Here is a 129,944-nt window from a genome sequence, read left to right as displayed (position 1 = left end):
GGCGCAGAGAGCCAATACAAACGGGATCAGGTTAATAGTTCCGTCACTAATGGATGTTATTGTTGAGTAATAGGAGAATTCCCTGCCAAGCTCTGTCATGTACTGGAGAGCTGGGATGGGTAAACGCTTATGCTGTAAACCTGCCTTGCACTGCAAAAAACATGCTTTTTTAGCATGTTGCAGTAGTTGTATTGGGAATTTAATTTTTTTCCAACACAGTGTCATCTAATCTCAGTTTTAACTGATTTCATGGCAGCTTGACTTAAATGGAAACAAGCTATAGACAAACCAGTGACAATTCACCAATTATTGGTTTATTGTATGGTTTAGCTAACAGTAACTTACTTTTACACCCAGCAGTTACATAGCAACATTAGCATTCATTTCGACTCTTAGTTTTAACAATCTGACTAATGGAGTACAATATTATCCTCCTTTTAGCTCTTTTTTGGGCTCCACCAACTATTGACGTGAATATTATCACCAGCTATCACTTTTTAGGTGAAGCCAACTTATTTACACTCACTACAGACATGTAGCAACATGAGCAATCATTTGACATTGAGCTTTCGCCCTCTGACTAATATGAGTCCAATGTTAATTCTCCTTTTAGCTCTTTTTTGTTCTCCACCAACTACTGAGGTGAATATTATCACCTATAAATCATCAGTTTATTGGTGAAGCCAACTTATTTACACTCACTACAGACATGTTGCAACATTAGCATTCATATGTTATGTGTCTGCCACCTGACCAAGGGCAATATTCTCTCTCCTTTTAGCTCCTTTTTTGGTCTCCACCAACTCCTGAGGGAAATATAAAGCTTTTAGCAGCTAAAAGCTACGCTACATAAACAGCTAGTAGCCAACTTGTCTACCTGCTGTTTGATGCTTGGCAGGTGGCATACAGTGGGTTAATCATATAAATATCAATACTTTAAATGCTAAAAACAACAGCCAGTGACAGCAATAAGCAGAAACTGTAAAGCTTTGGTACAAGAACAATCTGCTAAGAAGAGGAGTTGCTAAACACTAAAGGGCAACTGTGATAAGTGATACCAGATACCATAAGTGTCACCATAAATGTTTAAAGGTAAATGGACTGTACTTAAATAGCGCTTTTCTAGTCTTCCGACCACTCAAAGCTGCTTTTACACTACATGTCACATTCATCCATTCACACACCCATTCACACACTGATGGCCCAAGTGCCATTCCAGTCAGACCAATGCCCATTCATACCTGATGGCTATGCCGTCGGGAGCAATTTGGGGTTCAGTGTCTTGCCCAAGGACACTTCGATATTTGTCTGTAGCAGTCAGGGATCGAACCCACAACCTTCCGATTGAGAGACGACCGACTCTCAATCGACGCTATGTTGCAGGAACAGTTCTTTAATAAAAAAAAAACCAACATCCCAATGTTTCAAGATTTTAAGCTTAAAGTTGATTTAAATGGGTAATAAGTGAAACCATCTTACCCTAACCAGATTGTTTTCTCATATAAAACAAAACACCACTAAAGGACTTAATGAATATAAATTGGAGAAGTTATAACAACTGGCATTTTTACAGTGTATCCTGACTGACTTTCCAGACTAAGGGCCAAAACAAAGCTTTATCTTGCGATCCGACTCCTGCCTCAAGGCTCCTGAGCGTGTCTGCCTTAGACTAAACGCTGCTTAATGCCAACATGAGATATCCTACATCTGACAAGGCTGACACCTACACTTGAAAATACTTTGTGGCATTAAGGTAGTGCTGTTATAGAATTAGTTATAGGTTGAGCTGGAGACACTGGATACATGAGATAGGGATGGAAACATCAGCATCCAACACTTTCATTGACATTTTAAATTATACATACCGACATATCTTGGAATAACAGACAAGTATAAACTATGTTGTGTAATATTTAACATTTTATATACATTGGTAAGTGAATAGTTCACTGTAAAACAATAGTTCGTGAAATTCATGATCATGTATCGAGGCCAATTTTAAGCAAAAAATCCCAGCTCCTCTACTTAAAGTGGTTATTATGGAGCTTCTGGCTGTAATTTGGTCTAACAAACCTAAAGCTTACTTGTAATCAACCAAGCTTAAATTCCACCTTAACAAATCTCATTGACAACACTTTGTGGCTTGCTGATCAGAGCCTACAGCAACCTATCTCTGCAACAACCCTGTCACAGATCTACTGGGGAAAGGAAGAGCATGTCACAACAGATCAGCCGGTTGTTAAAGGCAGAGTCGCACGCTAATGGCAACAATGTGTTTTCTGGCCATGTAGACGCCTTCGGCAGCCGACGGCCATGTGCGCTCTCAGCTAGCTCTGCTCGTACCCTGCAATTTACCGAGGATAACTGGGGCGGTTGTTTCCACGCAGGGGTCAAACACAAGCGCAGGGGCATCATTTGAACGGTGCAAGCAGGTTCAGGAGGAGTTCAAGGGAAGCAGGGCATCATTTTCACAATTAGCCTTGCTGTAAGTGCTGAGGCCCTTTGCCATGATTGAGGCCTTTGGTTTTGAGGGTAGTGTTTATAAGCTCCATTAAGACTGAATGAGAGCTGGTTTGACCAGTTCCTGTTGTCTAATTTATTGTTTCTTTTGTGCTAAACTATGCTTCGGGTGGTAGGTGTGCTGCATGTCTGTATATGTTTATGTTTGAATAGGTTTCAGTTACATAATGCATAGAAAGTGTGCTTCAGTCATTGTGTTTTAGCTAGCGTGCTAACAGTTGGCAATTCTCCCATCACGCATTTGTTCCACCACTTTGGTTCTTACTGAAATATCTTCACAACTGTTATATGCATTGCCATGGAATTTTCCATAGATACCCAGGGTCCCCAGAGGATGAATCTTATTTTGGTTACACTTGCGCTACCATATATGTCTACATCTTCTGGATGATTAAGCTCAGAATTTACTACAGATATTCAGGGTCCCCAGATGTGGAATCCAACTGACTTTGGTTATCCTCTTATTTTGATAATATTTGATGGTTTTCCATGAAATTCGGTACAGACATTGATGTCCCCAAAAGGAAGAAGTACACCAACTTTGGTGATCCTTGCACTTTATATGTAAGGTTAGAATTTCAACTTATCCTTCAGTTTATGGCCAATTACCTGTGAAACTACTAACATTCCAATCAGCCTCAGTTGTACTTGGTGTTTAGTGCTAATTAGCTAATTTTAGCATGCTAACATGTTAACTTTTAAATGGAGTCTTAACATGTTATCATCATTATCTGTACTTATATGTAGATGTCTGTGTAAGATGCTAAATAGTGGTTTTACAACAACCAGTGGGTTCCGGAATAGCATTTTAAGCTAATGTGTACAGTCGCTTCTGCTCTCCACATGGACTGTTTCCCATTTACAACCAAAGAATGGCCAAACTCCACTGGACAATACTTCTTTTACTGGAAACTGAAACGCTTTCGACATAAAAAAAACTTGTACAGAGATCTGTGTTTAGAGATTAACATGCTGCTGTTAGCATTCAGCTCAACGGCCCAGAGTTGCTAGCATGGCCGTAGACTTCTAGCATGGTTAACTTGAAGATTCAGTTGCTATAATGACTTCATGTATCACCCAAGGGCGCTCTCTTGTCGTCTTTATTTCTTCATTGTTGGCAGGGTGAAAAGGACAAAGAGGACGAGGAGAGGAGGAGTAAAAGGTGCCTCTCTGTCTGTCAGATGTTTTATTCATTTTCTATCCAGGAGCCAGATGGAAGAGGTTTGTTTCGCAGCATGTCATATAAATTCTTGAGACATAGGTTTGGGTTGGGCATGGAAAGAAGGAAATCAAGGGTTATTAAAGACACTAACCATGGGAAGAGTGTGATACTTTTCTTCTCAGACAGCAGAGGAGACTAAGAAAGTTAAAGGCAGACGGACAGTTTGAAACATTTCCTCTGGAAGTGTGAACCGTCTCATAAATCTCAGCGTCACGTAAAGATTTGGGTGAAATGTAGGATCTGGAAAATGCTTTTCACACTTCCTCCTCTTCTTCTGTAAAGGTGTGTGTCCAAACGGCGAAGACAAATCATAAAGGGAGGTAGGAAGAGCAAAAAAAGGAGGGCGGAAGGTTTCAGGGTGCTCAGACAGGATGGGGAGGTTACAGCAACTTGGAGAGCAAAGGGCACAGAAGGGAGACAAGGGTGAGAAAGGGGAGACTGAGAGGAGAGGAGCATGAAGGCCAAGAGGGGGAGAGGAGAAAGAGTGTCTGGGACAGATTATCCTTGGAAGGCAATCAATCTTCCCTTGGATTTAGACGACTGCAGGGGGGCGAAAGCACACGCACATACATGCACACGTGTACGAACACACATATAGAGATCACCCCTCTTAACCTCGTCCGTCTCTCTTTTTTTAATCTCCTTCCACCCTCTCCCTGAATGATCGCTCCCTCTATTTACACACTTGAAGTTTGAAGTCAATTGTACATAATAGTGTTGTTTCTCAAGGTGTGCGTTTGAACCTGTGGTCCCCTCAAACATATGGCTGCAATTTCCAAAAATATAGGGGGAACGGGCGACACAAGAGAGGGTTTCGGCAGGGAACATGAGGGTGCATTTAGCTGTGCGGAGAATCTTGCGATCCACGTGAGCACTGGAAAATAAAGACAGTCTGATCTGCAGATGGTTGGATCGCAGTCCTGTGTTGTGTCAACAGCTAAGGCCGCAATAAAGTGTGACATCCTGGCAGCAGACGACTGGGATTCTCCGCACATTTGTAACTTGGCAGACTAGCAGAACTTGCTTTGTTTTATCATGTAATTATTTTACATTTGTCTTCGCAGCCTTGCTTTATAAGGTGAAACACATGTGACTGTGATGGAAGCTCTTACAGTATTATTCCACTCCATAACGAGCCACATATCAGAGGCCGTCTACTTAGTATGGATGCCATAATGACAGGTACTGTACTAGAAATCCATCTGCACAGGAGCAGCAGGTGAGACATGGTCAGACACGCAGAAAAAAATATGCTGAGAGAGGAAAAAAGTGTGATTTAATTAGCTTGACATGTCAGACGCTGGAACAAATCTCCTCAAGGTGATTGGACTTGATAGGAAATTGGATTTGTTTTTGATGACTGGGCACTGCTGAAAACCTTATATCTGATATTATGCTAATTCAAAATAGCCATTCATTTGTACAGGTGTGAGTAAATCTTCATTCAAATACAAGCTAAGCTAAAGTGCTCAAAATGTGCTTTCACACTGGTTCATTTACAATGTTTGTGCTCTTAGCTTAAGGGTTATCAGAGAAGTGGTATCAGTATATTAACCTGAACAACTTAGACAGCTGGGAGATGCTCTTCAAAAGCAAACAAGAATAAATTAATGTGTAAAAACGTGATACATATGAGGGAAAGGTGAAGCGTCTCAGCCGCGAGACTGTCTCCTGCACAACTTACAGACCATGCAGTTCCGCAGACTTAAAAGGCTGCCACACCATCAGCAGCAGCCAATCAGGAGAGAGAGGGGAAGAGGCAGCAGGTGTTTGCAATGAGCTCGTTAAGAGGCAGGGTGTGACCAACGGGCCTTAAAGGGAATCTAAGTAAAAATATAAATAGGCCTTTTTCACATAAGACATTTTTTTACTTTTCATGGTCAATAAATAACAAGTTTAAACATTTAAAAGTTGTTCCATGTATCTGCTTAATTTTAAGAGTTACCGTGCATGCTTTCACATTAAGACACAAGGGGAGTGCAGAGCCATCGTTAATGAGATGAGTAACACCTGTGCTTGTCCTGCTATGACAAGCTAAGGCATATGCTGCTAATAAGACACACATATGCACCCATATGTAGATATATATGTATATAAATGAAAAAATATGAATAAAAACTATATTTATGCAGTTTTTTAACTGTCTTTTGGCTGAATCACACTTTTTAAAATTGTTTTTGGATATTTTATTTAGTCAATAAGCCCATGTTTTTTGAGTGGGCAGGCCTTCTTTTCCCTCTATATATAGTGAGACGTCTCTTCCTACCATAATGTGTAAGCTGGGGGATGATATAATATATCACAATACTGCAGGTTCAGATGCATAAACGCCATGTACATTCATGCGCATGCATCGTCCTGACATCTTAACAGAGACAACTTGACACTTGATCTTCAGATTAATCACTCCACAGGGCCAAAAAAGCTTCTTAAATGTGGGTATTTGGTGAATTCTTCTGGTTTTTGGAAGGCTTGTGTGACAAAATAAGCAATTTAAAGATGCGACTGGGAACTATTTTCTCACATTTACAACGATCAGTTGAGAAAATGACTTCCAGGTTAAACTCATGCCACAAACATTCTGATGATTCTCAAAAATGTGCTCGTAAATTCAGGCGGAACAAAGATTTTAGGCATTCCTCGATAAAATATTGCCCTTCATGAAGAATGGACTCTGAGTTGAAAGGCCTGCCAAGCAGCTCCACACGCCATGGATTTCGAGTTAAAACCTGAATCCAAGGATTAAATCTTTCTTTTTGCTGAGTCGGGGAGAAAGCTTCTGAAAATGAAAGCATTTGATAGCATGTAGAGTGTGACAGATTCTTCTCTTGCTTTAGGAGATACAGGGCAGACGACACATTAAGTGGAGGAAGTTAAAGAAACTTTTGCAAGATGGGAAAGAAGGCTTCGAAAAAGAGAGGTTTTTTTCACGGAGAAGGCCTGGCCTTGACTTCTTGTACGTTTCCAGCTGTGAGATCATGGTGAACATCTATCTTTTTTTTCCCCCCTCGTTGTCTCTTCCTGCTCTGTCGAAGACACACACCACACATACGGACACACACACATAGATGCAATCATTGTGTCTGTTCAGCTGCCAAGGCTAAGTGCCCCGAATCTGCAAGATCTCTATCAAATTTGCAGACCGACAGAGAGCAATTTCTCAATGTGGCTGCACGTGCATGAATGTGTGTGTGTTTTTGGTGTGTATCTGCGTGTGTCTGTTAGGCCTCAGTCTGTGTACACTCAAGTCGGACCTCTGCCACAGCATTTGTTAGCATTTCTTTGTACTCAGCCTTAAGACAAACATCTTTTGGCAGATCACATCACATGCTCTCTCTCTCTCTCTCTCTCTCTAACACACACACGCTGCGGTCTCCTGTCCCTGATTGATAAGATGTCTGCTGAGAGGTCGATCTGATCATTTCAACATGCTTGTGTTGACTGCGGCTTTGCCCGACTCAACTCTCTATTCTTTTCTCTTCTCTTCTTGTTGGGCATCACTTGCACTCTCTTTGCTGAACTTTTCTCCCATTTTTGTCGTCTATGAATCGTGAAAAATAGATGTACCGTACATTGAGATTACTTCTCATTCCACTGTAATCATTTTTCTCTATTTCGAGGCTATTCCAAGGATAGATGGATATTTCTTTCTATGCGCTTTCAGCTCTCTGGCTGGCTGAAAAGTTGGTCATCCGAGAAATGAAGCTCTTCCAATTATAGCTCTCGCTGTAAGTCACATTGGATCGGAGCATCAGGGAGACGCCTAATATGTAAATGTTTATACAAAGAATACAACGTTGCAGTGGATTAGGGCCTGGTGAACAAACTGGCAGGAGTTCACACAGTATTTTTTTATCAAGTTTTGTACACATAGAAAGTGAGGAGAGTTTTATAGCTGCATTCATTATTAACATACAAGCAGGAATTGACGTGGAGACACATTCGTGTGAGTTTAAAATGTAAGTGAACAAAAATATTTCCTTAATCTGAGGACTCATTTCATGATTTTGTCAGTTACACCAGTCAGGAGCTGTGTCTCAATTCAGGGGCTGCATCCTTTGAAGGATGCAAGCTACGTAGGATGCATCATTCAAAGCCTGCGTAGACCGCTAAGGCCGAACTGAGAGGAGACAGTCTGGTCTACGGAGGTTTTCCTGTTTGCGTCACCAGCTTTTACCGCCCTTACCCTTACGTCACATATGCCACTCCGGGTAGCTATAGCTGGCTAACTAGCTAAGATAACAAATGTCACTTAACCTTTTATTGAAAGATAAGTTTAGTTTTTTTTAAGATTTGTACCCTAACCCTCGGCCGCTTGAGAATAAGCAGTCTTGTTTGAATTAATTAATTAATCATAGGATATGTTGGGCCACTAAGGATGAACCGTATGGATCCTTCATGGCCCGGGAAAAGGAGGACGCATTTATCAGCCGCACCTGAAGGAGCCCTCGAATTGGCATAGCCTTCAACACGCCGCTGTGACGCTACTAGCCTTGAAATACATCTTTCAAAAGATGCAGCCCCTGAATTGGGACACAGCTAGTGTGTCAGTTGCTAGCAAGCTACGGCTAACGTCTGTACAGTCACTTAGTATGCACATGCACAGGTATGCTAAGTACGTTAGCTAAACGTGGACTGCAAAAACACACAGCACAGAAAAAAAGGTTTGTTTTTTCTTAAATGTCATTCTTTAAATCATAGCTATGTGATACTAGCATCACAAGCTCAATTTAAAAATCCTGTGAAGTTTAACCAACTTAGCGCTATGCAGCAACGAGTACATACACATCCTGCCATCTGTTTCATACTATTCCACCAAACGACAGTTGTAGGTGGCATCACACAAGTACAATAGCAACGAGTCCATGAAAACAGGGAAGAAGGAAACTGTAAGCTAGCAAACATTTATGCTAACTGTTTGGATTTAAATGCTAAGAATCAGTTTTCAAAGTGTTTTATGAAGAACAAAATGCATCTGATGCTATCGTTAGACCTCAAGGATACAACGAAAGTGTTTTCATGAGACACACTGAATGTAAACATGACCTGTTTATTTAAAATAAGTCCACATGGCACCTTTTAAAGCCACCTTAGTAGCATTTTAAAATTCCACTCTTTGCTGCCCCTAGTGGGAGAATAAAATACAAATTTGATCAATTTTTTCTACAAAAGCTTTTGCCATCAGCATAATTGATAAGACGCTACAACAACATAAGATTATACTAAAATGGAGCAAGCATAGCCCGCTAGTGTTTTTCATGTTTGATGTCATGATCATTATTAAGAGTGAAGTTTGTCACCTTTTGAACCCTTCCCATCTGTCTTCCTGTCTTCCCATCACTCGTCGTTTTCACTGTAACTCCCTGCATGACGCTCCTTATTTGTCTGACCTCTCCCTCTGTCAGTCAGCTTGTCGGTACAGTTGTAAACCGCTGCCACTCATTATTTTTTTCTTTAACCCATTTCTGTCTGTGAGCCCGCTCTAAGGAGTCCTCAGACGGAGGGAGAGGCTGGGTTTTGGCTCGTCTGCCTGTCAGTGTCGTTCCTGGGCAGCTGCTGGGGGTTTTTCTTTTAAGTGGGAGTGACTCTTGGCGAGGTGGTGAATCATATGTTGCTGCCTTGATAGATGTTTGAGGAATGCCCCGGGGCTATTTCAGTCACCCCCCTTTCTACTCCTTTCACTATCTTCCCCTCTCCTTGTCTTATCTTTTCTCTTCTTCTGTGACTCCTGGAGGGAAATAATAACAAGCCGTGTAACGTGACTTTGTCTTCCACTTTCATCAATCATTTCACTTTGACACACTGACTGGAGGGATCTGCCTAAAAGAAGTTAAAGTGTGTGAACATTTTTGTGAACGCCTATTACCTGCAGCTTAATGACAGTTTCCACAACACCTTGAATCAGGGTGAACCAGAAAAAGAGGCAGAAAGTAAGTTGTTACCGTAAATTATGTTAATGGGTATAGTAATGAAATATTTTACTTTCTTAGCTTTCTAAAAGGCTAGTGAAACATCATGAGATGATAAATATCTTGATTGGAGTAAATATTCTATATAAATAAAAGTTCTTGGGGCGCTAGTGTAGCTCAGTTGGTAGAGCCCCATAGTCATCGCTGCATCAGCAGCTGGCTCGACTCCATCCTCGGCCCTTCGGTGCACGTCAACCTCTCTCTCCTCCTCCTCCTCCTCTTTCCTGTCACTCTTCACTGTTTTATCAATAAAGGCAAAAGGCCAAAACATAATCTTAAAACTGTATTAAGTACAGCATCACATAGCTGCTAGCATGGCTGCGAACTCAGAGGTAGATAAACTCTAACTTCAGAATCCTATGTGTGTAGCAGGGAGGCCTGTGTTTTCAAAGTTTACCCTGTTAGTTTAGCCTACTAGCATGCTAACATCAGGTATGTGTCGTTCACCCGCCGCTATCTCACCAGGCGAGCATGCGGTGAGTTTGCTACTTCTTTAGTCTGATAAATAAAAACCTGAAGTCAGTCACCGCCACAAAAAGAATCTCCTCTTTGGGAAACACAAAGTTAAACCATCTCATTCACGAGCTAATGGATCAGCAACAGACTGTTTTAGCTTTTAGCTAACTTGGTATTTGCCAGCCCCTCTCATCTGGCTCCAAAAGACGAACATGGCGGCGGCCATACCCCGAACTCAAGGCTTCAATTAAGAGGTTCAGAAGTTTCTTAAGGGGACGAAAAAGTCTTCAATATTTGATTTAATCCATCATCTTGTTTTGGATGAATTTCTATCAAAATAACAAAGTCAGAGGTTCACCAAAGTCAGGAGGATTTCTTCCCTCGGGACCAGGAACGTCAAGGAATCACTAAAGTCATTAAGGTCTATCCTCAGGGGACCACGAGTGTCTGTACAAAATGTTATGACATTTTATCTTACTTTCCATTTGCTATTCCTTGCTTTGGAGAGAATGATGCACTGTTTGGTACTGTCTTCGTCCAACAGTCTTCTTCCTTTGAATACATACAGCAACACTGGAAACGCTGCATCACAGATGATGCCCCGCGGCTTACAGGAATGCATCTGATGTGAAAACCATAAAGTCATTTGTCTGCAGTGGAAAAAGAGATGGACAATTAGGGAATATGTAAGGCAATATCAGACAAAACTATAAAGGCAGAATTGAATGAGCGAACCATTTTTTTATGGTCTCATCTAAATGTCATTGTGGCTTCAGCCGCAGTTTGTCATTCCTTTGTAGTTTGTGACTGTCCCTCCAAATTCATTTCCTGTCCTTTAATTCTTTTACCATGTCCTTTGTCTTTTTCTCTCTCTACTTCCCTTGTGATCTCTTCCTCTTTTACCCTTTGAATTTTCCTCTCTGTATACATATGTGTCTTTTTATTGTCATGTATCTTTAGCATTACTCCCTCTTTTGCTTTAGGCATTTATATTCGATGTCTGGTCTTGTAACTCCATCAGTCTTTGTGTGTCATTAGGTACACAGACTGACCTTTGACCCCTGTCTGCTGACCTGCTGGAAGGGTTGTGTGTCTGGGGTGTAACAGTGAGCCAACAAGCACACTGAGAGCGAGATACTGATCATCTGAAACGCCTGGAGGAGGGATCAGCTGCTTCGCATTTTTGTGATCAGTGGCAAGAGTTCCTTGAATTACTGCATCAATAAAACGACCCAAATTACCACTTGTTTTTGCTGCCCATATTTTGCAGTGCATTTCTAGCATTTTGCAAGGTTTATGGGGAATAAAAAAAGATATTTTCAGCGTGTATGTGTGTGGGTATGTGCCGAGTGTCCCTGTACCTCAAGGTCTGATAATCCACTTGTCAACTGACCGTAAACTCCAGGGTGTGTGGTCGCTGTGACGGCTGCTGCGACTGCGTGTGTGATGTGTGACATTCCTGCCATACCAGACGATCACGCAGGCCAGGGGAGAGAGAGGAAAGAGTGGAAGGTAATGTGAGGGGGAAAAAAAGAGAGCGAGAGATCGAACTAGAGAGTAGTCAGCATGATCTCTGCGGAAATCAATGTTGCTGGCAACATGAATTGTAAAAAATGCAAGTATTGGAAGAAAATACTGTACGTGTTGACATCAAATAGAGAGAGAGGGAGAGGAATTGAATGAGCTACAGATGCAGATTACACTAACTTAGTACATTTAAAAGCTGACAAGTCTATTTTTTTGTTCTTTTCTAGTTGGTTGTTTTGTGTTTTTTATGAAAATGTTTTCAGATGTGTGAGTGGTCAAAGAGGAGGGATTGTGGGAAACAGAAAGTAAAGGCCTGTGTCCACTAACAGCGTTTTTTTGTGCTCCGGATCCTAAGCCTAAAAACACCCTCTGCGTCAGTTGTGTCGCTGTGCTCAAAGCACTCTCAGTTGAAAAGAGTTCAACCTTTGGAACGCCACCACACTCGCCAACGTCACTTCTCCCTCACCGACCAACTAAAATCAAGAAGGGACGGGGCTTACGATATCAACTTTGTCAACAACGGTGGCAAAGGAAAAACTTATCCTTTTGTTTTTTCCAGGGTACAATTTCCTTGTCTGGAGCTGCTGCCAACGCCAGGACATGATTCCTTAAAATTGTTTCTTTCTAACATCTCCATGAATAAAAGCAAATATTAAGCATACAGAGTGATTTTAAAAAGACTTCACAGTCACTACAAAGAAGAGCAGAAGTGCTGCCAGACAATTTTCGTAACCTAGCAATAGTAAGTGCCAGTGAGGAAGCGCTCTGAAATTGAGATTGTTGGTGTTGGCGCTGCCAGCGCAAAAAAAGCTTGTTAATGGACACAGGTCCTAAATATATTCATAAATTTATTCAGACATGCAATAGCTGACTTTTTGATTACCCATTACCAATATTTGAACACCTTATCAACACATATTACACGCAGTATTACCATATTATCCCCTGATAAAGTTGATTGTACATGTAGGACATCGAGTTGTGACAAATCTAATAAACGGAAGTTCAATGTTCAGCCTCCTTTAAGCTCCTTTTTTGGTCTCCTCCACCTCCCAAGAGAATTACCAATCCCACTTTTTTACCCACCAGTTAGTCATCCCGTCTGTCTGATGTTTTGTGCCGTGATGGTCGTTTACAGTGGGTTAATGGTGCTTTATTTTGGATGCAAACTGCTGCATGCCACAGCAATGCCCGAGGGTGATAACTTTCTGTGGGTATGTCACAGTGCCTGATCCTAGCTGCATTTAATGATCGAATCCAAAACGGGTTTCCCTGCCAAGGATATAAGTAGCCATTAAGAGCTTAAACTTTACAACATTTTTTTAAAGAAACACCACTTACGCCTTTTTTCTTGCCACCAATCAATCTCTTCTGTAGCCATTTATGTGGGTGCCCTACAATATCCACAAAAATCCTCCTTTCTCCTGACCCAAATCCCTCTTGGTTCATTACAGCTCGCAGAATAGTCACTGTTAAACCTCAAGATGGCCATAAAGCACAAGGGCATCTTAAATCAATTATAGGCTTTGGCGTCAATACATAGAAACTGCACTCAGATGGACAAATGAGCGTAATACTAATAATGAAAGGGATCATGTAACAGGAAAAAACATCCGAAAAGCACCCAAGAAAACACATTTCGCATCACGCCTGTTTTGTAACTTAAACCAGAGCTGCAAACACACACTTAAGTGCGCACACACATATACACAGTGGTCAGATTTATGACATCCTCCACCATAACAGAGACAAATGGTAGTGCATAGTTGTGTGAATGGGAAGATGAATGGTGAAGCTATAAAACAACACACAGGGAAGGCGCAGCTGACATTGTACGTCTTAACGTGCTACGTGCCTACAGCCATGCTACATGAATCAGATGGTGTTTTTCTGTTGTACCACTATCGTACCATGTGGGCCTGCAATGTTTATGGTTCATTTCAGTTCCATGAGTTTGTTAGAAAGTAAAACCAAAGCAAATGAGCCACAGTGCAAAGTAAAACCGTTGTTTCCGTTTAAGTCTGATCTTAGTTACCCCTTCATCATCCACCAGTGTCGTCTTCATCCTGTGTGCTCTCTTACAAACATCTCTTTATTGATTTAAAGTACTCTCAGATACTCTCAGAGTCTTATAAAAACCACATCCTCCTCTTACTGGACGGCAACCCTCTCTTAAATCAAAGCAATAAAAGGTTCTCTCTGTTTTGCCTCTTTTTTCTTCCCTCTTTTTCCTCCTCACTCTCTCTAGATTATCTTGTCTCTATCCACTCCTCTCCCTGTTATTCTCTTCCTCTTCTTTTTTTATTAATTTTGCACACCAGCTGAAAGTTTCTGGGCAGAAGTTTGGCGTTCACAGCCCACTGACAGGAAGAAATACTGCCCTCCTAAGTGTTCTGCAATGAGACTTTCCACACTTACTCAGAAAAGCAGCAGGAGGCCTGCGCCGACGTGAAAAGCATTTTCACAACTCTTTCCTGCAAGTCATGAGTCTTGAAAAACACATACATGTTGGTCACCCAACTGTGTCCTTATTCACTTATGTGTTACAATAGGAACTGGTTTGGAGCCAGAATCCTGTGGTGAGATGAACCCCTGTGAGACGACTATGGGAATCTATATACAGTGCTATAGTGTGACCAATTGTCTCAAAGCAATCTTGTGTTCTTCCAATCCAAAGTTATGTATAATATCTAAAAGAACACTGCTTTTAAAGCAGATTTCTGGTAGTCACATTACTTCCTACCAGCTAGCTAAAAAAAAGAGGCGCCTGGTGGACACAAGGACGACCTCACACTGCATGCAACACCATTAGCAAGTCAGCGGAAGTCCAATCACTTCCTACTGATGTGTGACCGGGGAATCTCATCCAATGTGTGGACGATAAGTTTATGCTTTGTGACAGGACTCCTCATTCTCTACTTATTTTTTCAATCCTAATACACTCTTTATGTGCATACAATATAATAGAAAAACTAGCATACGTAATGATTTCTTTGCCGCACCTTGCTAACAATAAAAACCTTCTACTGAAGACGCTTTATTCAATAGTTCATTCATTTTCTTGTCAAGAGTTTGATGAGAAGATACCACTCATGTATTTCTATAGAGCCAGCAGGCAATTAGCCTAGCTTACCATACTATTGTTGTACGCCAATTCGCTTATTAGCTGAAGCACATCTGCATGTTAAACCTCAACTATATTTTTACATTTCTGTTTAGGAGTTAAGCTAACATGATTGAGAATTTGAGCCCACTGGGAGTTTAGAAATTTACACCTAGCAAAGCTAGCTGCTTCCTTCTGTTTCCAGTCTTTATGCTAGGTTAAGCTACTTGCTTTCTTGAGCCAATTATACACTTAGCACAGAGAAATGATTAGCATCAGAATAGTCAAACTCTAAGCAACAATAAAAAAAAATACATTTACCAAAAGTGAATGTCCTAACACAGCTGCTAAATATCATCTGCAGTGATTGCTAGCTTAAATTAGCTTGCTACAGGTTTAGCAGTTGCTAGATTCTGATATTTTCACTGACTTTTTTTGTCAGTGAGTAACTTCTGCCATCAAGCTAGATTCAACTTATTAGATGCAATGGAATATGAATGCCCGGTTTCTCAAACATAGTCTGTAGGCTGTTATACAAACAGTGTGACGCTAAATGTTTAGCATTTGTGGAAGGCTAACCGCCTCAGGCATTTCTGAGTCAGTTGTGATTGATTTACTGTCTACCGGTGAGGAAAATGCCTGCCAGAGATGGTATCAGCCGTACCTGCAGACTAACGGCCCGTCCCAGTCCATTAGTCCATTATCTCTCCGTCTCTGATTCTTTGTTTCTCCCAGTTTCTCTTGATATCAATCTACATTGTTGTCCAATTGATACTTTTTGACTCCCCCCGTCTGTGTAGTGTTTCTCTTTTTAACTCCCTTTTCTCCATCCCAAGTATCAAACCAGACATTTCTCACTCAGGCAATTATTCAGAGGACTGCTGGGTCAGGCTGGTCCTCCTGCCCACGGCTACATTTCACCTCTTGGGAATGACTGATGAGCTCTTGACTGTAATCGCAATCCAACACCGAGGCCATATTTCCCACTTAGCTGCACTTCTCGGTTGTAACAAAATACATTACAAGAAGCATGTCTGACCTTTTTAGACCAATTTGGCAACATCTCCGATGACACATAAAAATTGCAGCTAATATTTCATATTCAGGGAGTTTAGTTGCTGTTGCTACTTGGACATTTGTAACAGGCCTTCTTTTTACAGATCCACCATTTTGACAACATAGCATACCTGGCTGAGGCTCGCTAGCCTGTAATTAACTCCAATGAGTGTTGGTGGACATCTCCTATCACCAAATCACAGAGATAATAGCTACATTAGCAGCATCTCAGAGACAGAGCAAGGAGACATAGTGCTCCATTCGTCTGGAATGCTGCACTGACCCAGATAAGGAGACGACCTGGACAAGCTACAAAGAAAGCTAAGGCTAAGCACTAATCATATCTGTGTCTTTCTCCCCTTTTCTTTCCCACACAGCACTCTTAGTTTTTATGTCCCATTTTTCAAACCCCATTCTCCTGACCTTTTCTCCACTTTTACCCCCTTTTACCTCCTTCATTTGTCTTTCTCCCCCTCTCACAGCTGAAGCTGAAAAAGAGCCAGGAAATGCCCTCTGACACCACAAATTCACAGTGTAAATCCAAGTGTTCCCAGTGTAACTTGTAGGAGTAGATCCTGTGTGATTTATCACTTTATCTGCGTACACACTGTTGGCTGACCCCTCTATGGCCACACTGTACTGCAAAGGTAGAACCACTAATGGCTGCACACCCACTCACACCGATCATCACACGCACAGTTGAATAATTACCCATATTCACAAAGCATGTGGGAAGTCATACTGCTGTGTTACAGGTAGTAAGCTATATGAATTCAGGGTGTCTGATGAATCACACAGCTTCTCAATTGATAAGCAACTGAAAATGCAATGGATAATGAAATATGAAGGCGGAATCCGGCCATGTTTCATGTTTCAGCAACATTTCATTAGCTAAGGATAGACAACAGCCAACCTTAAAATTTAGCCAAATATTAGCTTTTATTTCTGTTAGCTTGGGAGTGGCTTTAGCTCGGAAGTGGCTTTACTTTACTGTGTGGTAGTGTTACACAATAAAATAGGGAAGGTATTAATTCCTAGATAATATAATGTTAGCTGGAAAAATTTACTTCCTAGCTCATGTAATGTTTGCTAGGAAGTGGCGAAAAGCTAACGTTAGCTGTTGTCTAACATTAGCTAACAACCATGTTGCTTTACTTTTAAATATGGCCTCCACATTTTCACCATCAAATGGCTTTTCCCTTGCTCATCAACGGGCAAGCCGTTTAATGATCTATTCTATCCCGCATTTATGACTTACGAAACAGGAGTACAACATTACACGAGCATTTGAGTTTCCCACCCTGATTGCTATGTCAGAGGAAAATGGCCACCGTGTGAATATGGTGAAAAATTTATTTTACTGATGTGAGATTACTTGTAATAAGATTATATAGCTCTACTTCCATCTTTGTCTCTCCGTCTGTGATTGATTCTTCTCTCTCTTTCAACCTGAAACCTCGTCCACATGTAACGCCGAGGTCCGTGTTTGGCATGCAGTGTCTGATTGGACTAATCATGTGTGTCTTTGTGTGTGTACATGTAGATGTACATGAACTTGTGTCCACAGCTGGAGTCTGCAAACTGTGTTGGGGGGAAACATTAGTAAATCCTGGCTAAGCAGACCACATCCTCTTCACCCCACAGCCCTGCAGGTAATGAGACGAAGGGGTGTTACCTCTTAAAGGGGCAGCAGGGGATGACATTGGCAAGCGCTGTTCATTGCCAAACTTCCCTTCCTACTCTGTAAAAACTGGTTGTAAAACTGGGATTATTTTCCAATTTATTGCACTGTATTAAATTGTGGCTTTCTTCCAGTTGATTAACCTGTGTATTAACCTGTGGAGATGGTTTGTAATTACACAATTTTACTGTTTGCTGCTCCCCAGCTGAGCGTATGTAATGAGAAAATGAGTAATAGGAACTGTTTTAGAACCTGTGTCATCAAATTGAACATTGGCTCCAGCTGCACATCCTCACCTTTGTATCCACAAGTGTTTGCTACAGAAACAAGGCACTTAATAAATGCCATTTGAATTAGCACTGCATTCAAGCATGCAAACAGATAAGGCGTTGCCGCCAATGACAACACTAATTTGCGTTTGAGTATATAATTTGGCAGCCGGCCACTGTAATGTGCCTGAAAGCACATGAGCAGAAAGGGACTGAGCATCCAGCTACTGTCATGTGAAAGTCAGTGACCACAGTCTACAGATGATTGCTTTGAGTGGCAGTGTCTTGTGTCAATGTCCCAAATATCTAACACACACTGAATGGGGATGGAATACTTGTTAAACCTGAACAGCTATTTGTTTGGATAGAAAGAAGTGACAAATGGAAACATAATTCGTGTGCAAGAAAAACAAAGATTAGAGAGTCTACAGCCATGCTAGCCACTATGTGAGCCTCTTCCAAGCTAAATGCTAATGCCAGTATGCTTAAATGCTCATATAACAAAGCTACTATCCTGAGGAGCAGCTGGTATATTGATAACCATGTCTTATTTAAGCATATTAGCATCCTAGAATTTGCAAATAAGTACTAAACACAAAAAAAACAGCTGAGCTGATGATGATGGCCTCGTGTGCCAAGGGGGAAGGGTTGAATTTTTCCAATTCATTCTGAGTGGGACAAGAATGTCCGTGCCAAATTCTATGCCCAAAGTATAAATGTCAACCTCAAGGTGGCACACAAGAAAAAGTAATTCATTTGTAGGCAATCTTGGAATTAATTTGCTATGATCTAATGGTGAAATGACCTCTGATAGCTAATATGGCTAATTTTCATGGCTTCAGATGGATATCCAGGCCAAGGCTCATATTTGCTTTGCGCTGGTCATTATTTACAGTCCGACTTCTCCCAACTCCAACCTTACATTTCGAATTGCCAAAGAAACAATATCTACGTCTGGATTGTTATCTGCATGTAGGCAGAGGTTTGTTTGTTTATAGAGATGACTATAAACCATAATCATAGCGTCAAATGATAGCGATTGGTTCTGGGATTGCGCCAGGGCTGATGTGGTCCGCCTCTTTTGCTCTCCACACGGACTTTTGGCCATACTTCCATACAAGAATAGGAGAATATGAATGTCTGTACCACACTTTGTACCAATCTAAAAATTAGATGTTTAGATATTTCCCTAAACAGGAGTCAGATCAAATCAGCCAGTCAGCGACCAACTCTGGAGGCCCGGGCAGGGTTTCGGTAGAGTCGACCACAGCCCCCAGCAGCCTTGTTGTCAAACTGACCCCCCTTTGTCTTAGGGATCGTGTTCATCCTCTGGGGAACATGACTTTTTGTACCAAATTTCAGAGCAATCCGCCCACTTTAGTCTGGACCAAATTGGGTGAACAACCAAGGAGTGGTTAGAAAGATTTGACCAGCTTTGGTGTCATGCACAATACATCAAGCTAACTCATGCTGACACAAAATGGGTCTGTGTGCTGAAAAGTAAGACAAACGTCCATTGTCCCAAACAACCAAACTTCTAAAACAAAAGCCTCCTTCTTCAAAATGTGAGCTGCAATCAAATCATGCGTCATTCAGAGATTGTATGGAATATTATGTTGTTTCAGTGGGGGGGATGTTTTAACCACATCCACTGCTCAATGAAGGCTTATGTTGAATCCCCCTTGGTTTTATTTCACTCCTCATTGCTGTTTGTCTTTAGCTTAGCGGTCCAACGCTGCATCCACATCCTGCCTTCCAATCTGTGAGGGAGCCTTTCACATGCACATATGTTGGAGCCAAACAATGTCCATCTTAACATCGTTCGGGAAGTAGCCAGTGAACTGTTAAACTTTTAGCGTCAAATACGCAACACCTTTTGAGTGCCATGTGTGGTTTTCCATATGACAAACATGATGAGCCAGCATTACTGGTCTAGTGCAGGTGTCCCATTGTGATTGACATTTTACACAAGTTTACCACACGTAGCATTAACGAGTGCAACTGTGCTAGTTAACATTTTTACTTACAGGAAGAAAATGAGCACTTTCAGCCTGATTGCCGGAGTGAAATACTTATTAAGATGAGTATTTTTGTGGTGAAAGAGATGCCAGCTGAGGACAAGGCAGCAGGGAGGAGAGCAGCGCAGAGGAGAGCTGGCTGTTAGCAGACATAATGGGAACCAGACCTGCTGGTAGAGAGGTAATTAAACTGCACAGCACAATGGCGTCACCACTCGTAAACTCTTCAAGAGATGTTTTTACCCCCTAACTCTTGATTTTTTCCTCCTATCAACTCCAGTGTATCTGTAAAAAAGGGATTTTGTTGAATTAGGTGACAGGATTTAGCTCACTACGATTAATTGGAGGGCGAAAAAATAAGCAAAAAGCCCCATAAGACCCTGGATAAAGATTTATTTCCTGAGGTAGAATGAAGAAGGGAGGGCTGGTCCACTTTTGCTGTCATTTTGTAATTTAATTTGCAAGTTTTTCCATTAGTCTGCAAGATATTTTAAAGTGTGTAAATCGTAACATGAAATTATAGCATATATACCCAAAACATTTACAATAAGCCCCTCTAACTCAACAAAGTGAAACCCACTGAGGAATTTTAAAAACCTAATAAACAATCTGTGTTTTGCTCAAGAAAAAAAGTAGAATATTCTGCCAACAAAGGACTTAAAAATGACTGTGTGACTTCAGGCAAATTGGAAAACGAGTAACATTCACCAAAGACCAGACTCATGAATGCTGGTTTCAACATCTCTGCTTGCAATTTATTTGTGGAAACAGACTGTTCAAGGTTGCGATTAACCAAGTTTAAACCAATTATTGGATGTCTAGTGAAGTTAAAGTTTTCAGCTTCAACCAAAGCTGCAGCTGTACTTTATTTTATGGCCTAATCTTCACAGTTTTCATGTTTCATGTTCTAGATGATATTAAAGCTGCACTAGGCAATATTTGATTATAACGTTGTAATGAGTAACAATGTGCAATTTGATAAAGGGTTTCCCTGTGTGCAAACCCACACAGGAATATCATCTATTTTAGTTTCCCTCAGCTTTTGGAGAGTTTTAGCATCTTTTAGCTAATTGTTTTGGTTTTAAAGCTATAGCAGGCAGCAAAAAGAACTTGTTCTGTATACCACCTGCACAGCATCGAAAGCTAGAAAGACAAAGTAAGCAAATAGCTGGGGAACATAGTGTAGCTTTTAGCAGCTAACACCATTTTGTTTCTAATGGAGTTGGTGGCTACCAAAACAAAGCAAAAAGAAGGCTAATTTGGGCTACCAAATACATGTCAGTGTTTTCTGTCGCTCTTCAGGATCTGTACATTGGCAACAGATTGCAAAAATAGTCACCATAACAACTTCGAAAAAGGTGATAAAATATCGAGTTTTGTTTGCTGCCCCCAAGTGGCCAAAACTAAATAAATGCAGCTTTAATGTCTTTGTTTTAAAAGCTCAGTCTCTTTCTTTACATTGTACTTTAAAGGGTTGGGAAAAGTCAAATTTCAAAGTGACAAAAAAGACACCAACCATCATTGGAAGGATTTCAAGGTTTCTCTTATTACCTCTCATATGAAAGTGGTCATGAACACCACGGACATCCACTAACTGGGCTAAGTTCAGCGACACTGTTACGTATCCAATGTGCAAACCCATGTTCTCATTAACACTGAGTAGTTTTGGGTTCAACCTTATCAGTTGCACCTTTCTCCCACTCTCTCCACTGGTACAGTTAAAGTGAGAGCATGCCGTTGCACCCTGAGGAGGGTGTCAGGGTTCAGGGGGCATCAGAGGGGTGCAGGTCACGACCTGTCTTGTCACGCTTTAATTGTGATTGTCATGTTGATGGAGAGGAAAGAGACTGGAAAATTAGCAAGCTAACATAAAATTTAATGATAGGTACGGGGTCGTGGAAATGTGTGTCAGAGTGTGAGTGTGTGTGTGTGTGTGTGTGTGTTTGGTGTGTGTAACTGACAAAGAGAGAGTTTGTGTGTAGGGGAGGAGGAGTGAGTTATTTTGTCCCGGGGCAAACGGAAACCATTGTTTAAGCCACAGCTCTTGTCTCATAAGTGTTTGCTGTTGTGGGAATGCTGTGGTTTTGGATCCGCAGAACAAGAACTTTAGTTTTACACAAACAGAAACAGAAACAAAGTGGGGAGGAGAGCGAGAGCAGATGGAGGGAAGAAGAGAGGATGAGAGGGAACAAGAGACAGTATGTGGAAAAACAGACACAAAGAGCCGGAAAGAATTGGCATTAAAACCAGAAAACGTAATGAACTTACTTAGAGAATTAGAGACAGATACAGAACGCAGAAAAGCGGAGAAAAAATACGCAAAGAAAACACAGAATTCAAGAGAAGGATAATTCCTCCTCGACTTGTCTTTTTCTGTTCCCTTTTTTCTCTTTTTTTCTCAACCTCGGGCTGTGTATATCCTCAGGCCGGCCCGCTGTTGGAATTTACAGTCCGGTGGGCCTGCCTGCTAATAAAACACATGTGGACTTGTAGAGGAATGGGGAGGGACAGGGGCCTGAGAACAGCCTCTCTCTGTATCCAAACGCTTACAGTACATACATACATGGACAGGAACAAACCCATTCATGTACATATGCCTGCTAATGCAAATGAACATTCACATGCTCGTAAGCATATTCAGTAGCTAATGTTCGTCTACAATACCTTCCTATTGTTGCTAATGTGTCTACTACTGAGAAATCTAACAAAATATGCAAATAACCATCTTTTGTTATGCCCCCATGTCACAAAAACAAACTATATAAAACATACCACTACAAAGAGAGTGAGAGAGCTGTACTTTAGCACAGTGCAGCTTAAAGCTAAGAGCTAACATCAGCTTGCTAATATTCTCACAGTAATGCTAGCATTTTGGTGTTGAGCAGGTATACTTCCCAACATATTCACTACTTTACTTAACAGTTTCTGAGGAGAGATAGCTGCTGTTAGCTAGTTAGCTCAGTTAGCCATGCAGCTAACGCTACTATAGCTAACTGCCCGGTTTAGGAGGTCTGCAGGAGGACAGTGTCAATGTTTACACCGAACTAGCAAAGGGGCTTTGGACCACTAGAAAGTCGAGGTTGTAGGCTTGGGGCATGGAAGGAACTCAGCTGGGAATGCTAACGTCTAGGGGATGCTAACAGGTACTGTTACGTTAAGGAGAATTACAGTGGCTCAGACCAAGACTCTGACTGTAGGGATGATGAAGAGAGGAACGAGAGGGAGGTCAGACATCAGAAGCCTGAGCAGGGCTTTCGGCAGGGTCGGTCCTCGGTCCGAATCACCAAACCCAGCAAGAAAACCACCTTGGTTCTGTAGTCGGATTCATTCTCTTGGTACCATCATTGTCCGTACAGAATTCCAAGGTGGATAGTTGTTGGAAATATTTCAATCTGAACCAAAGTCTGGACTTACAAACATTGCCCGCCGTTGATTACCATTCCCGAAAACACAAAAGATGTCCTGGAATCTGTTAGACATCCTTCCAAATTTGTAAAGTGGATCATCTGGGGATTTAGCTACAAATGATTCACACATGTCATTGATTTCTCCTCGGCAAAGCAGGAACACTGGCCAGAGCAAAGTGGCCTCAAGTCCAACTAAAATTATTCCTGCATGTCTTTCCTTTAATGTAACAACAACTGACATGAAAAAGAATTAAGTGCAGCTCCTCTTTACCCTTTCATAAAACTGTCTCACTGTTTTCCCACTGCTACAGGATATCTATCTTGCTCTTTTCTCTCTCTGTCTTGTCCTTTTATTTCTCTCTCCCAGTGATTCATCCTCCAGCTGTCCACAAAATATGTCCTTGCTGTGCTGACACACTCAAGGATGATCCCCTGCGTAGAGAAGCTCGCAATGAAATGCTTTATATACTTGCCTCAAGAGGAGTGTATGTCTGACAAGGGAAAAAAGAGAGTGCTCATGCCTGTGTCATGTGTGCGGTATGGCTTCCAGCAGAGCTCCTGCTTCCATCTGGGGCCTTTTTGAGCTTTGTGAGACTCCAGGGGGCCGAGGAGAGAGGACAGAGATAGAGAGCCCTGTCACCAAAAACTCTCCAACTCAACCTCCCTCCTCGTATATCTCCGGTCCTCAGAGAGTCTGCAGAGATATACGTCTGTGTTAAAGGAATATGTTCAGGATGGCCGAATGGTCACCATATCCTTTATACAGTATGATGACAACACAGGCACTTAAGTCATCCATAGTGTATGTCCAATATGTAACTTTCAACCAGAATGGATAAGAATAATGATCCTGATGGTACTCAGGGTACTTTTGGTTTTCCATTGGCAAAAATTGTGGACAGTACCGGGAACTTTTCAGTGGAAGTTCGCCAAGCTGATCTGATACTAAACGTTGCCGTTAAAACACTGCAGATCCCTGATTGGTTGAAAAGAATGGTCTCTAGAATCAACAATTTGGCGACACGAGACATCCTTTAGACATCCTGTGGCAATGCTAACATTTTGGCGTCGAGCAGGTATACTTCCCAACATATTCACCACCATTCTTGGCATGCGTACAGTTTATGAGGCGGATAGCTTTGCAAAAGTAACCCCTGCTGCTAAATGTAGCTGCTGTTAGCTACTTAGCCGTGCAGCTAGCGCAACTATTGGCTTACTCTGCCCGGTTTAGGAGGTCTGAGCAGTGGGAAATCCTGATGGTACTCCTGAGCCCCGATTTTGGTTTTTCATTTGCAAAAATTGTGGATTATACCAGGAAGTTTTCAGAGGAAATTTGCCAATCTGACCCGATACTAAACGTTACTGTTAAAACACTGTAGATCCCTAACTCTGGCTGAAGAGAATAGTCTCTAGGACCAACACTTTGGCGGCACGAGACATCCTTTAGACATCCTGTAGCATCAATTTGGAAGAGGTTTAAGCTTGTGCAAGGGTATCTGAGATTCTTTCAAGGCCTAAGCGCCAAAGTGCTTTGAGTGGTCAGAGGACTAGAAAAGCGCTTTATAAATACAGTCCATTTACCATTTCACCATTCATCTCTTGGTCTCTGTAAGGCCATGTCATAGGCTTTATATTTCCTGAGACTTGTCAAAACTCTGCCCGCAGCCTCGGGGACTTTATTTGTTTTGACACTGAGATATGATCTATCATGTGTTACGTAATAAGCAGGATGTAAACAAAGCGACAACACAGACAGGAGGTCCAGGACTTCTCTATTGTTTCTCAAGCTGTCCGGCATCATCTGGACATATACAGAGCAGGAGTGGGGGTTGGGGGGCAAATGGGGTCAAATTAAGGCTAAGGCTCGGTCTGTACATTAATAGGATGGGGGGATGGGGGGCACATAAGGGGGGATGGACTGTCTAGTGACAAAATAGGCTGCCATAGTAAAGTTTTCTTCGTATTCGCCATATTAGATTAAATTTAGGGGTCATAGCAAACTTAGTCCATCTTTAGAGTCTAACCCAGATATAAAGTATCATGAGTGGGGGGATGGGAATGGTACAGTAATAGGGTGGTGCCTATCACAAGTAATCGTACACTTCAAGGGTTCATGTCAGTGGAAGGAAGGGCAGGAACGCTTATTTGCTCACCGTCTGTGTATTTTTCTTTGTGTAATCTGTTGTAATGAGGATGTAGAGTAGACCAGGCTGCAGTATATAGGACACAGAGCAGGATTATTGTATTCATTCATCTCCATTGCTTTAAATAAACACACTGAGTCACTTGTTTGTGGCCGTCTGGCTCGCTAAGACATATAGACTTGAACACTTAATCATTCCCGAGTCATCAATTCAGATTTTCCTTAAAGCAGTGACAATGTGTCATTTTGTCAAGGCGATTTTTTACATTATTTGAGCATGGTGGGTATCTCGTTATGAGATGGAAATACGTTGTGGGGCCCAACAGACACAGGCCTGCTGTGGAGTGGGCTTTGACACAGTCGTGTCTGACAGCAAAGCTCAAGGGACTCATAGGGAATCTGCTCTTTGCATGTTAAAAGGAAGTGGGTACTAAGTGCCGGAAACTTCCATCCCCTAATGAACTGTGTGTATCCCTTTAAACATTTACAGTTCTCGTTTATCATGTTGGTGTTAATTTTCAGGATTTTAAGTGACTAGGAAACATTCAATATGCAAAATAAACGCTTGTGTTAAATGTGGATTTACATGGAGCAATAATTGCTCTCACATCTCTGATGCCCGACGCAGGCCTCTGGTGTCATGCTGCCGCAGAGTCAATATCATGCGGACGCTATTAAAGACATTATGATCTGTGGTGACGTGGAACCTCATGATCTTGATTGCATAGACAGCTTTCTTTATTTAATGATTTGTCATTCTTACTTGCATTAAAACTGTTTACATATGATTCACTGCTCCTGTCAGTGCTGCACCCTTCAGGCTTTTATTTTGACATGCTTCAGGTTGCATTTGTCGTCCAATGAGAGCGATTGTGTTATTTTTGCCAGGATTCCACCTATTTGGAGAATTACCAAACAGGAGACGGTAATGGGATGAGTAATCAGTGGAGCCGAGGCTGGTGAAGCCGTCAAAACTGATTTGTATGAAAGGCCACTGTGGTCAGACGAGTCATGCATTATCCTAATGCAGGAAGTCTATTCAGAGAAAGGAGGTCAAGCTTAATAAGAGAAAGTATTTTGGAATATTTCACTTCATTAAGAGTTTATTATGGCCTGTCTCGGGCCCCATCTGTTTATTCCTTTTGTATAATGGTTTAATTTCTAACAATAAACTCTGCATATGAAAATGAGTTTTTAAGCGTAAATCACCCTCGGCCTTTTCTTAACAACACTATTTCTGCTCGAAGTTATAAAAATGGCCTCACGTTAATGTGTTGAAATTGTGCTACAAGTTAAGGTATGTTAAAATAAACTCTCATTGCCACAGGTGCTCCTGCATTTCAACATCTAATCGTTTGAGTAAAGCTGCAGTTTGACAGTTACAAGCCAAGAGTGATGGGCTTTCGCTGGAGGACGAATGAAAAGTCACTCAGAGTTCAGACGCAGCTGCCTGCCCGTCTATCTGTCTGTCTGTCTGTCAGTCTGGCGAATGATCGATGGGAGGTGTCGCTCTGCATAATGTGCAAATCTCTGCGGAGTCAGCCAGAAAGGGCAACGCTGCAAAGTGAACAACAAGGTTTACAGCTCTGTATTTGCTCTGCTTGGAAGAGCATGCTGCTGGATTTTTTTTGGGGGGGGGTGATTTTGGCATTTAGCTGACATTAAGGTCGTCGGAATGATAAAGGTTAGAGGAAAAGTTTGAGGAATATAAAGCAGAGATGTCATTTAGAAGATTTATATGTCATTATTAAGGTCTAAGGAATAACAAAACTACACTGCAACAGACCATTTTCATTGGAAAAAACGGGCTGCAAATTCAAATTCATCACAATGGAAGTGCTCCAGGCCTGAAGAGGGCCCTGCATTGAACTGGATTTTGGTTAAACTTATTTTCCTAGTGATCCGATGCTCCTGTCGTAGACGGAAATGTACGCAAAAACGCTCCCAAAAATACCCAGTGCTCCCAGAGTGGGCAGATTAGGTTATAAGTACTGCTAGCTTAACAGCTAACAGAGCTAACTAGCGGTGAATGTTACTTAAGCAAGAGGTTATCGGACAAGTTATAAAGTTTAGTTTTTGCACTGTAATCTGTGAGGCCCAGCCCTCAGAAACACTCCTCTTGGGCGACGTCTTCCGTTTGTGGTCTGTTAATCAGTAAATTAATCCAATTCAGGCTCTCCCATAAAGATGTTCTCATTAGCTTAATTATAGCATTGATTGCTGAGAAAATGGACATTGGGGAGAAAGGACGTCAGAATCTAATTGAGGGACCCTAGACAAATAAGAAGAGAATCATTTATACAAATATCTCCTGATGAGTCGCCTTGCTGTCCGGACGAACAGTCAGCACAGGAAATAGATGTCAACACACCCAGCGTGACTCCTGAAATAGCTCGGGAGCTGGGAATCCAAACACCATGGCGGGATATTGACATTTTGCCAATTCTAGACGTGATTAACTGGGCACAGCAAGACTTTAATAACTGGGCGTGGTGGAGGATATGATATCAGTAACACACAGAGCTCAGTTTGTCCATTAATCTGTATCCATCTAGGAATAATTAATTAATTCTGCAGGGAAATAACTGGGCGTGTTGTGTGAGAGAGACATCGTGTCGTCCTCTTGCCACCATCCTCAGTTCACATTACCGAGCTGATTGATTGGCCCCACCGCTCTCATGGTGATACTATGGGCTTATTTGATCTGGACAAACATGTGACTGAATGGATTCGTCTAACGTTGACACACACCATGTGAGAGAGTTCTGTGCGGCACATTCTGCATGGTAGCAACTTTAATGTGACATGTAAAGGCTTTGCATGCATGTGGGAAGAAAGTAAATATAGAACAATTTACGATCAAGTCCTCCAAACTAATGAACTGATATGTAACCTACATTGATGGTGGGAAACTGTAATCAGGTCTGGGATAAGAACATCATAAACATGTAAGTCTTTGTGTCTCCTTGTCCTCCGAATAATCACTAAATATACAGTAAGTCTGCATAATGAACGTGTGACATACTTAATCCTGAATGCACAGATTAGCCTACAAAATAAAGGCACGGCTAATCCTGCGGCTCTGCAGAATTTGGTGCATCTCTTGTTAATGTAAAGCAGCTCTTTGTATTAATGAGCCTACTGTACAATACGCTTACTACTTTCTCACAGTTATGCTAAACCTTAGCCACATCACTCACAAAGGCTGCCTTAATGTGGTTAATGTTGGCCTGCATGGTGCCTCAGGCTGTCGAGTGATGTCGTCTGCTGCTCTGCAGACCTTGTAATTAACCTGTTTATTTTAAAAATGCTATATAAATAAATTTGACATGGCTTCATGTGATGGATGTGCGGTTAGCGAAATGCATCGCAGCTAACTTCTGAAGAGCTTTAAAAGAGTCTGAGGGTAAACCTGCCTTGTTAGTGCCTGGTGCTTATATTTACATGGAGCTTGGAGCAGCAGGGGGCCACGCCATGGGTACGGCTTTAATGAACGCCTCTGCAACAACACGCTGTAACGCGCACATGCATAAACACACATGTACGCGCACAGAAGACATACATAGGCTCAGACAAAGAGAAAACACACTCATGGTCACTCAAGCAAACGAGGTTAATCAAGCTAGCATGATTCCACCCCCCTTCAGCTGCTGTAATTGTGATGGTGGTCTTCTTGTTAACAGTCTGCTGTGCTGCGGGGAGCTTGAGTCCATCTATACCACATTACCACATTTTCCTTACTCGTCATTTGTTAAGCTCAGCCCCACTTAATTAATGTTGCTAGCTACAGCGTTTCTGCTGTCCAGCACATTGCTAACTCCAGTGACAGATGACTAATCACACAAAGTTTCAAGTAATCTGGTAAATTTCATACAAAAAGTAGGCCTCCATCATTTCTAGCTGAAATTACAGTTGTTGCTAGCAGATATTGCCAGCTGTAGCCACCAAGCTAATCAAGCTAATGTTAGCTTCTGGAGTTCAATGAAAACCCAGTCTCTGTGTGACATTTCAATGTTTGAAGTGTATTACATTAAAAAAAGAAAGACTCCCATAAAAGCTTCTGAAATCCACCCTTGAAAGCTACAAAGATGTTGTGATGCAAGACTCGGCTAATGCTACATGTGTCCTGCGCGAAATAGTCCGCATTCTTACCAGGTGATTAATAAAGAGTCTGAGATATGTTTGTACGACAGTATAGATTCAGTATCACAAGTATAAGGGAAAAATTAAGACGGTCTTAAATTCTTACATCTTTTTTAAGCCGCTTAGCTTACAAACTTGGACGAACAAGTTTAGGGACTAAGCCTAAGCAATGTTTAGCACAGAGTGGTGAAATGCTACACAGTGGATGTGAAAGTCATGAACTAGCCTTTTTATAACTTTTATATAACTTTTTTAACACCTTAATACCACAAAATAATGCTGTCTGAAATGCTGCTAACCTTAGAAAGTAAGCTACGTTATTTCTAATGTTGGCAATTAGCAAATGACACAGACATGCTAACGTTTGCAGCTTAGGCTAGGATAGAGAAGATTTTCAGTTTTAGAAAGAGACAAAAAGAAACCATTCCTCTTTATACACACAGTATCAATCGTATTACTATCCCACGCAAGCTAATTCAACAGGCAGAGCAGTAAGCTCTACAGGCCTGCTGTGCCCAGTTATAGCTGGAAGCGGTTTAGCAAACAGTCAATTCGTGGCCTCATGGATATCATGGGCTTTTTACAGATTGGCAACAGGACGGTGATTAAAATGAAAAAGAATTACAATATCTGATATTGAGCACCACGTTATCAGGCAAAATTAGAGCAATATACTGCTTTTAAATTTAGAAAAGACCAGTTAATCTGTGAAATAAGCACTCTCTCTGGCACTCAGCTTCCCAGGACTCATTCCTGCTTTCAAGCTTTTCACACTGACAGCACTGGGCATGGTAGTATAAAGTTTGGGATTGCAAAACACACCGTACTTTATGTTATCCACAATGGTAATTTCCTCCCTCCTTTCTATCACTAACCCCCCTCTGGGCCTGGAGAGAGTGGCTGCGCCGCTATATGGACTCTCTGCTTGTCCTAACGTCAGGGTTTCATTGTGAGTCAATCGGGTGTGAATAACAAGCATTGGCTTTTAGCAGGACACGGTTCGGCATTAAGAGATGATCTGCGGTACACAAAGGGTGGGAGGGTGTGAGGAACAAACTGTTCAGGTCTAGAGAGATTTACTCGCACTTAAAGATCACACAATACAGAAGGAAGGTCAAAGAGGGAAGGATTAACTTGTGTCAGACAGAAACCGTACTTTTGTGAGGGCGAGTGCACGTTTTGTGTGATTCGGTTGAAATGGATAGTGGTTACTAATAGTGTTACTGAGAGCTACAAAGCTGACTCCGAGCTCACATTTAAATTCACTCAGGCAGCACTGGAGGTTCTGAAGTCTTCTAAATCAGCATATGTTTTCGTGTTTTCTCCCCCCCTCTGCCTAAGTCAACAGTAATCGGGCCAGTAAGTCAATGAATAGTGTCTTTATTCCTCATGGATGGCTGCTGCAAGGATCTACTCGAAAATATCTCCAAGGTGGTCCCAGTTCAAGCGCAGACTGGAGCAGAAGTGAATTACTGACCGAAACATTGGCTTTTTATTCAAAAACACAAGATTAGCAACGCATAAAACAGGAATTGTGTTTCAGGTTGCCTTGAGGGAGCCCAGTAACAACATTAAAAGGCTGCGATTTGATTACCAGACGTTGGTCGGCACAGAAATGCGACTTTAAAAGCTGCAGACTTGAGATTATAACGCTTCTTGGTAGCAATCACTTTAGCTGGGTGGAGGTGTCAGAGTATCAGGGCGCACAAACAGGGACATAATCACACATGATGTATGGGTTTGTCTCAGATTGGGAGCTGCTTGGCAGGAAATGCACATCCATCAAACCAACAGCCAACCTATTTAGTCTCCAAAAAAACACTTTAAATTGTGCTTAATTTGATTGACTTTTGCAAAAAAAGGCGTCTCCAAACCAAATTAGCACGGTGCCTATTAAGAAGCCGTGTTTTGTGCATTTTGGCATTTGAAGGTCATAGGAAGGTAGCGTTTTGTTCATAACATTAACTCACTACTTCTTAAAGAGATACACACAGAAGGAATGGAAGGACAATCTTGACTAGATTCTGCAGCCGTGTTAGTTGCACGAGGTCTCGGACTTATTTATCCCAGATTCACTCCTATTGACAGTTGAAGGAGGAATCAAGGTCAAAGAGTCTTGGTCCTCAAAAGGGCCAAAAACAGAACAGCCAATGAGAAATTTGCAAGTGGACAGAGCCATTTACAATGTTTACAAGCAACTGTAGATGTTCTAGCTATTGAGGCTAACATTAGCTAGCAAACGCAGTTTGGAAGAAAACTAACAGTTCTTTTTATATCTGCTTCCCATGTTATAAAGTTAAACCATATGAGGTGGTGCATTGCCCCCTTTGGCACACAGGACATCTTGGTGCATAAAGTGTGGAGGGCCTTTAATTTGAAATCTGGTAGTGTGTGCATGTTTTGTGATTGATTTCAAACTTAGGATTTTAAAATTTCTGGTGTGTGACGTTCACGAACAATCTGATTCTTTTGAACGGCTCTTTGGTCCGAATGACGGGAACCAAGTTCCACTGCCCGCCCTAGACCTACTCCCCTTTATGCCAAATTACCACAGGCAGCTTTTTTCAACTGCAACTCCACCATACTAGGTCAGTGCAGCAGAATCATGTCATAACAACGTTGTGCAGACCGTGAGAGACATTATAACCCTCCGCCAAGTTTGTTGTTGTTTATTTTTACATGTCTATAGTCATACAGAGTTGTATCATAAATTATTGGTAAATCAATGACATTGATTAATTGTTCCTACATCAGTCTGCTATGTCCTTTTCGATTTTAAGAACACAGATTTTTAAATATGCGTGTTGACACAGGAATGGAGCCATAAGATCCAGCTCCCTTCAAAGAGCTGTAACTCCCAACACTATTAGCCAGACCTTAGACACAGTTGTGCTTTTAGCTAGATGCTAACAACATCAAATTAACATGCTCATTATTTTATTATTATTATTTTTAGCTACTTTAATAATCCCCGAGGGGAAATTCCATTTTTTCACTGTTAAAACAAACATGCTCAAAGGCCCAAATTACACACACGTACAAACAGGAACCAATGGACATGCATTAATGGAGAGATGTCAGAGCGAGGGGGCTGCACATGGAAATGCCCCCCGAGCAGTTGGGGATTCGGTGCCTTGCTAAAGAACACCTCGACAATGCCCAGGAAAGGAACTGGCACCTCTCCAGCTACCAGGCCCAATTCCACGCTTAATCCGTACCAAGTCTCTACAGACAGAGCTACCGTCTAACCCTGGTATGAAGATGCTATTATGAAGATGCTATTATGAAGATGCTAACACGGTGACATTTAGCAAGTAAATTTTTTTCCCATTTTCACCCTATTCATTTAGCTTGTTAGCATGCTAACATTTGCTAATGAGTACTAATGGGAATGTCATATACTTACACAATACTTAAACACTTATACAATATTGGAAAATGTGAACTTTTAAACCCGACAGTGGCCAAGATACAATATAACATACACACATTGGAAAACTTAAGTGATTACAACTCATCCTGTGGGGACTATGAACGTCTGCATCAAATGTTTGCCAATCCATTTAATAGTTGTTGAGATGTTTGACTGAAATAGAAATTTGTGAAGCTCAAGATGTCGGCAGAGAAAAACATCAGAGGCTCACTGGAGTAAGTTGGTCCTATGGGGACCATTAATGTCGGGACTGTATTTCATCTTGATCAATTTACTAGTTCGTGAGATATTTCAGGCTAAACCAAAGTGTTTGTGCCTTTAAGATATATAGCACTTTGTTTGCCAAAGTTTTCCAAAGAGGATATAAAAGTTTTGAAGAGAAATCTTTGAATCCTGAGAGCTGCTGGCAAGAAAACAGGAAACTGCTACCTCAGCAAGTTTCTGTCGGCTCCAAAACATTTCAGAAGCGTTTAATGTATCACACGTGACCTTGTGACTGTCTTTGTTTTGGTTGTGTTGAACTCTCTGTTGTGTCCCCGGGCTAATAGCGGGTTAAATGAGCCTGGTGAGTTGCAAAGAGGTCATGAGTCTGTCTGAGGGGTCTCGGAGCTGATTATTCAGCAGACATGGTTGTTAATGTTGAAATTTATTGAGTTAATAAATGTGTTCGGATGAATGAGATTCATTTTTCTCTTCCTTGGATGTTGTTCGTGTAAAGTTTGGGCTGTCAAGTTCGATGTAGGGTTCACACTGTTGAGTCAAGCCTGTAGGTCCAGGGTGTCGCCACTGGTTCCCCCGAGGATGGGCGACCTTTGCCCCCCTGGTAGCCTTGGGGGTCACAGTGCTTTGACCTCAGCAGTTACAAGGGTTGGAGGCCTGGAACCCCAAGGCCACAAACATATGCACACACAAGCATAAACACATTCAAAACGCCCACAGAGCTGCACCCTCCCCCACCGCTGAGTCAGCAAAAACAAACTCTGCTTCGTTTTAATAATCGAGCTCGACTTTGAAGGTTTTTCTGAGAACATTATTAAATTCCACCCAGAGTCTCGATGTCTGGCACGGCTTTATTAATTAGCGCAATAAGCAGCGAGTGATTTACGGTGGGAGTCTTTGGTGTCAGAGTTTAGAGTGGTGGAAACAGGTATCATTAGTCTGCGAGACGCTCTAAGTGGTGGCCGTATACACATAATGAAGGCTTTCATTAGGAATCTGGGAGGATTGGTTGTGCGAGGTAGGTAAGCGTGTGTGTGTTGGTGGGGATATGCATGACAGTAAGCACGTCTGCATGTGTATGTGCACCTTTTTCCTTGGCTTTGTTCTGCTCCCTTTCTAAATTAAAACCCACTGATTGATGTTCACAGACGCACTCCTCTATCTATACGCACGTACAACAAATTAACGGTTTTACCAGCGTTACATGGACCCTGGAAAAGAACATTGTGCTACTGTGCACCAATGTGAGGCAATAGTGTTGCACACTGTGTCTGATCTTATTATCTGTATTATAAGAAGCCACATTAACGCTTTTTGCCTCCAGTGCTCTCATGTGTAAGCCAGTTTGTTGCCATCGTCTGTGTATTTAGCTAAGTTGATTTGGATAGTGGAGTTAGAAAAAAGTAGGAGACTAAAGTCCGACTACCTGTGCCTGAAGGTGATTTACCAGTCGAGCTACGTTCCAACCCTCACCTATGCTCATGAGCCTTGTGACCGAAAGAATGCGAAAAACGAGTTTCCTCTGAAGGGTGTCTGGGCTCAGCCTTAGAGATCGGGTAAGGAGCTTGGACATCTTGGGGAGAGCTCTCCTTTGCATCGAAAGGTGAGGTGGTTCGGGCATCTGATTAGGATGCCTCCTCGGTGCCTCCCTATGGAGGTTTTCAAGGCACGTCCAACTGGGAGGAAACCCCGGGGCAGACTCTGAGCTCGCTGGAGGGATTATATATCCCGTCTGGCCTGGAAACGCCTCGGAATCCCACAGGAGGAGCGGGAAAATGTTGCTGGGGAGAGGGATGCCTGGGTCACCTTGCTTAGCCCGCTGCCACTGCAACCTGGCCCCAGATAAGTGGAAGATATGATGGATGGATGGATGGATGGCTTTCGGTGCAGCTGCTGTCTCGTATAGGATTTTTGGATTGTTGACCCACAACACTGGACCAGACCAGAAGAATTCTACAATTTTTGGATGTATTCCATTTAATACAGACATTCATGGTCCCCAGAGGACTACTGTTCCACTATGACTTTTCCTTGTGAACCACGTATATTTCGTCTTCGGGACAGGACTAAAATGTTACTGGTGGGCTGTCGGACATTTAAAATTCTTGATATCTTCCCCCACTTTGCGTCTAATCTACCCGTCAAAATACAAGTAATGCATTCCATATCCCCCTGAATCTGACACAGCCATACAGGTGAAGAAGTCCTGAAGCGGCAGCTTGACATGGCGGCATCCATGCAATGTGGGTTTGATCGGAGAACAGATTGATACACTTTCTGTTTAACACAATGCACTGTAGTAACAGGAGATGGAGACAGGGCTACAAATTAGAGAGAGTCTCAATCTCAGATTCCATCGGCTATAGTCTGAGACGATATAGCTTCTGGGGACACCGCTGAACGTTCCGGGCGGAAAGCGATAAATGACCATCAAGGCACGTGCTGCATTGTTACAGAAAGAGAAAATGTTTTCTTGTGATGTACTTGTTATTAACGGGTCTTACCTTTGCCGAAAGTTCAACATCATGATGCAGATTTGTAAGAAGTAAAAATTCAAGCTTTGTCAGGTCTGTCCTCAAGAGGAGAAGAAAACGTTTTAAATGCTTGTTTGTTGAACGGAGGTCGGACTGATCTGATGCATTCAAGGAAGATGGGAAATCCGAACGCTTTCGAGTGGCTTTCCTGACAAGGGAATTCATCTCAAGTCAAATTTTAGAACGGATTGTTAGTTGTTAGCATGCAGATGTCTGTTGAATGAGATTAATAAGAAGCTAAATCGTCATTGGATCACGCTGATGGGAGCCGGGATGTCATTATGGCAGATTACGTTCTGCCTGCTTTTGCTCTCCACACAGACCGTTTTTCCTGCATATGCTGCAGCCTGCTGATACGTTATTGGTTAATATTACTCGGACTACAAGCATAGTTCAAACGGAAACCAGAACACTTGCCTTCCCAGGAATCCACGTCCCTGCTTACAGATTCTAAGTATCTATGCAGAATCTGTAAACACAGATTAGGAGAGTCTAGGCTAGATCTCCATCTAAGGCGAGGAATCCGAATATTACACAACAAAAAGTTTTGAGAGTGAAATGGTGCTTTACAGATTCAAACACTTGTGACAACCTGTCACCAATTTCTGATGCCTGTATTAGGCGAATTTAACTAGTTTAACAAGAGAAAATGTAATGACTAAATTGTGAAGACTTTTTATTGACTAAAATGTTTCGACTATAAATATAAAAGGGCAAAAATGACTAAAATGTGACTAAAGCTAAAAAGCATTTCCGTCCACTGACCTCTTCACCAAACCTCTTGTGCAAAATGTGAATTTCTGCAGCACAATCACACTGAAATATTAACACGAGCAGAGCTTCCTGTGCTGATTAGTTTCCAGTGGATTAAGCTACATTGAGTCGCCACTTGCATAACAAAAACTCAGCAAACACTTTCTCCATCACACGCACACACACTCACTGCCGGTACAAAGCAGCCAATTAGCTGCAGACGACACCAGTTCATCATTAACACAGTGAGTCTCTCAGTGTGTGTCAGTGTGTGGACAGAGGGATCTCTAACCTTATGTAATCTGTGTATTTCCTGTAGGCTTGTCATCTGCTGGTAAATTAATCATTAAGTCCTGCTGCTGCCTCTTTTTTTTCCAAGCTGTGCTTCAAGCTGTTCTTTTATATAAGACCAAAATCCAGTGTAAAAATAAAATTATTTTCTTTGTTCTGAATACAGTCACTTTTCCGACAATGACTTCAATGATTAGGATGCTTTTGCTCTGACTCTATTATGCCTCCTCCGCTGCAAAAATACAAGCACAATCTAGTGTATTTTGCACTTTCGATGAGTCAGTCAACACCAAAATTAGACCTAAATCAAAGGCTCCAGGAGACGGAGTTGCATTTGGGATAAAATTAAGAGCGTATCCACAGGGGCATCTTCTGATGGCTTTGGTCCCTGGAGACGGATTGATCTCCGCAGCAGGTTTTTATTTCAATTCCTGTCTTCCCTGCTGCTACACACAGATGGTTATGCTCCTTCAAACAGCTTAAAAAAGGTTCCTTAAAAAGCGCATTTTTGAAGAGAGGAAGGTTTGTGCTTTCGGAAAATGTATTTTTGTGTCAGTTCTTGTCCTCTCTCTTTCTCATCACACGCACACGCTCTGTGGGAGTTGGCTGCCGTGGCGGCTGAGTGTGTGCGATGCCAAGGCTGCAGCCTGGTGCGGCAGTGACGGTGAGTCATGACTAGCAAGAACACAGCGAGGAGCCATGGCACCCAGTCATTACAACACATTAAAAAAACACAGTCGCACGTACATAAGCTACACGGGGTCCAAAAGGAGGAAGCCAGGTGCGGCGCAGATGCATCAATTTCTCCGATTCCAGTAAGAAACAACCAATGAGTTTTTCCTTCATCACTCTATTTGTATTTCTCTTTCCTCTGTGTATTTATTTCTTCCTCATCTGTGCTTTCTTCAAATTTACATGATTTCCAACCAACTCAAACACTGCGCCCCGGCAGCGTCAAACAACACATTCTTGCTGAACAGCACGATCAAAAACAAATAACCACAGAAGAAGACGGCACGAAGAGTCCTGGTGATCACTGTGTTTGCATTCTTGAGGAGATGGTGATGCTGTGCTTGGTTGCACGACTCTATGCTGGTGCGCCACATGCACAAATGTGCGTGCACGTGTTTACGTCTGTGTGCCTGCATGCACACGTCAGCATTTGCATTAAGAGCCCTTATTAATGATCCAGAGGCGTGATTAGACCTCTTCTGCAGACGCTAACCAGTACATACCAGCTGCAGGGAGCGATGTTGGATAGCTTAGCACAGCATGGTACAGCTCGGGTGGCTTTATGCCTCGTTGGACTCTAATGTAGCGTGGTGTGCAGCAACGCAGATCAGGTAGCGGGAGTGGAGTTATCACTGGAATAAAATCAGATAGTCATGACTTTCAAATGACATGTCCTGGTCTAATTACTGGGTTAAAGTAAAAATGGCCACCCTAGACATCAGTAAATACAGTTAAGGTGCTGTTATGATGAATAATGATGAAGTGATCTGATTGGACAAGAGGCATTCCATGAGTGCGGATATAGAGGACAAAAGCACAGGGGCTTATATGTCCACACTAGGTGTTCCAATACTGTTAATTTAATGTTACATAATTAAAATTTCAGCTTGTAGAGCTGTTGTATAAGAGCAATATCGCACAAGAGGCCGTGCTGTTGTACTGAATATCAGCACGGCCAGCTGTGCTGATATTCAGTACAACAGCACGACCTTAAGTGTGTTATTGCTTTAATAATGACTGATAAAAAAAAACACAAGTACATTAACAATGACAAGGTTGTAAACAACAAACAGGATTCCCGTGGGTGGCCCCTTCACTTACACGTAGTTGTCAGGACCTATCTTCCTATTTCTCCTCTCCACACACACACCTGAGCCCACCTGCGAGTGTGTTATTGTACACCCAGCAGCACTCCCAGGAGAGCTCAGGCTGGTGTAGTATTACAGCACTGACACACTTTACAATTAGACACAGCTCATTATGGCCTCTCTTCCCGCTAATCACTGCTTTGGAAGTGCTACTCTTACTCTGCCGAGTTATTAATTCGCTGAAAGCTGGCATGTGGATATTATCGACTTGAAAGACTGTAATTTGTTCCGTGCAGGCAGGTGAGAGGGTGCATTATTTGGGTGTCAAAGGATAGGTTGTAGTCAAAAGTGACCCCTCGGTTGCGGGCTTCTTTGCAAACATTATTGGATATGGATAAGTTGAAATGAAAATAGCTTTTGTTGTAAAAGGGATTTGATGTCGGGGCTGATGAAGGGGAATGAAATGCAGCAGGAGACGGTAGAGATGGCGTAAGCAGATGACGCAAAAGGATTCATGGCTGGCAGGGGTTGGCAGGAGGGAAGCAAGCTGGCTGACTGGTACAAAACCGGAAGGCAGAGAGGTTGTAGATTATCCTAATGCACAAGAAAGGCATGTTGGATGGAACAAGGAAGCAAAGGAAGAACAAAATACAAATTTGGCCTTCAGCTGCAGGTACTATAGCAGTAACAGCAACCTGGCAAACAGAAGTGCAGTGCCAGGGTAGATATATAGCTACTGCAGGAGGATTGGCTTGATGAGAGTCAGGTGAGCAGAGTGGGCGTGGTGATTAGCTGATTGCATGCAGGTGTGGTGAAGCAGCAGTACCAGGAGCCAATAGAGAACATACTCACGCCAACACTTTGGATCCCTGTTATAATTAATTGGGTGATTGGGTTGTTTTGCCCCATGTGTTTAAATTTACTCTGTAAATGGTTAAATGTGATGTATATATTTAGTCCTCTTCAGTACACGCACCAGTCAGTTTAGCATACAGTCCTCTCTGATGCTGCAGAAGTATCTGATGCCCCTCTGCCAAGTGTTCAAGTGTTTGCTTGTTTCAGTCCGTTATTTGTTGACATGTCCCTCCAAGGGTCTCCAAACTAAAACAAATCCTCGTCCATTTATTACCGTTGGCAAACAAGTGATACACACTCTGATTATGAGAGTGTCCGGACTTGGCTCAGCGCTGCTTTCAATACTTCCGAGAGATGGATGAGAGACGCGACAACAGAGGGGGGGGGGGGGGGGAACGTTTCAGAGACAGAATGATAGATGGCCCAGGCACAGAGGAGGCATGTTCAGTGGATACGAGCCAAGATTTCTATCGCAGGGGCTAAACCCAACAGGGAGAGCTTTCTCACATCCTCCTCTGGAGAGTTTAAGCCTGTCCTATGGACTCTCTAAGCCCCACCCATATTCCCCCTCTCCTGCGTACACCCCATCTTTCCTTCTCTTTTTATAGCCTGGATATTTCTCCATCTGTCTCCGCTCCTCTTGTCCTTCTCGCAGCTTTTCTCCCTCTGTCCTCCACTCTTCACAGAGGTGACGACAGAACTTCCCCGGCACGTGTTGCGCAGATGAACCTCCAGAGCCTCTAGGCACACAGTTACACACATGCACACACATACACAGAACACATGTTATACGTATTAATACAACGTTACCATACCCACCTGGACTGAGGAGTTGGTGATGGAACATAGAGTGAAGTCTGCAGGCAGTCTGTATGTCGTGCAGTGCAAGATTCCTTACTGCCTTGAGATACCATTTTCCCTGTAGCATGTATAGCAAGTATGCTAATGATTTAGCTACAGTCATTAATCAAATTTTCCATGAAATGACAAGCAGAGTCCTATTTCACTCTAATTTAACTTTTTCCTTTTAGAAACAGGAAGCTATGGAAGAGGTTGTCCTCATATTATTTGGCGTTTACACTAGCCAATAGCACTGACTGTGCGAACACCTTAACACAAACATGGTGACAGCACATAACTGCTAGCTAGCTAGCTAGCTAAGAGGTCCTGCGAGTCATGCGTGGGTGGCATTAAAATCTGGTAAAGCGCTTCATTGGATGTTAAATTTGTATAAGCCCAGAAAGAAGGATGTGTCATCAACATTTTTTAAAATTTCTTCCAGGAAATGACTAACTCTAAAATACCATTAACAATACATTAAACAACCTTTTCTTTGGTCAGAACACAACATATTTTGATTTTGAGGGACTGAAGTGGGTATCAGTGCCATTTAGGATAATTCCTGTTCAAGATATAGAGTAACTTTGGAGTGAGATAAGATCAACATGACCCTCAGGCTTGGAGGCTACAATAAATATTAAGTTGCAGCTAGTTAGTGATTAGCTTAGCTTAGCTTAGCTTAGCTTAGCATTAACACCAGAAGTTTATTCTGATTGAACATACAAGACAAAGCCTGTTAATTGGTGGGCTTCAGAGGTGCTAGGACAGTATTCTTACCTCTAGGCATAGAAAGGCTAGCTGTTTCCCTCCTTCCAGCCTTTATGCTAAGCTAACCCTTTTGGATAGCCACCAAAAGGTCTGCAAACATTTAGCTTTTTCTAAGTAAATGTGTGATGACTTAATGTAATCCCTGTGTTAGTGAGGGTCCAGCCGAGACAGGCTTCAGTTCACACCTGACAAACTGTATCTCAGGTAATGCCACGAAATGAGGAAAATATCAGAACAGCATTGTGGGAAATGAAGTGCAAACTCTAACAGTATTTACCCCGAGTTTTCTAGAATTTTGCATGGATGTATTTGTGGGCACATGGATAAATCTTACATCACAATACTGTCCTGTATTAAAAGACTGGCTTAACATTCAAACACACTACAAATGTGGACAAAAGCATGTAATGACCTGTGATTGTATCCTAAGAGATCAAATCATGGTTTCTTCATGTTTGAGTAAAGGTGGCTTTAAACTTTCCTCAATTTAAGTTTGAATCTGCCCATGAAGCAAGCTAATGGTTTTACATCTGTTTTTGAGCTCTTTTTCTTTCACTTTCTAACTTCTTTGATTATTTTATGATTAATGGATCTTGAGAATAAATGTCCCATCGTGTTACCGTGATTGTCCAGATGAAAGAAATTACTCTTTGAATGTTTTTTCTTCTTTATCTGGATTATGTCTTGAAACGGGGCCTTTGCTGGCAATGAAAACTGACCAACTCTGAGCAATACATGTTCAAACCCTCGAGCCCTAAACACCACAAAGCATATATCATACGTTTGTTGTCATCATAACACTGAAATTGTATATGCAAATATATTTGTAAGATTTGGAAAAAGTTTCTGAAGTGATTTAAACTGTGAACAATGGACATAATGCAGATATGCATGCAACAAACTTACAAACTGAACTCCAAACTATACGTATTTAATTAACATGATTTGGTGCAGGGCTCCGTGAAATTGCCAGACACATTTTTTGTTGCCAAAAAGTGTTTTGTTTCTTCCCAAAGAAAATAATGAGCACATTATCCTCTGTTATTTTCTCTCTTGAGCCTGTTGGAGCTGGTTTTCTGTTGGACAGGGCCGTGAGCATGAGCTAAGGTCCTACAGTCCACATTTCATTGGGTAGTTTGATAGGAGGGCATAAAACACAGCATTACATCATCACTTTATACATCATAACGTATATGCTATGAGGGCCGGAGGGCTGATTACTCCCTGTGTATATATTTTCTGTGCATATATCATCTGAAACATAACACAGAGCTGAGTAGGTAAGATTCGTACATCAGAGAGACTGTCCATGTGTGTAACATGTGTTTCTCATTGAGTTTCACTTGCTTATCTGAGACAGGTTCTCACCTCTTAAGCCTCTGGGTTTATGTGCAGAGGGAGATATGAGACAGGTTTGAAAAATAGATTGTTCTAATATTACAGAGAGGAGAACTGTAATGCTTTTGACCGCTAACGCCTAAATGAATGACAGAGAAAAGGGGTTGTTGGAAGTGTTGACACTTTTTGACCACCCACCGTAGATTTCAGGAAATGAACATTTTGGGAAATAAACTTATTTGCTTTTCTTGTGGAGAGTTTGGCAGTAGGATTGATACTAGCCATTTGTATCGTAGATATAAAGGTAATGCTAGTAGCGGGTCAAGCTAGCAAATATAAAGTTAATGCTAGCAGCGGGTCAGGCTAGCAGATATAAATTAAATGCTTGCAGCGGGTCAGGCTAGCAGATATAAATTAAAATGCTAGCAGCGGGTCAAGCTAGCAAATATAAAGTTAATGCTAGCAGTGGGTCAGGCTAGCAGATATAAATTAAATGCTAGAAGCAGGTCAAGCTAGCAAATATAAAGTTAATGCTAGCAGCGGTTTGAGCTTGTAGATATAAAGTTAATACCAGCAGTGGGCTGAGCGAGCACATATAAAGTTAATGCTAGCAGCTGGTTTAGCTAGCAGATATAAAGTTATTGCTTGTAGTGGGTTGAGCTAGCAGATATAAAGTGTTTGGAGCAGGTTAAGCAAGAAAAAGACTTGAAACACCCAAAAGAGCTAACTGTGAAAAGTTAACAATTCCCTACTAGCGCAGCTAAAGCCGACTCATTAACACGTTGTACCTTGTTGGTTTTCTGTACAAATCAAAACAGTGTAAGCTATTTCTCCCTTCTCTGATTTAGCTCTAAAATAAGCAAGCTTGCTCCTAGCTTAAGCTTAAAAAGCGTGATGTGAGCATGGAATCAATCTCCTATCTCAACAAAGAAAGGGCAATACGAATTTTCCAGATTGTGGAAAAGTTTCTTTTACATCCAGTGGGCAGGGAAAAGGTATAGTTTCAGTTTGATGGACAAAATGACAGTAATATTGGCGAGTGGATGTGAAGTTGTTTAAAAACCGCAGTTTGGAATTGAACACTTCATTTGCAAGAGAAAGACAGGCAGTCCCCTGGGACACCTCAGTTAGGGGGCCGACAAAGACTTTTTAAATAAAGTATTTTCTCATATTTTATCTGCCTTTGACGCTCTGTGGTCTGCAGGGAGGGTTTGACGTACTTGGCCGCAGTTGCAACAACGGCAGGAAAATTCATTTCTGGACTGTCAAAGACATTTGTTCTTCCTGGCCTCCCAAGACGAGAGTGCAGGCCAAGGTCTTTCTTATCCTCTCCTTTCCTCTCCCCTCCATGGTCCCTCCATCCTTCCTCACTTTCCTTCACCCTCCCTCTGATCTCCACTCTTGCCCTTGGCTGACATATCCCCTGGATTTTAGTGTGTGTGTTCGTACATTTGTGTGTTTCTATGCAAGACATTCCACAGTTTGGGCCAGGAGCTACGTGCTGTCACACACTTCCTCCCTGAGGCCAGAACCCTGAGGAGGGGAAGGAGGGAAGTTGAAAACCCTTTTGAAAAATGCACAAAAGGTGCACAGGTAGGTAAAAGCTTTCTTCATATGTACGGACTACAAAACACGCATATAAAATTCAACAAGAACCTCCGGGGACCCTGAACAGTTGATGAATGTTGCAGATCGGGGATGTGATATCATGCACAGTTGACAGATTATTTCCTTTATTAGACTGAAACATACCAGTGAGGTCCCCCCTTGTCATTCTATCTGCTTGGCCTGCACGTATGTGTGTGTTTGTGTGTGTGTGTTTTAAACTAGCTTAAATGCCTCATGTTTGCTTTCTAGCTCGCTTCAGTAAGCGCTAAGCCAAAAGGCTCATTTGTTTAACCCCCCCATGCACTCTGAGAAACACACACAGATTCTAGTGTGTGCTCATAGGAGCTCCTTCTCGTAAACCGCGTTGAAACGAATAAATGACATGACTGTCACAGAAGTAAGTTTGCTTTTAAATGAGTAATCATCTCATCCTGGCTTCCTCGCCGCACATATCTGCACTTGACTTTTGATGATCCACTTAAAGTTTAGCGGAACGCAAACACAAGATGAATCTCAGGCAATTAAAGTTACAGATTGCAGCTTTGAAATACGCCCAACGCTACATCCATTTAAAATACGCTCCTTTCTTTTACTGCTTTGGAGAGTTGATCATATATGGTGGTCTCTGGGTGAGCGAAGGCTTAAATATTAGACAATTCCATATAGAAGAGGTTTACCATTAACTCAAAGAGTGAGGTAATCACCTTACCAAGTTCTACAGAAAAACACAAAAGTGGTCCCAAATATGGTCGCAGGTTTGTTTCAAGTTACGTCACACACATGTCCAAAGAGCGATGGCAGTTTGAAGAGTTCATTTCCATTTCCATGCATGGTATACATCATTGGTCCATCATCTAAAGAGTGCGCTGACACTGTTGATGAAGGTCAAAGCTCCTAAACCATTGGAAATAAGTGCTCCCCTGTGAGGATCACAACCATGTATCTTGAGTTACAGGATGACGGACACTGCTGTTGAGTTTGAGATTATACCGTCTTACAGTGCTGCCCTGAGGGGGAAACTCCATCCAGAGACAAGTGTTACATTGCAGATGTGGATATGGATAAGGTTTCTCTGGAGGTCCAACATTAGTTTAAAGAGCTTTTTACACTGCCGGTTCAAGGCGGGATTATTACGCCTCTCTTACGTACAGAGGCGTAATGCTTGGGCGAAGACGTTCCGCCTCTGAGCCGGCATCAGAGGTAGTAACAGAGGCCCAACAGAGGTGAAACGGCGTCTATGTAAACTGCAGAGCTGGCGGTGTTGTGTGGTTCAATGTAGGATGACAAAGGCGGCACGGGGACGGAGCTTTGTCACGGCGCTGAGGCGGAACAGCACTGTAAAAAAAGGCTTAAGACTTTACTCTGTTTGCATTGACCATGGATGTTGGAGGGAAAGTTCTGGATTGGAGATCAAATGGCACGAATCATGAAAGGGCCAAAACGTGGACTACTTGGTACAACTGACAACTTCTTTATATGAAGTGTTACCCCTTTTAGCTTAGTGGTCCCTAACCATGGTATGGGAGCGCTGCTTGGCTGGTTGAATGCTGGTAACTAGCAGTCTAAGCTAATTCCACAGGCAAAAACAGCAGGGGAGGCGAAGTTCATTTTCTGTACTGGGTTTTTTTATTCACGCACACCATAGACCCCGCCTCAGGAATATCAACAAGCTCTGGCATCACAAAATCTGCCTTAGAGTCGCTCCTCATCGTCATTTTGTATTATTTGTAGTTTACTGTATTTTTTGGAGCTATCTGGCACTGTAATTTCCTTCGGAATTAATAAAGTTTTGTATGTATTTTACACCCCATTCACTACCTTCTTTGAGGCCCATCATTACATCTTTTATATATGTCAAGTGTTGCTCTTTTGGCCGGGCAGTGAGTGACATGTCCAGTAATTGTGTTCAGGAGTGGGGACGCAGCAGGAAGCCACCGGCAGCAGTGTGACGTCTTCCATCCACTCGAGTTAGGCTTAACGACCACCCAACCTTATATGGTCAAAGACTCAAGAGTTAAACAGCCAGGCTCTCAGGGGTTCAAGTGCCTGACAAAGTGCTCAGGTATGCCAGCTATGGAGGCTTAACTGCTGGAGGTCCTGCGCAGGTTGGAGGTAGCACGCCGGATGTCCTTAACGTCCTTAGCCTAATTAGGGGAGTTTGAGAGGTATCACCATAGGAGTTGTGTGTGTTTGTGTGTGTGGAGGGGACTAGGTGTGCCTTGAGCAACGAACAGCACATCCACTTAATGGGATTAACTTTTAACCAGTGCACTCACTCGCTGTCACACACCTGTCTAAAAAAACACCACACCAGTGAATCAGGAAACTGTATGTGTGTGTGGATGTCCCTGTAGGGGGTGCGCTGACTGTTGATTTACTTCATTCAACAATTACCTCTCAGAGGTGGCAGGAATTCCAAAAATGAGGAAAGACTGCGTTCCACTCCATCCACTCGGACCCTTTCCTCTCATAAAAATACCTGAATTAGTTTAATTAGTGGGCTAAGCCTCTCTTGTGTCACACCACATCTCACCCTTGAAGGTCCACTTGTCATCCTGAGTTATTTATTCCTCTGACAAATGACTAGTGTACACTTGGACAGGACATTGGACTGTATTGTTAGAAAAGAAGTTTCCTTTGATATCAGACTTTTTGCGAAATAGTTTTACCCCCAAGAATTTGACAAGGAGATTGTAACTACTGTCATGCCTGTCCGCTGAATATGAAGCTACTACCAGAAGCTAGTTAGCTAACCTTAGTATACAGAGTGAGCATTTTTAACAATGTCAAACTTCCATCATGGCTGTCTTTTTTGCTTGTTAAGCTAGCAAAACCATTCTATGAAAATTAACTGTGAAGGAAAGAAAACACCCGCAGGCTAATTGTGTTAAGTTGAGGGAAATTCTCTCTCTTGTGGAGAGATAGATGAGGAGCTTGTTACAACCCTCTTGTCTGTACTCTTAAATCTGAAGACACTGCTAGCTTAACGCAACAAAAACACAAAATGGAAAAGGAGGGAAACAGCTAGCCTGGCTTGTCAGTAGCAAAAAAGAATCTGCCTACCAGCACTTTTAAAGCTCTCTAACACATATCCATTTTATTAAATCAATACAAAACCCAAAGGTTAAAAATTAGCTAATCTAATCAAGCAAACCAGCAGCTGCCTCCATTATCTTGTTTACTATTTAGATATGAGAGTGGTATCAATCTTGTTAGCTAACACTTGACAAGAAAACCAATTTTTTCACCTTTACTCAGATTTGCACGCTGAATGTTTGGCTTTTTGGGTAAATAAACATAATTTTGTAACAATGCATTAGCTCTAAGTTAGTTAGCACTTAGCATTAGAGCTGGCATGTGTTCACATTTCCAGCTCAGCCTCTCAGAATTCACAATTAACAACTCAGAGAGTTATTTCCCTCCAGTCTCTCCCCTTTGTCCCCTTCTTTTCATACATTTATGATGAAAACTTGCTACCATGCTAACTTTCGAATTCGCATGGATGCTTCTTTATATGAATTCACACAAACATGGTGAGAATCACATAAATTAAAAAGAGGGCTACTGTAGCTGAAGCCCAACTTCCTCATTAGTTTTAAAGGCCAAATATACAAGAACAGACCACGTTTGAAAGTAAGTATGGTCGCAACTGGAGCTGAAAAATTGCAGAGTCCCACAGCCACTGTAGATCCTTCCAGTAAGTGAAACCCAAGCCTCCCTGACTTCAGTGAACTGACGCATCTGATGACAGCTCAGTGATAACAGTACCCCAACCCCTCCAACCCCAACTCTGCCTGTAGTAACAGAGATGACATGAGCAGATAGACTAATGACAGGGGGAGAAAGACAGGTAGATAAGCTGGGTGAGTGACGGTAAGTGACCGGACATACTTTTACCAAAACAAATCATGCAAAGAAAAACTTTCATAAGAAAGTGTTCTTTGGCTTTGACGAAGAGGCTCAGCTGAGTTTATTTGCAGTGAGACAGTCAGAGGATGATTCAGACGACATTCCTGTCCACTGTCTCCTCTCGATAATGTTTTCTGGGCGACCGGACCATTAGTAAACAGCAGTCCCGATTCCCACAGCATGATTGACAGTTTTCCTTCAGGCCAAATCTGGAACCACTTACCTCATTCGCACAAAGGGGGTTGGAGGTTTTGGAGCTGGGTTAAACAGGGTCACGGAGAGAGGGGGCCTGATGGATCATGAACGGGAAAGGAGACTTTTCTTGGTGTGTATTGCTTGACGATGCTAAACTTTGGCACCGGCTAGCTAAATTTAAGCTAGTACCCAAAGCTTCTTGTGACGATTCGAATGCTTGCAGCTATTTGTTGTTTCCAGCCTGGTCATTTCTTCATCTGAGTTAAAAGTTTGTGCACGGATTATCAGTCATGTTAACGACACGGTGAATGTTATCGTTGGCAGCAGTTGGCGGTCTACAAATGGGCCTGGTCCTGTTGAGGTTTCTGCGTGTTAAAAAGTTTTTCCTTGCTACTGTTGCTGTTTTTCTTTCAATACATGAGCAGAGAAGCACAAATCTGTATTTTCCCAATCCCAAAAAATATGGCAAACATCTTGGATAACTAACAGGGCCACTGCTTGACACACGAGCCCGGTGAAGTTCAGGTAACATGCCTTCTAAGAACCAGATACGCTGATGGAAAGATAACCTCCTTACGCAGCAGTTTGCCATTCATTGCTCAAGCTGCCATCACAAAGCACGCAGTCCCACATCAATCTGGATTGTTTTCAAAGCAGTGTTCCATAAAGAAAAGACAAGAGGAGGAGAAAGGACGGAGTTAAAAGACAGGATAAGAGATGTACAACGTGCAGCGCCGGGCTCCGACACTTTCATCAACCGTGCCGCGTTTCCAAGCACTAAAAAGGTGACAGGGGCAGGATTTACTAACCCAGAGGCCCCTTTTGTGCTCTCCACGCCGCACTGATCCTCCGCTTCCTCCCTGGCTGCATGTGCAGGCCTATAGGCTTACCTTTTATACCCCTCTCCCTCCTCTCATTCTGTCTGCTGTAAATAGGCTCAATGTTACAGATGTCTGTGTGCGAGCACAAAGAGCCGGGCAGAAGCACAGAGGCCGGCTCTATTCTGCGTCTAGGGAGAGTCGAACAGGTGGAAAGAGAGCAATTGGGACACAAAGGATGATCGGATTTCCTGTTAAAAAGTTCAGCGGCTACGTGTGTGTTTAAAGTATGTGTATGTGATGTATTTTTCTTAGCACACTGTTTCGAAATATTTGTTTGCATCTGTTGCCAGGTTCCTAACAACCATACGTTTATTTGACTGCTGCACTCTCCCTCCGCATAAGAGCTAAAAGACTTGAACGTGAAATGTAAATTTAAGTTGTAAATCACGCTGTCAGATGCTGTCAGAGCAGCAGCAAGCAGGGTGAACGAGGGCGTCCACGGGTCCCTCGCTGTGTGGGCCGACCAACTGGCTGGCAGGGACAATAAGCCATACTGTTTGACCTGCCCTGTCTGTCCCGCTGCCAACTTCACGGACATTCAAACAACTCTCTCCTCTCTCCCCCCGACTCTAAAGCTGAGACTGTAAATTCAACCCAAACACTCAGCTCCAGAAATCTGGATCTGCTGCCTTTAAAGGCTCTTTTTAAGACTTCATATAGTGCTATGAATGTTTTTTTCATGCCCTCCTAGTTGAACTATGACTCTGGCCTAATAAGAGGTCTTGGGCTTGCTTCTGGTTGGTCACAAAGATTGTATAATGCCACCATTGGGTACATTTTTCTTACAGACAGTGTAGCTTCAGTATTGTCATGCTCTGAATATCGAGTTCCAGGTCTGACTCTGGTACCAGTTGTGACAATTGATGCTCTTATTGAATATGGTGGATTTACTGTTGACGTAAATTAGTACTTCTTAACTCTTCCCTATCATGCACTTCTTTTGGAAGCAGTACTTCTACTGTTGGGGACATGTCATGATGCATGGGAGACGCCATTTTTTGATGACTTCTTGCTGACACTGACAGTAACAAGACACAGTGACAAGAAAGAGACATCCAATTTTCTTGGATGCAGGTTTTATGCTTGATGCAGTTGGTGTAATTACCAGTTTTTCTTGTCGTACATGGAGAACATTTATCCGTTGGACTTCCATCTACAAATAATTGTCTGTTGCCCACCTAACAAACATCCATCCATCTATTTTCTATCTGGGGTCGGGTCATGGTGGGCGTTCCCAGGCCAGGTGGGAAACATAATCCCTCGAGCCAGCTCTGGGTCGACACCAGGGTCTCCCTCAGTTGGAAGATGTCCAAAGGAAGAAGAATCCTCATCAGATTCAAAGCTTAATCCAAAAGGCAGCGGGACTTGGTTGAAGTTCTTGAAGACGTTTCACCTCTCATCTGACAGGCTTCTTCAGATCATGAACTTCAACCAAGTCCAGCTAGCTTTTGGATGAACCTTTGAATTATAATGATCTGGATGACTGAGAACCTTCAGACAACCGACCGCAACCCAACAAACAACGTCTCCATATTACCCAGATGAACTGCACCAATAATATTTAAAAAGGTCCGAAAGTACAAACATTTGTTTTAAACTTTCGAAGTGTAAAGAGAGCAATGTTGTTGTTAGTCAGGACCACAGGCTAAAGCATGGAAATGCATCTTTGGGTTGCATGGTGAAGGAGTTAAACTCCCTTGAACATTGGAAAACCATTGATGGAGCCATTTCAATTGTAGCCAGGGTGGCGCTGTGGGTAGCCATGGGAGTCTGTGTCAGTGTCAGACTAATTACTACAGGTATGGTTTTTGACCGTGAGGCAGAGTGAAGGTGGTGTGATGCATTCTGTTGAAGTTTGTTGAATAGAAAGATAAGAATATGGAGATATACTTTGTTAAACTTTAAAATAAATGGATTGACATATCCAACTTTCAGTTTTTGGCCTCCTGACAAGTTTTTTTTGGTGACACCAGAGGATCACAGAGATTTTTAAAGGACACACGCCATCTACACCGGAGCCACAAGTACATGACTGACCTACCCCAAACGGTGCGTCATCAACCATATTTATTTCCTTCTTTCTGTCCTGATTTACAGAATAGTCATTGCTGCTTTGCTTCACTTTCATACAGCGACACACTCCCACCTGAGCTGCCTTATCCACTAACACTTCCTGTTCTGACCACTGGGTGTTGAAGTAACCCCAAGGACTCAACTTTACTTTCCATAATAGCTTCAAACACATGCTGACTTCTTCATGTATTGAGACTTGGAATAGTCCATCCAAACAAGTTTTCCTTTGAAAACTCTTGGGTACAAATTATAAAGTAGACGTGCACCCAAAGGACACTTTATTACATAATTGCTGCTTTATTCCTGTGGGCACATGCAGTGTCTCCATGGCAGACTTTAATGAGTTCGCAATGACCTTTTCATACTTGGTATTTTTAACACATTGATTCAAATGGGAATCTCTTATCTGTGTGAACAATAGACCATGTGGACTCGCTTCTATAAAGTCATAAGTGTATTCTTTATGCCTTTGAGTGAGAGGTAAAGGAGGCCTGTGTGTGAGTGTGTGTGCTTGGAAGAGGGAGAGAAGAAGGAGGAGGGGGTGGGGGAGCTTCGTGTTTGAGCCAATCGGCGCAGAGCAGCGTGAATGTCATTTCTCGACGCTTTAACTTGGTGCCAGAGCTGCACAGCGCTCAGCATTGGTCCGCGTCTTACCTCTCTCTCTCTCGCAATCCACGATCATGCTCTGAAAAACTCCATCCATCGAGCTGATTCGGGACTCGAAAAGGCGCTGAGTTGTGTTGTTTTGTTGGATGCAGTCAGCCCGGATGCCTCCACAGTCGTGATTTTATTCTGAAAAACGGAATATTCAACCTCCAATCCGGACCAAGTTTTTGCTTCTAAGAGGTGAGTGTGAAGTTTTTGGCTTAACACTTATTAACAACAATTAACAATTATTTTTATTGAACTACATTAGTTGTGTGTGAAAGTAGGGGGTTTAAATGAATTTTAATTCATGAGTAAAATGAGGGAAGTCAAGTCTAAAGGCCTGTTTGCGTTCATCTTTTGGAAATCATCATGCACCAACGATGTCAAGAGATTTAAACGATTAGTCCCTGCATTATTTCATGACCAGACGCTCCAACTCGCAGAGAAAATAGTTGAAGCTCTTGGACACATTTTTTTCCTTAAGAAGGAGAGAAAAAAGTGAACGTGTGGTTTTTAGTCAGGGGGGTTTGAGCTTGGAAAGTGTCTGTGCGTAAAGACGCACTTAATGGAGGGTTGCGTTTTGGTTTCCAGATGTGTGAACTCAGCTGTTGCTTGTCACTCAGGTGGTCTCTCTCACTCTTTTTCTCCCGCTGCCTGTCTGCTCCCTTTCCTTTCTCTTTACGAGCTGACTCCTCAAGAGTCTCTTTTATGCTGCTCTTCAGTATCACATCAGTGCTGTCTGACCACAGCCACGGAGACATTACAAAGTGAAGCCACAAGAGAAAATCGACCAAGAAAGGCATTTTTTCATATTGAAATCACACCGCAGACATAAACTATAAACACACTCTGGAGTGGTGACTTTTATCTTTCTCCTTACAATGAAATTGTCTGTTCAAAAGTCCGTCTTCTGGGATTCCAACTTCTGTCTCAAATGGATAAAAATATCTTAAAAGGAAAAAGGTTTAAACACTGAATACGAGCCCTTATTGGATGGACTTTTCAGTGCTGTGTGAGCTGTACTGCAGCCAGTGGTGGCACCTAGTGGTAGGACAGATTAGTAAAGATGCTGCAGTGAGAGCCTAAAACCTGAAGAAAGCTTGTTTTCTCATAGTACCTCCCTCTAAACTGCACTTTTATTTTGAAATATTGGAAATACATCTTTCCTCGCAGTGCTTCAGTCCTGTGTAGCTTTCTTGCCATGCAGTGTTTGGTGGCTGCAACTGAATGACAGCCGGCTGTGTAGGTAGCTGATCCAGGATGAGAGCAAGCAGAGGATCAGGTGACTCGAGGTGTATTCCCCCTCTGTGGGGGGCCAGGCAGCCAGACTATGCTACACTTTGCTGGGGGTAGACTCTCTGCAATGCTATGTTAATAAGTATCTGTGTGCCTGCGTGTGTGTGTTTCCTTCTATGTGTGTGGTGCAAGTGCTCATGGATCTGCATGTGTGTTACTTTTGCATGCAAGTGTGTGTGTGTGAGGGAGAGATAGATGTTTGGAAGCAGGAGTTAAGCTGCTGTTAATTGGTCAGCTATTTGGACCACATGGGAGTCAAGTGAGGCAGTAGCTGAGATGATCGGTATTCTAGGCCTAGCAATGGGACACAACATTGATTTTATACTTTGAATGGGTGCTTATTGGGTCTTTTATATTTATATTTTATGTAATTAACACACATATCCTGTGTGCAGCAGTATAACTAGTATGGTTCCACATTTTCCGCCATTTTTTATCCATATAGTTCAAAATCGCAACAAAGCTTATCATCAGTTTACATATAGATAAAGTTTAGGTCTCACACTTTGTCATTTTTTTAAAAGAAAAACTTAATCTGCTAATAAGCTAGCACTTTGTAATAGCGGCACGCCATAACTTCCTTTAAATACAGGCAGAAACCTCGAGCAGACTCAGACTCACTGATAAACAGTCGTTTGCCGCGACCCGCCAAGCTGAGAAATGCACACATTGTCCGCTAAATATGAAGCTATAGCTAGCAGCTGGTTAGCCTAGCATAAGCTAAATACAGAGAGACTGAGGGATGACAGCTAGCCTGGCTGTGTTCAAAGAAACAAATCTTACAAAGATTTAATGAAGTCAATACATTAATTTGTAAGTGTAGAGTCTTGTTTACAGTCAGGACTGCCATCTTTGCCAGGCAGTTAGCAGAGATTTGAGGAAGTCACTGCCCCCGGCCAAGAAAGTAGTCTGACACACACAACCAAATATAAAAATAGACATTGCTGCCTTCTGCTCTTGCTACAGCTAGCTAACAGATATAACTTGTTAGCTAGCTTTAGAGATGCTTGTGGGCTGATTTTGTAACCTTTTGACAGAGCTGTGGCTAGCTGTTTCGAGTTTTGGCGTTTAGCTAAGCTAGCTGTGGCGTCAAATTGTATCGTACAGACAAGAGAGTTGTATCGAACTTTTTAGTTTGTTCCTCCCCAGAAGAAAACCCAAGAATATTTCCCAAAAGTCAACACAATTACAAATGTTTGTGTCCTTAACGGTGATGTCTGATAGGAGATTTTTGCTAGCTTAAACGACAAACAGACCCAAGGTGATAAGTTCGATATCGTTCGTGACAAGACCAGGAAAGTGCTCTGAGAAAAGAAGAGGCGCGAATCAAGTCTTGAGGGAGATGATGTTTGAAGTTTCAACGTTAGACGGAACGAATAGGCATGTAACATCATAAAATTGTTAGCTTGGCCTTAGCATGAGAATTTTATGAATGCATCCTTGTTTTACTTTTTGCTGCTTGTTTTTGGAAGCCCCTCTAACTCCTCGTTCATGGACGATTTCAAAACTGACAGGTTCATTTTTCAGAGCAGCGTCTCCAGATTAGAGTCTTCATCCCACGTTTCTTCCTTTTACTCATATGCAACCCAGATTCTCATCCTGCAGCAGGGTCTGAGTGCCAGAGAGGAAATCCAGCCTGGAGATTGTTTTGATATTGTTGGACCCTCTCCTGGAAAATCGTTTTTGCTCAGTGACCAAGGGTGCTCTGGATTTAGAGCCGTTGGCTCCTCGGCTAAAAACACCTCATCTGATCGCAGCAGTGAAGCCATTTGAAGAGGTCAAGATGTGCCGTGTTTGAAGAGATTCTATCTAACAGGCAGTCCTCGGTTAGCTTAAAGTTATGCTTTTCCGCCCCAATCTACTGCTTCTTCTGCTGGCTGACTGTCGTTCAGGGGGGTCGTGCAGCATCCACAGATTTCACAGTGTCTCGGTGTTTGAGTTGGAGCACACATTGGCATAAGATTAAATAAATGGAACCAATAAGAAACATAAACATGAATGTGAAGTGTGTCTGAAAAAGAGAGAGAGAGAGAGAGAGGCGTCTATCTATTAGTCATTCAACACTGTTCTGTCTGTGCGCCTCCGTCGGCCTAATACCTCAGACCAGTGTGTGTACACACAGGCAGGTTTGTGCTGTCATTCTGGAATTAATCGAGTGTGGGGTTGTGTAAATCATTCCAAACCTCAGAAAACACACCCTCATACATACAGTACACACACACACACGCATATGCACACATGCTTGCCAAGTAGCTATCCCCTGTAGTTGTGTTTGCAGGGCCAAACAGTGACGGGCTGATCACTTAACAGAGAACAGCGAACAATGAAACACTGTCATTTCTTGGAAGAACAGGCATTATAATTTTTTACATGTTATGGAAATGTTGGTTAAGATTTTGTCAGGTTGTTCATGTTTGATGGAAATATTGCACTATAAATGGTGAAAGAGAAGCTAATAGTGTGTGTATGTGTTGGCCGGCAGTCGCCATAAACCATGGCCGTGCCGAGGAGTTGAAATATGCGGTGTGTAAATGTGTGCGCGGCAGCCCTTGATCTGCGCAACACTAATCGTGATCCTTGTGCACACTGAGCGGTTACACACCAAACCCTGCAGGCCGCACTGGCTCCACAAGCCTGGTATTATGGTCAGCTTGTGGGGAAGAAAAGTAATCCAGGGCTTAGAAGTATATCAGACACTGAGTAATGGACTGTGAGCGAGAGTTACACGCCACTCTGTTAAAACTTGCTGGAATAAAGTCGCCCGCAGCACTTGCTGAGCAAAGCCGAGGCGTTGTTGAGAGTTCCCGACTCGTGCCTGCGAGTGAGAGTCGATTTGGCACCACCTTAATTACCCATACACACAGCTCTATTTGATGATGATTAAAGCCACTCGAAAACACACACCTGCCCAGACACTGCCAGTCGCCAGCCGCGGTGGCTGTGGAGACATTAAAGGTGATGATTATTAGATGATAATAATTAAAAGGCTTTAAAGCTCAGGTTAAGATAAACAGTATAGATAGAAGCACTGTTTCATTTAGGAAGACAAGATTTCTGCGCAACAACCACGTAATTATTCCTCGTCAAATGACCACCCTGAGGCGAACACAAATGATAGCTTTCAGTTTGGTTTCTATTGGGAGAACATAAAAAGGTCTCCACAGCAAATGCTTTGTTGCGTGCTGCATCACCGCCTAATTCCAATGTTGGTGATCATGTTTCACAGTTTGATGTTCAGGTTCAGATGAAGGAACGCCCTTTACAAACGTGCCAGATAGTTGCTCATGAATATTCCAAACTGGATATGAAGGAAAACATTTTAAATTAGGTTTGTTCATCAGGAAAACATGACTAAGCTCATACCTTCCTCCTTAAATTAGTATCATGTGGTCTCATGTGTTGGACAGTGTGTCCCTGAGGCTTAAACAAGCCGTTAAATCGGGGACAGTGTGCTCTTTTCCTCCTCACCGTAAAATGTCTGTTCGTTTCCTTTCCTTCATCACCCACATCTGTCTGTCCTACCACTTCATCTCTCTCCCAGATGACGCTGCGTGTTCTCATAAATCCCACATTTCCATCAGCTAATCGTCGTCACTCTGCTTCAATAAACAGAAGATAAGAATTTTGAAGCTGCGACAAATTCAGGAAGACAACCCTCTGTTAGCATGAAAGTAAACCTTTAAGCTGTTGGGTGGTCGCCCACAGAAGCCTCTAGGGACATGCCCTATCTGTCACTGTATCTCCATGTTGCGTCAAATCGTCCCAGAGGAATACCAGCCTTTTAATTCACCCAGCGGGGGGAAATGGCTTCCTCCAATCTGATGCCACCCGGAGTCAGGAAATGGCTTGTTGTGATAAATACTGTAAGTGAGGGTGGGGACATTCACTTGATTTTTACCAATTTCGCCAAAAAGCTACATTGGTTTTAGCACTGACAGGAGCCCTGCTTTTAATACGAAATTATTAAAGCTGCTGTAAGTCATAGTTCTACATTACAACGTACAACGACCTGTCTGTAGTCCCGGTGAAGCATTTTAGGGTCTTCCAGCCTGTTGTTTTGGTTTCCTGGTCGGTATTTTGGCACTCTTCCACCCCTCTGATAGTTGAGCTCACACATACGTTCCCTGAAGCAGCACAAACACAAGAAAAAATTAGCTACTAGCTGGAAAAATTATTGCAGCTAGGTAGCTAGCTATTTTCCCCAGAAGTTGGTGGAGACCAAAAACAGAGGTCAAAGAACAGTGGCCCAAACTCCAAATTAATGCATAGGTTGTCATCAATTTCTTCACAGCTTCTTTACTTTGCCTTGAAAAGTCAAAAATAATCAGTTACTTCAAGTTTATGCAAAATTTGCCGCCATGGCGTTCCTGGACGGTACATGATCGTCAGTGGGAAACAGGCACCTTCACAAACTCTAACAGATACACTTTCTTCTTATATAACCTCTCCCCACATTTGCATGCCACCAGCTGCCTTTCTGCTCTGCGGCTAGCAATCAAGCAGCAACATATCCATCAGCTAGGACAATTTTATCTCCGAGCAAGGAAGAATGTAACAGATATTCACCAGTCGTGGTTAGCTGATGAAAGCTCGGGGCTTTCCAAGCGCTCGTCTCTAAATTAATACAAACAGTGGTTTGAACGTCGTCTGGTTTCCGGTACTGTGAGATCCGTACGTTTCTTGTTTTCGCCAGAGAAAGGAGGCTTAAATTGCCACTTGCATTAATGAGGTAGTAAATGAATGTCTCTTGTGTTTACACTAATGACCTCAAAAACCAGGCGGTAAACTGGGGGGGCGAGGGCGTTCATTATTTCTACCAGCCACCCGTGAAATCCAACATGTGTGGGCTTGTTTATGTGTGCGCACATGTATGTATCCGTGCACATTCGCTTGTTTCCATATGTTTTTATTTACTCAACACTTTACATATAGCTTTTAGAGTGTGTGAATGGCTGTGTGTGCATGTTCCCTTCAGAGAAAAGCCCTCAAGAATCCCCCTCAGGGCCCTTCAGACATCTGGTTGCGGATGGAGAGCTTATATCTCCGAGTAATATGTCCAGTTAAGCCCCTGGGAGCCGCCGCTGTGCACATCATTACAACCCTCCTCCGGCTTTGCTTGGAACTTCGCTGAAACCCTATCGTTTGCTTCAGAGGGGTACAAATATGCTGTATATCCTTTTTATACTACTTCCTCCCCGGGCCGTCTCCCATCTGTTGCAGATTAGTCTTCAGTGTGTGTTTAGAGAGCTGAGCCTGTCGCCAAGCGGGACAGATAGTAAACCCAGAAGGTTTTAGTCAGAACTGTCAGGTAGGTCTGAATTAACAGAGAGGCCAACTGAGGATATGGCTGGCTGAGAGGAAAGACGAGAAGTGGAACCCGGAGGGGAGACAGCTAGAGGGTAAGACAGGCTCCGGAGTTGCACAGCGAGCCCACCAAACGGGTCGTCTGTTTACCCATGAACCTCAGGCCGGCTACTCGAGGGTAGGTGTGGAATGCCAACAGCGGCTGCCTGGCCAAATTCAACCGCAGTCCCTGGGAGAGAAAGGGGGAGGCAAACACCCCGCAAAACGGCCAGTCACGCCACTTTCCCTGTGATAGGGAGTTTATTTAAGCACGGAGCTCAAAGCTTCTTTCATATAACACACAGCCTCGATATCTGGCGCCCTTGTGGCATCCAAACCCGCCACCAAAATGCTACCATGACTGTTCTGAGCTAAGCTAAGATCACACAGCTGATCTGTTATCTGTCTCTTTAGAAATCTATCGCTGGCTCAGTAACCCATATGAAGCTTAACAAAAAAGCACCTTGGGAATCTACTCTTGCTACTAGAGGCTATACGGTTTCACGCACACCCTTTTTCAACACTATCCCGCCTTGAGAACTGTGCCAGGCCAAACTGCAGTGTGACAAAGAGCCTACAGCTCCAACTCGGTCCGACGATTCCAACGCTAAATTACGGGAAAATAAGGCAACGGGTTGTGTAATAGACAGCCGGTTTGTGTGTGTGTTTGTCTGTTCCGCTCGACTGATGCGCCATCCCTCCAGGGTCCTGTCATTAAGCCTGTGTGTACACAACCCCAATCCCTGGCCTACATCTATCTCTTATGCTAAATTCATGTGGGATTTGTACACTCACACACACAGCTTTCCCATACGAAATGTGATGCAACACGGCTGCTCGTCTTGCATGATATGTCATCAGATATAGCTGCTTTTACATTCGTTTCTCTCGAACCTATTTGTTTTGCTTCCATGTAGTTTGAGTGGCACGGCTTATTAAAAGCCCCGCTTTATCGTATTTGTTTTGGCTGCAACATGCGACACGCTGTAAATCACCCCGATGGATGCCTAGATGGATAGAGGGACTGCACGTAACGGTAATAACAATGCTGCATTAATCTTAGTTCAAAGTATCACGGAGGCCAGAAAAAATAAAATCAGGTTTATTCCTGATGTGTGCAGCTGCAGTCTGTCACCTTTAATTTCCTGCCATCAAGAAAAAGAGAAACGGCTTTCTTAGTGGTGACTTTAGTCTGACGGCCTTACATTTGTGATAACAGTTTATTTGTTACTTTTTCTTATAAGAGCAGAAGGAATATTTCACGGTTTATCTGCTTGGCTTTAAACCAGTGGCCCAAACATGAACCCTGTCCTTTTCTTACCAATTCAAGTGAAGCAAAGCTTCAGTGATTCGTGTATTTTTCCTGTCAACAAAAACAAGAAACTCTGGTTCTTGACATTTTTATCATCGGCCCGTCAGTCAGCTCTGTTTCAGTTATAAATATCTGCCTGTTCTGTCTTCTCTGGAGGGTAATCGCTTTGATTTACGGAGCCTGGCATAATATAAAGAAGCTTCAAACACACACGCAGTCCTTTCACCGCCGTGGTTACAGTGACCTCTGGATTTTGTTAAATAAGGAATGCATCACTTAACAATATCAAATTAGTCTTGGATGGGAGGCAAAAGGCTTTTTCCCCTTCGCTCTCTCTCTCTCTCTCTCACTGTATTTTAATGACCGGTTCGCATTGTTTCTAAATTGGTGTATAACAGTTCTGTGATGGTGTTTCTCACTTATATTCCAGTTCCACACTGATGGGGTAAGAACGTGTGAAACTACTCTCCTATTTCATGCAAATGCCTTGTTTTATAAAAGGATTGAGAATGTAGCTGCCAATTTTAGCTCCAGTACTAACTGGCATCAAGATTTGGCAGACAAAATGAGTCCATGCACATCTTAAAAACCTCTAACGTACTATAAAAAAATATCTACTCTTTAGGAAAACACTGTATACTGCTCCCAAAGTGGACTATTTATTGATAACTCTGTGTACTGTAGAGTGTGTGACTTGAGATATCACTTGTACGTGATAAAAGAGTCGGTTTGACACCTGTTTGTCATTGATTCATTGTTAACGATACATATCAACAGCGCAATAGCGTGCATGCCATTATTATTATTATTATATGAAAAGCAGGGTAATATATTTCATCATCAATCATCACTTGTTTTTCTACTGTGGATTTATTCAAGAGGATACTTTAGCTTGGCAAACTATTTTAGCCTCAAGCAACTAAGGAGGACTTGCACAAAGTCCGATTCAGGTAATGACAAGTATTTGAGTTTAATTGGGGTAGACTCTGCCAAATCATTACAAACTATGATAACAAATAACATACTCTCGGCATGTCCGTGGGAAGCCTCTGCTCTGTTATTGACAACCCTATGCAGTCATTCCTCACATTAAATCCACTTGAACATCAGCAGAAGTGGCTACATATGCAGGGATAAAGGGAGAACCGAAAGCACAATAAAGACTGACAGATACTCAAAAAAGGCTGAACAGTCGCGCCACTGAAGAAGCTATTATTTTTGTTTTGGGATGATTCATTTATTGAATTACCCACTATTTTGGAGACGATGAATAGAACGTTTAATAGCACCTGTTGGATGTTTGCTTCAAGGTTGAAAACCAGAGCTGACTTCAGTCAATAGCAGATAGCTTTATTGATATTGTGAGGATTCACAAACATTGGCTGCAGACGCAAGATTATTGCGCAAAGATTTTCAGCCAAGTCAAGGAGTGGACTTGTAAAAGAAGGGTTGGTTAAAGGTAGAAGCTGCAAGCAGAGATGGTACACCAAATCGTCTTTGATGGGTTTTATTGAGAGACAAAAAGAAACAATGACTGAGACTCCTTGCGTTCAAGTGTTCACATTCTAGTGGCGCCATGTAACGAACACCGAGAGCGAAAGTGCTGGGTATGGACTACATGGGATGGGGGTAAAAAGAAGTTGTTTCAGGATTAGGGTGAGGAAAGATGGCAGTGAATGCAATGGCTTGGGAGGATAGGATAGGTAGCGTGGCAAGTGGGAAAGTGCCTTGGAGGAGTGCATGGAACAAGGTAATGGCTTGAATGAAGACAACAGGAAATGGTAGGTGAGGGGGAATCCTGAGACACAAGGCCTTGCTCATAGCTCCATGTAAGAAACACTCATGGCAAAAACTCAAGTGCTAAGCGACGACTACGTGGAATGTGGGTAAACTTAGCTGTTTCAGGATTTGGGTGAGGAAAGATGGCCGTGAATGCAGGGCCGGGGAGGATGAGGGTAGCGTGGCAAGTGGGAAATGAGATAGAGGAGAGCATGGAAGAAGGTAATGGCTTGGAGGCTTTAAGACCAGACCAGCAGGGGAAATTTGTAGGTTAGTGGCAATCCTGAGACACGGACAATACACTCAAGAACTAGAGCTGGCTATCAAGTGTTACTCTTCCAGTGGTGGAGCAACAAGAGTGCTTGAAGAGCCGTGGCAGATATACTGCAGGAGGATGAGCTAATGAGATTCAGGTGAGCAGCCTGGGAGTGCTGATGAGCTGATTGCATGCAGGTGCGCAGAGGCAGCTGAGCCAGGAGGGGGAGGCCACGCCAACACAAACACAGTGAGACAAGGATAGACAGTCAGGAAAGAGTAGAACGCATTTGTACTTGGGCTGAATGTTAACATCACAATGACACTGTTAACGTGTTGATGCTAAGAAGAGCTAATGTTTTCCATCATAGTTCCAACATTTGCTAATTCGCATGAAACACAAAGTACAATTGAGCACAAAGTGGATGAGATCAGTTTAGCAGGTATTTGATCATCAACGGAAGTATTGACCAACTCTAGATTTTGACCTGAAGATCAAAATTAAAAGATGAACAAGGTCATTACTATTCATTAGATGAGTTACATTAATGGCTCTACCATATTTTGCAACAATGCCTCCCATGGTTTTTGAGAAAATTCATAAAACATCCGTTGAGGTAGATTCAACGGATCCACAGTCGTTGCGATACGTCCTCTGGGCACCAAAATTGCCAAAAGTTTCATGGCAATACCTCCAAAAGTTGTTGAGATATTATAGTGTAGGCTGAAGTAATGGACTAACCCACTCACTAATTAACCAACAATCTGTCATTCCTGAAAATAGGTTGACAACTAAAATGGACTCCCCACTCTGCATTTAACTTGTAAATGGTATAAGTAGAGTTCTGAAACCAAAGCTTCCCAACCCAATCCCCACCTAAGCGTCAATTTCCTGCATTTTACAGCGCTTTTATTGCTGCTCCTATTGTCCCAGAGGTGTGTAGGTAACACCCTGCAGTGGTTAGCAGAGGGTTTTACGGCCCGAAACTTGAATCACACTCGGCACGGATGTGTCAAGGAATATTAACACCAGACCGGCAAGATCACTGAGCAGCACTTCCGCTGGGTCTGATATGCAGCAGCGGGTCGAGCTGGTGGGCCTTGTTAGCGAGGGCTAAAGATCCATTTCCTGGTATAAAAGGCTGCTGAAAGGTGTCTGTCGGTGTGAATGAGGCTGAATGGGAAATCATGACGGATGCGAATTGAGACGTGGTTCTGAGGGTCTTTTTGTGAAGCAGAGACGTGTTTGAACTGGTTTGTCAAGAGTTGTGTGTATGGATTATGTAGGTGGGGCATTGCTGATTAAATCAGGAACATATATATGACTTTGTTTGAAAGACTACTGATAGAGGGGTTTATCTTATGAGAGTTGTAGTCACTGATGACAATCGTTTGAGTTTGTCCCATATGGTTCTTCCTTTGTATTACTTGTGGTAGGAACCTTTTCAAGAATTTCTTGTGACTTACAACAGTGTGCAATGACTGATTTGTCCAATTCATTGGGTCGCTTCCTTCAATTTGTTGTCAGTCTTTTCACCTTACCTTCAAGCGTCGCTGTTAAGAACAGCTGGAAACATTTTTAGCATGGACGAGCTTGGACAACTTTCTTGGATTGTTTCAAGCATACCCTAACTGAAGATCAAATGCAACTGTGTTAGTCCTGTGTATGATTGCCTTTTGCATTTTATTTACACACTCTGTTTGAGTTTGGGTCTTTATGACAAACTGTCCTGCAACAAGTTAAGACATGTCCTTGCTTATATCTGTTTTGAACAACCAGAGGGTCGTCGGCCCCAATATTTGCATTTGAAGGGATCGGTTAAACCCCCTCATGCCTCCTGGGGATAGGAACAGTGCTGGTAGTAGAATCCAGGTGTGAATGACTGTTATAAATGAAAATGAAGCACAGCACTGCAGAAAAGAGCACGTCTGCTCAGCACAATAAAGGTTAAGAAAAGGCCAAATTACCAGTCGAGTGCCGTTCCAATAGATAAATGAAATGTGCAGCCAGAAGGGGTGAGTAAGTGTGCCTGGTATGTGTAAGAGTGTGTGTGCGCAGCCAGCGTGTAGTCCAGACCTGGTTGGATTTCAAGTAAAGAAAAGGCCACTAGATCTTGTCTAAACCACAGTCCAACCTTTTGCCAGGGAAACAAAACTCTGCTCGGAAAGTCCTTTGAAAGACTTGATCAAAAGGTTTCTGACGGAATAACTCTTGACGTGCCTGAGTTTAATGTTGGACCATATTTTTAGCCAATGATATGCTTTTATTGAATACTGGGTACCAGCCAAATCAACCTTTTTTCATCAAATCAGTATGTTCCCTCTGCCATAGCCTTATTTGTAATGGATCTTTCAGCGTTGGATAGCAGCTTGTGAATGTGAATCAGCTAGTAAAGGCTCCAACAATCTGGGAAACTTTTCATTTTTGGGCCCTATATGTGCATCATTGTTGTTGATTTGTCTGTGCTGGGGACAAAGGTCACTGCATAAACTCTCCATTAGTTAGTTTCTGCTCATTAGCCCCAGACATGTGAATGAGACCTGGGTATCATCCATTCAGCACATGTCCAACGGCATGACATCTTTGCCTTATAATAGCCGAGATCCATTAAAAACTCTGTTTACATTGCAAAAGGGTGAACAGAATTTTTCCATTATGTTCCTTGGCCGTTAAAGATAAACAATCTGACACCTCCAACGCCAACAAGAAGGCTCCATTGGAGGAACTTCAGATACTTTCTGCACTGTCACACTTTGCTCTCTTCAGAGAGGAAGCAGCGGAGACGGCAAGGTCAACTGTCCTCTTGTGTTTCTCTAAAGAACCATGGCTCTTTGGCCTCAAGCCCAGGCCCAGTCTAAAAAGGACGATATCTGCCCATTGTCTGGGATAAAGCCACTCATCCTCTGACCTGTCCTCTATTCATGCCAGAGCATTCTTCGCCCACTCATTGTCTTTTTTCATCATCTGAATTAAGTAGAAATAGAGGTTTTCCTCTCTACTTGGCTGCTTGAATTACCATTGCCAGAGCTTTTGGAATTCATATCCAGATAAATATCTCAGGAAACTCAATGCAGATCTTTCAGAGGGTTTAACATAAAGTAGCTTTTATAGAGTTGCGCCAAGACCCCTGGAAAACTTGAGAGCTTTTCTGAAAGGTTTACCCTATGACTGGACTGCCAAGCTCCTCTCAGTTAATTTCAAATATCCCTTGGCACGCCAGGAAAGAAGTCCGCGTTGGCAAAGCACAAAGATAATCCAATCTCTACGCACACAGAGAATATCTCACCCGATCTAACTCTTCTAAGCTAGTGAGCCGACGGAGTCATTTCTCATTTGTAACAGGTATCTTGGCATGTGACAAACAGCTCTGTTTCCCTCTCCGCAAGGCACATTGTGGGGTTGTCAGGGGATAGGGCGTCTTTGTCTGTCGGACAATTGAGCAAACTCATTTGTCATTTTAGGCTCTTTAAATGAAGCCATTGCTCCTTTTCAGCCTTTCACAATGACAGATGGTGCGGAGCTTGTCTACATAAACTACATCAAAATCCCCTCGGCGTATCATGTAATCTTTCTGGAAAGGAAGGTGCAAATTTATATTTTTTCACATGGTGGATAAGTTGAGAACAAATCTCTTCACTCCTACTTCTGCTAGATTGTCGCGAGTTTCCTTAAGTGAAGTGTGTGTTGACAATAACATCATTGTGATTGGCTGACTTGAGAGATGAGGACGGGGGACCCCTCTCCTCTCACTCATTCAGATCTCCAAAATAGGAAGGGGCAGGCGGTATCAGTGACGGGGTTAGCAGACAGGTTTCCCTGCGTGAGAAATTCTGGAGATGGATGAGGCTGACTTTGGAGGAAGCAGAGTCAATATTTAACCCGCAGAACTTCAAGACACCATAAGACGTTCCATTTTACAGAGAGAAATCATGAGCTGATTTAATCAATGTACTAAGTAAGTCCATTTCTGTCAGCAAACCAACATTTCAAATCGCTATGATCCAATCTTTTCTATAGACAACATATCATGACTATTTCTATTGGTAGCAAGCTTTGTAGCGCCTTCAGCTCGTTGTTGTTTTCTTGCTATGTTATGGTTCACCCTCTTGGCTCTCATCAGCGTCATTTTTGCCCACAGCCAGAAACTCACAGTTTTCAACAAACAGCAGACAGTCTTATACCCCTTTCCCACCTACAATTAGCACATTGACGCAGGTTAGTCAGACCTTATAGTATAGTCCTTTCTGTCTCTTTTCTGCTGTGTCACAAACGCGCCCGAAACAGGGTTAGTAAACAGCGAAGGTGTTACGGTGATTAGGTCTTTATTGTATCTATTACTCATTCAGTCTATTTCTCAAACTTGGCGGCAACAAATTTGGAACGATGTTTGACCGCTGCTCAGACGGGGACAGGCGCAATTTGTAGCTGAGATGACAAGGAGTCGCAGAAGTTACCGACGGAGCATAGCATCGCGCAGGAAAGGGGGCAGAGATTACCGTGTTGACACGGGTGTTGTGTTCCCATCAATGCTGATCGGAGCCGAGTCGATAGTTACCCGGGTGTATTGCAGAGTCATTTGACCCGGGTCTGTAGCCTTTCCCATTAAGCAAAAAAGCCGGGTGTTAGCGAGGTGCTTTCAGAAGCTAAAGAGCTAGGCATTTTCCCTCTGGAGGTGGTGGGAACCAAAATTACAGCAAAAAGGACATGAATAATCTGAGTTTGAAATTGGGATTATTCATGCTTCACTACTTTCTTGTAAGGCAGTGTCCAAAAACTTTAGAAAGCAAAGGAGTGACTGAAAGAGAGACAAGAGGACAGTGGACATGTCATCTGGCTCTCAGGAATCCTGCAGCAGAGTTTGGGGGGGTGGGTTTGTAGGGGTTGGTGTCACCCTGGTGGAGGAAGGGGTGTGGAGATAGGTGGGGTGTTGACTCTTAAGTGTGTGTGTGTATGTGTGATTTAAGTGTGGTGGCAGGCGATTTGCTCTGGAGGGGAGGAATGAGGGAGGGGCCGACATGGCTTGGCTGCCCCATGAGCACACACTCACATCCACTCAGTCCCACACACTCACAGGGATCAGAGACACTCCAGATAGAGACGTCACCTCTCTGCCCTCCTTTCCTCTTTGCTCTTTCGACCTCGAAAATTTGGATCGTTGAATGAGTTGCTCCACGTCTGCGGATTGAGTGCGCCTTTTCAGACATCCCTCAAGGCTGACGTTGACTTTCAAAAGGAAGAGACGTTGAGGGGAATACTTCCCGGCCGGGTGGGATCTGGATCTGATTAGAGCTTGGATCTGTTGAGCTTGATTTTGCGGACATGTAGCCAGACCTGGAGTGGGATTGTGGATATGAATGAGAGCTTTTATGCGAAGATGGAAAGAGAGATGCGATTCATGGAGGTAAGAGGAAAATAGATGAGTGAACTTCCTGCATCGTTTATTAGATTTTCTGTTGAGAAGGCATGCAGTGGATTATGGGAGTTTTTATTTATTTAAAGCAATGCTTGAAGTGTTGGGAAAGAGCTAAACTTAGCACAAGATTAAAGTGCTAGGTGCTGCTTTAAAGTGTGGAATCATGTCTTGCGTCTTGTGTCAGTGCATGTGGTCTCACTCCAGCTGTGTTAAGTCTCCTGTGCACCCCCTGACACCCATTTGGCCTTAAAATAACACTCTTATGACCTCAGCCTTTGAACGCCACAATTTAATGGTTTTCCTAAAGCAAATCACATGACGTTTAGGTTTCAGTGGGTAAATTAGGGCGTATTCCTTTCGTGCCTTGAGGTTGTGTTCATTTGAAAGTAACACACGTTTGATTAACTAATTCCTACATAAAGGAGAGCCCTTTAAAAGTGTCAGTTAAAGCGAGGGGGGAAGGCGCACATGATTAACCGTTAGCCGGCTACGTCAGGCCCGTGTTTACACAGACCCAATGTTGTGACTCTTTAAACGCCTTTTTCAAAAAGTTTCCCTTTTTAACCCCCTTGACCTCCCCCTGTCACGTCTCCACCGCTGCCTGGGTTTAAAGGAGGCATGGTTGGACATTTTGTTTTTGTTTTTGACAAAGACAGCCATTGTGTTACTGCCAACGGGTGACACGGTGTAATGTGAGTTGATGTGTACGTTGGCTCAGGAATCTGCAGTCACCTTTCGCCTGGTAACGTTTGGAAAGAGATGCAGGAGAGCTGAAGGACTTTAGGGTGGTGAATCTTTGGAAACCGGACTAGAAATGATTGGTGTATTCATTTTTTAAGCAAAAATACGAAACATTCAGGGGTTTTGGATTCTCAGAAGGAAGGTTTTCCTTGAGACGATAACTATTTTTTGCTCATATATGATATTTTTTGGCTACTTCCTGGTCAAACAAAAGCTAATATGGAAACTATTAACAAAAGTTCTAATAAAAGAGCATAGGCCTTTTATTCTGAAAAACCTAGCCTGATAAATATCCTTCAAACAACAAATTCCATTGAGAAAGTGGCTCAAAATAATCTCAGGGGGAAAAGTGACCTCATCTAATTGCACCACTTACTTGTCTTAACCAGGTTAGACAAGATAAAACAAAATAGGTAAAGAAAAGCTTCTGAGTGATAACATTATCTATCCCACCATAAAACCGGATAGATTAGTCACTGAAGAACAAAGCGACAGTCACATCCCCCTTTGTTCTGTGATAAGAGCTTTGGTTTGACTTTTAACAGCGTTTCTAATCTCTAAATTCGGTGTTTTGAGGCCCTGGGCTGAATTCAACTGTATGTTAATTGGGGGTAATGCTAATATCGTCTTTTTAGTGGGGTACATACATGGTGAGGGGTGGGAGGCCTCGAGGGTGAGCTGGGGTGACATTTCTGCAAGGACGAGGCTGCACGACTACAAAGTTTGGATTGTGGGTTCAGATGCAGCTGACCTTTGACCTTAGGGGGAAATCATTCTCTAAGGGATCAAGACTTGGATAAAAGTGGAATGCGATAGCAAAGTGCAGGTAACCAGCTACAAATCAATGACTATAGAGGTGACTAAGTTGTACGATATTTCAGTTTCCATAAGGTTATCAGCTAAGGGAGTGTCCAAAAATTATTTGGAGTAGGTGGGGCAGAAGAGGGGAGGGGCAATGTGTTTTCTTTTCTGGAAGGGTTTTGTCTAGATTTTGGTTTGTTGGTATCTTAGATGAGAGGATTGAATTTTTATGTATACTTCAGATTTTTATTTTATATACATTAAGTTTCTTGCGTTACTTAGCGTAAAATAATTTTGAAAAGCTGCATAAAACTTGATATATGAAAAACACAAATTGCTTTTCATTGAAGTTTCTTCCGTCGCTCTTGGTTTGAAAGTACAGAAGCTGAAATTTTGGAAAACAGGGATACACCTGGAGTATTGTTTTCCATAGTTTTAGCGATCCCTAAATCCACTTCTAATTTTGCAATTTGGGCTATCTAATAGTTATTGCCAAACTGACATAAGGGGCATTCAATCAGGGTTGATTGAGAACATTTAATAAACGTGGGGATGTTCTTGCTTTAGAAATTAAATATCGGGCGCTGGTTTACTTCAGCGGTTATATTGGCTCATGTACAGAGGCTATAGTCCTCGATGCGGTGGCCGCGGGTTCGACTCCAACACTTGGCCCCACTTCCCTCTTCTTGTTTCCAACACTATCCACTGTCCGCGCTATAAATGAAGGCATTAAAAGTTCAAAAAATCTTACCTTAAAATAAATAAAAATAAAATGTTACACATTTTCATACAGTCCCTAAGTATCTGTTTATCACCTGGCACAAGCATTGTTCTGAATACATTTAAGTGACTGCTCTACAGTCGCAGTTAACAGCCATAATGTTTGGTCAATAGAAGCCATCAGGGCCCTAACGTCCCTCATAGCGCTGCTTTTTGTGTTAAAGATCAAACCGTTGTGAAGTTTGGAGGCCCTGTGTGAACTTTCTGACTGTTTTTACCCAAACAAGTTCTATTCTTGTCGATATTTGCATGTCAAAAGAGGCAGAGGTAGAGCGGGGCAGATCGCAAGTGGCTTTTTCAACACCTTGAGACCAAAGTGCGGTTATCAGGCTGAGAGGCCTCAGAGGAACAAGGCTGCTGAGATAAGAGGACTACCGCTGAAGACTGATTAATCCCTATATATTGAACAGTACTCGTGTTATCAGCTTAAGAGGGTGGAAAAAAGCTGAAGCTTCAAGTGGACGTATGCAGATTGTTTCGGAGGATCATTCGTTTTCTTTAAAGCAGTTTCGTCGCCACTTTTTTTGGGATTCTAACTGTCCATTTATGGTGAAGTGATTTCCTGCGCACAGCTCTAAATCTCTGTCCAAGCTCAAAGTGGTAGGCTGCTTAAACGTGTTTCACAACTTTCTGGACTTGGAAGCACATTAGATAAGAGCAACAGATGTTTGCAGGGGAACAGCTGGAATTTTAAAGCATTAAAGTCCTAGTTTGAAAGAACTGTAAAAAGAAACGGACCCGCTCACTAATCCTTTAAAGTGTCCTAACAAGACATTTACGTCGACACACAACAAGTTAATACACTTATAAGTCTGCAGCTGGCTAGAGTCATGAAAAAGTGCATTATATATCATCCTAACTGTGTCTTGAATTCCCTTTGAAGTGGGATAAGAAGTACGTTGGGGTCAGTATGACATACTGCACTAATGGAATGGAAAATAACATATAACATTTTTGTTGTATAGTCAAGGCATACTGTTCTTTCTTCTTTGCCTGTTTTTAAAGGAACATTGTGTCCGGCTCAAACAGCATGTGCAGTATTGATTGATGCTTTTGACGGGCCTCTTGCAAGACACTATTTTGAAGCAACATCAAAAGGTTGAAAGGAAAATGGGGAATAGAAAAAGGAATAACGGCACAAATTAAAAATGAATTCCGCTTTAATCCACAGCGCCGGCGTGTGATGAACCTGGAGCGCAGTGAAAGAGGGGAGCGTCCTTCTGCCCGAGGCCCGGAGATGGAGCCTCGCGCTGGGGGAAAGATGGGGAAGATATCCGTGGGCTTCCAGAGGAGCTCCACCTCGGACGATGACTCCGGGTGTGCGTTGGAGGAGTACTCGTGGGTGCCACCGGGACTCAGACCTGAGCAGGTAGGAGTTCTGGCGATCACACCTTTCCTTTAAGATTACTTAATTTGACATCCATTTATTTTTATGATGAGCGTGGTTAAATTAAAGGTTGTAGGTGCACCAAAAATGACACATGCACGTTCCAGAGGTGGATTTTTCCTTCGGGGCATGAGCATATAAACCTGCAAGCTAACAGCAGGAGCTTTTAGATCAAACAAGGTCATGTGTGCAGACACTTTGTTCTCTCTGCCATACGGGCAGATTAGTCGTGCCACATGCTGATGCCCAACATCTGGCTGGGGATTTTTTCACATTCATTTTAAGTGCATTTAGGATACACATGTTCTCTAAAGCTAAACTTTTCGAGGCTTTCCACAGTTTTTCCTGGAAATGCAGCTTGAAAAATACTTGAAATGTTGCCCCCTGTCCTTTGCTGTCTCTTACGTGTGGAGAGATTTCACAGTCAGTTGCCTGTGACTGGATTGAGACTGACATATTTGCCCCACAGTGTCACAGAGTAACGACACACAAAGCAGCTGCCCTCCTCTCAGCACGATCTAAAGGAAAGGATGAGACGCCTCCTCTCCTCTCTTCTCCACCGCTCCATTCCCCTTCAAGCATTTAATAACCCTGCAGGCCTCCAGGCTGCGACACTCATTCACGTGCTCCCACTTACTTAAAGAAAATGACACATTTAGTGTTTTGAACTTTTTAAATGTTGTCTTCCAGGTCCAGATGTATTTCTCCTGTCTACCAGAGGAAAAGGTCCCGTACGTCAACAGCCCCGGAGAGAAGCACAGGATCCGACAGCTCCTCTACCAGCTGCCGCCGCATGACAATGAGGTAGATATGATGAGAGGGAGACACTCACAGGGTGTGGGAGAGAGAGCAATGGTTAGACAGGAGTTTTGCTTTTCATCCATATACAGAAAATTTAAATTCAGTTTAAAACACAATATATATAACAGTGAGCGTAATTGCCTAAAACAATATCACGTCATATTATTTATATCAGCCTACAATTCATCGTTACTCTTCAGCTGCATTAAGTGCTTACTTGGAGTGGCTGTGGCTCAGTGGTAGAGTGGGTTGTCTCTTAATCGGAAGGTTAGCGGTTTGATCCCTGACTGCTACAGTCACAGGGTTACAGCGAACCCCAAAGTGGTTCACGAAGGCCTTCAGGGTATAAATGTGCATAGATCCTGATTGGAGATTTGCTTTTAGGCCAACAGTGTGTGAAAGGTTGAATGTGACATGTAGTGTAAAAGTGCTTTGAGTGGTAGGAAGACGAGAAAAGCGCTATATAAGTACAATCCATTTATCATTTACATACAGTCCAGCTGTTTACAGAGCTTCAAAGTAAGTATAGAAATGCTGAAAGCTTGTATAGAGAATAATGACACTTAAGTTTTGAAAAACTGCTAAATAAATAATATTAAAAAAATAATCAGAATGATTTTTAGAGGTAGCTGTACAATCATACGAAGAACTTTTATCCACTAGAAGCTACTTAAACTGTTATAGATTGACAATATTTATACGCTGAAGCAATGTATCAATCCAGTAGTTATTTAACAGGAGTTAACAGCCTATTGTAGGTCTGTGTGCACTACATACATGGTAAGAAATTACCATATCATGGAAACAATCATGATTCTAAATAAAAAAAAAACAGATAATATATACAGATAGAGACAGAGAAATTGGAAGTGCAAGTGCTGAAAAGAGTTTCAGTTTTACATCATGTTTAAAATCAAGAACCGAAAGGAGTTGAAATGTCATCAGTTCGTGGAAAAAATAGTGCCACTACAAGTGTATAAATTCGAGCACAGAAAGCCATCAAAGTTAATTTTGTAATACTGAACAGTGACACTTGTTTAAGTGATTTTACCCCCACCTGCAACTCCCATCAGACATCAAACATGCAAAAGTTTAGACATTTTAAGCTGTATGAATTTTGTTTGTCTTTTTGAACACACTTTTTTTCATAAAACTGTGCCTATTTTAGCTTTTAAAGTTCTTGTTTTTTTTCTAACTTTTTTGTTGGATAAAAATTGGTATCAAATTGAAACACAAGCTCCTTACTTAACTACAGCCAGCAGCTGAGTAAAGCCCTTACAATATTGCCTTTCTTGTAAAAACTACAACAATGGCCAGCTACACAAAAAGAGCCTCTTGTGACAGTAAAGCACATGCCAGCCTCTCCTGTATAATAGCTTTATGGTGTGTAAACCAGCACTCCTTTCACATCTGTGTTAATAGAGTTTACATTTGGAGATATGGTGGAGGGGTTATCACCAGAGGGGAGGGCCGGGAGGGGCTACTGTCTGACTGTGGTGGTCTCTGTACACACACACATGGAAGACACACAATAGGGACACTCGACACACACACATCGCACAGTGTTTGACTGAGCGGTTTTATGATGTTTGTCGGCAGACCTGGTGGTTGGGGAAGCAAACTGTCGGTGGATTCCTTGCGTAACTGTGGTTCGGAGGGATAAGCGCTGCGTGCGTGTGTGTGTTAGAGAGAGAGACAGAGACAGTGTGTGAGCTGACACGCCATCATCGTTTACTGCTGTTTAGAGAACGACCAAGCTGGATGTTAGGATTGGATTGGTCTTTTATCTGAGCCGTCATCACCGACTCCAAACACAGAGGAAGGGTTTGTGTGTTGCTCACGCCATCCTTTCAACGCAGCATCTGTAGGAATTAGCTTCAATTAAACCATTTTCCTGCCATACAGGGACTGGGTGTGATACACTGCCCTGGAGTTAAAAGGGAAGATGAAAGATGGACCATTAGCAGTAACTGGTTTGTCAACTCTTTTCTTTCTTTACCAGCTGCGTTACTGCCACTCTCTCTCTGAGGAGGAAAAGAGGGAGCTCCACATGTTCAGCGCCCAGAGGAAGAGGGAGGCACTGGGGAGAGGAACACCCAAGATCCTGCCCCGAGCTCTGCAACACACACGCTGTGAAAATGTAGGTCCCCCACATGGATACCCATGAGCACACACACACACACACACACGCACATGCACACTTGCGTCATGTAATTCTCGTAAAGGTAAGCTATCAGTTGCAAGGAAAACAACCTGTGGGTCTAAAGTTATTTATATCTCCAGCAGCCATCCCAACGCGGAGCAGCCCGAGGCACAATCCTGATTGGCTAATGCGATGGTTTTAATCACAGACATAAACCTCCTCATTAGGGCCTAAGAAAGGAAGTGGGGAAATTAGAAGGCTCACGCTCAAGCCGAGCGGAGCAGCCAGCTCCTCACGAGGAATTCGGCAAATTTCCTGCCACCCATCTACATCTCAGCATGACAGACAGCAGAACACTGTACAGGTTAATTCTTTCATACAGTCTTAAAATGGAACTTGTTCCAAACAAGTCACAGTATGTGGCACATTATTCCACATTAAATTGTATAGTTAGATAAAGCTAAGCTCAGTACATGCAGCTGGGTATCAGACTTTTGTCTGGAGAGGAGCGCCAAGTTTCTGCATCCGTCCCTGAAAACCTCAGATTCCTACTTTTGATTTTGTGATGGAATTTTAAACAGCATCCAGCTCAATTCCAGCTGTGCTTGATGTTATTCTGGCAACATTTCCTTTCTATGCAACATCAATATTAATGTTATGTTGCTTCTGACAAATCGAGCCCTGACCATCGAGTAAACTTCTGCCAGGCGTCCCGGAAAGCAGGCAAGCCATGTTAATACCCCCGGAAAGGCAGTCCGTCAACACTCAAACACAGATGCTAACACAGGGTCACACAGGAACAGCAATGAACACAAGCATTCATAGACATACTGAACATGCATGTGTCTGTTAATACTCTAAAATTCTTCCACTATATAACCACCTACTCACTCATCCATACAGACACACCTACAAACGTGCACATTCATGCACTCGTGCAGACATTCATACACATTCTGCAAATGCTCCTTCGTTCAAACGGATATATCATGAAGACGTGGGTGTACGCACACACACATTCACACACAATTTGTCAGGCTCCAGTTTCTTGTTGCTGTACTCTCAGGGACACACAACACCTCCATATCCAAGGCCCCCTGTCTGTCCACCGTGGTAATAATGGTTAACAGCTGGTCATGCTATCCCATAGCTGCCTATGGGCGTCTAACAGCTATGCTGGGTTATATAAAGACTTATGATTGCACGTTCAGACATGCTTTGACAATGTCAGAGGAGACATACGACCTTTCGACTCTCGTGTATTCTTGAAGAAAAATGCTGTCCAAATCGTCTGCAACACTCAATGAAGACTTTTATCCCAAAGTGAAACCAATTCCTTTTTTAATTGCTACTTTGCATGTTCCCCCCATGTCAATAAAAAGAGTGCAAACAAGGAAGACACTGGGTTGGGTTGTCACAGGTGCAGTAAATCATTTTTTAATAGCCATCTACATTTTTGTGGCCATGATGAGAATAAATTGCACTCCGTTATCTACAGTTGCTGTCTTTCTGCTATAATTGTCACTCTGTATGATTAACTGTTGTGTTTTGAAAGGATCATATTCCTTTCGCACTTACAGTACGATCACCTGTTGTTTGAATAGATATCTCCATAATCTCTCTTTTGTGTATGTTGCATTCTTTATGTGCCATAGGCATCAACTGTGCAACACACAGCCATTCCCTTAGGTGATAGTCTCTGTTCATATCCATAGTTTAATTCTCATGGTAGCACACTTATCACCAGATTTACTAAGAATACATAACAAGCTATGGCATAGGCTCAATGTTGAACCCCCATGCATCAACAAGATTCCTGAAGTATAAATCTCATGGATCATCTCTTGTTTGTGTTTGATTGTCAGTGTACCGGAGGCATCAGTGGAGGGGAGATGGCAATTTTTGCCTCCAGAGCAGGGCCGAGCCCCTGCTGGCACCCAGCATGCTTTGTGTGCGCCACGTGTCAAGAGCTTCTGGTGGATCTGATCTATTTCTTCCAAAATGGCAAGATCCTCTGCGGGAGACACCACGCCGAGCTTCTCAAACCTCGATGCTCTTCTTGTGATGAGGTAAGACAAAGTAAAATTAGCCGTGGCAATGTCAGTACCAAGTCCATATCGTTCCAGAGAAATAATAGTGGTACGTATGCGTGTTTCCCACTAGATCATCTTTTCGGATGAGTGCACTGAAGCAGAAGGTCGTCACTGGCACATGAAGCACTTTGCCTGTTTCGAGTGCGAGACAATGCTCGGTGGGCAGCGCTACATCATGAAAGATGGACGGCCTTACTGCTGTGGCTGCTTTGAGTCACTGTACGCAGAGTACTGTGAGGCCTGTGGTGAAAATATTGGTGAGTCATACTTGTGAGGTACTTTTTCTAAAGAGCCATCTCTCAGGGTAAAGAACTTCACTTTTGTTACCCCAGATTAACTTTATGCTTCTTTTATCTTTATCCCACAATCCTTTAGGTGTTGACCATGCCCAGATGACCTATGAAGGTGTACACTGGCATGCCACAGACCAGTGCTTCTGTTGTGCCCAGTGCAAGACATCCTTGCTGGGCTGTCCCTTCCTTCCAAAGCAGGGTCGCATCTATTGCTCAAAGACCTGCAGCCAAGGGGAAGACATTCATGCCTCCGACTCGTCTGATTCTGCCTTCCAGTCTGCCCGCTCACGGGAATCTCGGCGTAGTGTCCGTATGGGTAAAAGCAGCAGGCCTGGTGAACAGTGGAGACAATCACAGGTGTTTAACCCCCCTGCCACTGTCCCCTCGCACGAGTATAAGTTTGGAGTTGGAGAGGGCGACAGAGATGCTGATTGCGACATTGGAATTGTAGGGCGCAAGCTGGCCCATCTGGGCCTGGAGGAGGAGAGGTTCTGGAGGGATCGGGAAGAGCAGGAGGCAGGTGGAGAGGAGGATCCAGAGGAGTGGGCCCAGCATGAGGACTACATGACTCAGCTCCTGCTCAAGTTTGGTGACCGTGGGATGTTACACCAACTTCAACAGCCATCCCTTAAATCTCCTAGCCCTAGCAATGACAGAAACAGGATAATAAACGTTTCTGACCCCTGGCTTAAGCCTGATACTACATCCATGAGGGGAACCGCCTCTTCTCCCACCCCTGCCAGTCCTACCCAGAGCCAGACTTCCATTCAATCTCGAGCCAACAGCCTCAGCCCTGGACTGATGAGCAAGAAGAACCTGCCTGAAATGTACTGGGCCCAATCCCAGGACGGGATGGGGGACTCGGCTTATGGGAGTCATCCAGGTCCTGCCAGTGCAAGAAAGATTCAAGAGCTAGAGTTAGACCAGGATCAGGACCAATCTGGGACAGGAAGACAGGCCTTCTGGTCTGACAACAGGCAGTGGTACGATGACTCCCTTGAGTGTATTGCCGATGAGCTAAGAAAAGCCGGACAGTGTGCTGGAGACTCCATGGACTCCCTTGCACTCTCAAACATCACTGGTAAGAAGACTGTGGATTACAAGTGTTCAGTTAAAAATGATTGCTTTGTTTTATATCAAACGGCTACTTAATATATGTTTCTCCGGCTTGTTTCTTTTTAGGGGCATCAGTGGACGGCGATAGCAGGGATAGACCAATAGTCTACACCCTTTCCATGCAGGATCCTTTAGCGGCTGATGACTGCGAGAAGATGAGCAACATGGGAACCTTTAATTCATCTCATCTTCACCACAGTTCCAATTCTTTAAACCTTAACATGGAGAAGGGAGAAGAGGAGGAGGTAGCATTGGCAATGAGGGTAGGCACACAAGGAGGACATCTCTCATTGTCCCCACAATCGGAAGGCCTCCCTCCCTCCTTTGTCCATGCTCCAGCTCTGAGGAGGAGCAAGTCTCAATCCAGGCCTCCTCAGATGGTCAAGTTCTCAGAAGATACAGTGGACAATGGATATAATGATGGATTTGATGTCAATATTAGGAGGCATCCCATGAGTGAGAAACCACAGCGGAGGGCATACGTCCCAGAAGAAATTGGCAGGGAAAGAAGTCGCCCAACGAGCCATCATGGCTCAAGCAGGCAGCACCACCATCACCATCGTCAAGGTCGGCACCATCGGAGCCGCAAGACCAGATCAGACAATAACCTTCACATGGTGCCTGTGGAGAAAGTACAGAGGCCATATGAGCCACAGCAGCAGGGTCTGGTCAACCCACTTTGTGGTCCAATGCTCCTACAGCATCCAGCACACAGGCTGCCCATGGCCTACTCCCAAGGGAGATCTGACTTCATGCCTCAGGGCTCAGCTCAAGGAGACCCACGGGCCGAACATTTCATGGGTCTCTACAGAGATGAGGATGATTGTTGCTCCACTTGCTCATCCTCATCATCAGACTCTGAGGAGGAGGGCTACTTCCTGGGCCAGCCAATCCCTCAGCCTCGAGTGACTGGGCGCTACTACGCTGAGGACTACCCAACGAGGGTTACAGCCCTCTCTTCTCAGTTCCATGGCTTACAGACTGGTCGCAGAAAGGGCCACCGCTCCAAAAACTGTATCATCTCTTAACAGCTCTGAGTGCATTCATGTTATAATCTGCACTACATTAAGCAATAGTAAGATTTTCTGACCGACGACCTTTTTCACAGGCAGTATCTCAGTTTAGAAAGGCGATTAAGACAACCCATATAAACAGACTGTGTATTGCACCCTACCAGATGATGCATAGCAAAATGTCAAGATACATATCATATTTTAGGCCCAAATCTACTGAAAGAAGAAATAAATACAAAATGCCAAGAAAGCAAAAGAAAGACTGGATCTGTGTAAAGTGGTCAGAATACTGTTTTTTTAAATGCACAAATTCTGCATTAATACACGGTCTTATTGACTCTAGCACTATCATGATGCATGTACTGGTGAATTTGGAAGCCCGATACAAAATTATGCATAAAGTTGGGAGAGTGGCTAAACCGAATCTTTTCTTTAATTTCAGCATTTGCGTTCAAAAAAATGTGTGTTCAGTTCAAAGTTTTGCATCAATATCTTTGTGTGCATAGAAATGGCAACACATTGTACACAGAGGTCAATAAAGTAGAAGATAGAAACGAACCAAATAACTATTTAATGCATAATAGTACAAAATGATAATGTATATACTAAGTTAAGATTTTAATACTGGTATTTTTATATCTGTGGTTTAAAGAATTGTTTTTGAAGTGTATCAGAAAATAGCAGTTGTTATGGTAACCAAATAGACCTCTTAAATATTTTGAGAAACAGCAAGAAGGTGCCACTTCATATACTGTGTTTTGCAGCAAAGTGCCATGTTACTTGGTAACAATGTCTATTATAACAAACGGTATATTCCACAATGTTCACTATTTGGTGTAGAAAATACAGAACAAATGGCAGTCACACCTACATTATACCATATTCAACTGAACTGCTCACTACCATTGCTCTGACATAACCAGCTAAATGCTTTGTGATGTAAAGACGCTTGTAATAAATATTTTTCTCCCCTCAAAGCTGATTTTCTTATCTCAACTTTTTGCCATAACTTTTATTCTGATTGTCATTTGAAATGGAATGTAGTATTTTTTCATGGTGACATACTCACCATTAAAAAGGGGAGTATATTTTGTTGTGTAGAGTATCGCCCATTTGAAACTTGGAAGTAGTTTTTTATGTATGCAAGGGAATCATGCAATGTCACACTGAAATGGAATCAATAAGAATGCCAGGAAACTGACCTAAGAGAAGCTCGATGATGCAGTGGGGATATGTATGCAACTGGTTTTAATACATCACAGTATAACAAACCTTAATGGTAACAAAAACTTTCCTACAACCTTCAGAGACATCTCAGTTTGTGCAAAGCGTAGTCTCAATGTCATCAAAATAATCAATCCTTGTGCAGTTTTTCTGGGAGGGAGGGGCTTAGGATATAAAGTTCGAAAAGCAAAATAAGACAACACATTGAAAAAGAACCGAACTGGCATTTCGAGCGGTACAAATTTTAACAAGGATGTAGAACTGTAAATTGAGGAGCACCAAGTCATACATCTGAATGCTACAAAATATAAATCGACATAGCTGAGTACAAAACAGAACCGTTTTAGCTGGCTTTTATTTTGGAAAAGTGTCATCATGCTGGAGGGGCTGTCGGTCTGTTATCATATTTTGATCAAAATAGGTTAAATATGAACATGTTAGCCATTTTCACTGTGATGTGAAACAGAAAGATTTTTAAATAAGGAAATATTTTATATTTATGTTTCAACAGAGAACTGAAGGTAAAAATGGTGTGTTCAAAACTAACACTGTTCATCCCCTCATCAAACGCAACACTGCTTCCTATACAGGTTGCTCTCCTGGTTGCTGTGCTGCAGTATCACATCAGTCCAGCAATCCAAATTGTAGCCAAGATATCCATCACGTTCAGCAGTCAATCCCTTAATGCTCAGTCTCACATAGAATAGATCCAGCCAGAGTGTCAGTAAGACGAGCTGTGATTGACTCCAGTCTTTGAAAGTTTATGACCAATGAGGGATGTGGACGGGGTTGTTGAGTCACAAACGGAAGGTTCTGGCTGCCGTACCGCCTCGTCCAGCTCGTTGATGAAGTGTTTGAGGTCCTCCAGGCAACGTTCGCGGATCTCCCCGAGGTTCTCCCTGAGGGGAACCTGCAGCTGTTTCTCCAAGTTGGGGTCTTTCGCCACCAGCATCTTCACCACCATGCCAAACGTCTCGCAGTCCTGGCGGTACACCTGAAGTGGAATATGAGCATAAAGGCTTGACGTGCACAAATTTAAAACTTTCCTTTGAAAAACACTCAGTGGTAGATTTACAAGTGAAAGGTGTTGACAGGTTGAGAGGAAAGCTCCTACTTGACGAGATGAAAAGTCGTTTCCTTCCTGCTCCACCTGACGCCTAGGTGTAAATATTCCAGCGTCATTGAGCCTGAGCTGATCATTCTGGTGTTAACACACATCATGTGGTGTCAAAAGATAAACACTTCTCCTCTCTAGTTTAATAAGGGCCCTTTATATATGACAGGGTAGCCCAAGATGCAATAAACCCCCCCTTTAGTGGTGGCTCAGAGGCTTATAACAGGTGTTAGAGGGACAATAAGGAAGAGGTTCTGGTGTCCTGTTTGGAAGCTGCGATTTCACACCGAGCCTCAAATGTCTCATAAAACAAGAGAGGAACCCACTTATTCACCTTCCACTGGTGCGATTTGCAACAAAACTGAGATTTGTTTCCAAGTAATGATCTTTACATAAGCTGACAATTGCTGCCGGGAATATTTTTAGGTCAGTTTCCATTTTCTAACAGCTCCAGATATTGATTCCCACACACAAGAAATGTTCCTCAATCGTTGCTCTGCAGAGGAGTGTTTTTAACCTCATTGCTTGAACAGAGAATTGTGTTGTGTGAATCGCACTAAAGCAACACTTACTTAGCAAAAATATGTATTTTTATGATTTAAGACACAAGATGCATGAGAGGCGTTTTGTGGATTAAAAAGGCTCGTTTTGAACGACAACAAAGAAACAACAAATAGGAGCTACAACTGAAGATTTGGTTGACTTTCGCGTGTCAGAAAATAGTCTGTCACTCATTCAAAGATGGAAATTGTTGACTTGTTTGTCCAACCAAAGGTATTGAGTTCATTGTCATAAAATTCGAAGACCAAACCTACAAAGCTCACTCTTAAGACGCCGGAACCAGTGTCATCAAAGTGCTTAAACAACTATCATCACGTGGCTGCAACAACACATTTGTTACATTGCTGTAGTTTCCTGTCGTTCCTCCTCTATTGCCATCTAATTAAGGCACAAATATATTTAAATAAAAGTAGAGATTACTCATGAGAACGTCTTTTAAATGGATTGTAGTTCAGGGACACTCGCACCTTAATTTCTTAGTGGGATGCGGCTCCCTATTCCCTCCGTTTTGCTCCATCTGTCCCTCCACTAATGCATCTCCAGTCGATCTGTCTATGCGTCCATCTCTTGGTCAATTGTCTTTTCTAATCCCAGGACTTAAGTCTTGCCTCTTGTGACTGAAGACTTCATGCCACAGGCGGACACAAGGACACTTCCAATGATGAGTCTTGTATGTGGATCTGCGTTTATACATGTGTGTGTATAATTAGGCCAGGCGAGAGTGAGGCTTCAGTCATTCAACGGCTGCTTCTTTGCTGCAGGGCGTTCAAACTCGGCGGCGTATTTATAGCTTTTCTTAACGTTCCTAAAACTGAAGGCAAAGTCTGAGTGGAGGAAACTTCCAAAATAAAGTTCTGCTGTCAGACGGAGTTAATGCAATAATTCTTACAGGACGTTTGTGCTGAACGCAAGAAGACAAATAATTTTAGGAAGGAGTGTTGACGCCAAGTAAACACACGACCTCCTCGCTCCTTCCTCGGGTACAAGAACTGATCAAGATGTTACACAACAGTCGAGCTAACAATGCTGTGATTGCGACATGCTCGACTGTGCTCAATTTAGCAACAATGCATTGTCCTTTTAATCTTTGCTATCAGTGCTCTGCTCTCGTTCAACAGCTGATGACAGTGAATTCTTTATCAATTTCTTCAAGGAAGTATCCAATCAAATGTGCCAACAACAACCTCTTAGAATACAGGGAAAGTTGTTCTTAGATAACAATGTGCTGAAAATGTTCTTCCTGTATTCGAACGCACTTCCTGCGATCCCTCCCTTGTTATCCAATCAGGAAGGAAAGGACTGGTTCTCGACTTTGGGCGGGGTCGCTCCAGAAGTGTCTCTTAAGCTCTCTGTATTTTCTACAGCCGGTTTAAACAGGACGGGCCTGGCTTGAGAAAAGAGCAAGAGTTGGGGCCTGCGTCCAGTTCTGCCATCTTTGTGCTTAAAATAAAAACAGGCTGGGACTGTCTGGCTGGCTGTCTTGTAGCCAAATATATTTAGAATCTCTCAACAAATGAAAGAAAACTCCCTTTGTATCAGCCTGGACTGAGAGGAGGAGTAGAGCATAATACCCTTTATTGCCTCTCATGCCTTGTCACTCACTATAACAAGTTGGTTTGAGCTGCAGCCAAAGTCAACTCTGACAATGAGAGCGGGGTTCAGGTTGAATTTCAGCAGACCAATTTCACTTAGCTACACAAACACACACTGCGGCGCTGGTATAACGCAGCCCAGCACGACGTCGGGCCGATGATGGAGAGCGCGGCGCGGGACGTATGGAAAAGTGTAGAGACGGTTAGCGAAGGAGCTACCGGGCTGCAAGTGTGTTAGTGTGTGTGTGTGTGTGTAGAACGAGATGGCTAGACCAGATTGGGTGCAGAAAGCCAAACATCTGGCCGACACTTGTCAAGAGGCTAAACGCGAGCTGCCTGCTGCAACAGGAACAGAGCGGCATGAGAAAGCCACTTTGTTGTTTCGGAATGAAAAAAAAAAGGGTTGAGTGTTTGGCTGTGCGTTCTGGGCATGATGGGAAATTAATACCAGCCATCAGACAAGTGCTTATACATTTTCCAAATGCCACTTTGGCAGGCGACCAGGCGTCATGTGAAAGCTATTCTCCCAGGTTTTGATTAGAGTCTACCAAAGGCTTTAAAGGGAAGAATAGGTTGTGTGTGACAAAACTGAGTTACCTTCTGATCACCGAGGATTGCCTGGATTTTAATTGCAAGGAAAGGTCATTTATACCGACAATTAATGGACAACAAAGACCATAGAATATTTGTGACAGGGGTCTGAAATGCCAGCGCTTAAACTTTTATAACACCTGAGAATATAAAGTTAAGCTTGCACAACGGGAGGAGACACAGATGGGAAAGAGAAAAAGACTATAAAACAGGCCAGGAGCTGCAGAGTCAGCAACAGCGTTATAGCAGCCTATAGGCTCTGTGGCGCAGCTATATGTGAGAGCGCAGTGTGTGCTCCAGGGCAGAGCTGTCTCAGGTTTAACGGCCGCAGTAAAGCAGCGGTGGTGCTCACTGGTGCAGGAATGAGCTTCATTAGATAACCCAGCAGAGCTGGAACCTGGAGCCCGGGGGCGGTTTGCGCTCTGTTAAGTGATGCTTCGCAGTTTATTGTTAGTGCAAAGATATACCATGTCGAAGCTGTTTGTACATAACACAGGATCACATAAACGAAGGCAGAAAACACTGAGGCATGTGGGATTTTTTTTTAGTTCTAAAAAGCAACATTTGGCGAGCGATAGTTTAAAGGTGAATTTCAGGATGGACCCACTGCCGTGAATGGTGGACAGAAAAAGTTAATTTCCTGCCTTGTTAGGAACATTCAGGTTGTTGGTTCCAGTAATGCTTGGCCAGTAAAGTGTGAGTCAGACAAGCCAAGGCTACCATACTTCAGAGGATTGTTTCCCAAGAATACAGCATGTGTCACGCACGCACGAGCTGACATTTATAGAAAGGTCTGACAAATTACCGACATGTAATGAGAGGATTGTAAATGTCGTTTTTTTTCCAAAGAGTGGCAACTGAGAGCCACCTTTTTCAGTTGTAGATTTTTCCACATGAATAGGCTACCAATAAAGAATTGTAGATATGGTATCTATCCAAAAAAGTGATCTATCAGGTCTTAAAAGAAAAGTTCTGTTGGCCGAGGTACAAAAAGTACACACATGTAAAACACATATATGCAGCGCTGCTAGAGTAGTGAGACTGTAAATCACAGACGGCACCTGAGTTGGAGTAGTTATTTCTTAGTTTCTGGCGGATCTTAAACGACTTTCAGTTAAATTTAAGATGTCAGAGTGGGGTTGAGTTGTTTGGGTACCTTCTCTATCTCCTGAGCTTTGGCCGCGATGGCCATGGCTCGTCGCTCTAGAAAGTTCTCTGTAGTCGACTTCTGGCTCTCCTCTGCAACCGGAGCCACCAGATGATCCTCTTTTTCTCCTTCGGGAGGATGGTTCTCCTCCTACAAAATAAGAGTATGGAAAGAGGTGAGTCGCACTTTAAGTTAACAGCTTTTAAACGTTTTAAAATGCCTTCAACTACAGCCGAGATGAAAGAAAGGATACACAATATAGAGAATGGGAGAGGATGTGAGAGGTTGTAGGTCAGCAACTCAGAGTGCATCACAAAGAGTGACCTACTGACTGTTTAACCCTACAGGAAAGATGTGGTTAATGAGGTGTACCAATGGATGTAGCTTAGATATACAGTGGCTTTTACAGCAGGAAAGCCAAAGCATACAGCAAGCTAGTTACATCTACAACAGGTCATTAGGAACCCAAAGTTATTACAGCACCAAGAAAGTAGATCTGTTCTCTATATCTTGCAAATTATAAGTAAAAGCTGACTTAATAACTTCTTTTTCTATGTAATTTGTACAAATTGACATTTCAGCTGTTTATATTGTATCTTAAGAACAGGAAATCTGGCTGGACAAGCCCTGATGAGCCTTCTAATGGATAGAGAGGAAACTCGAGCAGCCATAAGTATGACTATTAAAGCCAACATAAAGAGCAAAGGGGAGAAATGAGGCCAACTCGGATCACCGCTCTATTGCTTTTGCTCATTTCCTGATACTATTAAGAGTTTGTAGTCCACGACGCACAACTGCCCAGCCATGACTTAAGTCCACTCATACATTAAGGGAAACAGGCCACGGACCAAGTCATATTAAATCTCTCGATGACCGAGGAGAGAAATTACAGGGGATGGCACATCACAAAGCAGAGTGTGGTCTAAAATAAAAAGCACAGCTCGTAAAGCATCATCCAATTATTCCCCCGTCCAATTCCCTCCCTGGAGCTACGCTTGGGTCGGGGAAGATTGCGTTTGTCAGTCTTCAGCCTCCTCGGAAAAAAATATTCCTGTCTGAGTCTTTCACTTCAACTCGCAGGGCAGCGCCAAAGCTGGGAGAGATGTCCCACTCTCAATACAAAGCTTGGCAGATACATTTTGTGCAAACTGAACCTAATAAAATGAGATCAGTTGGAAGGTAGTAGTTGTCCTCGCCCTTCTTGATTTAAAGCTTGCTTGGTCTGGTGAACAATGAACTGACCTTTTATGTGATGATGTGTTGTAGAATCCTTATTTCTGTGTTTTCAACTCCCACCAATAACATTCCAAATGCATTCAGGGACAGCTAAGTTTGAGCTAGTTGAATCTCCTGCTATAATCATATGGCTTAAATAATTAAAAACAGCAACCTCCCTCACATTAGCTAGCTCTGCTAAATGCACCTTAGAATATGAAGGAGATCATTAAATACAGTAAAAAAAAAAAAGATAGAAAACAGCCACAGCAGCTCTGTCAGGATGTAGGCTAGGTCTTTTGATTAATGTTAGCAAACTAATGTCAGCAGGCATAATGGTTAATATTCATCATTCTAATTTAGCTGGCTAACATGTGCAACCATGCTAATGTACAGGTATAATGGTTACAGTATTCACCATTCTAGTTTAGTTGGCTAACATTTGCTACCATGCTAATGTTAGAAAGAGTAATGGCTACAATATTCACCATTCTAATTTAGCTGGTCAATGTTTGCTACCCTGCTAATGTTATCAGGTATAATGGCTAAAATATTCACCATTCTAATTTTGCTCACTAACGTGCTACCATGCTAATGTTAGCAGGTGTAATTGTTACAGTATTCACCATTCTAATTTGGCTCACTACCGTGCTATCATGCTAATGTTAGCAGGTATTATGGCTACAATATTTACCATTCTAATTTGGCTCACTAACATGCTACCATGCTAATGTTAGCAGGTGTAATGGTTACAATATTCACCATTCTAATTTAGCTTGCTAACATATGCTACCATGCTAATGTTAGTAGGTATAATGATTGCAATATTCACCATTTTAATTTAGCTTGCTAACATATGCTACGATGCAAATGTTAACAGGTATAGTGGTTACAATATTCACATTCTAATTTAGCTGGCTAACATAATAATGTTAGCAGGTATAATGGCTACAATATTCACCATTCTAATTCAGCTGGCTAACATGTGCTACCATACTAATGTTAGCATGTTAATGGTTACAATATTCACATTCTAATTTAGCTGGCTAACATAATAATGTTAGCATGTTTAATGGTTACAATATTCACCATTCTAATTCAGCTGGCTAAGATGTGCTACCATGCTAATGTTAGCATGTTTAATAGTTACAATATTCACCATTCTAATTCAGCTGGCTAAGATGTGCTACCATGCTAATGTTAGCATGTTTAATAGTTACAATATTCACCATTCTAATTTAGCTGACTAAAATGTGCTACCATGCTAATGTGTCGCCATCTTAGATTAGCATCCATACATTTCTTAGTTAGCAACCTTTCTAAAAGTACAGGTCAGGCTAATTTAACGTCATTTAAAAAATACTGGAAAAAGCAAAATCCTGATTCTAGAGGAAAAATTAAGGACCACCAAGGTCACTAAAATCCATCCTGTGGGAAACCTGAATGTCTGTACCAAATGTAACAGCAATTATACTAGTTGTTCAGACATTCCAGTCTGAACCATGACTGTAAACCTCATGGTGGCGTTACCGCAAAGTCAGGAATACATGAAGAAAAAAATCTAGACTGACCGACATTGTCATCCCTGGAGCCTCAAGCTGACATGGCTAAAAATATCACAATGACTGGAAGACATCCTTTGAAATGACAACAGGTTTATGCCTCTGCGTTCCCAGACTGCATTTTATTCACAGAATCAGATCTCAACAATTATTCTTGTTGGTAAAGGTTATCATACTGGAATCGACAAGAATTCGATGCCTTCTTTAGGGATGAAACCTGGTGACCTTTTCAGTCACAGGACGAGCCCTCCCACCCACTAGGCCACCGTGGCTCGCAGCCAGAGCCGGAGCTGCTCTTTAGGCCCCCTCTTTGCTCTCTTCCGTCTGGGATGGCTCCAGAAAGCCTGCGTGTGTGTTTGTTGAATCCCCACAGCAGGCAGCGGCCGGGGCCATAAGTGCAAGCTTTACTGGGGGCACAGCACAGGCCTTTCATCTTGGCCAAGGTTACGCATTTGTGCCCCCAGAACAGAGGACAACAATGCACCACAGGCTACATCAAACGCAGAAAGCAGCAGTGTGTATGTGTGCGTGTGGCGGGGTGGGGCACTTAGTAAACTTTCATCACAGCAGTTGATTGGGTGGTGGTGGGTGGTTCTTGCAAAAAATGCACATAAGGAGGAGAGGAAAGACTTTTTTTATCCTTTATCTTGTAATTTCTGACATTTAAAGCAAGTGCATGGGTTTACAAAGATATCCAGGTGCCCACTTTACCACGCAATAGTAACACACAAATTACCTCCAGCATGTTCTGAAGGAAAGATCTAAGGGCTGCTAATGAGATAAATAATAAGAATGCATTTAAGGGGCATATAAAGATGCAGCTGTACAGGCTTTTTGAAGAAAGCACATTTTTTGAAAATAATGAGTCTGTTTCCCTGAAATTAAAGAGCATTGACACAGGACATTACAGCAGTAACTGCAGAAGGAGCCTAATTGAGAAAATGTTTTCAGAATTGCCGGCAATCTGGAAGCATACATTTTATGCTGTTTTAGGCGGATCATTTTGGTGTCTGTCTTTTATACCTAATAAACACCTTCACAATTTGACTGATTTAAATATATTAAGGAATATTAGTAGCTGAGCATTACCAACTTGCTTTTATTCCACTAAAGTCAAAGGCCAAAACAGCTGAGTTTCTGCTACGCTGCTAAGCTAGCTAGCCTTAGCATGGATTTGCTAGGAGGTTGTTTGCATCATGACTGGATTTAGTAAGTTTCTCTTGTCGTTATATTAAATAAACTCAATTTATGAAATGTATAGTTTTTCACTCACAGCTTAAGAAGCAGGCTAAGTTTTTGCATTAGCTAGGATTAGCCATTGCTACCAAACCAGCTAGCCATGAATTGATATTTAAGCTCTCTGAAAACCCCTGATCTAGAGCATTCTTTCAAAGACAACTATCAGCTAAAGCCAAAGTCTGGCAAAGTGAGCCTCCCCTGAAAGAACATAAAAGCAGCTGCTTCTCCTTTACGTTCCGTCTTCTATGTAAAACGGAGGCGTAACGGTGGGGCAAAGTCGTTCCGTCTCTGAGCCGGCATCGGAGGTAGTAACAGAGGTGAAACAGCGTCTGTGTAAACTGCAGAGCTGGCAGGGCCAGACAGTGCAGTGTGTGTGTGTTTGTGAAGCACAAGCTGTTTTACACCTTGCGCACGTTTTGTTGTGCAACGCCGGACTGCTTTGTAAAAACTAGGGATAGACCGATTATTGGCGCCGATATTCGGCATTTTGACGCATATCGGCATCGGCCATTTTTTTAAATTTTTTAAATTTTTAAATTTAAAAAAAAAAAAAAAAAAAATGTTATCCGACGGCCGATAAGAGATCAATTTAAAACTGGGTTATTTTGGCTCTGATGCATATGCTTAAAGGCATTTAAACAAAGTTAAGTGTTGGAGTTTGTATTCAAAATTTTGACGCCAATATTTTCACTTTTACTGCAAATGAATATCGGCTTCAAATATCGGTTATCGGCCTCCTTGACTACTAATAATCGGTATCGGTATCGGCCCTGAAAAAACCATATCGGTCTATCTCAAGTAAAAACACACACTGGGGCGGCTTTACGCCGGTGTTGCTTGGCCCATGTAAAATGGCAAAGGCTGCATGAAGGCGGAGCTTCCCTACTACTCTTAGGCAGACCCGCTGTGTAAAAAAGGCTATTGTGAGTTGTCAGATGATGTAAACACCCCCAAGTCACTAACATGGGAATGTTTTCCATCTTTACTGTTCAACCCACATGACTAACACATAAGGCACACTGCTTCTTTATAGATACATCAAAGCGTTTACTGTGACCCCTGCTTTACTCTGCAATTTCTCCACTGACCGGCTGGACAGTCACAGCTATCAAACACAGTGAGTCAACAGAAAAAAGGAAACAATAGTTCCTTTTAAACGGTCTGAACACATTTAAATGGTTTCCTCGGGGACTTCTTCCCTGCTTTGAGGCAAAGATCTTGTGATAAAGCTGTGACTTGGGCTACCGAGTTAGCCTCTTCACTCCTGGGTGGCCACATCCAGACGCAGTGCGCCTAATCACATCTGATTCTATTTACACTCCTCTGCGTAGTTAGAGATGGATGATATCAGCAGAACTAGCTTACATTTGCAAAACAGGCAGGAAATAAACATTCAATATTTAAAACAGTTAAAGCATCTTCTAAAAAAGGAGAGCACTTTAAGGGCTGCTCGAGTCCTTTTCCCTTCACCATTACGAGCTCTTGTGATTGAAGTCTGCTTACAGCACAGGTAAACAAAGCAGAGGCCTGATGGCTTTTATGCTCTGCGTGAGGGCCACTTTAAAAGCCATTAACATACTTCAATGGGACTAAATGCTTATTAGAGGGATGGGATTTAAGAAGTTCCAGATGCATGCAGCTGTGATGAAGTCAGTAAAAGTCAAAAACAGCAGTATCTGGAGTTGGGTATCAATCATTCTAAAAGATATTAAGTCGCTTATTTCATCTAGTTTAACTCACCTTGTTTGAGGTGGCGCTGTGAGGCGAGCCTTCTCTCGACAGGCCGGGAATTTTGTCTGAAAACAGGAGGAAGAATGTGGAGAAAATTAGCAAAATAACTCAACAAGAAAGCTTTACATTTAAGAATAAGACAATTATAAACAGAGAAAGTAGGAAGCAGAAATTAAGCAGAAAAAGGACAATTAGTATGTCTGGAAATTAAGTGTGCGCTTGTGCTAATTAGGACGTTTGGTTCCAGGGTCCAGACAGGTACCCAGACCAGAACATCTGCAACCATCAACAAACAGATGGCGCTCCTCATACAGACTCCCTCTCATCAATCGAGAACCACCTCCTCCCTCCTTTTTCCATTCGCTCTTCTACCAACTTTTCTCAAGTCCACAGTAATAATATGAACTCTGAGCGCCTCGCTATGAAACAAAAACACCCCGATGTGGAAGCTTTGGCTTCAGGAATATCCATCAGACATCCTACACCCTCTCCATGTTCTTCCACACACGACTTGGTGGCGTTTTTATGAGGCCTGACAAAGTGGCAGACGGAGCGGGGAGGAGGGCTGGCTGCTCGACATATTAGAAACGCTCTGTCTCTCTCGGGTTACCCAGACTGGGAATAGGTTAAGTTTAACGATTGTAACCTTTGTATGTATCCGAAACAAATCCTCTGCATGTCATCTCGTCTCGCTTTCATTCATTTGTATTGAAGAATCAATCAATTAAAAGACTCTGCAAACTACATTTCCACAGCCAAGCTGCTTTGGATTAAACTAAAAATCGACTGTACTGAACTGTACTTACCAGCCATCTTGCTCTGAGAGTAAGTCTCTTCATACCCTGTAAGAAGACCACACTGTTAGGTCACTGGCTGTGTACCAACAAACGAGGCCTTCTTATCTTACATCAATCCGGCAAGCACACTCACTGTCCTTATGTATGATAAAACATGATTGATATTATGTCCCGTTAAGCTAACAACCATGCATTTTTAACATTTTTAACATGTAGCAACATTACTTGCAACAAAGGCACGATCCCTGCGCCCGCCCATTAGTGTTTAAAGGAGCAATTAAAGGGATATTTGACAGAAAAATGGACAGTAATGAAGATGGGAGAAGAACTAAATCACTACTTTTCTTTGTTAAAAGATGATTTTGTTGTATTTATAGGACAGCTGAAGAGAGGCAGGAAATGTGTGGAGGAGAGAGTGGGGCATGACATGCATGAGGCGCCTGCTCTACCAACTGAGCTAAACCAGCGCCACAGCTCCAGAGGTGGAGATCTATAAATGAACAACATGCAGATAACCAGGAGGCCCTTTAGCACTTTACAGTTCCCCTGCTTTAAGATCAATTGTTGAACTATTGGGAAATTAGTTTGTCAACCTATATAGTACTTTGGTATTGGTATTCGGCATGATTAATGAAATATAAAATGGAAATCTGATTTAAAGTTATAATCTCAGATAAAAAAATAACAAAGGCCCAGGAAACACTTCAAAATAAAAGCATTGTGTACAAATGAGGGCAGTCAGAATTCCAGATCGGGCTTTTACTTTGAAAAAGCATACTGGAAGTGTTGTCCTACTTTACTCTCCATGCCTGTGACTTTTACTACAGGAAGAGATGTTAATATTGCCGTCAGAGATCAATAGGACTCATCAAAATCAATTTTCACCGTGTATTTTGGCCGAGAACTGTAAAAATAGGCGAGGCTCCCACTGATTACATTTTCGCCGCATGAGTCGTGAGGGATACGCGCAGTGTGAAGACTCATCTGTTTTCATGCATTTCAAATGAGAATAAACACGCCCCGCAGCCGTCACGCACACGCCACGCTTGCAGTGTAGCCCACAAAAGCGCACATTGACCTGATGCTGCAACATACTAGGTTTTGACCTAGTCTTGTTGAAGTTGTATCTGTAGTCATCGATCTTTTCTTTGTTTGTTCAGCCATAGTAGATTACCGTTTACTCACTTTCAGACACTGGAAAAGCAGCCGCTTAGCTCTGCCTACCCAGTCTATAATAATACTATATACTGCAAATGCAATGGCAATACAGTGACTTAACAGACATTAATTTAAAGGAAAATCTTCTAAATTGTTACTTTAAATGGTAAGTTCGCAGTTTAGCGCCATGTCCCATGCCTACATTGTCACACTGCTTCAACAAAACCTCAAGCAGAAAAATGTATCTTTTATATTTGTTCGGAACATCACTAAATCTTTATGTTTTGCTTTAACACATGGTAAATGAACTGTACTTATAAAGCGTTTTTCTAGTCTTCTGACCACTTAAAGTGGTTTTACACTACACTCACATTCACACTGATGGCAAAGGCTTAAGTGCCTGTGTCCCAATCTCCAATCAGGATCTATGCAATAGCAATTCGGGGTTCAGAGTCTTGCCCAAGGACCTTCACTAGATATTTGCCAAGAAACAAAATTCATGACACTACAGACCTGGGTGACAGAATTTATGTGTCAAATAGGACACCTCATAATTTAGTGGCTGGATTCTTCAAGGGGCAAATCTTTACACTTAACATCTGTTAGTTTCAGGCCTTAAATTTATTCTGCCCTCCGTCCTTGCAACCTTCTACTCTGCTAAGATGTCTGCCTCTGACATTTTTCCGACATGACAAGGTTGCAAGACGACAAGCGAGGAATAAAAATCAGCTCATTGTCACCCAAGTCCTAGCTTGGTCACACGGCTCATATACAGACCTAAAGTGTCGTGTCCACTCTGTTGAGGAAAGAGCGCCCCCCAGAGGTGCTCGGGAACACCTGCGTGACCCTCCGGACCATCCACACCTGAAAAGTGAACCAGTCAGATCATCAGTTATGGAGAAAATGAAGAAGTCTGTCTATCAAGGCCTTTTTAAAGAGCATGAGGGGAAGGGAAACTAAGTTCTACATACTCTTGCCTTGCTGTGAGGGGAACGGCAGGCCCTTGGCTCTGTCTGGTGAGTAGCCTCTGCTGCTGACGCTGGAGCCCGAGCGGCTGTGTGGCGAGCGGGCCACCTCGCGGCGCACAGGGGATCGCTCTCTGAGGGGAGGGAACGGGGCTGCCTTTCTCCTGAAGACGTCTCTGTCCTCCCTGGAGAAAAGGGAGGAAATGTGAGGGCTAAAATAATCTGAATCACTCAACACACCAGTATCTGCCATTTCTGAAAATCTAACAACACACACACGTCTGTCTCTTCTAGTGCTAAGCTAGCACAATGCTGCCATCTAGCATCATTACGCTCAATGTACAGAACTAAACAGCTGCAGAATCAAAAAAGAGCAGTAGATGAGAGCAGTCGTACCCTCTGTCCAGGTTGAGGATGGCTTGCACTAGTGTGTCTTCCCCGCTCTCGGGTAATGATCTGGCCGCTGGGTAGATGCCCTGGTTCCGCACGCTATGAGGAGGTGCAGCTCGGGCGCTGAGGATGGCAAGAAAATCTGTGGTCAGTTTTGGATACATACTCTTCACAAACATTCTGTATAACATGACAGCTAGTAGCATATGGACAACTTTGGTCAACTGAAGTGTTTAATTATACGGTATATGTATTTGAATGTGTGCTGCTAGTCACAGGGTGACATGATCCTTTCAGCTGTGTTGTTTACAGCTTTAGTTACTGCTTCAAAACAGTCAGCGTTTCCCCTGTTGCTCCCTGCACCCAGTATTTCTCAGCTCCTTGTCTCAAGGCTCATCACAAACCAACCAATCAACTAACCGGAGCTGACCATGGTGCCCTTTCAGAACTTAGACTTTGTTCGTTTGGATAAAGAAAAATTGTTTCCCTGTCTGCTTGCATACTTACGAAGAGGTGAATCTAGTCAGTCCAATTTGTGTTCCTGATTTTGCATCTGTACATGATGGCAGAAATGCACTGTCTACAAACTTTAAGTGTCAGTAATATTGGAGTGCTGAAATCATTTCACTTGTCACATGACGGTCATCTACGCAAGTGACCTTACAGCAAAGTTTCGCGATAAGTTGCGTTAAAGAATTCCACCTCCTGGTTGTTAAATCGTGTCACTTATTTTGGTGTGCATCCTGAAAAAATGATCAACGTTCTGAATAACAAAGAATGAGGTACATTTCCCCTAAGGAAAATATACACATTTTCAGGTACTATCCCAAAGCACACCTGCAAAATCATAAATTATACATTTTAGAAAATTGTAGATTTAAAATGGGCATTGAGCAACATTAAAAGCAGGTTTAAAAAATGACAAAGCCACAGTGAACTGACCAAAGATTCCATTAACAAACTGTATAACTTAAGCCACTTTCCCACTGGTCAAAAAAAACCACTAACTCGCTAACACTCATCTTAGCTACAAATTCCACCCGTCTGCGTCCAAGCAGCGCTTGTCCTCCAAATTTGTTGCGCCAAGTTTCATAAATAGACTGAATGAGTAATAGATACAATAAAGACCTAACCACCGTAACATCTTTACTGTTTACTAACCCTGTTTTGGCACATTTATGAGGTCAGACAGGAACAGAGACAATTTGCATCCAAAAAAACCCGGAAAACCCGGGTCAACGTGCTAAATCTAGTTTGGAAAGGGGTATTACATTAACTGAAATGACTGAAGGCCCAGGCTTGAGTGAATATTGTAAATCTGTCAGGCTAAATCTGTAGCCTTGATTTTTGCAACTCGATCTGTAACCTAAATACAGACACTGTACAGTTAGAATCAAAAACTAGACTGAGGAGCATTTAAAACCGTAGCCAGGTGAGCACTGAGGCAAGAAATGCAGACCATGATTTATGATTGCTGCTATGTAAACAAACATTTCTAACACAAACTAAAAAGGCCTACTCCTCCCAAACCCCCTCTTGGCCTAACCAGAGGAATTAAACAGACTTCTTGCTCACAACACAAGTGCATGGAAAAAGGCTGCCCCCTGCTGCCCAGATATAACATCCAATTTTTACTGACAGTATGTGGCACAATTTGATCGACTAGATCCATTTTGTGGGATTAAAATTTTAGCTCCCTGAAGAAACAGAAGCAGTTTACCCAAACTCCAAAGGCCGCCCTGTGTGTGGCTCTTCCCTGGGTACTCTGTAAGGATATTCCTCCTGTAATATAAAGACAACACAAAAAGATTTACATTACCTGGCCTTTGTTGGTACAAGATATTCTGGAACACTGTTTTTGGTTTCAGACAGATCATTACGAGTGATTTCAAACTTAAAAACATGTCTTTATGCAACAATAACCCCCGTTATTATTATTATTATTGATATTTACTCTTAAACCTTCAACTAGGGCGCCCTTAGATGCATTCTTGGTTTGCATCTTCCCTTCGGAATTGAGTCCTTGTAGTTCCTCAAATGTTTTATGTAAATACAATCAGCTTTATAAGCATGTTGATTGTATGAAATGTATGCCCTTACCCTCCTTGAAGGTGGACCGGCTCTGCGTTCAGCTGGGAAATGTTGGCTGTCCCCATGGTAGCTTCTCTGATCTTCATGGTAACCTCGTTGTCCTCCACCATTCGGGAAAAAACGCGGTCCTCCTTCGTATTCGTATCCGCCACGATTGTAGTCTTCCTCCGGCCTGCCAAAGGGGCCCCTCCTCTCTGCTGCTCCGGCTGCCCGTGGGTAGGGACCCTGCTACAATGGGCATATTTTATCCTTTTAATATCAGTTGTTTAGTGAATTTAAGAGATGTGATTTGTGTAAATATGGGAGATAACAAAAAAGAAAGGTGATGGGTAGGGAGTCCCACAAGTACTTTTGATTTTTGGTTCCTACTCACTATCTACACTGCTCCTTAGATGGCTTTGATACCAGGAAAAATATGCTATTAAAAGATGTATTTCGTGTTATATCATATTTAAGCCCTGCACAAATAATACACAAATAAAAACTGCATGCTTGGACAAAGCAAGACTACCCTACTCTCGTTTCATGTGCATACCTTTGAATGTGATAAAACAAGGTTAAAACGGAGTCACTCTGTGCACACTCACCGGCCTCTCTGTTAAAAAGCGCTCATCGTAGACCTCCCGTATACTCCTCTCTCTCCTGTATGTCACTGCAAGAAGCAAAGAATCACAGATACTGTTGGCATTGTACATATTGTCATGAGTGAACGGTGCAAGGGTGGTTCCACAAAATAAGTTTTTGTAGTGGGTTAACTGCTTTGGGCAGCAATATTCCAGTATAACGCATCACTTGAAGGCGCAGGCTTCTGAAATAGTGTCTGCTGACCGAATACAAAGTGGAAGACTGTTCCAGAGCTGAGGTGCCATTACAGCAAAAGCCGGATCTTTGACCGCAACCTTGACTCGGGTATGGTTAGCAGGCCTAATGCGGCTGATCTAAGCCTTCTTGGGCAGTAAAGCATTAAAACTCACTTATATATTCTGGTCCCAGGCCATGTAAAGCCTTGTACGTTTCTGGTAAGATTTTAAAATAAATTCTAAAAGGAAAAATAGGTAAACAGTGCAGCACAGCTAAAATTGGGGTGATGTGAGAGGGACGCTTTCAAATGAGACATGCAATTATAGGGACAATATTCAGAGACCTTGAGGTCTATGGTGTGAGGCAGCAGTAGTTGCATTTCTGGTTTAGTGTTTAAAAATCTGTTGAAATAACCTAACTTGTAGAAAAGAAAGGTGCAAATCAGTAACTTACTTTTGGGCTCAAGGACTTGTTTGATCTTCAACAAATCTGCAGACGGAACAACAGTGTTAGACGCTTTTTCAATCATGTGGAAACAAAAACAGCTCTCCTCAGACACAAGTGCAACAAAGTATGAATCAAGAACAGATTCGGGGAGTTTGAACAGGACATGTGATCTATAACTGAGCCGGCTGCGGTCTGTTTCTGCAGAACAGACTGACCTATGGATAACGTCCCACTACACCAACTATACATAGTTAAAAATAGCATTAGTGTGACAGCAACCCGTCGGTAAAAACCAGTACAACAATTTCTGTAATGGTGAATTTTCAACTATCCATCTCCATGTAGACAGGATAGCTAGCAATGCTAATTAGCTAGCCCCCATATATGCTACCAACATCCGCACGTTTTATTTAATCTGAGAGGGGTTAACTAATCGATAATGACTCACACAAATCACAAATAAATATTAACGACAAAATATAGTATCTAATAAATGCACGTGTGTTAATTAAGCCACAGTAAAGGTAATTTATCCGACGTAAACTACCAAAACAATCTCACCTTCTTCTACCGTTAAGCTAGCATAGCCTTTCCGTTAGCTACAAGACAAACGGCATTTTTATTGGACGAGGGATACGCGTACGTCATCAAACAGCGACGTGCAGTCATGGCGTTTATTTCTGTTTGCTAAACATTAGCTGCTTGTAAATACACGAAACTCTGCATTTTTCATTCGAATTAGGATCTCATTCAACGTTGGAGACTGTTGTGGTAAGTAATTTGGTTAATTAACTCAGCTGCTTGAAGTAGCATGAAAATATATAACGCAAGTGTGATACACTTTCGAAGCTTGCTATGTGATGGATCTGCTTTAAACATTATTCATAATAATTTAGCTTCCTTATTTTGTATTACAGTGTGCCATATGCGTCCAGTATGAGCGGGGGTTTGGCACCAAGCAAAAGCACTGTGTATGTGTCCAACCTGCCATTCTCCCTTACAAATAATGACCTACACAAGGTAAGTTAATCCCCACAATTTTTATCAAGTATGTATCAGTGTTATAAAATCATGTTAACGATGCTTTTGTGTGTCAAAACACAAATCAAAGTTTACTTCCACGATAGTCTATAATCCCAGGTAACTTCCTTACTAAAATTGATTTTTTTTCTCATTTCAGCTATTCACTAAATATGGAAAAGTTGTGAAGTAAGTAGCAGCCCTGTCATTATTTATTTGACATTATTTCTGTGATTCAGTAATGGGTAAACTGGACAAAGTGATTATGGAGCATATAACCTAAAATAATTGCATGTAGTAATGTTACAGTTGTAAGTGTAAAAATGAGTATTTTAACAAATGTATTAATAAATGTCATGCCTATTTCAGGGTTACAATCGTTAAGGATAAAGACACTCGCCAGAGCAAAGGGGTGGCGTTTGTTCTTTTCCTCGACAGAGAATCAGCTCATAACTGTGCGAGAGCTGTCAACAACAAACAGGTCTGTGTATTTCACATTAAGACCATAACTTTTCTCATGTTTTATTCTATGAGCATAAATTGCAGTGTCTGAGACACAAATGTGTTTGTCTCCCAGTTGTTTGGCAGGACAGTAAAAGCAAGCATCGCCGTAGACAACGGGCGAGCAACTGAGTTTATAAGAAGACGGAACTACACAGACAAGACAAAGTGTTACGAATGTGGGGTCAGTACATGTTTAATATTTATTGCTCACTTTGCGATATCAAAATGCTGTTTTTTAAACAAAGAAAATGTGTTTTTAAATGAAACATCACAGGATACAGGTCATCTGAGCTACGCATGCCCCAAAAACATCCTGGGAGAAAGGGAGCCTCCGAAGAAGAAGGAAAAGAAAAAGAAGAAAAAGGCTGAACAACCTGAGCATGTGTATGTGTTGTGTACTTAGTGAGATAGTGTGTATTAGACTGGGTCTGTTTTGTAATTCCTACAAATTTCCCTTACAGTGAAGAGGAAGAAGAAAGTGAAGAAGAGGGGGAGGACCCAAAATTAGATAGTTTAAGCCAAGCCATAGCTTTTCAGGTAAGTAGGCAGATATGAATGAAAAAATATACAATGTCGGCTGGGGAACTGGAAAGATGTTCTGTATTTGTTCAATAATATTTGGCATTGTCCTATTTCTTTCCTTTTTTTATGTAGCAAGCCTGCATCGAGGAAGAAGAGGAGACAAAGAGGAAACAGGCACGCTTGTCTCAAGAGGATGATGCTCATGCTTCAACATCCTCAGACTCTAAGAAACCACGGATCAAAAAGAGTGCATACTTCAGTGATGAGGAGGAGCTCAGTGACTAATAATAGTAATATTTCACGGATGTTTGGACATTACCAAATAGTTTTGTTATTTTTAAATTTGCATTATTTTTGTAAGATGTTCTGTTTTAAAGAGGGGTTTGTAAATAAAACTGCTTCCATTTAAACTCAGTCCTTTTCTAGATATAGGCTACTCTCTAAAGGTTGGATATTTAGTGTGAGTTGTTTTTCTATCTCGTTGAATAAAACGGTCTTTCTTTATGACAAACCTAGCGTATTGTTGGTTGTTCTAGTGTTTATCATTTAAAAATAAAATAGAAAGATTAAATTAGTTAGGCATTTTAAAGTTGATATTGAAAGGAAGTAAGCATGGCTTTGCCTACTTTCTACTTGATACATCTGCATTGATCTACACTGTGTACGAAAATCCTATATATTACAATAGCTTTAAAGCAGCAGTAGGGGGTTTCCTGCAGTAAAATCTCATCTTCCGGAGATAATGGAGAATCCAGCTTGTCCTTGATATGAAAAAAAAAAGAGCCTATGGCTCCCTCAGCCGGGCGCTGGAAACCCAGCATGTGAAGTGAAAGTCACGGTACAATGGTTCTCTCGGAAATGTGGTTTTTGATACTCGCTTGCGTCAGCACGGAAATAAAAAGAGGGATTCCCCGCTGTTCTTTGCGCATGTGATCTAAACTGCTGCGGCAGTTCTTCATTATGTGAGCCAGATACAAAGATGCGGGGATGTGAGAGGATTCCCAGAACAGTGAGCTGGTATGAACGACACCCGTGTTAATACATTGCTTTAGACGCATTATTAGCTTGTATTGCTTTTGTTGCATTTACGTGCTGTCGGAATTAAAATAGCTAGAGGGTTCATGGTAAGAAGAATGGACAGAATACAATGATAGGCTATTTCTCTTTGATACGATGACTAATGACATGTAATCATTAAATGTCATCTAGCTGGATTTCCGCATTAGCTGTTTAGTATTCGACATGTATCACGCTATGTTACTTTTTATATTTAATAAGAATAAAATGCTATGTACGTTTGTTTGTATATTAAATTAAACCGAGTATGAGCGTGTTTACGGACCACATTGTGTTATTAATCAAAGAATATCAACCTATTACACCCTCAGTAGACAGGATTACGAGGTTACAGCGGGTACTTGAAGGCGACATAGATTCATCATGAGGAATGTCAGCCTCGGGAAGTAACCCAGCCTGTGATTGGCCCAGGCGAGTCACGTGACCATCTCCCAAGCGGAGTTTCCACGACAGCTGGAAGCCGAGCGGCACAGGCGCATCGCTTCTTTGCTAAAATTATCGGAAATAACACGACTTCTGCTCGTCTCAGCACCTCCAGATAAACCCTGGTCTGGCATGGGCGACAAGAGGAGTCCCACAAGGTAACGACCGAGTCAGTGTGTCCGAGATATTCAAGCTAGGAGAGGGGAGCGGACATCGTCAAGCGCACAGAAAAAAATGGGTTTTCTCCACGGTCTCTCTCTCTTACTGCATGTGTGTGCGCGTGTTGGTGTGCGCGCGCGGGTGTTAAAACCTCATCGCCAATTACAGTGTCGGATCACAGCGCGTTTGCAGATGATTTCCTAAATCCTATAGGCTTACCCAGATGTTTGCTATCGATAGCCTTCGTGGATGCGAGCTGAACTCACTCTTCTTTCCTCTCGCCCCCCCTTTTCCTATTCTCTCCTACCATCTTTTTATCTGTTTTTAATTCTTTTTCCTTTTTTACATTTATTGTTTTAAAGGCCGAAGCGTCAACCGAAGCCCTCCTCCGACGAGGGGTTTTGGGACTGCAGCGTGTGCACGTACAAGAACACGGCAGAAGCTTTTAAGTGCATGATGTGTGATGTCAGGAAGGGGACATCAACAAGGTAAGGCGATTGATATACATTAAGCTTTGGTCTCTTTTGCATTAGCGAGTCCCAAAGGGGGGTCCTTGGGGACTCGGGGGCTGCCCCACCTCCCTTAGCAAAATGAGGAACAGTTTAATCTCACTGCTACCCCCCTCTCTCCAATTGTAACATTTGACAATGGATACAAATAATTGTGTATCTGTTAGACATATTACCCTGTTACTCACTACATAGTAAACATTAACACACACGGTATAGACTAATTCTTTTCCTGTAGTTTCCTGGTGAAAATGGCGTTTAATTTAAAATAAATTATGTGCCATATACTTTATTACGTCAAACTCAACATCTCTTTTCACGTTTCCTCCGTGCCAGAGCTGTAAGTATTATTCGATTAATTGATTACTCGATTAGAGGTAATTCATTGCCAACTGTTTTGATGGTTGATAGATTGTTGTCATTTTTTAAACAGAAATGTCAAACATTTTGTGGTTTCAGCTTCTTAAATACAAGGATTTGCTGCTTTTGTTCTTCATTTATAGCAGTGAAGTAACAGTTTAGGGGTTTTGGACTTTTGGTTGGACAAAAAACACAATTTGAAGAGCTCTCATAAATTGTGATGAGCTTTTTTCACCCTTTTTTTTGACATGATATAGACAATCGTTTAGTCGTTAAAGTAATCAGATCAATCAGTGATAAAAGTGATTTTTTGCTGCCCTACTCTGAGCAGTTCAGCTCCATGTTTTTGCCCAAGTCTTGACACTGACCTCTGTAAATGGAGGTAGAGAGATGGCTTGCTCTTCCCTCAAAACACACACATCCATCTTGTTGCCCTGGAGATATTTGTAACAGACAGGTGCTCAAGTATACAAATACACAATAAACACACACTCTTTGCCCTGCCACTCTTGTCCTGACGTTGGTGATTTGAAGCAGGAAGTCACTGTTATTCCTGAGTGGCAGTCATTATCAGGATGCAAACACAACAAAGGGTGAAGGAGAGGAAGTGTAGCCGTTAGCGCTAGCTTTAGGAAACAGTGTGTGTTGTTCTCCCTCTTTAACGATTGCTGTTATCCTCTTCTGCATTAGAACAACTTGATTTCACTACAACAACAACACATCAGTGCAGCTGTCGGCTTTGATGCCATTTTTTCACAATTGTGGTATGTCTCATGTTGGTGCATGCACTTATATACGCCTGTGTGTTTTTCTGTGTGAGTGTGGGAGGGCTAGTTGTGAAAAGAGGTTGTCAGAGCAGCTGCCAGACAGACAGCCATAGCTCATTACTATGCAACAGCTTAATCAGCCTGCTGTCATCAGAGACACACACACACACACTCGCGTACAGATGCACTCGACATGCAAATTTTACACATGACTGCATACATATTCGTGCACAAACGCGCACTCACAGCCGTGAATACACACTCGAGCGCACAAGTGCTGCTCACACAAACATAGATTGAGAAGCTTCCATGCTGTTGTCATAGGGTCGGGGTTTTTTGCAATTGAGCGCTGATTGTTGAGAGGATACTTCAGGGACTCGGCGTGCGCTTCCGTAAAAACAAGCAGCTTTGCCAAGAAACTGTCTGAATCCTCACGTCAACAAAAGCTGTGACACCCTTTGTCTTCCCCATCTGGGCATTTTTTTTTGCATACATTGGCAAGGACACAAGGCCCAAGAATTCCTTACAACATCCCCCCTGGCACTCCCTGACAAATATACCACTAGAAGGTGGTATTTAATGTTAATAACCCACTGTCCGCCCCAACTGCGGTGAAAATGTAGCTTGTCATGCTCGTACAGAAGGCCGAACACAAACACGTCCTAGCGGCGCCACACGCAGGCTAATTCTGCAGCAAAATGGCCACACAGGTGGTCGCAGCTGTTAACGACCGAACACGGCAGACAAGTGGATTTCTGGGCGAGCAAAGCCGAAGGTGCTAAAGGGCAAACGGCAAGCGGAATATTAATGTAGGACGCTGCAGATTCCCTCGCTGGTTACTAAACAAGCATGACTGAGCTATTACTGTGAAGTAATGAATTAATGCTCGACACAGCGCATCGGAGGAAGTGTCCTGAAGGTCACACGCTTGTGATTAGAAGTCAACTTGTAATGTGTCATATGTGTTCTGTATGTCTTTTTAGCGCAACTAAAAGCATTATAGCTCAAGGTGGAGACATCTTCGGTTTGCATGTCAAAGATAAAGATGAATGTTTTATGAAGGTAAAGTTGTGCAGATCTTTCCGCCTAGATCCCTCTAATGTTGGGAGATGATCTACTGCAGGGCGGCTGATTGAGAGCCTTGCGACTTGGACCGAAGACGGGGGATACATCAGCAGGATTGGATTCGTTTATCGGAGGAGGTGGAGTGAAATGACGGAGAGAGACAGATTGACAAATAAGGGGGACTGGCTGACTTTCCACTAATTCTGTCAGCGAAACTTCTGCAAATTGAACGGAAAGTTAGAGCGAAAACAGAAATGAGTACGGTGTAGCCATTTGTGCGGATAGATATGCAAAAATATGTGGACAGAAAGCTGCCTGCTAGCTTACCGTGTTTAATTAAAGCTGTCTTAGGGGAGCTTTGGGATCACGGCCTCATTACCTTTAGAGTTTTCTGAGTTAAAGTGGGAGACTGTTTATCTCCCTGCCACTCTTTGGGCTCATTCCCAGCCTTTAAAACCAGCATGATAGACTGAAATCACAGCACAGAGGTGCTACACTTAAAAAAGACGCTGTTTGATAATTGAAAGGTCACATGTTTGAATCCTACAACCAGGCAGAGCACGCTTGAGGCCTCCCAGTGCGCCCATTATGTCTTGTCCTGGATTAGAGTGTCATCCTAATGTTTAAAGATGGATGATGAGGCATGTTTCAGACTTAATACTGGCTGAAAAATGTCATGTGAAGCGGCGCTGACAGACAGCTGTTAAACCCCAACCTAAACACCGCCCACAGGCCAAATACTACTGGGTGTAAGAGCAAGCGTGTGTGTGTGTGTGACCTTCTTTGGTGTCTTGCCTACACCACCTGCATCTGTTCACTGAGCTGTGACAAGCCAGGCCCACCAGGGAAACACTCGCATGTCGAGGAGATATTTCTCGCAGCATTGTTTCTGCAGGTCCGGACAGCGAGCTTGATCATCTTCCTACCTTTTTCTCCATATTCGTGTGTTTGCTTTCCCTATCTCTCTCTCTCTCTCTCCTGGAGTTGAACTTCACCCAGGGCGTCTCTTGGTGACAGGTTGACTGATGTTCAGGTCTTTGTCGGCTCCGCCTAAACAAGCAGGAGCCGCTCCGTGCAGGCCGGGAACCTGTCAGCGTTTCGGCTTTTCTGATGTTGTTTTATCATCCTCCGCACCAGCTCGCCCTCACAGTTCATGTGCAGAGCGTACACTAAGTATTGGGCTGTGAGCGTACAGTTGGCTCAATTGCAGTTGATTTATACAGATAGCTTGCAGTATTATGTCGTCCAGAGAATCTTGTGCAGGAAGACAGCGTCTATTTATGCATACAAACATAATTTAATCAAAAAAGGAGGAACAAAGGAAATGCAAATACCTTTTAAACCGTTTTATTATCGATTCATCTGATGATCATTATCTCTATTAACCATTTAGTCCAAAAGAAAAAAAACATGATGTTGCATTGTTGTGGTCTCATGCTGTAGTCAAGTAGGTCGATGCCGGACAGAGCAAAGCGTTCGATAGTTTGGGCTCACTTTGCCGAATTTAACTGTCGTGCATCTTCGTGCAATTCATGTAAAAAGGTAGTTGCATCTAAAGGGAGTAACATCAGCGACCTCATGAAACACATGCAAGTTCAACAGTCTATAAATCTGAAGCAGTGCAGCATGTTTGACTGCTTTAGCAAAGCGGCTAAAGCTAACACCGTTAGCGTTACTGCTAGTACGTCCTTTCTGAGCTCTTTCATCGTTCTTTTTTCAGACTCTTGAACGTGCCTGGACTATATTCTCCCGAGTCAACACACGCATATTTAAAGTTCCATGCTTTTAAAATTTAAAAGGAAATGTAGGAACAATTAATCAACGTCATTGATTTGCAGATCATTTATGATACATTTCTGTATGACTACAGAGATGTCAACAAAAAACAACAAACTTGGCGGAGGGTTGTAATGTTGCTCACCATCGGCACTATGTTGTGATGACGTGATTCCGTCGCATGAGACCCCGTATAGCGGAGTTGCAGTTGAAAATAGCTGCTTGTGGTGATTCGGCATCTCACCGACTGGGTTTTCGCCATTCGCCCTAAAGAGTCTTTCTAAAGAATCGGATCGTTCGCAAACGTCACAACACTACAGTGCACCCCCCCCCCAATTCCCGGTGGCTCCGTTAGCAATGCTAGAGATGGGATTAGCCAAAAACTCCTGGTTCTTATAAACAAGCCTGTTGTTGTTCACTCAATGTTGTTAGCTAGCTTCGGTCATTAGCGCTTCTAAGTTATGTTACAATTTAATCCATAGACAGTATCAGCAGCGGCAGCAGCGTCAGCTACAGTGGAGTCCAGTTGGTTAAGGTACGCTAGTAAGTGTTAACTTGCCCAAGTGTGAATTTTGCGGTTGCCATGACAGCCAGAAAACTATTGTTACTGTTACTACTATTACTGTCCCTCAACCCAAGATACAGCTACCCTTCCAGAGGCACATAATCAGACACCCTAATAAAGACATGTCTTTATTTTTTGCACCATATCAAGGAGAGTAGTATCGATACGTATCGGTACAGAAAAGCAGTATCAGTATCACTACTCGTATTGAAAAAAACTCCTCATGATACCCATTCCTAGTAATAATAGACAGCAGATATACATGTGAGTCTGCTGGAGCTGTCTGATTCTGTGAAATAGAAACTCTGAGGTCTAGAAGTGAGTTTGCAAAACACATTCTGAACTTGTAATGCAAAAAAGAAAGTATTAATTACGTCTCTTTTCCATCTCAACATCGCTGCACTCGTATGAATGCGTGCAGCAGCGGTGGAGTCGTAATATAAAATGCAATGTATATTAAAATGCTGCCTGAGGAGAAATTTGAAATGCACATTGTAAATAACATATTAGCTGTAATATTCAAGGGCCTGCCCTGCGTACAAATTCATACCGGCAACGCTTGTATACAGACTTTTGTTTTAGCAGTAATATCAGTTATACTATAACACCTCTATGAGGGGTATTGTGAGCTTCCTTGTAGGATTAACTCCCCTGCACTTCTTTTACAGTGTCAAAAACAAAGCTTCAATGTCTTCCGACTTGTGAGGGAGTAAGCTGCAGTGTTAATTTCAGTGTCTGATTACACAAAATGTGCATGTAGCAGAGAGCAACACATTTAACTCTCGCCTTCGAGTCATGTGTTGTCATTAAGCGTTAATGTGGGGGCTGTTTTGTTTTGCTCTGCAGCACCTTTGGCTTCCAAATGTTGAGTCATGTAGAAATGTATTCATGAAACCTGTTCAGGGGTTTTGTGGCGTTGTCGGTTGTGTGCAAAAACTGACTTTATTAGAGATGCTAAATAACGTGTAAAGCAGACCGTATATCACCAATCAGCTAAATGATTACATCCTCTTATAAGTCTCACTCAGTCGTGTGTGTTACTGGTTTTAGTGCCCGTACAGTGTGCAAACAGTGTGTACGCCCGGGACAATGAAGCTGGCTGTTATCACGTCACTGTGGCTCAAGATTATGGCGACGTGATAAGCCTGTAATTACTTTGGTGACACTGATGCATGACATACCGCTCTGTGTGTATGCAGGCGGCCTGTGTGAGAGCAGAATGTAGTATGGTGTGGCTAGCAGGCTGCGGAAGGTGTCATAAACCACAGGACGTGGAGCGCCATCTGTCTCTCCCTCGCTCTTTCTTCCACACACACACACACACACACACATGGTGCTAGCATGTACAGGCAGGGAGAGACATTAATCATCGGGTTGGAGGAGCTCCCGGGAGCAGCCTCCGACCCGCTGATAGAAAACCTGATACACACCTACACCAAGATTGCGAGAGCGTTCAACAGGGCATAAAATTCCACAATGATCTTACAATCATCACAGAACACTTGTTTTTTTATAGCAGCGCACTCCTCCTCCGGCGCTTATTTGCAGTCCATCAGCTGTCCTGTGGGCTGTTTGCTCGTCACACAATGTTCTCGACAAATGTTAGCGAGCGGGCCAAACATCTGCAGAGATCTGCGCTGATGTCATGTGGATGTCATGCGTTATGAGTTCAAGATTCAAGACACAAGACCTTTGCACGCTTTGAGAATTTTTCAAAATAAAAGACCAAAACACGAGCTAAAGACCTCCCTGTCTTTCAGTAAAGACCTTTGTTTTCCATCCGAGCACCTCATTTGTATGGAGCTCACTGTCCTTGCACAAACACTTCACCTCCTGAGAAAGCCCCCGCGGAGGAGGTTTTAGATTTGTTACAGCTCCAGTGTTCAGTTTTATTAGTGTCTGTCCACCCGAAACCAGAATGATTGTGCAGATTAAACAGTTGGCAGGTGTTTGCAGTCTGGAGACAGAAGGTCATAAGGTCGGAGAGAGAGTAATACCCCTCTCCCACCGAAATTAGCGATGCAGGTTTTCAGACCTGCTTATAGATGCCAATTGTCTCTTTTCCCATTGCCAGTGGAGTATACTCCTTTCAGCCTCTGTTCTGCTGCGCCACCGTCTCACGTCACAAACGCGCCGTAAACAAGGTTACAGTGGTTAGGTCTTAGGTTAGGTCTATCTATTACTCATTCAGTCTATTTTTCAAACTCGGCGCAGACAGATGCTCGGATGGAGACGGGCGGAATTTGTAGCTGAGATTACAAGGAGTCGCAGAAGTTAGCGACAGAGCATAGCATCACACTGGAAAGGGGGCGGAGCTTAGCGTGCCGACACAGGTTTTGTGTTCCCATCAATGCCGATCATAGCTGAGGCGATAATTACCCAGGTCAACTGCAGAGCCATTTTTAGGGATGCACGATATTGGATTTTTTGCCGATATCCAATATATTTTACAACTCATTTAGCCGATTACCGTTACCGATATTTTTTTCCCGCACACCTAATTGCAGAGATCATCAACTCTCTTCTGTATTGGAATTAGCGTACAGTATAATGGTGATACTCTTATCACATGTGTTACAACGGTCGGGGTGACGGGTCTTGAGATGGTTAATCAAGTTTGTAGTGTTGAAAGACTTTGCCTTGGCTCCTCCTCACACCACCGAAGCTGAGCAGTCATTGCAAAAGCAGTTTTGCTGTCTATTTCGGACACTTTGAAAAACTTTCACACCACGGACATTTTGGCTTCTAACTCTCTCATGCTGCAGGTAGACACACGTGACGTCATCACGCTGCGCCGCGCAGGTCTTCTTTGCGCCGGGGACATTGCGCCGAGGTCGGGCATTTAATCAAGTATGCAGCAGCCCATTATTTTATCGGTTAATTATATCGGCGGATATCGGCGTGTTGGCCGATAACGTAGCAATAATATCGTGCATCCCTAGCCATGTGACCTGGGTCTGAATGCGGATTATAACCTTTCCCAGAAGCCAAAAAGCCGGATGTTAGCGGGTTATTGACCAGTGGGAAAAGGGCTTTACTGTGGGGTTACATTTGGAAAAAGTGGATTTTTTTAAACAGTGTAAGGTAGGGCTGCACGATTATGACGATTTAATGTACTTTTACATTTAAATAAACAGACCAACGCTTTCAGTTCCATATTTTTCAACATTCTAGCTCATGTACAAATTTTGCATCCATCTAAGACTTAAAATTAGCTTCTTTACCTGAATTTGGTGCACCTTTGCATTGGTGCATCATGGGTAATTTCTGTGGGTTTTTGTCTTTGTCTGTGGGAGTTGGGTGGATAGGGTGTCGCGCTGTATAGCGTCATTGTTCTGGATGTCTGACTTGACGCTGGAATAGGACGGGGAGTAGCCACGTTACTCCTCTTGATCTTCGTACACTCGTCATGCTGCTCTTTATGCTGTTTTTTTCAGCTGGTTGAACACTTTAGTCGTGTTGCTTTGTGGTGCAGAAGCAGCTTCCATGCACTCTTTGCATGTTTTTTTTTCTTGCTGAACATCACTTGGAAACCGAAACACCTCCAAACAACCGATGCCGAGCCGTTTCGCGTAACAAGCAGTGTTCAAACGCGACTGAGCGTCAGTCGCCCACATAACACGTTTGCACCAACAACACTTTGAAGACGTAACAGACGGATGTATTTTGAGATCCTAATGAAAAACAACAAAGAGCAGTTCACGAAGACAGCTACGTATTCTCGTCCTGTTTTCGACAGCTGCTGTAACTATGACGACCACAGACGCATTCATAACATGGTCACACGCTGAACCGAAAAACAGGTCAATCAATTGTTTACTCGTGTAAGGCCAAAGAAGCAATGGTAACTGTCTCGGGGAAACTGTATCCAAATTTAGTAATAATCAATATAAGAGGTGAAGAGGCTGTTTCTTACTTACTTATGGAACAATGATGCAGTGGTAACTAATCATATAAAACAGCCTAGTTGCCTGTTTCACTTTCAGTGGACGAGACATTTAAACACTGTTCAGTCTTTCATTTTGATATCCTGTGGTTAGTGGGAGTTTAAATAGACTGCAACACTCACAGTTGCCATTTTCTTTTTCCAAGTTGTCTTTTTATAAAGGAAGTAATGATTCATCTACGAACAGATTCTGGCTCCTGCACACGAACACACCATCTGCGTCAGTGGCTGAGCCTCAGTGAGTTCTTGTGCTGATGACCTGTTTGTCCGCTGTGGCAGAAACGTGGCGGCCCGGCCAAGAGAATCCTGAGTCATGAGCCGACCCCCTGCTGACAAACATTTACGATACAACATTGTGACCGAAATTATGAAGAGAGATGATCTTTTTCGGGTAGTGCCGCTTCTTCCGCTAGCTTATTTTTCTCTCTCTCTCTTAGCGAGCCGAGGGTAGAGGTGGGGGAGTGCGAGGTCAGTGGGTGCGTCGCAAGGAGAAGGAGGTGCGGGTGTGTGTGTTTGCAAAAAGGGGTCAGCCAGAGTTCCCCTGTCAGTGAAATGTGTGCAGGATCAGTGGCAGCGTTTGTGCTCACCAACCCCCCTCCTGTCTGCGGGGAAAGACAGGTTTAAGTTTAGCTTGGATTTAAAGAATGTGAGCTAAAGAGGGTTAAAGCGCTTGTTTTGTTTGTTTAAAAGAAGACAGAAGATGGAGTTAAAAGTCCGAATTAAAAAGCCAAAAATAAAAACATTGTGACTGAAATTTCTGCGTGTTTTTGCCCTCCTCATAATGTCCTAATTTCCCCTCGGGGACTCCATTAGCTGCTGTATAATAGACGACATGTGTGGAGCAAATATTGTTTGGAACAACAGCTCCTACACGCAGTATTAATGTCAGAAAGAAAAGGCTGTTACATTAGGCTCGTTGGAATCAATAAACACACACACACGCACATAAACACACACTCTGCTTGCAGATGGATGCGAGCAACAGAGGCCTAAGTGCTAAGATAATAAGCATCTGATTGGGTTAACAGAGGCAGCTCTGTTTAGGCCTCATAGAGCTATATTAGGTTGTCGTCTCCTCTTTCACCTCCCGGTTATTGAACTGGCTCTATTAGTGAGAAGCTACTCAATTGTGACACACGAAGAAGAGAAGATGTAGAAAAAATGTTTATGTTTGGGCTCACGCACAAACGGTTAGCCTGAGGTAAAAATCCACAATATTATCGGCACGTTATCAGTATCTGCAGATAATGGCTTGAAAATGACATATGACATATTTTCCGCCGATAAAACAACTCTTTAATTCTGCCGAAATGCTCGATGATTCCCGAAAAAAGCTTGACACAAGTATGCGCACGCACCGCCTACGCGAAGTTTTCAACAATATACAAATAAAGATTAAAAAGTCCCAGAAACTCGAGCCAATGAATAGAAGTTAACTTAACTTAACTTAACTAGCTAACAGTTAGCTCACATTCTCATCATTTTACCGACTTAACAAAATCAAACCCGCCGAGAATACACTCGCGGCCAAAGCCGACGCTAACAGAGAGTAACATAAACATCAGTGCAAAACTAACTTACATATTCACGGACACACACGATAAAGAGTCTGTCGGCAATCACTGATGTCGCTGTAGTAGGTGCAGTGAACAAGTCCGGGCATGTCTCCCTCACTGCCGAGTTTTGGGGGGGATGCTGCATTCAGGTGCGCTCAGAAACGTGAGTGATCAGACACGTGTTGTACAACGCCTCTTCTGTGAAGCGTGAAGAAGGGTGCAAGATGTCTGCATTATGGCAGTTTTTTGCCACTACAATAAGAGTAGGCATGATATCAATTCCACTACAGGGGAGACTTGATGTGCTCTGCAATTAGGTGGAAAAAAACGTGCCTAATATATCGGTATTGCAATCAGCATAAAGATTTGGACAATATCAGCATATCGGCAAACAGCTTTTTCCTCCTTTTTTTGTTTTGCTTGATGGCGCATCAAGCAAAACATACTAATTTGAGACAACCATCTTTTCATTACAAACAGTAAATCAGACAGAGCACATGAGCACCTTAATGACACCCTGATCATCAATCAAAGAGAAACCATTATGAATGAGGCAGTCGCTCGTCTTGTGTTTTTGTTTCTGGAAGCTCTAACATTCGACCCGAGGGCAGGATTCAGTTGTGACGGTCGCTGTTTTGTCTGCGAGGAATATATAAAAAATGGACGTGTCTTCTTAGAATCCGGGTTATGGATGTCAACGGGGTGAAAGAAATTACCCAAACCGCGACAGAGGACTTTAAAAGCCCCCTGCTTTTATTTTTAAAGGGTGTCAGCACTTCTGCGGCGCCGTGCTGACAAGACACCCATATTAGAAAATCTCTACATCTCCCTAACAGACAGTTATGTAGGCCAAGAGACCCATTTGCATTTCGCTCTAGCCTTTTCCTAGCATCGCTGCGTGTTCTGTGAAGGCAGTGATAACTCTGAAGAAAGAAAAAAAAAAAAACTGACTCTTTGAAGCTGGGCCCCAATTTAGGTCATCCCAGAATTGTTAAACAACAGCTTTGCCCTTAAAAGAAAACAGCAGACCAGCAGCTCTGAGGAAATGAGGGAGAAGCCTCTAAATGGAGCTAAATAGGCCACCGAGGCTCTTTTGGGCTTAAATATAGCACGTTGCAACAACTTGGCCAGGTGCTCGGACTAATTTTGCAGATGGATTTTTATCAAGTCTGGCACATTTGTACACCCCGTGCTTTGTTACACCCTTAGAATCACATTAGGCAAGCACAGAACAGTGTTTATCACAAAGCACCTGGAGGCCAGTGTTTTGTAATTGCGATACTTTTCAAAAGGGTTCACACACAGGTTAGCACACTTGAAGGAAGCTGTTATACAGAGTTACAGTATAAGAGCATCAAAGCTAAGCTAACACTTTACAAGGAGTAGTTACAATACTGGTCTCTCTCTATAGGGCATTATCTAAGTCATTAAAAGCAGGTCAAACTGTAAGAATGTGCTTTCACTTTAAGCTCCAATTACAAAATACGACGGCACAACAGGGCTCGGAAAACACACTGCGCTCTTCTGCTGCTCTCATCATGCCCTCGTGCTTCATCTGCTCACTGCTGTGTGAGTGCGTGTGCAGCCATGTGCCCAAATGTGCCCCAGCGCTGTCGATTAAATGTGTTTATAAAAGCATGCATACGTTTTCATCTGCACCCCTCTTTGATCCCTATGAAGCACCCTGGCTGTTTGCTGCTGCATGCTGGGATGTGCATTGGTGCATTCATACAGAATATAACTCTGTCTATGTATGAGTGTGTGTGTGTGTGCATGCAAAATCAGGCACTAGATGTGTAGGCTCCCTCAACAGATGGCCTTTTCAACACACTTGCCTCTCGGCTCCGGCTCTTGCCAGCCCCCAAAACACACTCAGGCACACACACACAAATGCAGACACACACTCACTCGTGTACAGAAATAAGATTGCGGCCTTCTTGCACGCAAACTGTTGCCAGACCAGTTGCATAATGTATCGTTTTTGAGACATCAGAAACTCATGCAGGATGAGGAGGATCATTTCCAATGCTCCACAAAGCCGCACATACATGTGTATACGGTGTATTTTTGCACACTTCAAATTCCCGTCACATCTTTGTGTTCGCACACAGATCTCACCCTGTCAATGTTAATCCCCCTCAGCGCTGAAACAAGCCTGCGCAGGTAAACTACAAATCTCGCAGAGGGATGAATCCTGGGTTTTATTCTGAAAGCACTCGCTGCCAGAGTTAAGAACACTTCAGCTGCACCGCTCTAACCAGCACTGGCAGATATATTGGCCCTTGATTATAGCTGTACGCTAGCATGAAGCCATGCGTTCATTGTGATTTTCCCTCTCATTAATCTGCCACACTCTTGTCTCTCCCTTTCCCCCCGAACAGGAAGCCTCGTCCCGTCTCCCAGCTCGTCTCGCAGCAGCAGGTAACGCAGCAGTTCGTGTTGCCCTCGCAGCCCAAAAAGGAAAAGAAGGAGCGAGTGGAGAGGGAGAAGAGCGACAGAGAGCCGGCGCTTAAGAAGAACAGTCACAAGAAGATGAGGTAAACAAGCTGACACGAGGTGGAGGGGCGTTACGGGGATGCATGAATAAACAGAAGGAATTGTAGATGGTGTTTCTGCTGCCACCTGTCGTAAGGTCGATGTGTTGTCGTATTTCATAAAGAACTTCAAAAGATAGAAGCGAAGAGGGTGGGAAACACCAGGAATACCTTTCAGGGCAGTTTCTGGAAGGTTCTCATTCAGTCAAATTGTAGTAATAATTGTATTTCGTCCTCCTTGATGCAAGTGTAAAGGCTGATTCATACCAAACCTCATTCAGGATTTGCCCAACCTTTTTTCCTCCCTCCCCAGGCCCAGATTAAAAAACATTGACCGCAGCAGCGCCCAGCACCTCGAGGTGACGGTTGGGGACCTGACAGTCATCATAACGGACTTTAAGGAGAAGGCCAAGCCCTCGTCCACCTCGGCCACGTCGTCGTCCAGCGTCGCGTCCGCGGCCGACCACCACAGCCAGAACGGCTCCAGCTCGGAAAACACAGAGAAGGGGCTCTCCCGCTCTTCTTCGCCCAGAGGAGAGGGCAGCTCGGTCAACGGGGAGTCCCACTGAGTCACCACCCTGAAAACAGCACCCCCCACCCCCACCCTCGCACTCCACCTCAATCTCATCTGCAAGCCCACAGGTCACTGATGGAGCTTCCTGCGTCTACTTTAGAGCTGCACAACACTGACTTTCTGCTTTTTTCCTTATGGTTACTTCATTAGAAGTTGCCAACACATCAGGTTTTAACAATATAGCCAGTTTCAAGATTCTCCACAGCACTGGAATTCTGCATTTTGAAAGCAATATGACACACCTTTTCCTCCATCACCATGATCAACATTTACATTTGGACATTTGGTGCAATCGAAAGGATCCCACATACTGTCCGAGGCTCGATACTAGAATATTAACTGAAGAACGATAAATAATTATCGGACATGCACCATGGTCCTTTGCTGTTTCCTTAACATGCACCAACCTTTTTTGAGTTTTTGTTGAACTAAATGTGCAGCCCCACCCTTTGACATCTCCAGTGTTCGGCAGAGTGACCTTTTCTTCCCCCGTGTGGAATCTTCCGCCTCTGTCTGGAACCTTTACCTTCCTGATATAAACCTGAAACATCTATTACACTCTCAGCGTCCCTTCACTTGAACCTTCGACCTCACACTTAACATTTGCTCCTGATCTTGATACTTCTGAACTGCCTCTGCTGGAAGAGTGACTTTTTATGATGCAGGTGTTTTTGTGAGATGTTTAGAGCAGGTTGAGGTAATGCTTGTTACGGCCCTATGAAAGGCACTGGGCAGGTTTTGATAAAAGCTCTGTAAACAGTGCAGGAAGGTATAGTATATGATTTTAAAGGTAATACCGGTGTTTTTTCTTTTCTGTTTGTGCCAATAACTTATGGTAACCCTACATTATTAACAGCTTGTGTACACAAGGTCAAAGTTGGGTATGTAACTAGGGATTGTTCTCCATTTATTTTGTTCAGTACACAAACAAGCTCAAATGTAAACCTGCATTAGGGGTTATTTTGATGTCAACATCGAATCAAATTTACTTTAATAAATAAATGTTTTAAAGTGAACATGGAAAGTCAAGCATTCCAGCTATATGCAGCTTTTAGCTCACTACCTGGCTCATATAATATAGTAGGAATTGTAAGCTAGCAACAACAGCTAATGTCCAGTAAAGCAGTTGTTACACTATCTGGCTAGTATAATATGGTTGACATTGTAAGCTAGCAGCTGTTAAAGAAAGTCTTCACCATTTATGCACTATTCCTCGGTTGCCTAAGTCCAGAAAAAAACGTTGTTACACTACCTAGTTGGCATAATATGGCAGAAATTGTAAGCTAGCAGCTGGTAAAGGAAGTCTTTACCGTCCTTTGACTATTCTACGGCAGCCCAAGTACAAAAAAATAAAGTTGTTACACGACCTGGCTAGCATAATATGGTTGAAATTGTAAGCTAGCAGCTAGCGAAGGAAGTCCTTTGCGTATCTGGACTATTCCATGGCAGCCAAAGTCCAGTACACCAGTTGTTACACTAGCTTTCTAGCATAATATGGTAGAAATTGTTAGCCAGCAGCTGGTTAAAGAAGTCTTTACCATTTTTGGATAATTCTATAGTATCCCAAGACCAGCAAAACAGTTGTTACACTACCTTGGAATCATAATATGTTGGTAAGCTAGCAGCTGGTAAAGGAAGTCTTTACCAGTTCTGGACTATTCTATGGTAGCCCAAGTCCAGCAAAACTGCTGTTACACCACTTGGCTAGCATAATATGGTTAAAAAATGTTGGCTAGCAGCTCCTAAAGGAAGTCTTTTCCATTGTTTGCCTATTCTACAATAGTCCAAGTCCAGAAAACCAGTTGTGAAACACCCGGCCTGGCTTAACAACAGCACAACATTTGATTATTCTATGGTAGCCCAAGATCAGCAAAACAGTTGTTACATTACCTGGCTAGCATAATATGGTAGAAATTGTTAGCAAGCAACTTGTAAATTCAGTCTTTGCTAATTTTGACTTTTTAATGACAGCTCAAGTCCAGCAAACCAGTTGTTACGCTACCTGGCTAGCATAATATGGCAACAATTGTAAGCTAGCAGCCGGTAAAGGAAGTCTTTACCAGCTAATAGTTTAGTAGCTACAAGGTAAGTACAAACTAAACCAGGGCTAAAAAATGGGTAAATCTAGGGCTAAGTTTGTTAGGAGGCCAGTCCAAAGGGTTCATCATTTTAGTACATCTTTGCTATGCTTGTAGGCAGTAACTTGCTTATATAATACCCATAACAGCTAACATATTACTCTCAGGCCTAGGTACCTCTGTCGTTGAAAAAAATATCACCTAATGCAGCTTTACAAGTTACCCAAGCTTTGCAATAAACAGTCAGCATGAAATTTTGGTCATACTTTATCTGGCACTTTGTAAATACATAATGTAGTTGCTGTCATCGCATTGACTACCACAGAATGAGCTATATCTACACAGGTGCAGTGAGGATTCTTCAGTTGTGTCCTTACACATGCACATAATGATATTTCTGTTTTTATTTTGCCTTCTTTTACTTTCTCAAAAAAAGAGCAAATTATTTTAAATACATAAAGAAGGTAGTGAAGGGGATGTAGCGGTGAACGACACCGGTATTCTTCCTCTGCACAAACGAGGCTACGCCCGCTTAGTGTCACAGTGGAACACCGGAGGATGCTCTGCCCCAACAGTGGACCCTGTTTGGACCCAGCACGGTGCAACGGATAAGATGCCTGACTTCTGTACATGCACATTTATCAGCTGTAAAGGTGATGGCCTGCAGTGTGATGGACTTCAGAAACTGTTTATTCCTCCATTTTGATGTAGCAAAGTGGGGGCGCTATAGAAAGTACTAAACTCCCAGCAGAACTTATAGATAAACCCTAACTACACAATAACTTATAAAACCTGTAGAATACTTCACAGATAAAAATGGATATTTCTAAAAAATATTGTACTACAATGTTTTGATGTGGTTGTATTATCCATCATACCAGTGTTATTGTCGAGATTTTTACTTTAACATTTTAGCACACATCCTGAGAACTGTCATGGCATGATAATATCATGGTCTCGGTATATTGTGAGACAGGCTATGTCTCTTAGTTTGTTAGCATTGTTTAATGTGTCAGAGACGTATTCTCATAGGATCGCTACACTAGCTGGGACTAGGTGTGCGGACTGGTGGGAACTGTTCAGACAGATGTTTGTTATTCAGTTGTGGCAAAAATGGACACTTAAAAAGATGTTGGTGTCACTTGTTGATATTTTTTCTTTTGCTTTGCCATGCTCAATTGTTTTAAACTGTGTGAACTTGTTTATTACATGTCTGAATAAGAAAATAACAAAAACCAAACCAAAAAAATGTCTTTCCTTAAGCACACAGTTTTAGTTTTTTGTTCTTTTTGAATCAAAAGGCACTTTGAGAATCTTTGGTCATGTTTTTAGCTCCATCCGAAGCATTTCTTAATAACTGCTGCCTATCTTTAACACATAAAGCAGGTTCAGAGGTTGCTTAACTGTTCCAGCCCATAATGCAAAACTGATATTCCTATCAATATTGTAGTTGGGTCAAAAAGCATTGTGATAATTATAAAGCCATTCAGTAGCTATAAGCAAAAGCTACTTTAGCACAGTAATTACTAAACCACAGCATCTGTCAATTACCTAATTTTCCCACACTAAATGAACCTGCAGTTGGCTTTCAGGTCTGTTGTCTATGGAGCCACCTAAATAAAGACGATAGTCACTTCAAGCCATGAATGGCTCTTTTCAGAGGTGAAATCAATAGAAAGTTGCTGCAGACGGAGCCTGGCGGGGGGAGGGAGAGGGAGGAATCAACTTTGCTTATCGCTCCCACCCTTCCCCCATTTGGGGTCCCGACCTCCGGCTTCCCATGCATGATGTGCAACGTTAAGTGGAACGGTAGGATTAGAAATGAGACCCGGAAGTGTGCTATCGACTTCAAAATAAAAGTATACAATGTACTACTTTGAAAAAGGTGAGAAATGACACTGGGTAGGTCAGAAGTCAAAACAAATAAAGACAGTCTTGATGAAAACATTGCAACTTATTAAGATCACAAGTATATTTTGTATGATGGTTTATTCCCAAGCATCACACCCTTCAGTAGAACATAAGTTGTCAAATTTCCAAACTGTTGAAAGATTATTTTTAATTGCTAAAAAAAATTTACCTCAAAACCTTCAAGGTTTCTCGTTTATAAACTGCATACAATTAATGTAAAATCATAAAGCAAGAACATCAAAACATAAAATAAGCAGAAGGGAGTCGTTATAAACTGTTGAAAATCATTGTAAGCCATTTGTTTTGTCAAGATTGTTTCTTACTGTTACATTTTTACACTGTTTGCATTGACATGCAGTATTATGTAGTGGTGAAGCATGTAGAGATTGAGGAGGGCCTCATTTGATTGTAACCTTAAAATGTTCCTAATCTATTTCATTGGACAATACAATTAGTCATTTTAGATCAAACAGAAAAAGCTTCGAAAGCATTGTTTCCAAAGCTTGGTAGGTGCAGTGCCTTACTTGGCCGCAAGAGGGCATGATAGCCAGGCCTTTATTTTGTAAACGTTGACCGGAAGTGCGTTATCATGTCGTCTCGCTTCGCAGTTGTTATTATACGGTAGTTTCTGTGTCATGACTTTGGCTCCGAGTTGCGTTTTCAAACTCAATAATGCGGCGTTACATTCGTGCACTATTGTTGTGCACAGTGTTTGCCGTGTTTTCAGGCCTGTACGTTTACAGTAAGCTAGTTTACTCGGACGAACCGGTCGGAGGAAACGGCCCGAAGAGGGTTTTCATCCCACCAAGAGTCCCCGGAGGCAGGCGAGGGGCCGCAGACAAAACCGGGCCCCAAAACCACTGGTATAATAGGTAGGACTGGATATTCATATCTCTGCTGCTTAAACAACTAGGGAAAATTGTTTTTATTCGGTAAGCGAGGGTACACATGTTACCATCTAACGTCACTCTGACTGCTTCGGGTCGTTCAGTCAGGCTTTGTCACATTCCTATACATCACAAGTTCGGTAACGCTACTAAGCTCACTTCAACTAGCTTCATGTTTCTATTAAGACAGTAGTAACGCGAGACATGAACAGGTGTGTGACTTCACGTGCAACCCTCAAGTTGGTTCCGAGATTATCTGAGTAATACGTTATTTCTGGTCATTTTTAGGTTGTTTATGCTAAGTTAAACGGTTATTTTTAGGCTACTTGGTGTACAGCGCCATTAGATACATTTAGAAAAATGTACATATTTCTGAAATATCCTTGTTTTTTATTTTGTTTTATTACTGCATCCTTTTTCTGTTAAATATGAACCCTTTTAATTGGAGCCTCCCAGCATAAGAATTTCACACAGTTGTACTTGTATAACCGGAGTGACAATTAACATCTTGAATCTTGAATCTAACCAGTCAACTACAATTAGGATAAGTTTCTTATGTGAAGTGGTAGCTCAAATGTAATCAAATGAAAAGGTGTGAGGCAGCTAGTATTTCGGCTTTGTTTGTTTTCGCACTTGACTGTTGAAGTCTCCAACAGATGTTAGAGGTTCTAAGAGGAGGAAAGATGGGAAGAGATGCTGAAGTTCAAAAGGAAAGGTGTTATTGTGTTTTCAAGTCCCCTATAGAGATCACTCACTACTCAAGGTTGTAGGCAAAAGTGGGTCAAAAGAACCAAGATGAATTTCATAGGGTATACTGCTACATAATAAACATATAAAACACATTTGGTTTAGGAAAAGGTAAGAAAATAAGTTAGGAATGTAAAATTGCTTAAAGTAATATCTTGATTAAAATATCTTGTGACTGACTAGTTAATAGCAAGACAGTGTACTTCTAGTAAGTGGTAGTCAGTCAGACAGACTCTTATTTTTGCAAAGTATGTGCTTTAAATCAAACACATAAAATGTTTTAGCCTCTTGAAGATTGAATTGATGTTTGTCTAAACACAAAAGGGCCCAGCATACCACCTTAATAATTGCATAATCTGTATGCAAAGAATATGTGACTTGATATATTCTCTAGGTAATACTCTCCATCCTCTCTCTCAGGTACATTATGCGTCAGCGGGGTCAGGTGGAGGCTGGCCTTCCGAGCAGACCTGAACCTCCCATGCACCTGGCCGTCGTGGCCTGTGGGGAGCGGCTGGAGGAGACTATCACTATGATCAAGTCTGCTGTCCTTTTCAGCATCAAACGCCTCTCCGTGCACATCTTTGCTGAAGATCAGCTGCATGCTAGTTTTATGGAAGCAGTAAGTAGAGAAAAAAAGTCTAAATACCGACGTTAAATGTAATTTTGTTGACCATATCCTGTTGCAACACATCCCTGCTAACAATTTAGTGTGTTTTATGTGTTCCAGCTGGAGTCGTGGCCTGATTTTATTCGCTCCAGGTTCAACTACACAGTCTACTCCATCAGCTTCCCCAGCGAAAACGCAGCCGAGTGGAAGAAACTCTTCAAACCGTGTGCCTCTCAGAGGCTCTTCTTACCTGTAAGTAGAGAAAGAAGCCTTTTTATCTTTACAACCTTAGTGGAAAACACATATCTGATCCATCATTACTCTTTTCCAGCTGATCCTAAAGGACGTGGACTCCATAGTGTACGTCGACTCTGACATCCTCTTCCTGCAGCCGGTTGACCGCCTGTGGGCGTTCCTGGCGCGGTTCAACTCCTCCCAGCTGGCCGCTATGGCCCCGGAGCACGAGGAGCCCCGCATCGCCTGGTACAACCGCTTCGCCCGCCACCCCTTCTACGGAAGGACAGGGATCAACTCGGGGGTCATGCTCATGAACATGACGAGGATGAGGAGCATGTTCTTCAAGGTACAGTTGAAGAAACAGTACTACCCTTTTTTGGCCACTAGATGGCCTCCTTCTGCTGCAGTTTTTTTACTCAGGTCTGTGAAAGGATTCAATTTGATCCTGTTGGAATATGAAGCCTCTAACACTTAACCACTTGATAATATCCTGACATAGTAAAGGATGTTTTTGACGGGTTTGTGCTCTTGACAGAATGATATGACGGCTGTGGGGCTGCGCTGGGAGGAGCTGCTGATGCCTCTACTTCAGAAATACAAACTCAACATAACCTGGGGGGACCAGGATCTTCTTAATATCATTTTCCACCACAACCCAGGTAAGGCTGCAAACTCTAAGGCACATATATTTAGATTTCATATATCCAACTGTAGATATTTACACATAAGTCGCCGAGTTTTTATTGTTATTAACTTTCCAAATGTACTTTCTCAGAGTGCCTGCTGGAGTTTCCGTGTCAGTGGAATTATCGTCCGGATCACTGCATCTACGGCAGCAACTGTGCGTCAGCTGAAGAAGACGGCATCTACATACTGCACGGGAACAGAGGAGTTTACCATGACAACAAACAGCCCGCCTTCAGGGCTGTTTATGAGGCCATAAGAAAGGTGGGCATGCCTTAATGTGTTCGTGTGCGTGTTTGCAAGACGCTTTAATACACTTGTCCATATCTGGGCTTTATTGAGTTCTCGCTGCAGTCTGTATTATAGGCCTTCCTCTTATTCATGCACCTTCCAGACAAGACAAACTAACAGTAAAACAAAATAATAAAGACAAAAGACATTAGAATTGGCATTAAACTCCCACACATGATGCATCAACTGCCAAGATTTATTGTCTGAGATAATCCTCAATACATAAAATCAACTGCAACTCACTTCATCTTATAACAGCTTTTATTGTTCAAGACATGAGGATAAAGAGCTTAAAGATGTCTTTGAATTTCTGCATGTTTGGTTATCCATTATACCGTAAAATCTGGAATATAAGCGCACCGGAATATAAGACGCAGTCTGTTTTTTGGGGGGTATCCCAGAAGGAAAAAAAGGTTTTCTTTCGCTATCCAAGTTATTTCAACACTATTTCAGTTTATTTTCATTTAAAACGTATGCAAAACACACGCAAATTACAGTCTTATCATCTGTTTTCACCATGTCGAGTTTTTAATCCTGCTTACTACTTTTGCGGTACTTGAGCTAAGCCTTCGGTCACGTTGATTGTTGTCAGGATGGCTGCTCAACCAGCGATCATGACGGCGCATGTTCGTGGCAGAGCTATAGGTAGTAACAATAAAATAGCTCTCTCTGCAATTTATACTGGTATAAATTGTGTGTAAATTGTGCACCTGTGTATAGGATGCAGTCCACTTTCTAGATGAAAAAAAAAGTATTAAAAGTGCGTCTAATACACCGAATATTGCGGTAGGTATTGAAAACAAACATAGATGGTACTTATCTTAATCTTATCTTAATTTAATAGCAGAAAAAGTCAATAATCTAAAGTATCGACCAAAAACAACAACATGTTTTTGGTCTTCTCCTTTTGAGTTAACAACTCTCAGACCTGATACAAGCACATATTAAGGCAGCATCATAATGCAGTCCATCCTGACTATAGGATACAGCTCACTCTTTTATTTAAAACATTTGTAGGCTCTGTTGTTTCACCATTTTTTCTGGTAAATCCTCAAAAGGCCGTTTGGGAAATAACGTGCCAACTACAACTGTGACTGAAAACAAGAAAGTGCAGCCAATTAAAAGCCTCCTGGGTGCTTTAAAGTAAAAAAGAGCCTGGTGAGCCTTTTAAAGTGTTGTTGGTGTAATTTATTGCAGCACCTGATGAAAGGAGACCTTTTAAAACCCCGGCGACACACCTGCTCTCCTTAAGATGGGATTTTGGATTAGTGCTGACCCTTAAAACAAAGTGTTTGTGTCTTCAAATTGTCTTCATTTGAGACACTAAATCAGCTGAAAGTTGGATTGAAGCTAATTCCCCCCCGTGAGGACGTTTACGGTCTGTTTGCCAGATTGTAATGATATTGACGACACAAGCGGCATTTACTTAATGAAGCCATCGCGGCTGCGAGTCTCATTGCTTTCTTATTAACAAAGCATTGAACATAGATTAGAGCAATGGCTGATCCATACCTTATCCATGGCCTGCAGTTAAAACTGCCGCTTTATAGGGCAGGATCAATGACAGCAGTACACACACACACACGTACCTGTGCTGTGTAAACCCCGACACAAGGGCCCAGAGCATGCACTAAAACACAGCGTTTTCCCAATAGCGTATGTTTGGTATCGACACTTCCATAGATATGTGATTAGGTCTGGTTTGCCAGGAGGATGGAGGAGTGTGGATTGATCCCGTGTGTGTCTCATCTCACTGGACAAACCATTTAATCTGTTTCATACTAATCTGCAGCAGAACCTCAGGGTATCCGCGCAGTGAAAAACTCCAAGGACAGGACTCGACTGACAGCTCAGTAAAAGTGTGAGGATTCAGAAAACTAGCACAGGAGAGAGGACCGAGAAAGTGGACTTCAAGTCACTCATTTAAGTGAGACTCAACTGAACTCTTCTTAATTTAATATTTAAAGTTTGAGGGACCACAAAGTTTCAGGGAGGACGTTAGAAAATCTAAAAGGGAAGACCAAAAAGAAACTCTTTTCCCAGAAAACTCAGGCAACAGAGACAATCTGGCAAAAGGGTGAGAGCTGGTTGGAAAGCTCATATATACTGCAGCTGATTAGCAATTAGGAGCAGGTGTGTAATCAGGTGGGAGGTCAGCTTTGGAAGGATAACTCACTGAGGACACCTAGAGGACAGGTGGGGAATGACTGGGTCTGACATGAAGACATTTTCATTCCTGTTGATACTTCCTTTGCTTCATGTTCAGTTCAAATTAAGTTTGATTATTGCACAGTGTTTAGGAGATCCCCGTTTTGACCAATCAGAGTTCAGAATCAGCTAGCAAGTACCAGCAGGTTCCCAGTTTTCCTCAGTAAGCAAAAATTAGCTTCAAGGGCAGAAGGTTTCCACTTTTTCTTTACTCTTTAGATGATCAAGTTTACAGTCCATCATCTTTAAAGGGCCAGTTCGCCAATTTTCAACCTCAGTCCTATAATGCTATATTATGGGGAGCTTAGGCTAATAATTATGGTAGGGGAAAAAAGTGCAATTTCGCTCTGTGCCTTTGGAGGATGCTATCCGCTTCTCCTACGTAAAAGGCATCATCTGGCGGAGGCCAGGGAGCTCACTTAACTACACTTCCTCAATCTAGGACGCCAGTCGTATTTCACTCCTGCGTCTCTCGCTTGGGCCGTTCCTTTCAGAGGGAGGGGCGCAATGCACGCTGGGTGTTGTAGGAATGAAGAATGGGCGAAACCACGAGCTGTTTTTACAACTTTCTCCACAGCTATGGCGCCAATTTCAAATATTATTGCTTCTATCGATTACAGAGAACACCAGCTTTGACTGACAGTGGGTTTTTCCAGGGGCGAACTGCTCCTTTAAGTGTTATATGTCATGACAAAGCAGTGGCATAAAGTCACCATGAGAGAAGCAGACATCAAAGCCAGTTGTCAATTTAAAAAGCCTCTGTTTTCCCTCCTTAAGTCGACATAACTTGCCTGCTAAATGGCCACAAGCGAGCGCTCTGTTCATCAAATTCCCACCTGCTGCAAATTGTAAAAATGGCCCATAGGTCAGAGCCAGAAACAGCAAATGGTATAGTCCTGTCCACAGTAAGACAAAGGCTGATACAGTTGTTATAAAGTGGACACTGTTATAATTGTTATAAAGTGGACACAGATGAATGTAAATGGCTCCATGCCCTGAATCCTCACACAAAGGAACAGGACTCCAAACAGCAGTGCTCCTCCCTGTCTGTCTGCCTGTCTGCCTCTCAGACAGACCAAAGCCGTCTGTCCGTCATAAAGCATCTCCTCCCTCCCTCCCTCCCTTGCGCTGCAAAAAAGCCGAGCCCCAAGAAGCAGCAGTTAAATTTTACAGCCGATGGTACGTTTAGAGTTGGAGTCTAGCACGCCGAGGGTGCCCCATCAGCCGCACAAAATCAATACAGCAACTGTAAATGCAACTTTATGACCGACGCGTGTGTGTGTGTGTGTGTGTGCTCATAAAAACGCCATTCTCATTGTGACCCAATATCAGGGACCCAACCGCAAGCAAATGAGCTGGCATAAAAAATGGTAATTCCCCTTTGATTTCCTCGGAGCGTTGTAAAGGCTCCTTCATTATTGGGAAGACATGAAATTTCTTGTGTGATCCCCGGTTATCGCCGGACGGTAAGCCTATAGCATAAAACTGACTCCCAACAACTGCTTTATGTTTAGCCGGGCCCCGCCGCTCAGATTAGATTTGGAGTCCCATCTGAGTCCAGAATACCTCGCGGATTTACTTTTTAATTTATCCAGGGACACATATCTTCCAAGCCCACAGCACCACTTTGCTTACTTACTGAGGGAGTCTGATCAATCACAGCGGAGCAGTAGGGGGCTGAGAGACGTCCTCAGGGGACAGTAGTTTGGGATTTCAGCTGCTCGTTTGAAGTTCTCCAAGCCCACTCATTCAACCTTTAGCCAGCCACCCCCGTGTTCCAGCTCTGTGCAGAAACAGGAAGAGGAAGGAGAGTACAAGTCATCTTAGAAAGAAGCCTTCTTCACACCACACCTTTATATTTAGTACAATGGATATTATCACTGACTGTTTCAATGCTTTGTCCTTCCAGTACTCGTTCGGGGCAGACCCGGTGACTGCCTTACTGGATCCTCTTGAACAGGAGCTGCTGAAGACGACACACACTTACTGCGGTAAATCCTACCCGCTCTTAACGAAAAGACTGAAACACAGCTTGGAAAACGTCAACAGGAAGGCTCCACGTGGTCAGTGACACAAAAGGACACGCAATGATTGGATAAAGGAGAGTTTTTTTTGGCGAACAAGCAAAATAAGAACGCTGGGGTCGTCTCAGACTGAGGCCGCTCAGCTCTTTTAAGTTGCTCTGGATAAGAGCGTGATGTAAATGCTTGAAATCTGCTGCAAAAAGCCGGTCGGCCTTGCAGCAAAGTACTGAAACGTGGATTCTTCGCCATGTTTGCAATACAGACTTTCACAACATTTTAAATAACAAGCATCAAGTCTGTTCCTTGTAATAATTCGACATGGTGCAGAAGATCTATAAAACTTTGCAGGAGTTGCTCTTGATTTTCCATATTGGAGAATGTATTGAACCCACTCTTATTTAAAGAGACAAAACTCTGTTAGAGCTGGACAAAGGCTTTCAGCTGGGCCTTATTTGGGAGATGTACGCACTGAAACACTTTTTCAACCCTCACAAACCGCTTCATTTCAAACAAGGTGGGCGAGAAATCAATTCAGAGGACATCAAAACATCTAGTGTAAAGTGATTATTGGACTATTTTTAGCAGGGGTTGTGCAAATGAAACCTCTATCAGATTTAAGCTATACCGTTAGCTGAGTTTGTCCTATGTCATTTATTTTGTTACACAGGTTATCTCGACCTGAATAAAACAAAACAGGCCGACTTATTAAACATTATACTGCTCACATACGAGAAAAAAAAGTAATTTTTATGTTGTATTATGTCAGTCTATGATGTTACACTGAACATGAGAATAAGCTACACATCCTGCAAATGCCAAAGTTTATGTCTATCATGAAGGGGTTTGGGCCATTGAATGTATTTTGAACACTTAGAAGCATGATTAAACTGTTACTGTCAGTGCTTATGTTGGTTGTGTTGTAAGAAGATCCTTTGTGACATGTTTAGTTGTTTTATATGTGTCGTGAATTTGCAGTGTTTTTGTTACATTAAAGACCTTTTAAGTTTTTTTTGAATATGTTGTATTGTGTCTTATTTAACCACCAGAGGGCAGCATTTTTTTAGGGAGAGAGAACACTGTGACCACTGCCAGGTCGAGTGAATAACATTGATTGTCTCATTACAAAGGCCCCTGTCAGTGGGTGGCATATGTTGGGCAGCAAGTGAGCATATTGTCCTTTAAAGTTGGAAGCAGGAAAAATGGGCAAGGATGTGAGCGACTTTGACAAGGGCCACATTGTGATGGCTAGACGACTGGGTCAGAGCATCTCCAAAACTGCAGCTCTGGTGGGGTGTTCCCGGTCTGCAGTGGTCAGGATCTACCAAGAGCGGTCCAAGGAAGGAAAACCAAAGAACTGGCAACAGGGTCACGGGCTGCCAAGGCTCATTGATGCATTTGGGGAGTGAAAGCTGGCCCGTGTGGTCCGATCCAACAGGAGAGCTACTGTAGCTCAAATTGAAAAAGTAAATGCTGGTTCTGATAGAAAGGTGTCAGAACACACAGTGCATCGCAGTTTGTTTTGTACAGGGCTACATAGCTGCAGACCGATCAGGATGCAGTTGAAAGTGCCTACAATGGTCGTCAGCATCAGAATTGGACAACGGAGCAATGGAAGAAGGAGGCCTGGTGTGATGAATCAAGTTATTTTATATCGTGAATGGCTGGGTGCGTGTACATCTCTTACCTGGGGGAAACATGGCACCAGGATGCACTACGGGAAGAAGGCAGGCCGGCGGCCATTCATGTGGATGTTACTTTGACGCGTACCACCTACCTAAACATTGCTGCAGATCAAGTACACCCCCCTAATGGCAGTGGCCTCTTTCAGCAGGATGATGCACCCTGCCACACTGCAAACATGATTCAGGAATGGTTTAAGGAACACGACGAGATCAAGGTGTTGACTCGGCCTCCAAATTCTCCAGATCTCCATCCAATGGAGCATCTGTGGGATGTGCTGGACAAACAAGTCTGATCCATGGAGGCCCCACCTCGCAACTTACAGGACTTAAAGGACCTGCTGCTCACGTCTTGGTGCCAGATACCTCAGCACACCTTCAGAGGTCTCGTGGAGTCCATGCCTCGATGGGTCAGGGCTGTAAAAATGCTGCTGTAATTTCACTTAATATAGATTCACGATGTAGGTCTCCTGTTACATGGGCTTGGATCAGGCAAATACAAACCTATTTGAATTCTCATTTTTTTGCCAATAGAAGGCTTCTTTGTTAGTTTATCCTATAAAGATCTAAGTTGAAGATTGATGCGATGCTTCTATCGCCTCCTTGGGCAGATCAATGTTCTCGCCAATAATCTATGACTAGGCCACCAGTGATGCTACAACAGTTCTGCTCCAGCTCTGCTCATAAAGTGTAAGTGATGGACCAATACCGCAGCTGTATAGGTGACACTGTATACGGCATTGACTATGTGGAATGAGTTTATGCTTATTCCCATTAGGCGAGGGATGCAACCATTCATTTATGGCTCCAGTGGACGTTTGATTCATTACACAAGAAACATCCTTCATTCATCACTATATATCCATATGAGAGCCTATCAATTACCTTTATTGACCTGTGTGCTTAAACGCAACACGGGGGCAGGCCCTTGGGGGAGAGGGAGACAATGGAGCACCATGTTGAAAAATTCAATATGATCCATCCTTCTTGGTTTCATTTTCCTGAAAAGGCATGTTTTATATCATAATAAATAACTGATTTTATTTCCTTTGTGCCGTCACAGCTGGAAGAGAAACTACTCAAAATAAATATGTGACCTCCAGCATTTAGAGTCGGGCGGAAATGTGCACATCACGGAATAATTAAATCTACATGTGTGTCATTTGTGACCCCAAAAGCATGTTTTTTAGGTAAGGTTGGCCATTTTTCTCCATTGGTAAAAAATTGTGAAGAGGAGAGGGTGAGTGCATAGTGGGAGCGCAGAGAAATGGCTGATGGGAGTGTGTTAGTGATGAAAGAAAAGAACAAGGCTGTCATGGCCAATATAGCAATTAGGGCACTTTTGTACCTCAGAGCTCTCTCTTTTTGGATATTGCTTTGCTGAAAACACAGTTGGACCTCGAAATGGTATCATCAAAGGAAAAGAGAAACAGAGAGATTTCTAGAGAAGCAAACTTATTCAAGGTTTGTGCACCATTTGGCGGAAGTACCGTGTAGCGGTGAATAAAATAGCGGGCTAATTATGAGCATTGATCAAACAGGGTAAACAAGTTTTATTTGATTAAAAAAACCATTAAGCTATAAATGACTCAAAAGACATGACTCACAGCCTACAATGGGAAACTAATATTTCTCTTTCATATACAGATTAAAAAGAAGGATTTTAGATTAAGCAACCACCACCATTCAACCTGTGTGTTCAGAAGTTGCTAACGGATAGCGTGAACACTGAGTTAGCATTGCAATCCTAAAGCGCTTTAAAAAGTACGGTTTTAGCGTCTTTAACGAAACCTTGCTCTTATATTACCCAAAATGCAACTTGACAGTTCGGTAAGGGATTTTTGTCTGTTAAACTAGCGGAGGCTAAAGTAGATTTGAGAAGCAGAGATGTGGATGAAGAGGTTAAATTGTGACGTCACTTGAGGCAACTTTTCAGACTTTCACGCTGCTCCCTCTGGAGCTACAAAAGTCTTTATGCGACTTTTTGTTTTTACATATGCAGTAATAGCAAACGTGTTAGCATTACACAACATTAACATACATTTTTGCCATTTTTTTCCGCCAATGAATAATAATAAGTCCAATATTTACCCTCATTTCAGCCTAATTTTGGTCTCCCAACAAGTCTCCAGGGGAGGTTTCTGGCACGGCTAAAAGCGTAGGTAGTAGCTAGCCGCTAGCCGCTAGCCGCTAACTTTATGGTTTCCGTTTGGTGCTTGGCAGGTAACAGTGGGTTAATGTGAGCTTTTTTTTCTGCACGAAACAGCTTCTTTGTCATGAACCGGGGACCAAGAATGAAAGACTCAAATGCAAACTCAGACCAGTGGACAGATTTCAGAGTTTTAATGCCAGGCAAGGTT

General features: G+C 42.6%; 5 protein-coding genes across 7 annotated transcripts; 4 read left to right on the top strand and 1 right to left on the bottom strand.

The window, feature by feature from the left end:
• Positions 1–51,711: 51,711 nt before the first annotated feature.
• On the top strand, positions 51,712–79,217 carry LOC138599293 (prickle-like protein 1). 2 transcript variants are annotated; one of them, XM_069670881.1, is made up of 8 exons: positions 51,712–51,877; positions 70,572–70,769; positions 71,478–71,591; positions 73,591–73,728; positions 75,597–75,800; positions 75,895–76,081; positions 76,200–77,198; positions 77,300–79,217. In XM_069670881.1, the coding sequence occupies exons 2-8, from the start codon at positions 70,584–70,586 to the stop codon at positions 78,259–78,261; spliced, it is 2,790 nt and encodes a 929-aa protein (XP_069526982.1). In that variant the 5' UTR covers positions 51,712–51,877; positions 70,572–70,583; the 3' UTR covers positions 78,262–79,217. The 2 variants fall into 2 exon arrangements, with proteins under 2 accessions (XP_069526982.1, XP_069526981.1); XM_069670880.1 differs by lacking the exon at positions 51,712–51,877 and adding an exon at positions 66,913–67,066.
• Positions 79,218–79,349: 132 nt separating this feature from the next.
• On the bottom strand, positions 79,350–97,477 carry pphln1 (periphilin 1). Of its 2 annotated transcripts, XM_069670882.1 has the most exons (12): positions 97,433–97,477; positions 96,878–96,913; positions 96,211–96,275; positions 95,633–95,851; positions 95,253–95,314; positions 93,539–93,655; positions 93,149–93,327; positions 92,955–93,041; positions 91,029–91,064; positions 90,232–90,287; positions 84,485–84,625; positions 79,350–80,464 (listed from the first exon to the last, which is right to left on the bottom strand). In XM_069670882.1, coding segments are annotated over exons 2-12 (1,236 nt in total). In that variant the 5' UTR covers positions 96,879–96,913; positions 97,433–97,477; the 3' UTR covers positions 79,350–80,191. The 2 variants fall into 2 exon arrangements, with proteins under 2 accessions (XP_069526983.1, XP_069526984.1); XM_069670883.1 differs by lacking the exon at positions 91,029–91,064.
• Positions 97,478–97,538: 61 nt separating this feature from the next.
• zcrb1 (zinc finger CCHC-type and RNA binding motif 1) lies at positions 97,539–99,605 on the top strand. Its single transcript, XM_069670884.1, has 8 exons — positions 97,539–97,642; positions 97,789–97,891; positions 98,052–98,080; positions 98,261–98,372; positions 98,469–98,576; positions 98,670–98,779; positions 98,857–98,932; positions 99,050–99,605. The coding sequence occupies exons 2-8, from the start codon at positions 97,808–97,810 to the stop codon at positions 99,200–99,202; spliced, it is 672 nt and encodes a 223-aa protein (XP_069526985.1). The 5' UTR covers positions 97,539–97,642; positions 97,789–97,807; the 3' UTR covers positions 99,203–99,605.
• An 839-nt stretch (positions 99,606–100,444) lies between these two features.
• LOC138599671 (YY1-associated factor 2-like) lies at positions 100,445–118,222 on the top strand. Its single transcript, XM_069671425.1, has 4 exons — positions 100,445–100,575; positions 100,939–101,064; positions 113,502–113,657; positions 113,968–118,222. The coding sequence occupies exons 1-4, from the start codon at positions 100,550–100,552 to the stop codon at positions 114,221–114,223; spliced, it is 564 nt and encodes a 187-aa protein (XP_069527526.1). The 5' UTR covers positions 100,445–100,549; the 3' UTR covers positions 114,224–118,222.
• A 625-nt stretch (positions 118,223–118,847) lies between these two features.
• Positions 118,848–126,905, top strand: LOC138599483 (glucoside xylosyltransferase 1-like). Its single transcript, XM_069671180.1, has 7 exons — positions 118,848–119,089; positions 120,272–120,473; positions 120,582–120,713; positions 120,793–121,044; positions 121,234–121,357; positions 121,474–121,646; positions 125,791–126,905. The coding sequence occupies exons 1-7, from the start codon at positions 118,890–118,892 to the stop codon at positions 125,950–125,952; spliced, it is 1,245 nt and encodes a 414-aa protein (XP_069527281.1). The 5' UTR covers positions 118,848–118,889; the 3' UTR covers positions 125,953–126,905.
• The last annotated feature ends 3,039 nt before the right edge of the window (positions 126,906–129,944 follow it).

This window comes from Semicossyphus pulcher, unplaced genomic scaffold, assembly GCF_022749685.1.
Source record: "Semicossyphus pulcher isolate SPU_LCO1_2020_fin unplaced genomic scaffold, fSemPul1.0.p SCAF_20, whole genome shotgun sequence".
In the NCBI taxonomy this organism is placed as follows: Eukaryota; Metazoa; Chordata; class Actinopteri; order Labriformes; family Labridae; genus Semicossyphus; species Semicossyphus pulcher.
Note: the sequence above shows the minus strand (reverse complement) of the source record. Positions and strands in the feature narration are given on the sequence as shown.

Bases quoted from the DNA above. Each gene is read 5' to 3' on its own strand.
- LOC138599293 (XM_069670880.1), top strand. From the start codon at position 67,016: ATGAATGAGAGCTTTTATGCGAAGATGGAAAGAGAGATGCGATTCATG. The intron at 70,770-71,477 runs GTAGGAGTTCTG...GTTGTCTTCCAG, and splicing joins CGGGACTCAGACCTGAGCAG to GTCCAGATGTATTTCTCCTG. The intron at 71,592-73,590 runs GTAGATATGATG...TTTCTTTACCAG, and splicing joins TGCCGCCGCATGACAATGAG to CTGCGTTACTGCCACTCTCT.
- pphln1 (XM_069670882.1), bottom strand. The intron at 95,315-95,632 runs GTAAGGGCATAC...TTTATATTACAG, and splicing joins CCGGTCCACCTTCAAGGAGG to GAGGAATATCCTTACAGAGT. The intron at 93,328-93,538 runs GTACGACTGCTC...CCTTTTCTCCAG, and splicing joins ATCCTCAACCTGGACAGAGG to GGAGGACAGAGACGTCTTCA.
- zcrb1 (XM_069670884.1), top strand. From the start codon at position 97,808: ATGAGCGGGGGTTTGGCACCAAGCAAAAGCACTGTGTATGTGTCCAAC. The intron at 98,780-98,856 runs GTATGTGTTGTG...TTTCCCTTACAG, and splicing joins GCTGAACAACCTGAGCATGT to TGAAGAGGAAGAAGAAAGTG. The intron at 98,933-99,049 runs GTAAGTAGGCAG...TTTTTTATGTAG, and splicing joins GCCAAGCCATAGCTTTTCAG to CAAGCCTGCATCGAGGAAGA.
- LOC138599671 (XM_069671425.1), top strand. From the start codon at position 100,550: ATGGGCGACAAGAGGAGTCCCACAAG. The intron at 100,576-100,938 runs GTAACGACCGAG...ATTGTTTTAAAG, and splicing joins GACAAGAGGAGTCCCACAAG to GCCGAAGCGTCAACCGAAGC. The intron at 113,658-113,967 runs GTAAACAAGCTG...CTCCCTCCCCAG, and splicing joins AACAGTCACAAGAAGATGAG to GCCCAGATTAAAAAACATTG.
- LOC138599483 (XM_069671180.1), top strand. From the start codon at position 118,890: ATGCGGCGTTACATTCGTGCACTATTGTTGTGCACAGTGTTTGCCGTG. The intron at 120,714-120,792 runs GTAAGTAGAGAA...ACTCTTTTCCAG, and splicing joins CTCAGAGGCTCTTCTTACCT to CTGATCCTAAAGGACGTGGA. The intron at 121,045-121,233 runs GTACAGTTGAAG...TGCTCTTGACAG, and splicing joins TGAGGAGCATGTTCTTCAAG to AATGATATGACGGCTGTGGG.